This window comes from Lampris incognitus, chromosome 2 (genome assembly GCF_029633865.1).
Source record: "Lampris incognitus isolate fLamInc1 chromosome 2, fLamInc1.hap2, whole genome shotgun sequence".
NCBI classification, from domain to species: domain Eukaryota; kingdom Metazoa; phylum Chordata; class Actinopteri; order Lampriformes; family Lampridae; genus Lampris; species Lampris incognitus.
Genome location: NC_079212.1, coordinates 41,601,464 through 41,745,642, shown reverse-complemented (window position 1 = coordinate 41,745,642; position 144,179 = coordinate 41,601,464). Strand labels below are relative to the sequence as shown.

At 44.9% G+C, this 144,179-nt stretch overlaps 1 protein-coding gene and 1 long non-coding RNA gene across 2 annotated transcripts; both read right to left on the bottom strand.

Annotated features, from left to right (window-relative positions):
• Window positions 1-28,841: 28,841 nt before the first annotated feature.
• On the bottom strand, window positions 28,842-105,407 carry ajap1 (adherens junctions associated protein 1). The gene is made up of 5 exons (XM_056275120.1): window positions 105,179-105,407; window positions 76,317-77,086; window positions 34,664-34,751; window positions 34,262-34,504; window positions 28,842-28,914 (listed from the first exon to the last, which is right to left on the bottom strand). Exons 1-5 carry the CDS (start codon window positions 105,205-105,207, stop codon window positions 28,842-28,844), a joined length of 1,203 nt encoding a protein of 400 aa, XP_056131095.1. The 5' UTR covers window positions 105,208-105,407.
• LOC130108247 (uncharacterized) lies at window positions 73,333-74,421 on the bottom strand. The gene is made up of 3 exons (XR_008809862.1): window positions 74,373-74,421; window positions 74,122-74,236; window positions 73,333-73,467 (listed from the first exon to the last, which is right to left on the bottom strand). It is a non-coding gene; the product is annotated as an uncharacterized LOC130108247 (long non-coding RNA).
• Window positions 105,408-144,179: the final 38,772 nt, after the last annotated feature.

Genomic DNA, 144,179 nt, shown 5'->3' with positions numbered 1-144,179 from the left:
AGCAGTTCATTTAAATGATCTGCCAAGCTTCGTTTGGAACTATTCGGCGGCTACATGAACCACATGACCCTCTCGCGTTCTGACCCCTCATTGACATAACTCTCTCTTTCTAGGGCTCTGGCCATGGCTAGCAGATGCACTAGCAGATGAACGGTTGTCGTTATGCAAATGTTTCACTAACGATTCCAAAACGCAGCTTCGTGGTATTTGAGTTATTATTTCAAAACTTTGCAATACTTTTCATGCATTTCACAAAGTTTAAGAATTTCTTTGCATGCCACTGGTGAGGCAAAAGCTTGATGGGAAAAGGGACAACTCATGTGAATGCATAATGTAATTGGAAGATGTGAATTATTTCAACAAATGTCTGTTTTTCCAACCAGTTGTCGTAATCTAACACACCAATTGATTTCCTTTTTGTAGAATGACGTACTTGAGTATAAGGCAGTGCTGCATGTTGGTTACAACTGTCTATCCAAAAGAAACGAAACTATAAATGAATATTTCCTCCGGGGGCTCCGGTTTCCTCCCACAGTCCAAAGACATGTAAGTCAGGTGACTTGGCCGTACTGAATTGTCCCTAGGTATGAATGGGTGTATGTGTGTGTGTGTGTGTGGGCCCTGTGATGGCCTGGCGGCCTGTCCAGGGTGTCTCCCTACCTGCCGCCCGATGATGCTGGGATTGTCACGATGGTAGCAGGAAGAGGACCCAAGTGCAGACAGTGGAGGCAAACCGGTTCCGACAACTCTTTTATTACAGGGAACAAAAACAGCAGGTACAGATAGCGGGGAGGGCTAACAACAGGACGCGCCAAAACTTACAAATGGCAGGAACGGACATGGGGAAAGTTCACAACAGATGAGGCACTCTGGCGACAATAAGTGTCTGAGTCTCAGTGTGTGTCTCGGTGAGTGTGAGACGACCCGACAAAGCGCCAGAGCAACCAAGGGGCATATATATACCCAGGGGAGGCCAATCAGGGAGACTGGGCGCAGGTGCACAGGAACCAGCCAGCCAATCGGAGACAGGGGAGGTTGAGCGAACACGGGTGCAGGTGGATTAAAGCACCAATCAGGGGATGGGAGAACCATGATCACAGACCATGACAGGGATAGGCTCCATCATCCCCGCCACCCTGAGAGCAGGATAAGCAGTTCGGATAATGGATGGATGGATAGATGGATGGATGGATGGATAATTTTAAACAAAATGAAGGTGGATTTGGTTGAGAACAAAAATCACAATTGGCTAAACCAATGGTGGCCAAGATGTCCAATATAAATCTGAGACAACCGAGAAAACTGTCGAGTCCAGACTGGAGTCTGAGACCGGACTCAAGTACGGTACCCTGGTGTGATCCTTAGAAATATCAAACAGTAAAGTGTGAATTTTAGATTTGACAGCCTGCTGAAGGGCACTATTAAATACATGTGTTGCTACCACAGTGGCATACCAATCTAAAAAGTGACCCAGTGTTTGAACACTGAACCCTAAGGTTAAGCTAAAAGTTAGCTTGTTAACTCATAAATCTTGCTACAAGGCACAGATCCCAGGCCTTTCCCGCTTCTTATTGTGCTCTGTACAGGAATACAGTTTCCCTGCCTTGTTAAACACACACAGATAAAGACAGAGGCACTATATTAGGGCACAGAGTCACCTCTCTGACCAGTCTGGCCACTCCTGGATCCTCTCTGTGTCCACATCAATGTCCAGACCACCTCTCACTGCGATACCAGAATGAATTCAACATGGTCTCATGCTTACCATCGGCCGGTACATGCTTTAAAAAACGCTGGTTTCTGTGGTGTAAAGCAGGGTGGGACTGGGTGTGTGCCTCTAAAACCGGGGGGCATGAGGTAGCACTTGTTAGATCTTTGACATCGGATTACTTTGAAATCTCCGCTACTATTTCATCAGTCGGGTTTCGGCGGGCAGTGCAGCGGAGGTGGGGGTCAGGGATTTCAACCCAAAGAAAGGATAGAAAGTTTTTTTTATTTCATTGAAACCATTTTAGCAAATTTATTTTTGGAGAAAGTTTGTCCAGTATTGGCAGATTTTTTTCCAGTTTTCATCAAGGACAAGGCATGTAGACAAGTCTGCAACTCTTAAAATGTGATTTCAAGTTCAACTGCACTTTGAAATATGCCATTACAGGTCAATATCGAGAATTGGGTAACACTGGATCAGAGGTGTTAATACTTTCATGAAAGTGATTATCGACAGAAAATGTAAAGAAAATGGGAAAAAATGCAGACGTGCAAATTTCTGTCTAAATTGTTAACTGGTAAATTGTTAAACTTAGGCTATGAAGTTCATGGACCTGGTAGAATTTAAGACTGCACAAATGTACAAAACCAGACATAATCTACTTCCTGGCAATGTGCAACAACTGTTCTCAGAGGGGGGGTTCAATTTAAGAAGAAAATTGAATTTTAAGAAACACTGTGTTCGTAACACTCGCAGAAGTATGCGTTTTTCAAACTGCGGGGTAAGTTTGTGGAATGGTTTAGATGAAGAACTTGAGGAAAGCACAAGTTTAAATCAATTCAAAAAGACGAACAAAAATGTGTTTTAAAGAGGTACAAGGATGAGGAGGAGGTTTTGCTTCTCTCAGGACCATGACACCCATGGTGGATGCTGTTATTGTTCCATCCATTCTCTGACCTACATGTCTTTGGACTGTGGGAGGAAACTGGAGCTCCTGAAAGAAACCCACGCAGACACGGGGAGAACATGCAAACTCCACATAGAGGACAACCCGGGACGACCCCCCCCAAGGTTGGACTACCCCGGGGCTCAAACCCAGACCTTCTTGCTGTGAGGCAACCGTGCTATCCACTGTGCCACCGTCCCACTGTTATTGTTGTTGTTGTTTTTGTTGGAAATCATTGTTATTGTTTTCTTTTGTTTGTTTTTGCTACTGTATTGTTTTTAGTTTTTATTGCTTTTATTGGGTTTTTTTTCTACTGAGTCATTGTGAGATAGATATTGAGAGTGACACTGATGTGTGAAAAACTAAGTTTACTATTTAGGTTTATTGATTGAGCATTAGAGAGGGGGCAGGAAATTACAAGGAGTAACTTCCTCCTGCTCCTTTTCCAACATGTCATATTTGTTGGATTCTCTATTGTGAATTCTTCTGGTTTTATTTTTATCTTTTTTTTGTTTGTCTTATTTATGCTTGGTCATTTTTTATTTTATTTTGCATGTTCGAAATAAAGACATTTGATTTGATTTGATTTGATTAATAATAGACAGATAAAGAAACAGATTAATAAGTCTATTTCTTGAAATGCACTATTGTAACTTGCATCATATTAGACGGTGGGAGGATTTTTCTCACCTCGACATATTCTTATCCATATGCTAATTGCCTGCAGGCGAGAAGTGAAGGCGGTGCATTGTGATTGTAATCACAGATAGCGAGGAGATTTTCATATTTTGCAGACAGCACCCCGCCAGCTTGACCTTTCTGCTGTTTTCATTGGACTGCCATGTTTATGATCAATACAGAAGATGCCCTGCTAAGGATCGGTGGTCTGTGCTCCGAATCCATTATTCTCAACATGGCGCGACCTTCTGCGTTCTGTCATCGTCACAGTCTAATGATCAGAGCCGGTCTAACCACACAAGTCTGATTCTGCTGTTTTTATTACCAAAAGCAGATCTGTTTTGTGTGTGTTTTTTCGTGGAACTCATGTCTGTCAGGTTTTCAATAGCTGTCACATTTTTCTATCAGTCAGATTGTTTGCAAGTGTTTGCTCTATTTACATAACAGGTGAGAAAAGATATGAGAGACAGCGGCAGAAGTGCCAACTGCGTTATGTGAAATAAAAGTATGTATGTAAGTATACATATACATATATACATATATGCATATATGTATGAGTTTCACTCCCGGCGTCACCCCTGACTCTTTGATCTCCCACTTCTTGGTTGAATGAGAACTCAGCCAACAGGAAAGAAGTCGTCTCCCATCAGCCGGAAGAAAACAATTCACTGATGGAGGTCGGCAAATCTGTCAGTTTCTCTCAGTGGACAGAATCTAGCCCGGTCTAAGTATAGTTAGCAGGATCTCTGACCTGCACATCCAGCGTTTCAGAGCCAGCGGGGCGAGGATGTCTTGTGTATACAGGAAAAGTGGGACATGAGAGGAAGAGGAAGAGGAAGGCAGGTTATGCCCTGGTGATCGGGGTGGGGGTGGAGGAGGTGGGGCAGATCTCAGCTGTTTTGAAGTCAAACTCGGTTGACTTGAGGGGAGGAAATGAGGAGCGGCATGGTGGTGGTGGGGGGGGTTTAGGGTGGGCGATTCTTCTCGGTGAGAGAAGAGAGTATCGCCATCGGGCACCCCCGCCTCTGCTGCAGTCTGCTGATAACTGTTTTAATAAACATTTAAAATTCAGGGGAGGGAGAAAAAAAGAAATCAATACCCACAGGAAGTGACTTCCTTGTCTAGAGCGAGTTGCCTCTAACCATGTGGAAATGCAGACCAAAGTTGACAGTGTGTGTTTAGAAGCTGGTCTGAATGGAACACCTGGGTTCTTCATTGTGATTCCTCTGTAAGGAAGTCTCCTCTCAATAGCACCACATCACAAACTCGGTTATACCGCCTTTTCACACAACTGCCTCATGTCAGCAAACAAGATTCCCCAGTTTTGTAGTACACCTGATGTTTCTCAATAACCTGCTGCAAACTATACTGCGGATTTATGGGGAGCTCACTTTTTTTGCTTTAGGGGGCATGCATGGGAGAGGACTTACAATGAATCTCGGCTAATAAAATATCTAAAGCACTCATGATGCAAGCATATATACAGATAGATAGATAGATAGATGTGCAATAAAATGAGAAAGAGGTAGGTCGAAGGTCAAAGGTCATGCAGCAACATGGAAATTCTTCTCTTTCCCCTTGTCACAAGTCTGTTATTGCACCACCACGTCTGGATGCTGATGGTGGGAATGGCACAGCTGGGTCTTCAAAGTGAATAAATGGTGAATCCGCCCCATAACACTTACTCAAGTTTTGATTTATGCAAGAATGCATGCGGGTCAGTGTTTAGAAATGCACATAGCATAATATATACATACGTAGCATGCAGCACAACTCCTGGTACAGGCTCTTGTAATATCATGCACTGACTACTGCAACTCTTTACTGGCAGGTCTCCCTGCATGCACTTTCAAAGCTCTGCAAATCATCCAGAACGCAGTGGAGCGTCTGGTCTTCAACCAGCCCAAAACAGCACATGTCACTCCGCTGTTCATATCCCTCCACTGGCTCCCAGTTTCTGCCCGCATCAAATTCAAAACCCTGATGCTCGCTTACAAAACAGCAGCTAAAACGGCTCCCGCCTACCTGATGTCCCTCGTTCAGATCTACGCTCAGTCCTGCTCACTACGCTCTGTCAGTGAAAGGTGCCTGTCACTTCCACCACAACGGGGCCCTAAGTCACTAGCCAGACTCTTCTCTTCTGTAGTTCCCCGATGGTGGAACGAGTTAACAAACTCCATTCGATCTGCTGAGTCCCTCTCCAACTTTAAGAAGACGCTAAAGACCCAGCTCGTTCTTGAACACCTCCACACCTGATGGTATTAATAAAAAATAATAATAAATCACTTCTATGCACCCTATGCATTGCCTTTTTGCAGTGCCTGTTGACATCTATGTCCTATGACTTGAACCTGTTTTTTTGGCACTTGCTTGCATTGTCGCCTGCTGACTAGATCCTTGCTTGTGTTTTATTAACTCTCTGATGCATGTCGTCATAACATATGTAATAAAAAAATAACTTTTAATTTTTACTTTAATTCCTTTAATTAATAGGTTCCGCTTCCGGTGTGGGAAGATGGTATCCAAATTCACGTTTACAGCGGCCTCACTCACTACTGGTGTGGGAAGATGGCGGCACAAATTCAAATTTTCGGCGGCCTCACCCAGTACCATCAATGCAGTGTCTTTGTCCACATCTGCGTCTAAATTTGTCTTGGCTTGATGGCTGGGACAGCTGACGCTGGTTCGGCTGGGAGAGCTTGGTCTGCTGTATCCTGTGGGCCCAGGGACCACAGCCCTGCCTGGAGCTGTGCCCAAAGAGGTAACACTGAGGGCAGTCTGAGAGGATGCGGAAGCGGGGCAGGCTAAGCTAACTGCCAGCTCATGCAGACTGACAGTTCCGATAACACTGAGGGCGGTCTGGCGGCAGCCTCGCATAGCCTTGACTGTGTCATCGTGTGGGGAGGTGTGGCTAAGGTGTCTGGCTGGGAGAGCTGGCATCGGATCGGCTAAGGGGTCTGCTCCATCCTGTTGGCCCAAGGACCACGGCCCTGACCGGAGATGCACCGGAAGAGGAAACACCAAGGGTGGTCTGACAGGATGTGGAAGCGGGGCAGGCTAAGCTAACTGCTAGCCCAGCTAGCCCATGCAGGCCAGTTCTGACAGTCATCCTATCTAGTGTTCGTTCTCAAGGAAAGTGATTTTTTTTTAATTTGGTTATATGTGTTCTTGTAGTTTTTGGATATGTGTTTGTGTCTTTGTGTTGCACTGCTGTGGACTGGGGGAAATGATGTTTCATTTCATTTCATGTGCGCAAGTGCATGAAATGAAATGACAAAGTGTTTCTGATTTCTGAATTAACTTAAATTAAATTTAATTTACTTTTTATTTACTGATACAGTGCTGCTTGTTTTTTTAACTGTTCTGTAAGGAGTCATTGAGTGCTCTGAAAGGTGCCTGCAAATAAAATGTATTATTATTATTGAAATATTACATATTTAGAGACATAAAAAATATTACATATTTATATAGAGACCACCTAAAATTTATCTGGTCACAAGTAATGGATATGTTCATTGCAAGAGCTCTGGCATCTAAGACAATATTGCCCAGTGAAAAAAGTAAAATATAATAGGATAAAGAGTACCGTCGTCTAAAATTATATCCCCTTTTGGTTAAATAGCAGAGTTAATTTAATGGAGACAGATCACAGAAGGAGGGATCAAGTTTTATTGTTGATTTAAAATGTCAGAGGCTAAAAATCTAAGGGTTGATGAGACTATTGTTTATATATATATATATATATATATATATATATATATATATATATATATATATACACACGCATGTCAGCATGTGCTCTACACTAAGCCGCTCTGCAGGAGCGAAACACAAGAGGCATTAGACTAATGAAAAGATGTGATGCAAAGCGCAATATTGCCTTTATGAATATACATATTTTTGATGATCCCTGGGTTTGTTATCTCAGCAGAGAAGGCCATGCTGGCCCTAATTATGTGTGTAATTATAAAACACCATGCAACACCTCCTCTGCCCTGCCCGTGGGTCATATGCCAGCTCACCACTGTGTCTTTTTTTTTCTTATTACAGCACAATGTGTCACATAACCTCATGTAGGTTGGACTACCTTTATGGTCTGACACACCAAAACAAATATTCACTCATTCAACTGCACAAAAAATAAAATAAAAATGGCTGCACAGATAAAGCAGCTATTAAGGTTGCAGGTTTTATAATGGATGGTGAAAGCCAAAAAGGCCCAATTAATAGCCAAGGAATGAGAGACCTTTAAATGAGAGGTCTGCCAAAGCAGCTGTTAAAATATACTGGTCGATGTCAGCTGATATTATGAGCAGTATTTTACTGAGGGGAGGCTGTTTCGTTTTGATTTTTCTTCAGCCTTGATTAAATCCACAGTTTTGACCAGACCGAGCACAAAAGACAGGCAGTTTCATTGTCAGTACGTCTGTGTCTGTTATACGTGTGTGTGTATGCATGAGTGAGAGCGAGAGAGAGAGAGAGAGAGAGAGAGAGAGAGAGAGAGAGAGAGAGAGAGAGAGAGAGAGAGAGAGAGAGAGGGAACGAGAGAGAGAAGAAAAAAAACCATAGCTCAAGTAATGGATAGTGCCATAGCTCAACAGTGCAAGTAGTGTGTGATAAAGCTATCCTATCAGCAAACTAGTCAGGGGTTTATTGCATCCGTTCTGCGTCTGTGGAGCCCCCTTAAAATTCAGAAAGTTCTCAGAAAACCCCATTTGCGAGAGATGGAATCACCCTGTGGAACACAGAGTGACATGGGTCCCGAAAAAAAGAAAGAAAAAAATCCTCTGTTGTTTTCTTTTTTTAACCACAGTTTTTAGCTTCTGAATATATGAACAGCCTCGCTATAGCATCTACAGTATAGAGCAGGGGTCGGGAACCTTTTTGACTGGGAGAGCCATAAAAGCCAAATATTTCTAAATATATTTCATTGAGAGCCATATAGTATTTTTAACGTATAATAAATTAAATATGTCTTACTTTTAATGCGACTTCTGGTGCTGCATGGTTTTGCTGATGGCCTTGTAGTCTGGTTCATACGTGGTGAGGTTGAGCTTCATGCAGGCGTTGAGGCTTCCATCAGTTAAACGTGAGCGTAGGTTGGTCTTAATGTTCCTCATATGCGAGAAAGACTGTTCACATGCATATGTAGAGCCAAACATGGTCAATACGGCAATACTCACACGCTGCATTGTGTGGTATATCACAGGAAGCTCGTTCCAAGTTTTAAGAATCAGCTGGTCTTCAGGTTGAAGATTTTTCATTTCTGTCCACTTGTGTTCCCTCGCCAGCTCTGCTCGCTGTCGCGCAAGACTTTCCAACTCTCCATTAAGTGACTTGAACTTACTCATCCACATGTCTGATGCCTTCAGGTCAGCAACTTCCAGCTCAAAGTCTCCGATAGAGACCCCGGGGATGCATGTCAGGTCGATTTTGTCCACTGCACACTCATGTGGATGAGTGATGAACTTGAAAAGACCAGTGCGCGCACGAAATCCTCCAAAACGTGCTTTGAATGACTGCAGGAGATTGAACGTAAAGCCAGCTAGCTGCTGGAGATCCAGATGTTGAGTGGAGTCACTTGCTAAGCATGCATCTCTAAATTGTTGCAGTCTTTCAAAGTGCAGAAGACGACCTGTTTCAATGTCCCTGAGAAAGACTTCCAGCTTGCTTTCAAATGCAAACACTGCTTGTTGAAGGGATGAGATTGTATTTCCAATACCTTGCATTTTCACATTGAGCTGGTTCAGATGGCCAGTTATGTCCACGAGATAGTGAAACTGCAGGAGCCAGTCAGTGTTGTCTAGCTCAGGATGCTTGACGCCTTTCATTTCAAGAAAAGTCCGGATTTCACTCAGGCAAGCTGCAAAACGGCTGAGCACCTTCCCCCTTGACAACCAACGCACGTTGCTGTGTAAAAGCAGACCGGGATAATGATTCCCAACTTCTTCTAACAGAGCTTTAAACTGGCGATCATTTAAAGCTCGGGCAACAATAAAGTTGACCACTCGAATGACCAGCGACATCACCTCACCAAGCTCCTGGCCACACGTCTGAGCGCAAAGCGCCTCCTGGTGCAGGATGCAATGAAAACTTAGGATGGCTCTCTTTTCATGTTCACGGAGAAGCGCTACAAATCCTTTGTTCTTCCCCAACATACAGGGTGCACCATCAGTACAGACAGAAATAAGTTTATCCATCGGTAGTTTTTTTTCTTTAGCAAACTCCATGAAAGACATGAATAAATCCTCTCCTCTTGTTGTCCCTTTCATTGGCAAAACAGCCAAGCTTTCCTCACGCAGTGTGTCACCTGCAGCATACCTGGCAATGATACTGCACTGAGATAGATGGCTAACGTCTGTTGACTCATCTAACGCGAGAGAAAAGTATGTCCCGGCGTTTATGTCCTTAATTTGTGTTTCCTCGACTTGATTTGCCATCATGATGCTACGATCGTGCACAGTTCTTGCTGACAGGGGCATGTCTTTTATTCGTTTGATTATCTCGTCTTTATTTGGGAAGTCATCAAACAGTTCATTGGCCACATCAAGCATGAATGTTTTGGCATACTCGCCATCTGTGAATGACTTTCCATTCCTTACTATTGCCAAAGCCCCCGCAAAGCTAGCGGAATTCCCGTCACCTTGCTTGGTCCACACACGTAGTTGCTGCTGACTCGTCTGCACTCTCCGCTGTAGCTCCTCGCATGCCCTTTTCCTGCTGTCCCCCGCTGGATATTTCATGAAGCATGGTGCGTATCGAAGTGCCGCTTTATATTTGACCGTTTCATCGATGCAATTTTATCATTGCATATTAGACATACCGCAGATCCTGCTCTCTCCACAAATGCAAATTCCTCTGTCCACGCAGCCTGGAATGCACGGTAATCATCGTCTTTTTTTCTTTTCGACATCTTTTCCGTTACAAGGGTTGAAGCGGATAAACTAGTTGGCTATCTGATAAAATTGATTTCTTCACCTTTACAATGACCCGGACATGCTCGCGAGCCATTGGTTCCCGACCCGACCCACGGGTGACCCGTGACCCGTGAAATTTATCTTCAAAACTAATTTCTGTTTACTTTAAAATGACACAGTATTATTAAGAAATATCACAAGTATTTTAAAATCAGTTCCAAACTGATTTTTTTGAAAAAAAAAAATTTCAACTCAAAATTGTCTGGGAGCCATATGCCGTCACCGGAAGAGCCATATATGGCTCGCGAGCCATAGGTTCCCGACCGCTGGTATAGAGGTATGGAGCGCGTCTGCAGAGAGAAGAAGAAGGACGGTGCTCATGAATGTTTTACCGTGGCTTTATCCATTCTAACGTGCAGTCATAACAAGACTTCCTGTTCCAGAGAAACACTTTCACGGGGTAACATGGACGCCTGCACGTGGACACATCAAAACGGTTTCTTTCCACCACAGAGGAAACTGCACATAAATACATACACACTTGAACGCATGAATGCGTGAACACTGTGGGGCCACCCCCCCCCCCGCTAATCTCTGACAAAGTGTAACGTATCAGGGCTGAGTAAGAGGTTTAACAGTGTTTGATGTCAAAAATAAACTGGGATCCTCGAATTTCTCAGTGTTCCGCTAAAAAATGTCCGATCACAGTGAACGATCGCGTCTTAATCTGACAAACTTCCGAGCTTCCCCGGGAGGCGTCCGGGGGGCGTGCCGGTCTACTCCGTTGCCTGCCAACAAGGGGATCGCCGGTTCGAATCCCCGTGTTACCTCCGGCTTGGTCGGGCGTCCCTACAGACACAGTTGGCCGTGTCTGCGGGTGGGAAGCCGGATGTGGTTATGTATCCTGGTCACTGCACTAGTGCCTCCTCTGATCGGTCGGGGCACCTGTTTGGAGGGAAGGGGAACTGGAGGAAATAGCATGACCCACGTGCTATGCCCCCTCCCCTCCCCGGCAAAACTCCTCACTGTCAGGTGAAACAAAGCGGCTGACGACTCCACATGTATCAGAGGAGGCATGCGGTAGTCTGCAGCCCTCCCCGGATTGGCAGAGGGGGTGGAGCAGCGACCAGGGTGGCTCAGAGGTGGGGTGGATACAATTGGGGAGAAAAAAGGGGAAACATCCTCCCCCCAAAAAAGCTCCCAAGGTCCCACAAAGACTCCCCCCCCCCCACTGCCTCCCAATTTAGTATCATCCAGCCAGTGGAGCCAAAATAGTCCATGAAGCCTACTTGGACTTTAAGTGATGTGTTTCTCTCCAAGGTGAGTCATTCATTCTACAGCCAGACATTCTCTAATTGGATTGTAAATCTTTGACGACAATTAATCATATGTCTCCCCTCAAAGGTGCTAATAATGAGCTATTTTAACCGGGTGACATCACCACAAATCACTTCCCAGCAACTACCGGCTACAAGTTTTCCACGACACTTTTTGAGGCTTTACTTCCAGTTGCAAACTGAAACGGAACGTAACCCGTTTTCATCTCACCTGTCAGTCTTTTCTGGGAGAGGCCTCGGTTTCAGAACTGTTAACTCGTCGAGGTGTTGGAGAGACTGTCTTCCCAGCCCGTCCCATTTCTCACGCGCTGTCTATCTCAACTCTCACCGTCACGCGCTTTCCTTTTGGCATGACAGCCGTCTGTCTGTCATCCCAACAAGTTTTTTTTGTCACTCACAAACTCAACAGTGTGCAACTGAAGGCACGACGGATATCAGCAAGTGTTTACAGCTGGCAGACTATCGCAGGGTTTCATCTTTTGGGGGAATTAGCAGGTCTGTCAGAGAAGACTTGATCTAAGTGGGGCATAATCTTCTAACAGGGACATGGTAATGATACAAACACCCATAATACAGAAGGAATATTCGGACTGTGTATCAAAGAGGGTTGAATCCGTTCATCTGATTAAAACATTTAGTGACAGATAGTATGTTTCATCACTCAACTAAGTGACCTTTTGAGACTGTCCTCCACCAAAAAACGACCCCATAGGTCGTTTGTACAAACAGCTTATTAAGACATTTAGTTACGTTTTAAATTTTAAGCGACCTCTAGTGGTCGTGCTGCAAATAGCAATCTTAGTTACTATACTAGACGGCGAAACAACACAAAAACCAACTGACTACATAGTCTATTGCTCTCAAACTGTTTTTATCACTATTTACTGACTACTTACCTTTATTAGCCTGTCTATGAGGTGTTGTAAAAAGGATGTCAGCAAGTAGATAAAAACCCACAATGCACAGAGGCAGAGCCGGCCCAAGGCTTTATGGGGCCCTAACCAGAATTTGATTTGGGCAGACGCACGCCCATCCCCCATGCTAAACCCACCTCCCACCACAGACGATAGTAATGTCCATGCCTGATAGTTACGATACCATTGTCATGGCTTACTACTGTTCTGGAAAATCTTAAAATAAACCAGCAGACAAATGCATTTACAATGCTCTTCACTTGCAGAGAAGGATGGGCCTTAAAAAAAAGGGGAAAAACTACCCATGTCATATTAAAAGCTAATGTATCAACAATAAGCATATCTCACAGGCTTGTCCATATTAATCTGGGGTAAATTACCCTTTGTTGACAACTCACCTGCTGAACTGCCATCAGCTGAGGAAGCACTTTGGGCAGTATTAGGGGCTGATGTTGTTTCTGCTGATCCTAAATATACTGCTCAAAAAAATAAAGGGAACACCTAAAAACACAATATAGACCTCGATGAATGAAATATTTCAGCTGAAAATCTTTATTTATTAGACAGAGGAATGTGTTTAGAGCAAAATAACCTAAGAATGATCAATGGAAATCAAAATCATTAGCCCATTAAGGTCTGGATTCAGAATCATACTCAAAATCAAAGTGGAAAATGAGAACATAGGCTGATCCAACTTCTGTGGAAATTCCTCAAGACGATTCAAAATGAGGCTCAGTAGTGTGTGTGGCCTCCACGTGCCTGTATGCACTCCCTACAACGTCTGGGCATGCTCCTGATGAGACGACGGATGGTCTCCTGAGGGATCTCCTCCCAGACCTGGATCAGGGCATCGGTCAACTCCTGGACAGTCTGTGGTGCGACATCGCGTTGGCGGATGGTACGAGACATGATGTCCCAGAGGTGCTCAATTGGATTCAGGTCTGGGGAACGTGCAGGCCAGTCCATAGCATCAATGCCCTCGACATACAGGAACTGCTGACACACTCTGGCCACATGAGGACGAGCATTGTCATGCATGAGCAGGAACCCAGGGCCCACTGCACCAGCATATGGTCTGACAATGGGTCTGAGGATCTCATCCCGGTACCTAATGGTAGTCATGGTACCTCTGGCTAGCACGTAGAGGTCTGTGCGGCCCTCCAAGGATATGCCTCCCCAGACCATCACTGACCCACCGCCAAACCGGTCATGCTGGAGGATGTTGCAGGCAGCAGAACGTTCTCCACAGCGTCTCCAGACTCTCTCACGTCTGTCACATGTGTTCAGGGTGAACCTGCTCTCATCTGTGAAGAGCACAGGGCGCCAATGGCGAATCTGCCAACCAAGATGTTCTCTGGCAAAGGTCAATCGGGCTGCACGGTGTTGGGCTGTGAGCACAGGCCCCAATTGTGGACGTCGGGCCCTCATACCATCCTCATGCATTCTGTTTCTCACTGTTTGAGCAGAAACCTGCACATTAGTGGCCTGTTGAAGGTCGTTTTGTAGGGCTCCGGCAGTGCTCCTCCTGTTCCTCCTTGCACAAAGGACCAGATAGCGGTCCTGCTGCGGGGTTGTTGTCCTCCTGCGGCCCCCTCCACGTCTCCTGGTGTACTGGCCTGTCTCCTGGTACCTCCTCCATGCTCTGGACACTGTGCTGGGAGACACATCAAATCTTCTTGCCACAGCACACATTGATGTGCCATCCTGGATGAGCTGCACTACCTGAGCAACTTCTGTAGGTTGCAGATACCGCCTCATGCCACCTCTAGTGGTGCGGGCACTAGCAAAATGAAAAACTAACCAAAGATCGGCCAGAAAAGATGAGGGCAGGCAAATGGTCTGTGGCCACCACCTGCAAATCCATTCCTTTTATAGGGGTTGTCTTGCAAATTGTCTAATTTCCACCTGGTGGAAATTAGACAATTTACCAAAAGGTGAAATTGATTCACAAATCAGTGTTGCTTCCTAACTGGACAGGTTGATATCTCAAAAGTGTGATTGACTTGGAGCTACATTGCATTGCTTATGTGTTCCCTTTATTTTTTTTAGCAGTGTGTACATCAACAGTGCTCCTGGGGAAATAGTTGATGGAACAGGATGAGTTTATTTTATTAACCAAACTTATAGCAAACTCAAATAACTCAGAGCAAATAATCAAAACAACACCCAAAACAAGTCTTACTCGGTCTGCATATTTCCACCTTCGCAATATTAATCATCTTCGGCCATCACTTACACCTAAAAGCACAGCCATACTCACTCACACCCTGGTTACATCCTGTATTGACTACTGTAATTCTATCCTCTTTGGTCTTCCCCTCAAGTGTCTTCATAAACTTCAATTGGTCCAGAATTCAGCTGCCCGTATCACTACCAGAACTCCTTCCATAGATCATATCACTCCTGTTCTTCAGCAACTCCATTGGCTTCCTGTTAAATACCGTATTGACTCCAAGATCCTGCTCCTCACCTTTCAGACCCTTAATAACCTAGCTCCTTCATATCTTTCCGAACTCCTTCATAGCCGCACACCCTCCCGCACGCTCAGATCCTCTTCTGCTATCCAACTCACTACACCATCGGCCCGCTTGACTACCATGGGGACTAGAGCCTTCAGTCGTTCTGCCCCCCCCCCCCCGCCGCCTATGGAACGCTCTCCCACAAGACATTCACAGCACTGACTCTCTTTCAACCTTCACATCCCATCTCAAATGCACCTTTTCAAACTGGCATATTCAGTCTGATCCGCGCTTCACTGAGTTTTGTGCAGATGTTGATTTTATACTTACCTGTTGTGTTAACTTTTTATTGTCTACCCTGCTTTGTTTTGATTTTACGCTGTCTGATACAGTGCTGCTCGTTTTTTTTTTTTACTGTGTTGTGTAAGGCGTCCTTGAGCGTTTTGAAAGGCACCCACAAATAAAATGCATTATTATTATTGTTATTATTATTATTATTATTATTATTACCAACTAAGTAAACTAGCTAATTGAGGTTTAATGATGTTGGAATATAACTGCAGACCGCAAAATGATCATGTACATAATGGAAGGCTGTGGGTCGTATTAGAGCAGTGTTTCTCAACCGGGGGTCCGCGGACCCCTAGTGGTCCGTGGTGTAATTGCAAGGGGTCCGTGAAAATAAAATATCTTTAAAAAAAAGATCCTATGACGTTTATAGAAATAGGATTATTTTACTCAAATGTGACTGAGACCTTTATCTACCTAAACTATGAAGGGTAACAGGACTTTTTTCTCTAATTACATCTGTTTCACAAGTGTAATTTATTGTATTTTAATAAGCGATCTCGCTCCCGTTTGCATTGTTAAAAGTTACTGCATAAAAATTCTGTTGTTACGTATATCTGAAAGTTACTGAATACATATTCTGTTTTGTTACATGTATCTGAAAGTTACTGCATAAGAATTCTGTTTTGTTAACTATATCTAAGTTACAACTGAAAACTCTTATTTTTGCCCCAAAGAGTGAATAAATGCTATAATGCAATTTAAAATGCAGTTTCTACTGTTTCTATCAAATTGCAACCCCCCTCCCCCAAGATCAGGTGGAGGGGTCCTCAGGGTAGATCAAAAATACGCAGGGGGTCCAGGACCCCAAAAAGGTTGAGAACCACTGTATTAGAGGATATACGACCTAGTATATGGTCGTATGGGTTGGAGGACTTTCATGTTCAAATATGGCTGTGACCATTAACTAGAGTTTCACTGGCAATGGCCACACCCATATTTGCACATGAAACTGGTTGTTGGTTTCGGTCGTTATGCATCCGTTGCCATCCTACAATGCTGTGATTGTAACCATTCCCAAATCCTCTGTGAATCCAGACTTGATTACTGTAATGTTCTGTTCTCAGGTCTGCCACATTCTAGTACTAAAAGTCTTCAGATGGTTCAGAATGCTGCTGCTAGAATCCTAACTAAAACTAGGAAATTTGACCATATTACACCAATTCTTGCCTCCCATTGGCTTCCTATCCATGTTAGATCAGAATACAAGGGGCTTCTGCTGACTTATAAAATCCTAAATGGGCTTGCTCCATCCTACCTGTCTGATCTCCTTAAACCTTACATGCCATCTCGAGCACTTCGTTCTCAAAATACAGGCCTCCTGTGTGTACCCAAATTTAAAAAGAAGTCAGCTGGTGGCAGCAGGGCCTTTTCCTATCGGGCTCCATTTTTGTGGAATAACCTGCCTGCTGCCATCAGACAATCGGAGTCTGTTGAGTCCTTCAAATCCAAACTTAAAACCCATCTTTTTGCCTTAGTTTACAATTAGTTGCCTTTAAGTTAAGTGCTTCACAACCTGTACTGGATGGCGGGTTGGTTTTCTGTCTCAGTGAATTTACCAACCACTCTTCTGCCGACGAGATTACAGAGTATAGATTATGACGAATTGATGACTTAATTGATTATGGCTAATGACTACTGCAAACTGTTCTCTTCTCTAACATGTCTTTTCTCTCTCTCTGAATGATGTCTTCTCCTTTCTCTTTTTCTGTGTTTGAATGGTGTCATGTGAGTCTCTCTTGCATGCATGTGCAGTCGGTTCTCCTCCCAGGTCTCCGTGGTGATGGTGGCCGCCATTTGGATGTTGCCTGCCCTTCCTCTCCTCACCTAAGTTTTTCTTATTACATGATGATGCTGGTCGCGTGGCTTGGGTCCTGGACTGTTCCGTTGGCATGTGGACACTGCTTGGCATCCTGGGCATCATGTTCTTCATAAATTTTATGTCCATTATAATTCTGTTCTCCTCTTTCAATGTTGTATTATGTGAATTGCGTGAACACAACATCCATTGCACGCTGTCCGTCTTGGGAGAGAGATCCCTCCTCTGTTGCTCTCCCTGGGGTTTCTTCCTATTTTTTCTCCCTGTTAAAGGGTTTTTTAGGGAGTTGTTCCTTATCCGATGAGAGGGTCTAAGGACAGGATGTTGTGTTGCTGTTAAGCCCACTGAGGCAAATTTGTAATTTGTGATAGTAGGCTATACAAATAAAATTGATTTGATTTGATTTGATTTGAATAGTACACATGGCCATCGAAGATCTAGTTAATGGTCACGCCCATATTTGCATATGAAACTGGTCGTTGGTTTGGGTCGTTAATCCACTGTATTGTTTATAAGGGTGGGGACACCTGCAGTCAGTTGAGACTGAACAGGTCACTTAGATGAGTGATGAAACGTTTCTGTCAGTAAACCTTGTATGCAGATGAACTGATTCAACCTTCTTTGATTTTCTTACCCGGGTTATTGAGCATGCATCACGACATTCTGACTGTGTAGTTTTATTCCTGAATGATAATTCCGTTTGTTTTACAACATGGGTCCCGTTTTCATAGTTTTTGACAATGTGCACATCAGTTATGATAGCATTTTACTCCTCTGCTTCATTTTGGGCGTTTTGGACATAAGACCATTGCCAGATGTCTCTTTGCACCAGCTTCCTTATGGGACAACTGAGCATGAGCCTTATACCTGTCCTTTCAACAGCAATGACAACAAAAAAACCTAGTTCCTCAGTTAGACTGCACACATGACTTCCAATTATTTAATGACTTCTCTATTGTGCTGGCTGTTTAGTTAATCAGTGGGCAGTACTGCCCAAGACAAGTATAGGCTGCTCATTCCAGTACGTTGAACCAGGAAGTAGCAATGTGATGGACAATTGTTGACAATATTGGACATTTTGGGTTATAACTTTTAACCTGGACTTTTTTTTCACTTTCAAATACATGGCTTACATCCATTCATCCATTAACCAAACCGCTTATCCTGCTCTCAGGGTCACGGGGATGCTGGAGCCTATCCCAGCAGTCATTGGGCGGCAGGCGGGAGACACTCTGTGCAGGCCATCAGGCCATCACACAGGGCCCCCACACACACACACACACACACACACACAAACACACACATTCATACCTAGGGACAACTTAGTATTGCCGACTCACCTGACCTACATGTCTTTGGGAGGAAACCGGAGCACCTGGAGGAAACCCACGCAGACACGGGGAGAACATGCAAACAATACACAGAGGACGACCCAGGACAACCCCCAAGGTTGGACTACCCCGGGGCTCGAACCCAGGACCTTCTTGCTGTGGGGCGACCGTGCTAACTATTGCGCCACCGTGCCACCCACATGGCTTAGATAATTTGGTTAAACTGGATTTGGTAAAACATGCCTGATGCTTATGTTCAGTATTTCTTTTGGACGCTGTTGTATAGATGAATTCAGCAGTGGTATCAAAGATCTCTGAAATGGACCCAGTGGTTAAAATGATATCATAACTGATATGCATGATGGAAAAACCTATGAAAATCGGAACCCTCGTTGTAAGAGAAAACAAAACAGGAATTATCCTTTAAGTGTCAAGGTTCCAGTTCCACTGTTCTTTTTGCCTCCTAGCTCCAAGTAGCTTACGAACAACTGCATTAGCACAGGTCACTGCAGTAAACACCTGTTGATGGCTGTGTTTGCTTTGTGCGTGTGTTTGTGTGTGTGAGCCCAATGACTGGTTGCAAGAGATAGAGAAAGACAGGACAAGAGTGCCATGGGACAGCTTTTTTCCTATGCCAACCCCCTTACCCACCATCCTCCCACCTGCCCCAGTCGCCCGTCAAATGTGGCATGCGGCGTGTAAATCCACCCGACAGCCAAGGAGTTAATCAACTTCGACGGTGCTGTCTGGTTTTGGCAGTGGCGGTGCTTTTGATGGGCACAGGTTGCAGTGGGTACTTTATCTTGCCACTCTAAAGCACCCTCTTGGCAGCTGCTGGAATACGCCATCCACCCCCATTGATCGGCCCCGTCTGCACGGGGGTGCATAATTCTGTTTAATGTATGAGGAGGGAGAGGGCTCGAGGCCTGTCACAGGCAGCAAGGACTCATCCGTCCAGCCTCATGCTAATGCAACCTGTCAGGCCTCCCTGTGGACAGGCCCCGGCTACAGGGAGCAGGGAGGAGGAGTTGCTCTGCCCATGCTGATTCGTCAAAGCAGGAAGAACTGCTCCTCCAGGTGATCCCAGAAATACAGAGAGAGAGAGAGAGAGAGAGAGAGAGAGAGAGAGAGAGAGAGAAAGAGAGAAAGAAAGAAAAGGAAAGCAAGAGAGAAAGAAAAGGAAAGCAAGAGGAGACACAAAGGGGTGAAGGGAGTATGATTGATAGGGATCCCTTTCATCAATCTATATTTTGGCAAACATCAAATGCAGCTGACTACTCAGGGAAGTTAACCTTCTTATACTTATTCAATAAAATATTAATTTGCCAGTGAGCAAAACGGTAAACCGGGGCAAAAATCTTCCATCACCGCTCCCCCCCCAACAATGAGACCTATAATTGCCTCCCTTAGGTGCTACTGATTTCTGTGTCGACCTCAGCCGCTAACATTTTAGGGGCATTACGTTGATCCCTCTGCAACTTTGTGTCAAACATTAAAGAGGGCTCGCCCCACCAGCAGTACCGCAGAGAATATTCAAGCCTACACGTAGGCAGCGTTTTTCAAAACTTTTTTTAGCACTCCTAATGAGTGCTGTTACGAACTGTAGACAGCCGTGGAAAAATCAATCAGAAAAAAAATAACTGATGTTGAGCCTGTGTTGCTGTTCATTCCTGGCTAAACCCTCCCCAGGAGTGTGTTGGTTATGTCTGCCAATGAAGAACAGGTATATTAGAGTTTATGATTGCTATAGTCAGATTTTATTTCTTACAACATTTGTTCCAGGTGTTTCTCCAGGTGATGCTTACTGCGTAATAGAGCTGTGGTTATCTGCCAGGCATCTGCATGTCCTGCGGAGATTCTTTTATAGTCTTCTCCTGGATCAATACCTTGCCGCGGTGGAGAAGCGTGCAGTACTAATGATCCCAAGAGCTATGCCGTCCGGAGTTTGGCTCCTGGTAGGGTCACCCAAGGCGGACAGGTCAAGGGGGAGGTTCCAGACAAAGCGTGATCCAACAAAGACCTCAACAGCGGAACTGGTGGAAGATGCCTCCAGGTCACAATGGCAGTGAAGGCGGATGAAGGCTGCAACAGAAGGTGGTCCCCAATCGTCTTGGTTCTCCATGCCATTGGACATTGGCCACCCCCTGCCAAGGACCGTGTGCTGGCTGGAGGTGAATCAGCCACTCCACGTAAAAAGCTGCAGGCGTCCTCCCATTATGTGGCTCCAGGATCGGCCTCTACGCCCACTCGAAGACCCAGAGGGAGGACGGTCATACTCGACCCCAAGTGACCGCCAGTGATGATGATGTTTCATACTTGTTGTGTTAGGAAGAATCACGTGGTGGGTATTCCAGTAGATTAGAGATTGCAAGTCTTAAGTGAGTCAATCCCCTTTATGATTTTTTCATTTTTTTCTAGCTTTCCTTTCCAAAATTAGCATGAGCATTGACTTAAAGAATTGATCTTGAAACTGTTTAGTTTTACATTTTTATTAATAGCAACATCAGAGTACTAAATGTACAGAGGACGATTTTGATGAGAATCGCATTTACAGTGCTTGCAAATACAGAGCTCGGTAGTACAAGAGTAACCAAACCAAAATCACTTGGAAGTCGAAAACGCTTACCAATAACTACAAAAGGAGGAAAGATGTGAGTCATAAGACAAAAAGAAAATTGTACAACATTTAGCCATCGCAGAGACCGACTTAAGTCCCTTTGTGGATGTGTCGTGTGTGTATGTGTTTGTGTATACTATATTCATAGGTCTTATACAAAAGTAACAGAGGTACTCATTGATATATTCAACACAAATATAAAAAGTTCAAGAGTCACAAAGTACAAATTCTTCATTTTTATGGCGACAACACGACGCAAGTCAGGTTCCTGTGTAATTGGTATGGACAAACCATTGTGTGCCCCTATGCGGGAAAAAAAACCCATCTTCTCTGGTATTGACTCTGTTAGGTTTACAATAACCCCCTTACTCTTTCTTTCTTCTATTCCTAGTCCAAATGTCATTTGTTGAATTGATGACCACTTCCAGCTATTTTCCCCCCATCATTATCCACTCTAAGTTTAAAGACCTGGTGAAAGAGAAGCTTGGCAATCATACTATCATGTTACTCAAACACCAACATCTAAAAATACTCAAGGTATCTTGTAACACCCAAGACCTTCTGTCCCATGACCTTCTGTCCCATGACCAATGATAGGTCATGTACGAGGCAGATGTCACGCGGCGACTCTCCTTTTTACCAAGAGTGGCTTGGAGGAAAATTACGATGTTGTGAACCAAGAGTTGGCTTTTCAAGTCTTTGACTGTATTGATAAGCACCCTCGGTGCTCTAGCTCTTGTGAATAGAACAGTAAAAACATGACCCGAGACGAAAGTCACAGCCCTCCTCTTTAGAAACATTAAGCGCACAGTACGTGATTTCTGAGATAATGAGAAGCAGTGTGGGTAGCTACACATAGTTTTTTGACCACTTAAAAGATGGGACTCAGCAAGATAATATCTGTTTACACATCATAAAGATAAACTTCAGCCTTTTCACCGAGGTAAACGCACATTTTTTTTCCATTAAGAAATCAAGTGGTTGAATCTGCTGAACTTGTATTTCATTTCCAGACCGCCTTGCATCATGTCTCAGTGCTCAAGTAATGTCCCGGCCATTTTCTAGGAGATTCCATTCAGATCATTCCAACAGACCATTCAGATCATTCCAACAGATCATTCCATCAGACCAATCAGATCATTCCAACAGACCATTCAGATCATTCCAACAGATCATTCCATCAGACCAATCAGATCATTCCATCATTCCAACAGACCATTCCAATAGATCATTCAGATCATTCCATCAGACCAATCAGATCATTCCAACAGATCATTCAAATCATTTCAACAGATCATTCCAACAGATCATTCAGATCATTCCAACAGAGCATTCCATCAGACCATTCAGATCATTCTAATAGATCACTCAGATCATTCCAACAGATCATTCCATCAGACCATTCAGATCATTCCAACAGAACTTTCAGATCATTCCAACAGATCATTCCATCAGACCAATCAGATCATTCAGATCATTCCATCAGACCAATCAGATCATTCCAACAGATCATTCAGATCATTCCATCAGACCATTCAGATCATTCCAACAGAACTTTCAGATCATTCCAACAGATCATTCCATCAGACCAATCAGATCATTCCATCAGACCATTCAGATCATTCCAATTAGAAGAGTTGGGCCTGGTGAAACACAGTTTAAAAGTAAGACAACCAAACGCCAAGGTATGCCAAGACATGTTGATCGCTCTCTGTTAGTCTGATTGTATCTAACAATATGGGGAAAACCAACCTTGGTCTTGGTGATGCTTAGTCGACATCTGACTCACATGACAAATATGTCAGTAACTTTAGATCTTTGTGTCGGACGTGCAAACAAGAACCACGGCCCCACTCGATGTGCATGTGGCCCCTCCCTCACCTTGGCGTTGGAACGGGAACCTGTGTTCATTAATGGCTTGTGTATTTTGAGGGGGGACATGGGTCTTTGGGTTGGCAGAAGAGACACAGAAGAGGGACCCAGCTGGAGATATTCATTCGTTTTGAAAAAGGCATGTCAAGTCTTTGGTGTCTGTATCAGACTGCCCACCCCACGCCCGACCCCCGGGAGTTACTCTAAACCGACCTAGCCATGGCCCACTCTGATAAATACAAATAAATCTAATAAATAAAAGGCAAAACAAAGCAAGTAAGGCATTTCCTTACATGTAATTTTGATTCCAGAGACACGGGTAAAAGAAGGATTTACACATTTTGTGGGGCAAAGGTGTTCATTTGTATTTGAAATGAGCAATGAACCACTCCTCGGTTGTAATGGGTAATGCTAAAAACCTATCAAGCTAGTTTAGATGTATCAAAGACCAGCTTTGCAAAATAATTCCTTTAGCATTAAATGGCAAAAAAACAAACAAACCCCATATCTTAAAATGTTATAGTAGGCTATCCTTTAGAGAACCCAACAGATTTCTTTGTTTTTTGGAAAAACCTTAAGTTTTATGTGTCACAGTTCATTATGTTGATTTGTTGAATCCCCACGAAATTCTGATATGAATGTGGATTTGGTATAAATCTTTAAAGGACTTGACTTAGGTCACATTGACATGTCAGAGTTCTGAGGAAGGGTGTAAGAGTAGCAGTAAGTGGCTCCTCTCATGAAAAACTTCATAGCATTTCACGAGACCAAGAGACTCCGAATGAGATCTGACTGCTGTTACAAACCCTCACAGTCCAACATTTTTCAAAACTTGTGTGGGCAGTACTTCATGAATAAAACCTCATTGCAAATGAATAAACACAAAAAAAATTCACAATATACTGATTTAAGAAAATCTCACAAATGGAAAAAAACAAAAACAAACAACAGCTTCTTTCAATCTTATGTGCACTTCATATCTAGCTGTGTGACTGGTGATTTTTTTTTAACTTTAATTTCTAAACAAATGCATCAAAAATGGCAGAACTATGTGTTTATTCATTATTATTTAATAGGCTGCTGTTAGTTGCGGATTATAATAAAACATACATTAAAGAGCCTCTGGAGTGGCTGTAGCAGTATGCAGCGACAGATGCTAAATAATAAATGTGATTTGGAAACAATGTAGCCTCGTCTGGATTGATCAAACATGGGTTCCTGGCAACTACCGAGGAATTCCCATTGTATTCACTAATGTAGTGAATCATTACTGTGGAATTCATGTAAAATTGATCTTTTCACTGGAGAATGGCAAGTTAAATGTTTTAGCGCCAGCTCTTAATACAAAAAAACTCAAACTTCAACCTGCAATATAACCAAAGTACCTCCTTGTACTGTGTAGGACCATTGCTTGCATACATTCCACCTGGAAATCACTCATCATACTGAACTATTGCAGCGTCTACTAAAAGTATTATACTGGTTAGCTAAGGATATAATACAAGTACTGCTTGAAAGTGCAGGTAGGAAGCTTGGCACAAGGTTATTTTGTGTTTTGAATGAAATACCATAGTCTACACATGTAAACAAAGACACTATCCCCGACCTATTGGAAACCTTTCCCAAAAATGGGGCAGGGTTTGAAAAATAGAACACACCTGTACACAAATAGAAGTAAATACTGTATATAGAAAATACATTTACACGTGTATAATATACAGTTGTTTTGTAACCCTCCGACTATGAAGATAGGACTCTTCATTCAAAAAATATATGTTATGTCAAATAAGCAACTCCAGAGCCCAGCGTAGACGGCGGGCTGCGTCGGCATTGTCATTCATGAGAAGTGGATTTCATGTGTGAATGGGCAAAAGCAGCCAGTTTGCACCACAGTGTTTATCTCAAGTCAGCTCGACAACTCCTCAATACGGATACTTATCTAAAGGACAACACGCTAGGACAGCTTTTTGCAATTTCTTAAATCTTAAGGGACAGTGGAGAATAAGTCTGAAATCACTAAAGTGAATTACTGAAGTACTAAGTGCAGGTATCCTACCTCGACACGCCATTAAATCCATCTTTTAATCTGTATATATTGCTGTCTGCACACAAAAAACTTGTACAATTAAAGTTATTTTTTGTGCTTTGTACAAACCCACAGCACAACAAAAGGTAGATTAAAGATGGCTTCTTGAGAAGCCTCATAGCACACAGGCAAACTTTCTCCCGGCTAAGTTGACCTCAGAAGGATTTTTGGTACCAGGAAGCTCTCAGGAGTCGCATTACACTTTTCTTTAAGAGTAGGATTCTATCATTGGCAGGTCAGAGATAGTTTAACCCAATTTGGCTGATTCATGATGGGCTTCTCCTAAACCCCCTTACCCCCGCGGTGGTGTGATTTAAGTTTTCAAGAGAGCAAAAATGAGACTTCTGGCTTACAGGTCTGAGAAAAATGCGGCACTTGGCACCAACCAAAAACAAAAGCATGGCCGAATTTGTGCAAAACCTCTAAAACTCAGCTGAAAATCTGATATGCTCTGAATGTTATCGCCTCTAGCTTTTTTTGTGTGTGTGTGTGGATCTGGCCCCGGAAACAGATAACTGGTGCAATACTTCCCATATATCAGTGAGATTCCTCTTGACCAAGCAATACACATCATTACGAGTTGCATTTTTTTTTCAGGATTGCAAAACCTACATTTAAAACACACCTTGAAGATAAATTCACTCTGAGGGACACTTTTTTACAATCACCAGTTCCTCTCCATTCCTCTTTGAATGATTGGAGCGGCATTTATTTTCTATTCACATTTTCCCTATTCATATTTTCTCACTGTTCCAATTATGCCATAATTTTGAGTTGGGGTGTTTAAGAAAAAAGTTGGTCAGAGGGACAGAAATTGGTGAGCGTGGGTGGGAGGTGTCCATTTGCAAACTCTGGGTTAGCCGGTAAAGCCAAATTCTTCACTCTCTTTCCCATTTATGCAAATTATCGTATGAATAATTTGAATCCCAACATCAAATTGAATATGTTCGACACTCGTAGCGACGCGAGCGACATCCAGATCAAAGCCAATCGCCGTAACTCCTCCGAATACACGTAGCTGGGGCTCAGACAAAAATGACTAGTTGTGTTGTGAGACGTGTTGTGTTGTGTGAAGATAAATACACAGACCTGAGGCAGTATGCACACTTTTGAGTTCCATGCCTTTCATGTCGGCTTTCCCCGAACAATCAACAGTCAAATTTGCTGCCATGGGTTTTTTTTTGGGGGGGGGGGGGGCAGTGCTGCACTTGCATCGTAACACACCTTTTCTCTCCGCCGACACCGAGCCGAATCAATCACATACCTCACATGACGGGGCAAATCTGCGAGAGACTGGTTTGTACAAGATGCTTTCCGAATTGTCTTCCTTTGTTGTGATCTGGCGCTGGATGGGAGAAGTTCATTAACCGTTCAACCAGCCGGGGGTCTGGGGTCTATACAGTCAGGGCGGCGGCAGACTTCTTTTCTCTATAAAAATAGACATAATTACTCTGCTTTTAAAATGGGACCTATAGAAACAAAGTTTTAAAATCAGGTGTTTAATAAAGCATGTACCGCTTTTTTTTTCTTTTCTTTTTTTTTTAATCTCCTTCTCCCCCAGCACCACCATATGTGTACTATAGTGCTGCACATAAATATCTTTTGGACTCTGCAACACAATTCTTAAAACAATTTCCAAAGATATTCAAATGCTTTTGTAACGTGTTTTTTTTTCCTTTCAGGTTTCTTTAGAAAAAAACAAAAAACAATAGACTTGGAGTTGATACAGGGTTAATACAGCTCTCTCTCTCTCCCTCTCTCTGTTATCCATCTGTTGTTGTCAAAAGTTCCTTCTGTCCAAGTTGTGGCACATAGTGGCGTTATTGGCACATTGTTCAGAAATACAGCTCATCTCCCATCACACAGGTTCCTTGGATTCCCTTGTCGAACGTCAGATACACACTCCCGTAATTCCTGCTGGAGCACGCCGCGACGTCCGTGGTCCTGTCCCACGCCTCCGTTAAATATATCTATACAGAATCTAAATCTAAATGACTGTACGTCCCTGGAAATGTGGAATTGCAGCGTCGTGGCTGCTCGGCTTGTATTCGTTTCTAGAAAAATAGATTTCTTCTTCGCCAGCGTCCAAACAGAGATCCCACTATCTTACAAAATAAGCGGTTTTGTTTTTGTTTTTTTTGTGTTCCTTGTTTCCGACGAGATCCTGTGGAAAACAAAATCACAGTGACTCTCATGATCAGCTGAGTCAAAAATAACTAACAGAAAGTGGTAACACTCTATAATAACTAAAGACTATTAAGCATTAGTTAAGTATTAGTAACTACTGGATTCATCATTTGTAAAGTATTTGTAAAGCATTTGTAAAGTATTTGTAAAGCATTTGTAAAGCATATGTAAAGCATTTGTAAAGCATTTGTAAAGTATTTGTAAAACATTTGTAAAGCATATGTAAAGCATTTGTAAAGCATTTGTAAAGCATTTGTAAAGCATTTGTAAAGCAAAACATGCACCAATGGTTAGCAAGTGTGTGAATAGATGTTTTATAAATACTTATTAATACTGCAATTCATGATTAATTCATGCACAAATGTACATCTAAATAGTCTGTTTATCATGTACTTGCACTTTCTAAAGGATCATATGATCCTTTAGACTTGGGTGAGTCTCAAGGTACTGCTGGCCTTTCAATCTCAGTCTTGGTAAGGCATAGATAGTCCTCACTTTAGATGAGGTCATACAAAATACTTAACTAGTAACCACCTGAATTAATAATGAATTGCAGCATTAAGAAGTATTTATAAACATCTATTCGCACACTCACTAACCATTGGTGCACGTCTTGCTTTACAAATGATGAATTCAGTAGTTACTAATACTTAACTAATGCTTCATTTGTGTCGTTATTATAGAGTGTTACCCATAAAGTTTACACTCTCAAAGCTATCATGAAGGGCTAAATCTTTGTAGACTGGTCGAGTTGGACCCTGGCTGTCTAGACAAGCTCATACAACCCTGTGTCTTTTGCAAACCAGCTGAAAAGGCTGTTATGAGAATTATTTCTGTTGTGGCCTATTATGTGTAATTTGTGTTCAAGCCGGCTTCATACTATATGTTGGATTTTCAGTAATAATAGTGCATTGAACAGACTGTGAAGAGTTGAGGGGGCTGTGACTAATGTGTGTCCAGACAATGGATTGGCACTGTCCTCGCAGTATGCTACCTGCAGGCGCTCTATTCCTTTTCAAATCTGGGTCAATGGCAGACTTGGTGCCTTCCCCCTGGGCGCCCAGCCACACTATGGGGCCAGAGCATGTGTTTAACTTTCATGCTTTGAATTTCAAATGCTCTAGCAGACATTACCCATGCATAAAGATGTGCCAAAAGTCAAGTGAAAACGCCGAAAACAATGTTATATTGGTGTCGGAACGAGTGGAGCAATATTAACATCCATGAAAATGTTTCATACATGTAGAGTTGCTGATTCGCATAGGCTGAGCAGCAAAATAAAATGGTGGCAGTTGGCATTATAAAGACCAATGTGTTTGCAAAAATCCATGTTGCCTTATTTTGGGTCGAAAGCTAATGTGATGTTTCGCTGAATTAGATCTAAATGATTTCAATCAGTGCAGCGCGCTGCACAGAAGATGGATTGGAGCATAATCGTGTTAGATAAAGCAGACCTATGCCAAGTTCCCCTTCTACTCCCAAACTGGGGCAGCAACATGGGGTTCAAGGTGGCGAAGGCGCAGTCAGTAATTTGCAGAAGGACCGAGTGGCACGGTACCCACCGGAGTGTGAATTCTGGAAGTCTGTTCCACCCACGGGAAGTGAGCAAGGCCTTCAGCCGGTCAGCAGGAGATCTCAAACCACTTCTCAGACACGAAGGCCACAGGAATCAGTTGCCTTTCAGTGGGGGAAGGTCTGCGGAGTGAAGCACGAGGCATGGGAGAAAGAACTTCACACCAGGACATGATGGATATAATAACAGCAGCTTACTGTATCCTGCTGTTCTTTGTATGTGAATCAGTCACAGAAATTAACAACGTATTATATTACGCTATATTTCCTAAGAAATGTTAACAGTAGGCAGACAATGCCTCTGATGCTGAGGTCATATATGACGACTAAACAGATATTCACATGCTGAAATGTTTGAACATCACTGGTGAATGTACAGCGCAGAAAACAAATTATTAGCCGTTTAAGAGCACAGGATTCACAGACATTTGCCAGGGAGAGAAATAATGATTCTCAAGACTACTGCATGCTGAGATGTAAAAAATCAAATTTCTCCACGAAATGGGGGAAAGGGAATGTTAAGTATTTTAAAATGACTACAGACAGCTTTGACAATTTTGTCAATACAGAATACCTTGACTGTTATCAGAAAAATGGGATCTATTGCCCTCTCTTCAATCAGTCTATTTAATAATTTGACAGCTGTTGCTTTTGTAGGTTGAGAAAACAAATACCATTTAACCAGTGGAGGCTGGTGCTAAAAATTGGGGGGGGGCTGCAATCTACCTTGGCACAGCACACCTGACAGCTGCTTTAATGTCCACACAGTCACAGAGTTATTAAGAAGGACAATGTAGCCTATATATTTTATCAGGGTTCGTAGACGGTGGATGATTGACAGTCAAAACGAGGCGTCGTGGTGGGTGTGAACATGATTGACAGCCATGAGACTTGTCCAATCACGTTAGATCAGAAAACATTAAAACAATACCAATTCGCTGCCAATAAAAGTGGGAGTGTCTGGGGCGCACAGAACTGCGCCCCATGGAAAATCTGAAGAGACCAATCAGACAGCAGCCTCAGGTCACCTGCTCGCCACAAGTTTGAGGGCTTACATAAGGTATCGTTTGGCCGGCGCCCCTCGCCCAGGAAGTATATGTATTCAGACAGAAATCAACCAAATACCATTTGGAACCCATATTTAATGGCTGCTGACAGGCGCTCACAGACTGAAAAACTGTTATTTCATCATTATGCGCAATATACAACTAAATTATATTTAACATGTTGAAGTAGATCCGGCGTAAAATCTTTGCCAAATCAAATATGCGGATCATAAATAAGACTTACATACCGGATCGGTCGAGGCCCGGGTTACCAATGACCGCCACCGGTACTGTTAACCAGCAGGGTGTCGGTGGAAACTATGCTACTGTTGGGCGAAGGAGAAGGAGAGGGGGAAAGCATGTCCAGAGGCAGCTAGACAGGAGGTAGGGTAGGCATGTGGAGGTGAGAGTTGGAACTTTGAATGTTGGCACTATGACTGGTAAAGGGAGAGAACTGGCTGACATGATGGAAAGAAGAAAGGTAGGCATACTGTGTGTGCAAGAGACCAGGTGGAAGGGGAGTAAGGCCAGGAGTATCGGAGGTGGGTTCAAACTCTTCTACCATGGTGTGAATGGGAGGAGTAATGGGGTAGGGGTAATTCTGAAGGAAGAGTATGTCAAGAGTGTGCTGGAGGTGAAGAGAGTGTCAGACAGAGTGATGAGTATGAAGCTGGAAATTGAAGGTTTATTGCTGAATGTTATCAGCGCATATGCCCCGCAAGTTGGGTGTGAGATGGATGAAAAAGAAGAGTTCTGGAGTGAGTTGGACGACATGGTGGAGAGGGTACCCAAGGAGGAGAGAGTGGTGATTCGAGTGGACTTCAATGGACATGTTGGTGAAGGGAACAGATGTGATGAGGAGGTGATGGGAAGGTATGGAGTCAAGAAGAGAAATGTGGAAGGACAGATGGTGGTGGATTTTGCGAAAAGGATGGAAATGGCTGTGGTGAATACACATTTCAAGAAGAGGAAGGAACACAGGGTAACATACAAGAGTGGAGGAAAGTGCACACAGGTGGACTATATCTTATGTAGAAGGCACCATCTAAAAGGGATTGGAGACTGCAAGGTGGTGACAGGGGAGAACGTAGCTAGGCAGCATCGGATGGTGGTCTGTAGGATGACTTTGGAGACCAAGAAGAGGAAGCGAGTGAAGACACAGCCGAAGATCAAATGGTGGAAGTTGAAGAAGGAAGACTGTTGTGTGGAGTTCAGGCAGGAGTTAAGACAGGCACTGGGTGGTAGTGAAGAGTTGCCAGATGGCTGGACAACCACTGCAGAAATAGTGAGGGAGACAGCTAGGAAGGTACTTGGTGTGTCATCAGGACAGAGGAAGGAAGACAAGGAGACTTGGTGGTGGAATGAGGAAGTACAGCAAATTATACAGAGGAAAAGGTTGGCAAAGAAGAAGTGGGATAGTAAGAGGGATGAAGAAAGTAGACAGGAGTACAAGGAGATGCAGCGTAAAGCAAAGAGAAAGGTGGCAAAGGCAAAGGAAAAGGCGTATGGTGAGTTGTATGACAGATTAGACACTAAGGAAGGAGAAAAGGACTACCGATTGGCTAGACAGAGGGACCAAGCTGCAAAGGATGTGCAGCAAGTTAGGGCGATCAAGGAAAGAGATGGAAATGTGCTGACAAGCGAGGAGAGTGTGCTAAGAAGGTGGAAGGAATACTTTGAGGGGCTGATGAATGAAGAAAATGAGAGAGAGAGAAGGTTGGATGATATAGGGATAGTGAATCAGGAAGTTCAGCGGATTAGCAAGGAGGAAGTGAGGGCAGCTATGAAGAGTGGAAAGGCAGTTGGTCTTGATGACATACCTGTGGAGGCATGGAGATGTTTAGGAGAGATGGCAGTGGAGTTTTTAACTAGATTGTTTAACACAATCCTGGAAAGTGAGAGGATGCCTGAGGAGTAAAGAAGAAGCATACTGGTACCGATTTTCAAGAACAAGGGCGATGTGCAGAACTGTAACAACTACAGAGGTATAAAGTTGATCAGCCACAGCATGAGGATTTGGGAAAGAGTAATAGAAGCTAGGTTAAGAGGAGAGGTGACGATCAGCGAGCAGCAGTATGGTTTCATGCCACGAAAGAGCACCACAGATGCGATGTTTGCTTTGAGAATGTTGATTGAGAAGTATAGAGAAGGCCAGAAAGAGTTGCATTGTGTCTTTGTAGATTTAGAGAAAGCTTATGACAGAGTCCCAAGAGAGGAGGTGTGGTATTGTATGAGGAAGTCAGGAGTTGCAGAGAAGTATGTAGGAGTGGTGCAGGATACGTATGAGGGAAGTGTGACAATGGTGAGGTGTGCGGTTGGAATGACAGATGGGTTCAAGGTGGAGGTGGGATTACATCAAGGATCGGCTCTGAGCCCTTTCTTGTTTGCAATGGTGATGGACAGGTTGACGGACAAGATCAGGCAGGAGTCTCCATGGACGATGATGTTCGCGGATGACATTGTGATCTGTAGCGAGAGTAGGGTGCAGGTTGAGGAGAGCCTGGAGAGGTGGAGGTATGCACTGGAGAGAAGAGGAATGAAAGTCAGTAGGAGCAAGACGGAATACCTATGCGTGAATGAGAGAGAGGACAGTGGAATGGTCAGGATGCAAGGAGTGGAGGTGACAAAGGCATTTGAGTTTAAATACTTGGGGTCAACTGTCCAAAGTAACGGGGAGTGCAGTAGAGAGGTGAAAAAGAGAGTGCAGGCAGGTTGGAGTGGGTGGAAAAGTGCGTCAGGAGTGATTTGCGACAGAAGGGTATCAGCAAGAGTTAAAGGGAAAGTTTACAAGATGTTTGTGAGACCAGCTATGTTATATGGTTTGGAGACAGTGGCACTGACGAAAAGACAGGAGGCGGAGCTGGAGGTGGCAGAGTTGAAGATGCTAAGATTTTCACTGGGAGTAACGAAGAAGGACAGGATTAGGAACGATCATATTAGAGGGACCGCTCAGGTTGGACAGTTTGGAGACAAAGCAAGAGAGGCAAGAGTGAGATGGCTTGGACATGTGTGGAGGAGAGATGCTGAGTATATTGGGAGAAGGATGCTGAATATGGAGCTGCCAGGGAAGAGGAGAAGAGGAAGGCCAAAGAGGAGGTTTATGGATGTGGTGAGGGAAGACATGCAGGTGGCTGGTGTGACAGAGGAAGACGCAGAAGACAGGAAGAAATGGAAACGGATGATCCGCTGTGGCGACCCCTAACGGGAGCAGCCGAAAGTAGTAGTAGATATTTGAAGGGGGCGGCGCCCCAGTGCCCTGTACTGGCCAGCCGCCACTGCATTTAACCATCAGAACAATTCCACAGATTTGATCATTGTGCGCCTTAAGAACAATCGTCTGATAGTGGTAGAAAGTGTAGATTGGGATGGAAGTGGGGTCGGACGTGAAACAACACACACAGATAGTGTTGGGATTAAGCAAACGGGTGATGTGCAATACAGCAGGCTGCCCTCAAGTAATATTGTCATGAGGATTATAACTCCTCTTACTGCAGAAAAAATAGAAAATCAAATGGAGGATACATTTCAGGGTTGTTTTTTTTTTATCTTTGCAACTTGGACATGTTGGCACAAATTACAGGCCCGTCACTCCAGAAGAGATTCATAGTGTCAGCCAGAAATAGGACAGATAACCCAGTGGACAGCAGCAGAAGATGCAGTCAAGTCTTTCTCACATCGCAGAAATCTTTGTGGGAATAATGGACTTCAGGGGACTGTTTACTGCAGCAAGTATTCAGCTTTAATAATTTGACCACTTCCTTCCCACTCATGCTTTTTGCTCTTGCACACTTTCTATATGTTTTGTCTTCACCACTGTAACAAACACAGTTTATTGAAAATGCATCGCTTCATAAAAGCTGTGGTTTGAAAATATAACATTTCAAAAGTGTTTCACTTCTGAACTTTTTTATTTTTATTTTTTTAGATATTTCAAGAAAAACAAAGATCACTGCAATAATAGCATTTAATCTCCACAGCTACTGCAGAGACATTGATGCTGTAATGCTGGGCAGGCCTGAAACCGCTACAGTTCACTTGCAAAACAGAGCGAGATTCAGGAACTTACCCAGACAGCAAAATGAAACTGGGCCAGATCCGGGCTGGTTGTATCACAGCATCTGGCGCAGAGCCGCAAAACGGATCTGCCCCAGTGTCTTTTTGCACAACGGGCCAATACCGGCGCGGATCCGGCTTACGGGTCTGTACCAGCTTTGGGCCGTAACTGGCCCAGATCCATGCCATAGCCGTGAAAAAGAGTCACACTCTGGCCAGAGGCGCGGGGCGGTCGAGGAGCGGATGTGATTCCTATGTGGATCTGCCGGATTGTGGGCAGAACCCGCCCAGTGTCAGGTGCTGTGAGGGTACCCTTTGTGGTCTTGACTGACTGAATAAATACTTCGATGCATCTCATCAACTCAGCTTACCTATTTCCATTGTAAGCGGTCTTGTAGACAGGTGTCTGCTGGATCATCTCGTCTGTGTAAATAGGTACAGCAGTCCGCACGCACTCGTGTGAGCACTGCAGGCTGTCGTTGTAGGCAGTGAAGATGTCCACCTTGCTGGGCACCCGAGCTGGTGTGAAGTCTGTCAGGTTCTGGCAGCTCTCCTCCTGCTGGTGGATCTTGCGCTGGTGGCTATTGTGACGGCCATTTCCCGGCTGTGCACAGCTACAAAAACACGCACCAAAGACAAGAAACAAACATAAAATCATACCTTGTACCTCAGGCAAAGTACAAGCTCTGACTAGAGCTGTGAGCATGAAGCCTAATACTGTTTCGACTGGACAATATGGATTATAACATAGCAAGTAAAGGAATCTTTCCTACCAGTTTTTAAGGACAAGTGTTGTGATCAAGGCTGCAATGACCATAATGAGAGACACAGTGATTGTGATTATCTGGTGAACTGCCAAACCTGTAAAAAGACAGAGAAATAAAAAAAATTCTCATTTGTGGGGAAAAAAACGGTTTCACTTCTAGGAAGGTGTGGCAGTGGGGTGTGGTTTGTGTATCGGCTGCAGGGGGTTAGCAGGCAGACTCAGCTGAGTTGTATATATGATTAATCTACTCCATACAGTGTTTCTCCTGTAGTGAGTCTGAGATCTGAAACACACTGGATACAGAGAAAGAGCAGTTGAGAAAGAACTGGAGTCCAGCCAGTGTTAGTTCTGAACCAGAGCGATGGTGATAAGGTTTTCTGTGAAGGGTTAAAGTATATGTTGTGTAGGAGTCAATAGAATTGGTGTGTTCAGCTCAACTCACAGCAGAACATCCTTCACTTCCATAACAACCCGTAACAAGTGGTAGCCCAAGCAAGTGGTAGCCCAATCATCATGGCAGACTGGACCAGTGTCATCGTGCCTCCAGCCTGCCCAAGGTCAACACCCTCCACACCTCCACCTCCTCAGCCAGACCCTGAACAGACTTGCTCAAGATGGGAATAACTGGTTTCCAATAAAGATTCAAGGGCGCAGTCACCAGGACATCCCATGGATGATTTCGCCCATGAGTATTCTCATGATGCTCAGCCTACCACCAAGTGATACGTGTTGATGGTCAACAAGTGTGCTGACGGCAATCACCCTTATTTTGACACTCAGAGATCATCCAGTGGCTAGTACCTAAATACAAGAATACTGGTGTATTCTTGTATTTAGGTACAAGTATTAAGGCCAGGTATGTCCCTGATTTAGCCATGACAACAGATTTTCAAGATCATGAAGAGTCGGTGCAAAATAAGGTCATCATGGATGGTCAGCACACACTCTCTTGTTGAGTGCGGGGGTTTAAGTCAAATTGCTCAACGCCTTATGAGCTTTTGACCAGCTAGAGCTGTCACGATCATATCAAACATGTTTGAGTTTCAGTACTGGGACCTGGGCAAATCTGAGCTCTTCAGCAAGTGTGTGTGTGAATGAGTATGCTTGTGTACAACTGTAATCCATGAAAATCTGTCACTAAATCTGCGATGCCCAGTCTTTCCGCAGTCATTTAGGACTTTAAAAAGTCTTCTTGTGTGTTTCTAGCTTAAGAGAAAATGGTAAATTCTTTCATCATAAACCATTGTCTGGCACCTTGGATAAAAGTGGCTTGTTTTAATTCAAGCAGAGGTGTGCTGGTGATGTGCTGCAGGCCCCAAATGTCAATTAATAAATCATTTGGCTTCTCCAAAAAAACCCATTAGTCCTCTTGCATTGATCGAAGCTCCATTCAAAATAATTGGCATGGCTGTTATCAAGCCATTAGGCTGTAGTGCACGGGGATACTGCTGCATGTAAATCATGGCGGCTTATGCAACTAAATAACCAAAAGCAGTTTCATTGCACCATATTTCTGCACCGTTGCATGTAGTCTTGCGAGTTGGGATCCCAAAAGGGATCCTAAAGGATTAAGAAAACACTTTCATGTTTTGTATATTATGCATGCTGTATGGGTTATTTGGCATTCAATCAATTCAAACCACTGTGACCACCCACACACATATGGTCTTGTGGAGTGGTTTACTAAAACGCTCAAGTCCATGATCCAGAAGTTCATGAATTAACAATTCAGGGTTGGGAGGGTTACTTTATAAATATATTCCATTGCAGTTACAAATTACCCGTTAAAAATTTGTTCAGCAACTTGCTCGTATCACAATATTAAAGTAATCTGGTTACTTTCAGTTACTTTTGGATTACCTCAATGCCAAGTGTGGAAAAAGACAAAAGAAATCAATAACATGACTTTTACTTAAGTGCATTTTGTGAGACAACAAAATGTAACCTAATCAAGGACAACGGGGACACAAGGCTTTTAAGCTTCCAAACATGCAGCAAAAAGGCAAACACACAATGCTGTTTTAGTTCAGTGCATAAAGGCACCCATGCCCACCCGCTCCTTTAGGCCTGCTACAGGAATTAAAGAGTATCCAGTGTTTTTTTTTAAATCAACAAATCAGGTGTCCACCTATTGAACTGTTGAAAAGAACATCATAAAAGAAATTCAGGCAGTGGGCCTATGAATCCCACATTAAAGTACATGTTGTCCCACACAAACACACTATTTGTCCCACATTTGGGTTGTTGGTATCCATATGCAAGCCAGAGTAAAAGAAGGTGCCACAGACACAAATTTGGAAAACCTGTCAGTAGGGTTGCCACCTTTAGCTCAGAAAAATAAGGGACACTTAACCCTATCCCATCTCGGCCCCCAGGACCACCTCCTCAGGCTCCATTGACCCCTACCTCAGTGGAAAAGGTTGTTTTTTATTTATTTAATAAATAACAATTTCCCTGATTCTGTGGCTGCACACACAGTGTGGTATTGTTTCAGTGTGCCGGGCTTACAAGGTTCATGTAAAGGGAAGTATAGAGTAGGCTAGACAGCTGCCTACAGTAAGTAGACCTTGGTAGAGTAATACGTCTCCAGAAAACAGACATGAAGCCACATAATGTTTCAGTCAAGTGCTTTATCGGCAAACAAAAGCAACACACAATAAATTCAGTTAACATAACAATGTACTATTGTACACATGGGCAATGTACTTTTTAACAAAATTATATAATTTAATAATAAATGTACAATTTTCTTAGACCACGTACCCCTGGTACCCCATGGAAACTGCTCTGGCAAACCACTAGTTTTCAGGTGACCAGAGAAGGGCACTGCCTGCATATTTCTCCCTTCTCCAGTTGTGAGAATACGGGGGGGGGGGGGGGGGATCGCAGTCCATACCGGTTCAGCAGGGAACCATCTTTTCCTTCTAAAATTCGGGACGAGTCCGTATGTTAAGGGACGGGGGGCAATACAAACAAGCACGAGACGGTCCAGGCCCACGGCGCACCCGCCAAGGGTGAAGTCGATCGGATGAAGAGAGAGAGAGAACACTGAAGGACAGACAGACTCCTTCAACTTTAGCTACATTATTCCTACGAATTTTGAAACGTATACACTTAACATATCAAAAACTAAGGGCGTCCAGGTAGCGCAGAGGCCTATTCTGTTGCCAAACAACACAGGGATCTCCGGTTCGAATCCCCGTGTTACCTCCGGCTTGGTCGGGCGTCCCTACCCACGCAATCGGCCGCGTCTATGGGTGGGAAGCCGGAAGTGTCCTGGTCTCTGCACTAGCACCTCCTCTGGTCGGCCGGGGCACCTGTTCTGCGGGAGGGCGAAGTGGGGGGCGGGGTTTGGCATGATCCTTCCACGCGCTACGTCCCCCTGGTGAAACTCCTCACTGTCAGGTGAAAAGAAGCGGCTGGCGACTCCACATGTATCGGAGGAGGCATGTGGTAGTCTGCAGCCCTCCCCGGATCGCCAGAGGGGGTGGAGCAGCGACCAGGATGTCTCCGAAGAGTGGGGTACAATCGGGGAGAAAAAGGGGGGGGAATCCAAGAAAACAAGAACAAGCGCACATTTTTGACATCCATCACTCGTGCATCTCACGGAACAGATACACTTCCATCAATCCACATCAATCATCCACATGACACGGCCCCCGCGTTTTTTGTGCTTCGAGACTATTTTTGTTGCATTTAGTGAAGGGCAATCTGCACACAGCCGTTTAAAATCACACAATATGTTTTAACTTGTCAACCATATCCACTTTGATCAACTGAGGGGCGGCGTGGCTTATGAGGTAGAGCGGGTCGTCTAGTAATCGGAAGGTCGCTGGTTCGATCCCCGGCTCCTGCAGAGAGCGTGTCGAAGTGTCCTTGAGCAAGACACTGAACCCTTAACCGCTCCTGATGAGCGGGTCGGCACCCTGCATGGCAGCCTCCGCCATCAGTGTGTGAACGCGCGTGTGAGTGGGTGAATGTGAGGTGCACTCTGTAAAGGGTAGAGGCTAGTTCCCGTCGATGCAGAGAACGGTCAGCTGAGCATGCGCAAGTACTCGTTGCCTCCGTTGTTTTGGGTAGGTTAAGGTTAGGGTTAGGCCGGGGTTAGGGTTAAAGTTAGCTAATCAGACGCAGAGTAGGGGTGCGTCTTCCTAGAATCCTAGCGCCTGGATACTACGCGGGGCATGTGGAAGCATTTCGCGCATGCTCAGTTGACCGTTCTCTACTCCATTTCCGTTCTCTGCATCGATGGGAACTAGCCTCTACCCACTGTAAAGCGCTTTGAGCGGTGGGTAGGCTGGATAAGCGCTGCATAAATGCCGTCCATTTACCATTGATCAAGGTCTGTCAGTGAGCTCGCTTGTTTCACTACAGGACGACTCCCCTCACTCGCTACGGTGGGCGTAGAACTCAATCAATAAATCAATACATACAAACACCGTTGACTTCTTCCCACGGAGCCGACACCACAACTATTTTGGTTCAGTACATTTCTCCCGTCAGTCAGCCCGGTGAAGGCTGGTTAGCCGGCCACCGTCCACGCAGCTCCCCAGGAGCCGCTGCTGACAAGACGCCTGAGATGGGCACCGACGTCCACACGCAGACAGCAGAGTCAGGATGGACCGGATGACGGAACGCTTACACACACGTCTCGCTTCCGGTGGGAATTCCCGGTAAATGTCGCAACAAAGTGTCCCTCTCAGCTCGCCCATGATTGAGTGAGTGACCACAATTTGCGACGCGTAGCCCAGCTGTGTGGTGCCATGGGGGAGGGGGGATTATATTATTTTTCAAAAGTAATTCTGAAAAATAATCCCTATTTTTAAAAAATTGCATCAATGATCTGATTACGTCTTGTTTCGGTAACTGTATTGAAATAGTCACATTTTTTTGTATCCTGATTACGTAACGCCCGTTACTGTATTCCATTACTCCCCAAGCCTGGTTGCTATTGGGATAAAGGGCTCAATCCTCTGTGATTACAGAGGGAGAAGTGCCACAAGTGCCCACATGATTTGTTTCCCCTTGAACTGCTTTCTGGCAGGTAACCCAGGGGTGTTATGGATCTGAAAAGAAAGAAAAAAACCTGGGGGGACGGGATGTTCTTGACCTTAGAGCAAAACTCCACCACTCATGAGGACAGTTACCAAAGAGGGATTTGCAGCAGGCACAAGGGCGTGAGCAGTGCCTGTACAATAGAGCGGGGGTCGGCAACCTACGGCACGCGTGCCCACGGTGGCACGCGGAGCAATTCAGTAAATATTTTTTGAAGTATTTTTTCTTTTTATAAAAAATATTTTAATACTAATCAATTACTCACAAAATACACCACTGTTTTTGGCAGCAGGAGGGTGCACACAACTGACATGTCTACCCACCCCTCCTCGCCCTTCCCTCTGATCTGCGAGCGAGCGCAGCGTTACAGCGGTAGTGAAAATGTAGGCTAGCTCGCCAGCCTTCTGTTTTGATTTAGGTCAACTGGTGATGGCAGAAGCCATAAAATAGCTTGTCTAATATTTGCCTCTTTCAGCCATCTTCGACAAGCGAATTCGGATTTATTTCATGAAAGGACTTAACTGTGTGCACTATCCGCTGCAAAAATGTCGCGTGTCGAACTTCGAGTGTAGAACATCATTTTGAAATGAGGCACGAGAAAAACTTCCAAGATGAGGCTGATAAAGATAAGTCTGACAAAGATGAGGCTGATAAAGATAAGTCTGACAAAGATGAGGCTGATAAAGATAAGTCTGATAAAGATGAGGCTGATGAAGCTGGATCGATCAAGAGGACAGTGGCCCAGTATGGGAAGCAAAGCAAAGCGTTTATGTGCCACCAAAAACCAAGCTACAGAGGCAGCTATGAAGTCGCACAGTGCATTTCTCCTATGCAGAATACATACAGGAGGCTTTCCTCAGCAGTCTGTATGTCATATTGTATGGGTTACCAAACAAAGACACGATCATCAACAGGACCAAAGAAATGCCATGAATGAATCGTAGAGAGGCACATTACAGACATGGCTGAAGACGTAAGGCACCAGCAAGCTCTTGCATTGGAAGATGTGTCGGTATTCGGCTCAGCTCTTGATAAGACTGTGGATGCAGGTGATGCTCTACGTCTAGCAGTGGTCACCAGATATTATGACAAAGGCCGCACTAAATCGGTAAGATTAAATTTTATTTTGTAGTCATTTTCATACATTTGCACAAATAATAAAGTGTGTGTGTGTGGTGCAGATCTTTGGCATGCTGAATCTAGATGGGGAGACAAGCAACAGTAGTAAATAAATAAATAGATAAATGCACATTATAAAAATGAACTGGCACTCGGGTCTGTGATTTTTTTTTTTAAAACTTTGTGAATTGGCACAGAACATTGAAAAGGTTGCCGACCCCCTGCAATAAAGGGGCGTGGGTAAGGCAGTTTACACTCGGTCCTAGTATTACTCCCTTCATCCATCTCTAAATTACCAAGTGACTCAGGGCCCTCCGTCATCACAGAGTGAGTTGGTGGTGCCGGTTAGAGAGCTCCTCACCCTGACAGCCGTGGGGCAACGCTGGTCTGTCCCCTCAACCTCCTGAAAGCGCGGAGGAGAAGCTGCAGCTGTCTGTTTGGCTATGACTGTAATTGAGAGACATGAGTTTGGTGTAGAGGTTGCATAAGCAGATAATTTCACCTCAGATCTCTTAGCTAACCATCTAAGGCAGGCAAACGTCACAGTGCTACAACCGCACTTTGCAGACATATTCTCATACAACACCACAACGACATGCCTCCTGGTGTTACAATTCACACTGCTCTAACACAAATGTTCAGTTGTGCAAGCAAAATTAAAGGCCATTTTGGAGATGGGAACAAATAGAAGAATACGCCAATGTTTGATGCAGTTCCATCATCGTTGTTCTCGAGTCTGATGGGTCCATGTGGACTATTACAGCATTACAGAGGATGGCTGAGCTTGATTCTTACCCAAGTACCCCGGGTCGATGATCTGGATCTGTTAGGCACAGCTTTTTTCCCCCATTTTTTTTTGGGGGGGGGGGGGTTTAACCGAGAACACTTGTTTTTTTTTTATCCGCCGAGGCTAAGGAAAATATGGCCTGCTCTACTTCGTATGGCTTGTGCCAATTTGACACACTTGCTTGTGGGTTGTTGGGGACCCCATGTTCCAGCATTTAATGGACAAAGTGTTGCACCCTTATGCATATGGGTATGCTGCTGCTTGCCTGGATGATGTCATCATTCATAGTGACAGCCAGGAGCAGCTCATTTGACAGATGGGGGCCTGCTTGAGTCCTTGAGACAAAGCGTGCTCATGGTCAACTCGGAGTGTGCAGTTATATGGAGGGAGGTACAGTATCTGTACCACTTGTGCAGCAGGCAGGTGTGTGAATGAATGAATGAATGAATAAGATAGCAGTGATTGTGGCCTGCCTAAGACCAGAAAAAAAAAGAGGTGAGGTAGTCGTTGGGGCTGGTCCAGTACTATCATATGTTTGTTCCCGCCTTCATTGACTTAACCCTTGATTGACCTGACCCGGAAGTTTGCCCCAGATCTGGTCCAGTGGCTAGAGCTGGCAGACATTTGGGGATCTTAAAATGGCTTTCTGTTGGAAGCCACTCTTGTAGTAAAGAGAGGAAAAATTAGGAGTATCCATGTCTCCAGACTGGCGTGTCAAACAGAGGGCTGGAGCCATTTTCGTCCCAGGAAGTGGCTGGCTTTTTCAACATCAGTGGAAATCTCTCCAATTGTGATGCCAAGTACAGAACAGTGGAGCGGGAGTGCTTGGCTATCGGCTGGGCAGTCGATGCCCTCCACTGTTACCTCCTGGGGTACCAATTTACCCTCTGCTTGGACCACGCCGCACTCCAATGGCTTCACTATATGAAGGACACCAAACTGAGGGATCACCTATTGGTACCTGGCTTTGCAGCCATACAGATTTTGGATGATCCATGGGGGGGGGGGGGGTAGGCTATCGGCCAGACGGCTCCCTGTCAGTGTTTTACATTTCCATAATGACTTGTGACAGAGGGGCTTCACACTAGACAAATGTGCATTAAAGTTTTACATTTTTCTTCCTGTACAGTTCCCTGAAATAGTACAAGGTAGCAAGAGCAACTCACTTCAACAGTGCCTGCTGATAACCCAGGACAATTCTGAGTATTGGTGACACTACCACCCACTGCCATTCATTATTTATCACCGACATGAATTATTCTATAACGGTATCACTAACCACTAGCTTAAAGCATATCTAAATTCAAGTCAGTTTTCTCTCCAGCACTTCCAAAACTTATCCTCATTCCTTCCCATTACACTCAAAAAATAAACAGAAAACCAGATAAATGAAGTTTTGGATATCTGATGGCTAGGGAGACATTATGCATAAGAGTACTGCAGCAGTTTTTGAGACTTTTATTAGATGTGAATATAATATTTGGTCATAGATTTATTCGACAACAGTTAAATAGCAGGGTATCTGTTGTAGAAGTGGGATGGAGTGAATCATGGGAAACTGAGGCCTAGAATGAGATTTTACCCCAACTGGGACATCAGCACACAAAAATGATATCACACCAGAGGAAAATACAAGCTTTGCAACATTTTTTTCAAAGAAATGCATGCCACCTCCCATAACACCGTCCTGTCTCTGATGATATATGTGTAACAACTGGCCTCTAAACAGCAGGAATGAGACAACCCTTCTTAAGGACAACCCTTCTTAAGGCCATTTTATCCACAGGTATTGGTAGAGTGCGGTTCATACACTTCCCCCGAGGGGATTTGAACCACTCACTCTAGTACTCATGTAAGGATAGTCCAATTATGGCATCCGGGTAGCATAGCGGTCTATTCCGTGGCCTACCAACATGGGGATCGTCGGTTCGAATCCCCATGTTACCTCCGGCTTGGTCAGGCGTCCCTAGAGACACAATTGGCCGTGTCTGCGGGTGGGAAGCTGGATGTGGGTATGTGTCCTAGTCGCTGCACTAGCGCCTCCTCTGGCCAGTCGGGGCGCCTGTATGGGGCGGGGGGGGGACTGGGGGGGGATAGTGTGATCCTCACCCCGCTACGTCTCCCTGGCGAAACGCCTCACTGTCAGCTGAAAAGAAGCGGCTGGCGACTCCACATGTATCAGAGGAGGCATATGATAGTCTGCAGCCCTCCCTGGATCGGCAGAGGGGGTAAAGCAGCAACCAGGATGGCTTGGAAGGGTGGGGTAACTACCCAAGTACAATTGGGGAGAAAAATAGGGGGAGGGGGGAAATCAAAAAAAGACTAGCCCAATTATTTGATTTTTAGGCCGCCCTTATCCACTGTGACAGTTTATCACTATTAATCATGTTCTAGGTTAACTGTACTGAAATGTACAAGAGCAACAGAGACCCAAAACGACATACCCATTTTGAAAAAAAAAAAGTCAGAATGAAAAACTAATTAAATAATTGTTACCTTTTTTATGTTATTTTATCTTTGATTTTGATATACTTTAATGATCCCTGTAGGGAAATTATGCTCCACATTTAACCCATCCTAGCTGTGTAGCTAGGAGCAGTGGACAGCTGCCATGCAGCAGCCGGGGACCAACTCCATTTCATCTCGCCATGCCTCGGTCAGGGGCACAGACAGGAGTATTAAACCCAACATGCATGGCTTTTTGATGGTGGGGGAAACCGGAGCACCCAGAGAAAACCCACCGCAAACACGGGGAGAACATGCAAACTCCACACAGAGCACGACCTGGAATGACCCCCAAGGTTTGACAACCCTGGGGATCGAACCCAGGACCTTCTTGCTGTGAGGTGACAGTGCTAACCACTGCGCTACCGTGCCAACAATTTGTATTTACTGACACTTATGGTAATACTAGTATTTGCAGTAGTAGTATTTGACCAATCCAAGACCCAGAGGCTCCTTTAGAATGTAACAGGGTGCTGTTGCATCAGAAGCCCCCCTTCCTCCAAATAAAATACACAGTTGAACCTATGATTTAACTGTTGTTATGCTAGTATTTCTCAACGCAAGGGGGTCCTGGGTTTGATTCAAACCCATTGGTGTGGAATTTGGACGTTTTCCTGGTGTGTGTGTAGTCTCTATATTGTCCGTAGGTATGAATGGTGAATGGTGTGTGAGTAACTGTGTGTGTGTGTGTGGGGGGGGGGGGGGGGGCTTGTGAGGTCCACACACTTGTGCAGGATGTCTCTCTACCTTTTGACCAATGCATGCTGGGATAGGCTCTAGCCTCCTGCAACCCTGTTGTGGATTGAGCATGTATATATAATGGATGGATGGATGGATGGATGGATAGATAGATGGATATAGTAGTTGCTGGTAATCAATAACTTTAATTGTCACTGGTGGAGCAACTGGTTATGCAGCAGTGGAATGCATACATACACATAAAACACTGAGCACATAAATACAACACTAAGAACAAAAAAACAAACAAACATAAACTAAAATACTCAGTCAATTAAGAAGATAAAAAATTAGTAAGTTAAAACGAAGGAACTACCTTTTCCTGCTAGAGTTTAGGAGGGAGATTGCAGAGGGTATAAAGGAGTGTTTGTATCTGTTGGTTTTAGCTAGTGGAAGTCTGAGTAGGGTACCAGATGGCAGAAACTGAAACTGCTGTAAAGGATGGGAACACTCAAGACTTGATGGATTCTGCTTTGTTATATGAATGTTTGTTGTAAAGATCCTGCAGAGTTTCCTGTGCGGTGCCAGTTATTTTGCTGCAGACATTAACCACTTTATCGAGTACATTTTTGTGTTTTACCTTGAGAGATTGATACCAGCAGATAAAGGAGAAAGTGAGCACAGACTCAATTAAAAAAAGAAAAAGAAAAATCGATAAAACATTGTCATCAGGGTCTAGTCAACCTGGAACTCAGACAGTTTTCTGAGACAAAAGAGGCGCTGCTGGCTTTGCTTGTACACCGTGTATTTTACACCACGTCAGTATTACCCTCAAATGTCAGCTTATTGTCTAGTATAGTTCCCAAATACTTGTAGGAGTCCACTATAGTAGCTATATTCTGGCCATCAGTCACTGTACTGACAGGAGAGGCGTGAGAACATCTAAAACCAATACACACACATCCTTAGTCTTTGACACATTCAGTACTAAAAACGATTCATGACACCGTGGTAGTGGGGTGTGGTTTGGCCTCGGCTGCAGGCGGGGGGGGGGGGGGGGGGGCGTGGGCTGCGGGGGAGCAGGCCGGTAGCGAGATTGATTAATGGTCAGCTGTGACAAACTAACAACCTGCTCTCAGTGGTGGGTAGAACGCTGGAACTCTACACTCAAGTAAAAGTACAATTACTCGTAAAAAAAATACTTACATTGCGTAAAAGTGAAAATTACCATTTGCAAAACCTACTCAAGTAAAAAAAGTACCTGGTTATTAAATTACTCCAAGTACAATTTACTTTCAATTTTAATGTTTTTTTAGAGTTAGATAATATTGCGTTATTTTAGGGAGTAAATAAGAAGGCACAGCTTCAACTCTAGATATGCTTTTATTATAGTCGTGAAATTATACTTACAACTTCTTAGGCTGGCTGGTATGAATTCATTTATTTTCGTACTATATGAATTTCGAACAAGAACTCAAAAGAACAGGAACAACACACACAACAGTGAACTCTGCATGCAAAAACAAGACAACAAGCAAGCCAGTTTCTGGGGGCTGCCTTTCTCTTGTTTCATTTACATTACAGTTTAGGGCGTTATACTATTAGCTCTAACATGTCTGACATTAGCCCAAATCCCCAGGAACATGGTTAATCAAGCGGTAAAAATCACAGTACCAGAACTTAAAAGCTGCTATCGTCATCCTACACTCAGTCAGGGGGGCTTGTGACGTCATACGTCATCACGGACCTGTAGCAATAGCGCTCTCAGACTACACCTGTGTCTCGGTCTTTCTTGGATACTGAGAAAAAAATTAAAGTCGGGTCATTAAAAAAAGCACATAGTGTCCGTCATCTGTCTTTACAGGCATCAAGCTAGGCCACAGGCTAGGCTAGGCTACAGGCTTAACTACTCACCCTGGTAATGGACGTAACTTGGTATGTACAATTTGAAACCTTTCCCCGCTCGCTGGCGGGTGCAGGTGGTAGTTTGTCGACAATTCTTTGCAGGTCGTTGACATTTATCCGTGGTAAAACTTGCAGGCGTCGCGAAAAATATGGCAACAAACCGGAAGCTGGTATGACCGCTGCAGTAGAAACCGGAAGTCAGCAGACTACAGTTACGCACAGAGCCTATCCCCGCAGTGAGAGCAGACTGGTTGTCTCCCCTCCTGCCGCCCAATTCACGGTCAACCAATCAGGCCGTAGCTCGCCCAGTGACTGCTGGGATAGGCTCTAGCATCCCCGCCACCCTGAGAGCAGGATAAGCGGTTTGGATAATGGATGGATGGATGGGTAGTTGTGACAAAGGTATAAATGGCAAATATAGCGAAGTAAAAAGTACAATACTGGCTCAAAAATATACCTAAGCAAAGAGTTTATAAAGGAATAGAAAAGTACTCACTCCTTTAAAAAAACTACTTTTTTTTTTATTCAAGTGCATTACTTGTAACGTGTTACTGCCCACCCCTGCTGCTCTTTATAGTCTGCAGTGAGGCTAGGTCCTGGACTGAAACACTGACACAGCGGAGGAGGGAAAAGCAAGCTGAAAACAGACAAGACAAGGCTCCAACAATGCTGAGCACCGGCCCGTGCAGCGTGCGAGCAGACCTTTTGAGTATTGTATATATATAAGTACAGAAACACTGTTCACTAATCTGTGTCCACCCTCCATATGTGAGGCCTCCCGTGGCACGAGCCTTGCCACGGACACCAGTTTGAAAAACAGTCAACAGGACTGTAATATTCGTATGAGATGACATACTGAATTATACTGAATATGATTCAGTATAATGTAATATACAATACCTATATAATACCTGATGTAAATACCACACGCTGGTATTTACATCAGGTATCTGTATGGACACCTATTGCCTGTACATAGTAGCGCCCAGAGTTGTGTGTGAGTTGTCGCTCGCATTGCATGAGGTTAATAACATATCAGTTCACCTCCAGCAGTCCTGCTAGTTTTATTATTTTACACAAGTGCGTAAACAAGACAAGGACCACGGTACATTTCCTCACTGTTTAACAGGCTCACTGTGACTGTATCGTCAGCAAACTTCAAGATGTGATGGTGTTCATACATGCTGTGGCAGTCAGTAGTGTACAGTATGTACAGTAGAGGAGATAGGGTGCATCCTTGGGGAGAGCCAGTGGATGTTAAGTACAGCTCATAAATTTTACCATTTACTCTCACTCTGCATCCTGCACGTGAGGAAGTCTGGAATCCAGCCAACAATAATGTTGTCTATGCCAAACTTGTATGTGAGCTTCTGGACTAGCAGATGAGGCTGCTTGGTGTTTAAGTCTGATGAAAAGTCCACAAACAATAATCATGCATGGTTGCTAGGGCTCTCAAGGTGTTTGTAGTTGAGCAGTTAGTGTGGCATCCTGAACCCCCCCCTTCTTGGTTGTATATGCAAATTTCAGTGGGTCAAGAATATGTTCGGTCCTGTTCAGTAGTTCTTTTTTGATCAAGTTTTCAAATGACTTCGTTACTATGGCGGTCAGGGCCATGGGTCTGAAGTCATTCAGAGACTTGGGAAGTTTGGTTTTGGCAACAGCAACTATCTGTTTGGGGACCCTCTGCTGAGAAAATGACAGATTAAAAAATCTAATTAAAGGGCGTCCGGGTAGCGTAGCGGTCTATTCCGTTGCCTACCAACACGGGGATCGCCAGTCCGAATCCCTGTGTTACCTCCAGCTTGGTCGGGCGTCCCTACAGACACCATTGGCCGTGTCTGCAGGTGGGAACCCGGATGTGGTTATGTGTCCTGGTCACTGCACTAGCGCCTCCTCTGGTCAGTCAGGGTGCGGGGGGGGGGGACTGTGGGGAATAGCGTGATCCTCCCATGTGCTACGTCCCCCTGGTGAAACTCCTCACTATCAGGTGAAAAGAAGCAGCTGGCGACTCCACATGTATGGAGGAGGAATGTGGTAGACTGCAGCCCTCCCCGGATCGACAGAGAAGGTGGAGTAGTGACCGGGATGGTTGGGAAGAGTGAGGTAATTGGACAGGTATAATTGGGGAGAAAAAAAAGGGGGGGGCAAAAAAAATTTAATAGTTGTTCTGAGGCGGCATGGTGGCGCAGTGGTTAGCGTGGTCGCCTCACAGCAAGAAGGTCCCGGGTCGTCCTCTGTGTGGAGTTTGCATGTTCTCCCCGTGTCTGCGTGGGTTTCCTCCGAGTGCTCCAGTTTCCTCCCACAGTCCAAAGACATGTAGGTCAGGTGAATCGGCCGTACTAAATTGTCCCTAGGTATGAATATGTGTGTGTGTGCCTTGTGTGATGGCCTGGCGGCCTGTGCAGGGTGTCTCCCCGCCTGCCGCCCAATCCCTGCTGGGATAGGCTCCAGCATCCCTGTGACCCTGAGAGCAGGATAAGCGGTTCGGATAATGGATGGATGGCTGGATAGTTGTTCTGCACAGTGGGTGAGCATTCGACTACCAATACTGTCAGGACCAGCACTTGTTCTGGTTTTGCAGTGTTTAAAAGTATTCGCAACAGTGTGAATATCAAAAGGAGTGACCAGGTGGGTTCCAATAGAGCATTTTTTGTTTTTAATAGCTGTTTTATTGCTAAAATCGTGCACGTCAAATCTGGAGTAAAACCTGTTCAACTCTTGGGCCAGAACAGGATGTGAAGTGAACACTTCTTGTGTCCCTCTATTCTTAACAGTCCTGAGGCTGTCCCAGGCTGAGCCCAAATTATTATTACTGAGACTGTCTTCAACTTTTTGTTCGCGGCACAGTTTAGCCCCCCTATTGGCCTGTTTGATCACCTTTTGTACAGACATGAGCTCAGGGAGATTTCCCCGTTTAAATGTCTGTTTAACAACACTTTTTTTGGGGTGCCATATCTTGACTGTCTCTACAGGAAAGGCTATGTCCTCACAGAGCTGACCAGAAGATGTTTACATGTTGGTAGAGATGTTGTATGAGCTCAGTGTGCCATAACTACCTGTGAGCCACAACGTCGCTTCATCTTCAGACTGACCCCCACCTGCCCTCTATGGCTGTGAAGCCTAAGACCTTAAAGGCCATGTGCAGTATTTTACCCCTTCACCACTCTGCCTCAGACACGTCCCACAGACACTTCACTCAGTGTCTATTTGCACACTTGAACTTGTACTTACTTGTACTTATACTGTATACAGCAGCTGCACATTGTATATATGTATTTATCAGGATATACCTCCTGTATGCTCCCCGGATATTTAACTTTTTTTTCAAATTGTATTGTATTTCTATTTTTATTCTCACTTTACTATTATTGCTGTTCATTTCTCTTGTTGAACGGTTGCCAAAATTCATTTCACTGCTTATTGAACTTGTACATGTGACAAATAAGCCTGAAAATCTTGACTCTATAATTTTTTCTTGGGGAATTTCTACCCAGCAGAAGCCAAAACAGGAGCAAGTATAAAAAAGCACTGCATATTGTTAAAATCAGTTTGAATAGTCATATATTAACTATTGTTTTGAATATGCAAATGAGGGCAAGAATCAGAACAATATTTTTGCAGGTAAATCTTCAGGGCGGTAACTTTAATTCCACCGTCCTCCCATTATATCAGTAATACAGCCAGCGGAGAGCTGAACTGAAGCAGTTGACTAAGTTCTTGTGGAAACAGATGCAAAACTCCAGATTATTATTGTCCATTTATTGCACAGTAGTGCAGTAGGGGTGGCTGGGAGAGAGAGGGTTTTGGGTGGGGGTGGTGGTTAGCAGTGCGTTTGCTGATGTGGGCCATCGCTTGGGGGAAGAGGGTATTCTCGTGCCCTTCTGTTTTTATTGTGCTGTATTGTTTTCCAGAAGGGAGAGTCTGAAATATGTGGTGGTCAGGATGGGAGGGACAGAGAGCGATCTTGCCCACCCTGCTCCTGGACCTGGAGTCACGGAGGACCTGGAGGTTAGCAGCTTGCAGCTAGTAATGTTTTCAGCTGACTGGATGATGTGCAGTAGTCGGGCTCCATCTCACGAGGTGGCTGACTCAAACCAGACGGATATAGAAGAGGTGAGGATGGACTCAAATAATGGCTGTGAAGAATGAGGCCATCATGGTCTGTGGTGGGTGGACATTTTTTTTCAGCTGCCGCAGGAAGTCCATCCTCTGTTGGATCGTTTTGATTACGGTGCCTATATTTTCCTCTCCCCTGAGGTCCATGGAGATTGTGGTTCCCAGGATCCTAAAAGACTCCACAGCTTGAAGACTGGTGAGCCACTGATGTTGAGGGGGAGCAGAGAGGAGGGTCCAAAAGGCACATGCACACCAAAATACACTCTAAGGTGCAGAGTCAAAGAATGAAAAATAGACTTGACACTTCAGTGAATGCCCCACAACACATCTAACTGTACTGGACTAAATGTGTTGGTTGTGGAGCATACAATAAGGTGAGCGAGTCATTTGTGCATAGAAAGTCGAGTAGAGAGGAGAGCCAGACCTTGTGGGGTACCGGTGCTGAGGGTCATTGTGTTTGATATATAGATGCTTACAAAGCCCCCAGTGGTATATCCTTCCAGTCAGGAAGTTAGTTATCACCCAATAGATAAGGTCACTGTCAGCTGTTAAATCTTGGCCTGCAAGAGGTTGGTTGTAAGTCCCAGGCTGTGCAGATGCTGTAGTTTGAAGCAAGCATCCTACCGAGGTTTTTTTTGGGGGGGAGGTGCAGCTATTCTCACAAAATAAGTGATGTCACAGTGTCTGTGTACTCATACACGTTTACAGTACCGTGTACACTTTTCTGCATCCTCACATTTCTATGGATATTATGTCGAGTCAAGGTCATCTGATGACTACTCTTTCCAAAATGGACGTCTTGGAGAAGGGAATTTGAAAACAAACTCTTCAGATATACCTGCACATAGCTCTGTCTGCTGAGCTCAGTGTCAGGGCTGACACCGGTTCTCACTGGAGATTATTTCATCAGAGAAACGTTTCAAAATACAACATCTGCATTAATGTAGGGCAACGCTGAAGAAAACTGGCAGGTTTGAGGCCAAAAAATCTGACAAAAACTGCTTCGGTGCTCTGGTTTATAGCTTTGTTTGAGCTGCTCGCAGCAATTAATAAGAATAACGATTCAAGAATGATTGAAGAAGAGGAAAATGGAGAAGATGAATACACTTTTTACACCAAGGACACGCATACAAACCACATTTCCCAACACACGGCTGACCCGCGTGCTGGGAAATGTGGCTTAGACCAAACCTGATGACTTGCGTTATCCCCCGTGTCAAGCCGTTTACACAAGACACAGCAACAGGATGCTATGCAGGCACTGCGTCACATCGCTGTCGCCTCTGGGGTCTACGCTATAAACAGAGGATGCACACTTTGTTCACAGCCAGTTCAACATACAACCAACCACGGTGGACAGTTTCCCCGGTACAGTTGCGTTGCTTTGTTTCACTGTAAATCTGACGCCTGGTTTACAAGGCGTGCAGTATCTGTATGGCTCCCTATGTGAAACAAGCTGAAATGACTAAATATCTATATTCATCCATTCATCCATCCATTATCCAAACCGCTCATCCTGCTCTCAGGGTCGCGGGGATGCTGGAGCCTATCCCAGCAGCCACTGGGCAGCAGGTGGGGAGACACCCTGGACAGGCTGCCAGGCCATCACAGGGCCGACACACACACACATTCACACATAGGGGCAATTTAGTATGGCCGATTCACTTGACCTACATGTCTTTGGACTGTGGGGGGAAACCCACACAGTCACGGGGAGAACATGAAACCTCCGCACAGAGGACGACCTGGGACGACCCCCTAGGTTGGACTACCCCGGGGCTCGAACCCAGGACCTTCTTGCTGTGAGGCGACCGCGCTAACCACTGCGCCACCGTGCCGCCCATCTATATGCAATTCAGTGACAAATTAGTTTCATGTAGAAAGTGATATTTTAAAGGAGTGGACACTTATCATATCTATGATTACTGCTAAAATATAATGGTGCTCATATTTATATATATATATATGTATAGGTAAACAGCCATCAACCGCGAGAAGACACAGGTATAGGCTGCTAGATGGTACAGCATGACGCCTGAGCCTATAAGGTTCTGAGATATGATGCATATTTGCTTATAAAGTGCATTTCTCCAGTGTATTTTTGTGAAAGCCACATGTGGTGCACGGAGAAAATACTAGATGCCAAAGCTAAATGTTACTTCCTGCCCAGTACAAACACATCTATCTACAATACACGGGCACCAAATAGGAGCGGACTATGCTCTGTGGCCATTCCGTACACTGTGTAAATCTGGTTTGTCTCAAACACTGCAATATTACCAACTCCAAGCAGTCATTAGGCAAGCGAGAGTATAAGAGATGGTGGAGGGGGTCAGACAATGCCGGCAGTATTTTGAAGAGGAGCGCATTTATATTATCTTCCACCGTAGTTTGTGAGAGTCTCAGTCACATAAGTGCATGCTAACATCAGCCAGTTAATTGCTCGACCTTCGTCAAGTCTTCTTCACCTAGCGGGGGTCCAACCCCACGGGGGTCCAACCCTGATTTCGAGGTGGGTTGTCTACACAGGTTGTTGGACACAGGGCAACCTTTTTGTACTATCACCAAAATGTCCAGCGCAGGTCAAGAGCCTAGTGTAAAAGCGGTAAAAGGATGGGGAAAAACTCGATGAAATGTGGTGTTTGGCATTAAACTGAGAAGCAAACAAAAAAGAGGCTGCCCAAGGGGACCTCAGTCTGCACTTGGGCCCCTTGGGGTGTTTCGAGTGCACTGACGCAGGTCTTAAATGTGGTCAATTAAAATTTTAAATCCATCCTAGATTGCACTAAATCCCATCCTGAACAGCCAATGAAGCGAAGCTAAAACACACGGGATAGGAGTGTTTCTCCTGGTTTCAGTCAGGACCCTGGCTGCAGCATTTTGAACTGGCTGTAATCTCGCCCTGGGTGTGACGTTCAACTGCAACCGTCGGGTCGTCGGCGACTAAACCGGCAACCCCTACTTCAACCCCTGGGTTGTTGTGAGGAGGGTGTGTGGACACCCAGCAGGACCAAAAAAAAAAAAACCCGTCAAAGGGCGGATGGGTTCCTCTGTGAACCAACGGCCATCCATACCTGGAGAGGAGATAGGGACCACCAGGTACACCCCCTACTGAAACACAATGATGACTCAACCTGTTGAGGCATCAGCTGTGCTCCTACAACCTCCACAGGCTATGAAACTGATGATGATGATGATGATGATGATGATGTAATCTGTATTTACTATAACAGGTTTACATGGTGTTAAAATAATCAAAATGGGATAAAAGCTTGCATCAATGGTTCAAAGGCTGTGTGATGGCCTGGCAGCCTGTCCAGGGTGTCTCCCCACCTGCCGCCCAATGCTTGCTGGGATAGGCTCCAGCATCCCCACAACCCTGAGAGCAGGATGAGCGGTTCGGATAATGGATGGATGTTTCAAATGGATTAAAGAAACAATAATTGTAATTCTAAAAAGTCTCCTGAGCTGTAAAACACCACAACTGTCCTAACATGTCTGCCTGGGATATAATTACAATACTGCCCGTAGATATACTAAGTCAAAGACGACAAACATGAAAGTATAAAGCCAATTTGAGGGCTCCTGTAGTTTGAAAACACACTTGTGAACAGTTGGCCAGGATGATGAGTGGTCGGCTAAGTAATAATAACACCAGTCTGTTTGATTCAGCTTTGCTGAATTGAAAAAAAAAATCCATCTAGCTTTAATTAAATCATTTATTCTCTATACCTGGTCGATCATAGCGGCCTGCAGCCTATTCCAGCAGGAACTGGACAGAGAAGAGAGCCAGCTTTGAATATCTAGAGCACAGTCGGGAAAGACTGCTAGCTTGTTCCTATCTAAATGAATTTATAAATATCCGATGGGTCGTCCTTGGCCATAGAGACAACTAGTCGCCTTTCAGGTCCTCGCTACTGCACCGCATCGGAATCTGCTGTCAAATACAGATGTTCTGTGGGTTCTTCTAGCATTTCACATGACTAAACTATCAAAACTAAACGATGATTAAATTTTCAATATTCCCGTGAGGGTTCCCACCTTTGCCAGAGGACGGTAATTTCACAAACAGCCACACATTTCCATTAGATGATGTGTGTAATGTGTTCTCTGTGTTTACGGGTGACTGATACACACCATGAGATGAACGGGGGGGGGGGGGCAAATGGACGTTGCAGCAGGTGACAGGCTGCGGCAGAAAAAAAGAAAAGAAAACCTCTTCATGATGAAAATGCCCACATGGGCCCCGAGACATCTCACCTCTCCATCAGCCAACTGCCTTGCTGCTGATCCAAGCTAATTTGTCTCAGGGACGGCTCGATAGGAGCTGCCGCTCTGTCATTTTGAGAGCACATGGCCGGGCATCCAGCGGCCTGCTCGCCGGCCAGCCGCTCCTCTCGTACATATGCACTTGGATAATGAACCCTTGTGGGCAGGGCCCCGCAAGAGGCGAGCCAGGTGAAGCTTGGATTAATGACATCTCAAGATGGCACGAGAGAGCCTTCCCTTCCCCTCGCAATCACAGTCCCGCCGCTAAGACACATTAACTTATGGGGCAAGTCATTTGCATTCCTCTCACATCTCTCTCTCTCCATCCCTCTCTCGCTCTCTCTCTCTCTCTCTCTTGCTCTCTCGCTCACATCTCTCTCATCTCCCCCCTCTCTCGCTCTCACATCTCCCTCTCTCTCTCTCTCTCTCTCTCTCTCTCTCTCTCTCTCTCTCTCTCTCTCTCTCTCTCTCTCTCTCTCTCTCTCTCTCTCTCTCACACACACACATCTCCCTCCCTCTCTCTCACACACACACATCTGCCTCCCCCCTCTCTCTCTCCCCCTCCCTCTCTCTCCCCCTCCCTCTCTCTCTAGCTCACACACACACACACACACACACACACACACACACACACACACACACACACACACACACACACATCTGCCTCCCTCCCTCTCTCTCGCCCCCCCTCCCTCTCTCTCCCCCTCCCGCTCTCTCTAGCTCACACACACACACACACACACACACACACACACACACACACACACACACACACACACACACACACACAGTCACCTCTCCATCACTTCCACTCCCTGGTTGACATCAAGGCAGGAAGTTGAGGTTTAGTTTAACATTGTCCAGGTTCAGGGATGATAAATTTGCCCTTGACCTCAACCTTGATCAATAGTTGAAGTTTGTCTGTTGAGGATCTTATATTCACGTAAGAATGAAAGAGGACTTCTTATGAGGGAGATTTCCAACCCCAAAATGCAACAGACCCATGCGAGAAAGAAAGGCCCAGCACTAAAAACCGCAAACTTCCAGCCTGTCCAGTACCTAATTCCTTGCACATCGAGGGTAGGGGTGGGTAGATCATGGCGGAGGTTGCGGTGTGGGGGACGATAAGGGAGATGATGACGATACTGAATAATCTGAGAGCTGAGGCTGCTTCTCTTTTCACCGAGAAGTGCCAGCTGGGGGAGAGGAAGATTTTTTGGCGGCGCTACCTCCAACTCATTGTGCTCTGGCAGTCAGGCTGAAAAATCACCTCTGGCAGTCACCTTGCTTCAGAGGCACTAGGCGAGATTTTGTTTGGTTGAATCACTGCCAGACAAAGAGAGGTTGAAAGGGCGAGAGAGAGAGAGAGTCATAAGAGGAACGGGCGAGAAGAGAATAGAAATAGATACACAAAGGGGCTACAACGAGGGAAAGGGTGGAGAGAGAGAAACGGAGAAGTGACCTCTGCGCCGGCAGGATTTGAGCCCCATCAGAGCTCGCTGGGAGAAATACATGAGGTTTGCCCACGTGGCCATCACGGCAGCTTGATCGGCGTGTCTCAGAAAAGCGTGGCGGTTTGACGAAACCTCTCTGTGTTGTTGAAAAATATACTTTTAATATTGCTTCATGGGTCCCGCCTCGAACTTTAATTTTCCTAACAGTCCTGTTAGGTCCATACACAGCCATCTGAAGGGTGCCAATATTTGAAAGAAAAGCCCCTCCTGGGCAATGAATGTGAGTGGTGGCAGTGTTGAAATGTTTATCCAGGGAATTGACAATGGTGTTGGGTTGCTACGTTGGTGGAAGGTTGCAGGCACTGGTGAATTTATGTCTTCTCCAGATTTATGTGGGACACTGCCCAAGCAGGGACTTCTTCAGACCACACCTCCAGACCCCCGGCCTTCAGCACTGGTAAGGTTTCACCAATGTCGTCGCCTTAGTGACCGCCTCTTATTGGCTGGCGTCGTTAACAATTCCCTCTATCGAGCCCCAAAATGGAGCCACTTTTCCAGAGAGTGATGGCGGGAAAGGGAGGCCTGGCCACATGGTGCCAAGTAAAGAAGCCTCGTTCACATTTTGTTCTCACTAAAAATCTGACGTTCAATCCAGAAGTTGTCTGACTGAACTGAATGTACTACTTACACCAAGGCACAAACCTAATGAGAAAAGTGCAAATTAGCACAAGTTTGCCGACTATTGGCGCTGATAGGGGTGGCCAGTTCAGTGGGGTATTTACGAGAAGTGGGCAGGTTAATTACCCCAGGTGCATGCATTCTTCTTATTAATGTAAATATGTTTTGCGAATGTGTCCCTTCAATTGTTCCAAATAACGTTTAGGATCTCTACCAGTGGCGGCTGGTGCTAACAAATTTGGGGGGTGGGGGGCGCACAATTTACCTCGGCGCAGCACACCTGACAGCTGCTTTAATGTCCACACTCACAGAGTTGTTAAGAAGGACAATGTAGCCTGATAAACTCCATAGGCTACATTGTCCTTCTTAATAACTCCGCTCTGATCAAGCTGTCATGGCCACGGAGGCAAACCTCATTTATTTCTCTCACAGACATTAAAGTAACTGTTATTAAGAAGGGCAATTGTCCTTCTTAATAACTCCGTGACTGTGTGGCCATTAAAGTAACTGTCAGGTGTGCTGCGCCAAGGTAAACTGCGCCCCCCCCAAAAAAGAAATCGTCAGCACCATCTGCTACTGATGCTGCCACTACGCTAGCAGTCTTCTCCCTACATGACGTCTGTACGTGCCGCGTGATTTTTTTTCGTACCCGTTTTCCGGGCGCTCTGCTTCTGATTGGCTAGTACTCGTTGCCTCCGTTGGTTAGGGTTAGGGTGGGGTTAGGGATCGGGTTAGCCAATCAGAGATAGCGTAGGGGCGGGTCTTCCCGGAATCCAGGCGCAGGACCCGGGCAGAGTTCCTGGAAAACGGGTACGAAAAAAAATCACGCCGCCCTCACGGTCCTGTCACGTCACGTGGAGAATAGCACAGGAAGTACAGCGACAAAAACCTGGGACGCGATCACGAGAATCACGAAGTGAGACGCGCCTTGATACGGTCGGATCTTGCAGTGCTGAAACCGGTTCTCCCGACTCCAGTTCCGTCGGTGGCGCCCGGACCTACTGACCCCGTTCACAAATGAACACGATTCCCAGCAGGGGGAGGAGGCTGCACGTTTCGCAGCCCCGGTGTGTGAATAGACCGTGTGGAGATCAGAGACTCGGTTGGAGCCACTGGAGTCTCAAACGCAGCCGGAGAGTCTGTCCCCTCCACACCGCCCGTTACGAACCCAGAACAAGGCAACGCCGAATGTAAACCAGGAATATGAGCAAAAGCGAATTATCTGCAGCTCCATTTCAAGGACAAGCATGTGCGCGTGTGTGTGTGTGTGCGTGCGTGCGTGCGTGTGTGTGTGTACACACACAAGTGGGTGGAAGTGCTATCAGAAATTCATGGCACATAGCCATTTAGGGCTAATGGAGGCTTCCAGCCCACACATAGCGTAGGCTTAAAAGCTCATGAAAAATGTGGGAGTAGGAGCGGCCCCTCCTCTGTGAGGGGGTCTCCCGAGCTAACTCCGTCCCCACCCACAGCAGAACCCGCATCATTTCTGGGATCGGTCTTTTTCGCCTCTCGGGCTTCTGAATTTGAGGGAAATGTCTGCCCATAGCCGCCTGCTAACGGTGCGGTGCCAAAATGTCAATCTAGGCTTATTTCCATTGAGCCACCAAGCAATCTGAAACGCTTAGCTACAGAGGAAGAGGGTGCTGGGGGGTGGGGGGAACGGAGTGAGTGAGACAGAGAGGGGGAAAGTCGTAGAGACAGCAGGATCACAACCAATTATTCTGCACGCCTTTTGTCCCAAAGTCAAAGGCACCACCGCATAATTCAGTCACTCCAGGACGGAAGCTCCGACGGGAGGAGAGATGATCAACCTACATTATTTCCCCGATGGTGTCATTTAACGGGGAATACACCCGTCTTTCGTACCTGCCAGTTGTGTTGAGATTTGTTGCTCAAAAAAATAATCCTGACAACTGTCGCTCTTTCCAAAAGCGGCACTGTCTTGTTTATGTGCTCGCTATCCTCTCGCTTCTGAAGGAAGCGTGCGTACTTCCACTCATTTGCCCAACCAAAGCCTGTTTCCGCCTTTCTGGATCAAACTTATGTAGGTCATCCAAGAGGCAGACGGCAAGTTGTGATGAAGACGAACTCGGAAATGAGGATGGGATGGCATTTCAATCTGATGTCTAGAGGGTGAATAACAAAAAGTATCGGATCACTTGTTTTGATTCATAGTTGTAAAGTTATTGCTTTTGGAGAGGTGCTGGGTATGCTGGGTGAAGGATGCTGAATACGGAGCTGCCAGGGGAGAGGCAAAGAGGAAGGCCGAAGAAGAGGATTATGGATGGTGTGAGGGAGGACATGCAGGGTGCTGGTGTGACAGGAAGATGCAGAGGACAGGAAGAGATGGAAACGGATGATCCGCTGTGGCGACACCTAATGGGAGCAGCTGAAAGTAGGAGTAGTACTAGTAGTAGTAGTAGTAAGAGTAGTACTAGTAGTAAGAGTAGTAGTAGTAGTTGTAAAGTTATTGCTGGAAATCCATCCATCCATTATCTGAACCGCTTATCCTGCTCTCAGGGTCGTGGGGATGCTGGAGCCTATCCCAGGCCGCCATTGGGCGGCAGGCGGGGAGACACCCTGGACAGGCCATCAGACCATCACACAGGACCCACACACATACACACACACACATAGGGACAATTTAGTACGGCCGATTCACCTGACCTACATGTCTTTGGACTGTGGGAGGAAACCGGAGCCCCCGGAGGAAACCCACACAGACACGGGGAGAACATGCAAACTCCACACAGAGGACGACCCCCAAGGTTGGACTACCCCGGGGCTCGAACCCAGGACCTTCTTGCCGTGAGGCGACTGCGCTAACCACTGCGCCACCGTGCCAGTTATTGCTGAAAATTAAATATTAATTTGTTTTAGTGCTGTTCACTTGGTAAAGTAATGGCATCATTTTAACACCAGCGCCTAGAGAGTTTTGTCAGAAACCCCTCACTCACACCACATCACGATGATGCAACACGGCTCTTTTTACTGAACCAAGGTCTGCCGTGATGTGTCGTGGGTGAGGGAACATACGATGGACAGATTCACAACATATTCTGTGCCGACTGCCTTTTCTCTTTACTGCATAAGAAAACATATACATTTATCAATTAATTGGGTAAATGAAAAGAAAACAAGCTTCTCCTGCAAAGGGAGAAAAAAAATGGGTCATCCTAAAATCGTGTTGCCCCTTCTGATCAACAGCCTCCTGAATCCAAAACGGTGGCTCTGCTAACATCTGCACATTATTTCCTTTAGGCGAATGTGTCAAGCCCCGAAAAGAGAGTTTGAACAGCCGAGGAACATAAAGCGAAGCAGCATCTGCTCAGTCTGCCCTCCCTCATCTCCTCTTGGCTGACTTTTCCGTAAATCACAGAAGCGGGCCGGAGTCTGCAAGCCTGTCACTCGGCATCAGTATTTAAGTCCAGATTTAACGCTTGGGAAAAGGGGATTCATTTCACCAACTTTATTGAGAGTCAATATAGAGAGCGATGGCGAGATTATTGGATCGCCATGGTAACCGCTGGGGGAAAAGTGGCTCTTGCCGCCTCTTTTGTGTCTCACTCTAACCGTTGAAGAGGCTCTATTGTATACCTCTACGAGTCTACCAGTGGGTCATAGTGTGGTATTAGGATGTTCACTGGACTAAATTCCCTAAAAATGGATTACTTGTACACCTGAGCACTCAACCTACATTTTAAGAGCGCCCGCTTTGCTCCGGAGGGCTCGTTGGCCTTACCCGGCGATTCATTTGAGTCGTTACCTCCCTCCCAAAGTTGATAACGTGAGGCCAATCACGGCCAGATGGACCCATTCATTTTAGATGGGCACCCTTTAGGCAGGATGCCTCCTTTCAATTAGACTCTGAAAACCCTTTTAACTTATCTGGTTTAGGAGGCCACGGGATAGCTTTTTTTTTATGTACACACTCGGGGTGCATTTCGCCGGCGAAGCCATTCATTCCACTCAACATGACACACGCGTTTAACCCCGCTACTTTCGAATTGTCTAACAAGACCCGAATTATTAGTGGCGGGTCTTCTGACCGCAGTCTTAATCATCTCATCTCCCTAACACAGCTGACAGCTCCATCTGCGTGGCGCGGAGGAGGGCCGCAGCCACTGGCAGTACAATCACTGCCAACCATCAGCCAGCATCTGGAGGCCGTGCGGCGGTAAACTACGCCACCCCACCCACCCGCGGTGCCCCCCCCGCACCTCCCGTCCCCCTCACACGGTGGTCACCGGGGCGCCGTCAGGGAACGGTCGGCAGTTGTTGGCTACCTTTGCACGTAAACCACCGCTGCCGTACAAAGTATGTTGTACCGGATGCTCATGTGCACATGGGTACTGATGGGGCACAAGCATAGGCTCACTCGTGCACACACACACACACACACACACACACACACACACACACACACACACACACACACACACACACACACACACACACACACGCACACACAACAGTGATGATGTGTGTTTAATGTGCCGTGATCACCGTGAATTTCAGGCATGAGGTCGTTTTTGTTGTGAGTAATCGCGTATCGCATGCAGCATTACTTTTACTTGAAAGCATCGGTAGTAACAATAAATGATAAAAATATGAATTTGAAATTCATAAACACAGCGCCAGAGCTGTTTCTGCAGAAACCCATGATTACTGATGGGCTTTAAAAAACTGCTGAAAAGCAAAAGTGTTTTATACACTTAGATGATATTGTACTGGGGACTTGAAAAGCTGTACCAGGAACACTGTGGCTGTCTGTGGTCGTGTTATGAGTACGTTTTACAATGCACAACGACTATCTATCTATCTATCTATCTATCTATCTATCTATCTATCTATCTATCTATCTATCTATCTATCTATCTATCTATCTATCTATCTATCTATCTATCTATCTATCTATCTATCTATCTATCCATCCATCCATCCATCCACCCACCCACCTACCATCTATCTATCTATCTATCTATCTATCTATCTATCTATCTATCTATCTATCTATCTATCTATCTATCTATCTATCTATCTATCTATCTATCTATCTATCTATCTATCTATCTATCTATCTATCCCTTCTCATATTTTGATTTGATTTTGATTTTGAGATACTTTATTGATCCCCGTGGGGAGATTCTTCCTCTGCAGTTAACCCATCCTAGCTGTGTAGCTAGGAGCAGTGGGCAGCCACGGTGCAGCGCCCGGGGGCCAACTCCAGTTCGTCTCGCCATGCCTTGGTCAGGGGCACAGACAGGAGTATTAACCCTAACATGCATGTCTTTTTTTGATGGTGGGGGAAATCGGAGCACCCGGAGAAAACCCACTGCAGACAAGGGGAGAACATGCAAACTCCACACAGAGGACGACCTGGGATGACCCCCCCAAGGTTGGACAACACCAGGGGTTTGAACCCAGGACCTTCTTGCTGTGAGGCAACAGCGCTAACCACTGCGCCACTGTGCTGCCCAAATATATATATATATACCAAATATAAAATATATATATATATAAAAACTATCTACCACCAAACTCTCCAGTGGGCTGGCAAATGGAATATTCTAGCATTTACATCTACAAGTTTTGTCATTATTGCCAGACTACCTTTAAGCAAGGCATTGTGCCCCAAAACTAACAGCCGTTTGCTACACTGGAAGCAACCCTGCTCTCTAAAATACGTGGAAACTGAAAAAAGTCACCAAGTTTATGAGGAACATTTGCAAAATAGCCAATGAAGGTGTGGTTCATCCTCTAGCGTGCTTCAGTCGGGGCTGAATCCTCGACATTAATATTGTATTTTTGGAGGAAATCTATTCGAATGAAGAACAGATAACATTGAATATCCATCCATCCATCTATTACCCGAACCGCTTATCCTGCTCTCAGGGTCGCGGGCATGCTGGAGCCTATCCCAGCAGTCACTGGGCGGCAGGCAGGGAGACACCCTGGACAGGCCACCAGGCCATCACACAGGGCCCAACATTGAATAATTCAAGAAAAAAGTATCACCATGAGGTCGTCACAAGCCAGATCCTGCCCAGTTCAAATATACAGCCGTTCTATCAGACATCTGTCATTTCTATAATGGCCCCTTTCAGGTTGTAATTGGCTGGTCCAAGTGTGCGGGAAGGTCAAGGGTGGCTAGGTCCTGTTCTCCCAGAGGCCTACACTGATCCAATGTGCCTTTGCTGCTGAGGGCAGACGAGATAAAGAGCAAAACGAAAAGAGAGACCGATGATACAGACGAGGACACGACGATACAGACGGAGAAATGTGAAGAGAGAGAGAGACAGACAGGAAGAGAGAGAAAGAGGGAGAGAGGGGCAGAGTCAGAGCAAGATAAGAACCCCCCTTCAGCGGGGGTTTTATTTCATTACAAGTACGTTGCGCTGCTTGCTGTCTGTGTAGCAATTATATCTTGCCTAAAGGCCAATACAGTAGTGTGTGAGAGACACGCTTTAATGTGTTGTGAAGGCAAATGAAAGTTGTCAACACTTTGCTTCACAAAGTGTTTTTTTGTTCATCTCGCGGTGAGCCAGTCAGCCTCCTAATACAATAACGTGCACCTACAGTACTCATAAGGAGATAACTGTCAGCTTTGAATTCGCAATTCGAATTATCAAGCAATCATTTCTACTGTTATAAGAACTCCGGCTCGTTTGAAAATGAGGAGATATGAATTACCTTGATAAGCCAAATGTATGCCATTATTTCTCAATCAGCATATACACGACATACTTAACCCACCATGTTATATATATGAATGTGTATAGTTTGTGTTTGAGAAGAGCTTATTAGTGGATTTGTGGAGGGGAGCACTTTTATTGTGACTGGGGAAGGGGGGAGGGGGATGTTGGATTTTGGGTAAACAGCATAGTGTGTGGGGTAAGATGTATTGGAGATGATATATGCGTATTTTTTGTTTGATTTCTTTGAGTTGGTGGGGGGGGGGGTCTGTAGGCTGGAAGCCATGCCAAAGCCTACAGGTTGCATCACTATTCTCTGCCTTCCGTATTTTAATTTTTAATTCTGATTCTTTCTGCTGCTGTAGAGTTATGTGTGTCGGAGATCTTCCATTTCAATACTGGTTTAGAATAAAAAAAAAGAAAAGGGTACATATTAGGTAGGTATGCTACACTGTTGCTATTTTGATTGTGTCACTCAAGTTTGTATTTATTTTACTAATGGTCACTGTTTATTGTTACCTTTTCAATAAATGTTTGCGACAGTTTAAAAAAAAAAAGTGGCCACACTTTCAAGGACGAGGATGTGCACATCCTCGATAGGGAGGAACACTGGTCCGGCCATCGAGGAGAAGAGGAAACCACCATCCCTGAACTAAGGGGGGTGGGGGGGTAGTACACATGGCCATTGAAACTCTAGTTAATGATCACAACAATTTGTATATGAAACCGATCATTGGTTTGGGTCATTATGCCACTGTATAGTTTATAAGGGTGGGGGCACCTGCAGTCAGCTGAGACTCAAGAGGTCACTTAGATGAGTGATGACAGGTCTCTCTCAATGAACAATAAACATTTCGTCTAGATGAACTGATTCAACTTTCTGGGATTTCTACTAAATTTGATTTTTTTTTTAAATTTTCAGACTAATGGACAGCAGGATAAGTGGTTTGAATAATGGATGGATGGATGGATGGATGGATGGATGGGCTATCAAAGTTGGCGGCAGAAAACGTACATGTCAGATTCATGCAAAATCATACCTGCTGGTTTATGCAGAGGTCATTCACATTTTACTTCAGAGGCAAGATGCATTGCATTTTCTTCCAGTACAGGGCAAATTAGTTTTTGGGGGGGGGGGTTTGACGGGGGGGGGGGTAAGAGGGTGGTATATATGGTTAAACATAAATCATTTGTGGCAGAACGGGAAAGCTGTTGCCTTTGGGGTGGGTTTTCTAAATGAGAAGGAATAAGAGCTTTAAAAAAAAACCATTACCCCCTGTTATGGAAACAAGACAAACAGAACCTGTTATGCACTTTTTTAAGTGCATCTTGGCATTTAGTAAAAAAAAATGATAAAGACCAAATAAAGAATGAAATATCAACGTATAGTACAAAATGTTTATATTTTTGAAAGACGAAGTTTCAGTGAATGCCAGTGTTCCCTTCGTGGCCAAGATTCAACTAGATCTATCTGCAGCCTGGCCTGACAACCTGAAAATCCATTTTGAAGAACACCCATCTAAAATTAGTCCAGGTCCAGCTTGCATAGGCTGCGGGTCGCAATAGTCCAGGATTATTCCAGGTTGCATGGCTAAAAACGATCAATATGATCATAATCAGAAATGCTTTATTGATCTCCGAGGGGAAATTGGGTCAAGTTATAGTCACTGGAGTGAGGGTGGGTGGGGGGGGGGGTGAGGGTGGGGAAGGACACAGCCGGACGTTTCTCCGTTCTCGGCTGAGATGGACGGTCGGCATGGCGGCACAACACGTGTTTTTCGGTTTAATTTGGCATTGTTAATGACTCTGTTGTTCTACAATATTGTCGTTCGTGTTAATAAAATGCATCGTCAGAAAGGTTTGGCGTATTTGATGCATGTCTGTGATCCCGGGGGATTTGGTGGAACGAGGTCCTATGTACTTCTTGTGACGTAATAAAAGCTTGTGACACTTTTTTTATCGTGGATAAATAAATACATAATTGCTCAGAATGACAGGCTCCGAATCCGAGACGAAGCACTGTGAAATAGAAGCACAAAAACAGTTCACTAGCGCCAACAAATTTAAGATTTATATTTGTTTTTATAATTTCTTTATGGTCGTTCCTCAGTATACCGGTGAGTTTTGCACTCTTCCTTTAACCCTCCCTGTCCACCAGAAGTGGGCAGCCGCAGCGCAGCGCGCGGGGACAGATGTCAGTCAGCTATTAGCCCAAATCTATAACGCGTTATAACCTGACCTAACGAGTCAAACAGAGATACAAAAACACCCATATTTCTGTTATTACAATACTTTTAATGAGATAGCAATGACAGTAGGCTTAACAGTGTTAATACTCAGAAAATTTGCTGACGAAGAAGTCACAAATCACTCAGAAATACGGTTATTATTTTTTACCACTTACCGACACATGACACAGTAAAGAACAAAAACTAAATCAATAGAACCAGGTAGCGCACGTATAACAACGGCAGTACCGCTGAGCTCCTCTGGTGTTTTGTCTTCTCTTTAACGGCCAACGGGAACTGAAGCGTGACGTCACCGCTGTCCGCGAGAGGGAGGTCGCGCGCCCAAGATGACGCGATATGTATTTCCACGTGTTTACAGCGCAATTAATTAGAATGTATAAATACTGTAGCGATCGGGGAAGACGGTTGCTGGACGGATATGCGCTGGGGAAGCGCAAGGGGTTCTGGGACTGTTAAACATTCGTGTTCAGATTGTTATACTTTATTTTGATTTTTAGTGGGAGTGCAGGAATGAGGAGACGGAGAGATCGAGTCGAGTCAATTCCGTTTACTCGCCACACAAAACAGCACCGATACGGCACCACCTCTCGTGGCCACCAGCTAACCGCTAGGCTTCCGAAAACATGGCTCCACTTCCGGGAAAACTCTACGCAGTGCCTACTGTAATGATCTGTGCCCTCTGGCTATGTTAACTTATAACATTAATAAAGCAAGGACGACTTCTCTCGTGCTGGGTGTTTATTCACCGACCGGATTCCCACTGACGTTGTTACGTACATCACGTGACTTTGTTGTGGCGCTACGGAAAGCCGTAAGGGACATTAGCAAATCAAATATTACTAGCAAATATTACATCTCCCTTTTTCTGAAAAGTGCTGCTTTCTCTGCAGAGATACAGACCACGTTGAGCACGTTTATAAACGAATACAATCTTAATAAGAAAGAATATGAAAATGGAACTCTTATATAACTGGACTGCAACAAAGTAGTGTAAAACATTTCCTTCCCTGTCTAAATGTGACACCGTAATAACATTTCATCTTTTTTTTTTTTTTTTTTTTACATTCATAAGTCAAGGATTTGTCTTGGTTTGACCGTGCGACCTGACCTCGTGGTGTAACCAGGCTGTGTGTCTGGTTGTCGCTGATTGTTCGTGTCTGGAGGTTCAGCATGCTCTTGCTGATGGGCTTGTGTGTTGTTGTTAGCGCTGGTAACAGTCTGCTGTGAAGTGTGTGTGTGTGTAGTGTGAGTGTTCACTCTGCTTTGTCGCAGGTGTTGACGGTTGCGTCGGTAGATCTGACCTTCTTTGGTTTGGATGTGGTAGCTCCTGTCTGTGTTCGCTGGTCTTTCCACAGTTGCAGGTCTCCAGGATCCATCCTCCTGCCGGAAGCGGATTGGTGTGCCTGTGGGCAGGTGGGGCAGAGGTTTGGCTGTTCGGTTGTAGTATGCCTGCTGGCGCTGTTGACATACCTCTCTCCTTTTGTGAACATCCTCCTGACTGGCGATCTGTGGCTGCAGGTGTTTTGCTGTTGATGGGAGAATGGACCGCAGCCTCCGACTCATCAGTAGCTGTGCCGGTGATTTCAGGTTGTCCACCGGTGTGTTGCGATACTCCAGTAAGCTCATGTAGGGGTCTTTGTTCTCAGCTTTGGCTTTGTCCAGGATGCGTTTGGCCGTCTGGACAGTCTTCTCGGAGAGGCCGTTGCTCTGTGGGTAGTGGGGGCTTGTGGTGGTGTGTGAGAAACCCCATGTCTGTGAGAAGTTGCGGAACTCACCAGAGCTGTAGCACGGACCGTTGTCGCTGATGATAGTCTCGGGGATTCCGTGTCGAGCCATTGCTGCTTTCAGCTTCATGATGACGGCAGATGAGGTGCAGCTGTAAAGTCTTTCTAGCTCGAAGAATCTGGAGTAGTAGTCCACAGTGACTATGAAGTCCTGTGAGTTCCATGTGAATAGGTCTGTGCCTATCACTTGCCACGGCCGCTCGGGTATGGCGTGTGACATCATTGGTTCCTTTGCATTTGCGCTGCGCCGTTCTTGGCATATGCTGCAGTCTGCTACCGCATCCTCGATCTGTTTCCCCATGCCAGGCCAGAACAGTAAGTCTCTTGCTCGGCATTTGCTTTTTTCCACGCCAAGGTGGCTGGCATGGATGCGCTGTATCATGTCCTTGCGAAGCTTTTGGGGGACAATGATTCTCTCACCTTTGAACAGGATACCGTCCATTTCTGAGATTTCTGCTCTGTGGTTCCAGTATTCCTGGATGCTGGGCGGGCACTTTTTCTTTGTGTCTGGCCAGCCAGTGAGTGTGGCTCGTCTGAGTGCGGTGAGCTGTGGATCTTGCGCTGTTTCCTGCTTGATTTCTGTGAGTCTTGTGTCGCTCACAGGGATGTTGCTGAGGACTGTGTGCACTTGGGCCTCCATCCCTTCCTGTAGGTCACTGTCGTGGTGTTCTATTGACTTGCGTGACAGTGTGTCGGCCACCGGTATGTCCTTACCGGGGCGGTGGATGATTTGGATGTCGTATTTTTGGAGCGCCAGGATCATCCGTTGCAGCCGGGGTGGTGCTGCTGCCAGTGGCTTTTTTAGTATTGCCTCCAGAGGCTTGTGGTCTGACTCCACAATCACTTTTCGTCCGTACATGTACTCGTGGAACCTCTTGCAGCCGAAGACCACAGCATAGAGCTCCTTCTCTATCTGTGCGTAGTTTTCTTCAGTGCTGTTGAGTGACTTGGACGCATAGGCAATTGGTTTGCCATCTTGGAGCATGACAGCCCCAAGGCCACTTTTGGATGCATCCACTTGGAGTCGCAGCTCTTTCTGCGGGTCGAAATATGAGAGTACTGGACCTGGGTGCTGTGTAATGAGATTCTTCATCTCTTGGAACGCCTTGTCGTGGACTGCATCCCACACAAACTCACTGTCCTGTTTCAGAAGCTGTCTGAGGGGTGAGTTTATCTGTGAGAGGTGTGGAGCAAATCTGGCGAGGTAGTTGATCATGCCGAGGACTGTCTCCAGCTCTGCTTTGTTCTGTGGGGGTTGCATGTCCTTGACCGCCTTCACCTTGTGTGGGTCTGGTTTGATGCCTTCGTGTGAGAGCGTGTGGCCGAAGTAGCTTACCTCGGACACGCATATGTGACACTTGTCGGGGTTGAGCCGCACCCCTCGCTCCCTTGTGCGCTTCAGCATCGCTCTGAGACGCTGGTCATGTTCCTCTTTAGTCTTGCCGAACACTAGTATGTCGTCCACTATGGCCGTCACACCGTCCAATCCTTCATATGTTTCATCCACGCGTCTCTGGAACTCGTCTTGAGCGGACACGATTCCGAATGGCAGTCTGAGGAAACGATACCTGCCAAACACTGTGTTAAATGTCGTCAACATTGAGGATTCAGTGCTCAGTTTGATGGCCCAATAGCCTGACCGCGCGTCTAACACGCTAAAGTACTCAGCTCCAGCAAGCTTTGTGGTGGCGTCCTCCAGCGTGGGGAGGGGGTAGTGAGGTCGTTGTATCACTTTGTTAAGAGCTCTGGGGTCTAAACACACTCTAAGTTTGCCTGTCTTTGGCTTCTCAACAATGACGAGTGCGTTCACCCATTCTGTGGGTTCTGTTACCTTACAGATTATGCCGCCTTTCTCCATGCTGTCAAGCTCGTCCCTCAGTTTGCTGCGTAGGGCGATGGGGATTCTGCGTGGCGGGCAGACGACCGGCGTTGCATCTGGTGTGACGCGGAAGGTGCACTCGCCTGGGAACTCTCCTATTCCTTGGAAAACATCTGCATACTCATCCATTATGCTCTGTGATGTGACATTGTTTTCCTCGCTCACAGCCATCACTATTTTTACCAAGTTTAGGTCACGGCATGTTTTCATTGCCATGACTGGTGGGGCGTTTGTGTCAATGATGTAAAAGTCCAGCATCATTGCATTGTCTCTGTACTTACATTTGAGTTTGCATGTGCCTTTCACGCTCAGCGCGCCTCCTCCATATTCAGTGAGTCTGTGTATTGCTGGTTTCAGTGTCACATTTTTGAACAGCGCCTGGAACAGGTTGGTGGGAATAGTATTGGCCTGTGCCCCAGTGTCTAGTTTAAACTTTACCTTCTGTGGAGGTGTGCCAATTCCAACCTCTACGTAAGCCTGCTCGTTGCTTTTTCCGTTGTTCTCTATTGAGATGCAGTCTATGTACAGCTCTGTCTGTTCTCCCACAGCGGTGCTCTCCACTGTAATGTTGTCGAAGTACAGTTCTTCCTGTTCTCTGTCAGTGGTGCACTCTTCTGGGTTCTCTCCGACGGCATGTACTGTGCCGCGGTAGTACTTTGTCTGTCCCTGGGAGCTAGACTTGCATACTTTAGCAAAATGATTGAGCTTCTTGCATTTAATGCATTGTTTACCCTTAGCTGGGCAAGTGGCTTTAGCGCCGTGTAGCCCTCCACAATAGCTACACGCCCTGGCGGCGGTGCTAACGTCCCTTTGTCTGAAGTTAGCGTTAGCTGCTTTGGGTGCGTTCGGTTTGTAAGTCTTTCTGCCTATTGCGTGCACCGTTTCATGTGTGCTGCCCTGGCCCATAGACTTTAGCTGTTGCTTTGCTAGCTCGTGTGAGCGGGCTACATCTATGGCCTTTTCTAGCGTTAGCTCAGCTCCCTGGCTAAGTAGCTTTTCTCTCACTCTGGGTGAGTTGGTGGCAAACACGATGCGGTCCCTGACCATCTCGTCGGCATTTGGGTAGCCACAGTCTTTGACTAGGAGCTTTAGCTCAGTTACAAATCGTTCGAAGGATTCACTCTCTCCCTGCATCTTTTCATGAAATTTATATCTGGCATAAATCGGGTTTGCTTTGGGGGTGATGTACTCAGTGTACTTATCGTAGTACGTTTCTAGCTTCTTGGCTTGTTCTCCGCTGAGTGTCCAAGTGTTGTGCACATCGCGCCCTTTTTCCCCTATCCAGAGCAGGAGGTAGCTGCATTTCTCCTCTTCGTTCTTCCCGCGCAGGGGGCCCGAACATTAGCTCCGTTGTTTGCCGAAATCGTCTCCATGCTTCAGGTAAGTTCGCCGATTCCCAGTCCATCCGTGGAGCTGGAACGCCGTACGAATCCATATTGGGTATTTAAACTCCGCTACTCTGACACCATGTAATGATCTGTGCCCTCTGGCTATGTTAACTTATAACATTAATAAAGCAAGGACGACTTCTCTCGTGCTGGGTGTTTATTCACCGACCGGATTCCCACTGACGTTGTTACGTACATCACGTGACTTTGTTGTGGCGCTACGGAAAGCCGTAAGGGACATTAGCAAATCAAATATTACTAGCAAATATTACACCTACGTCAGCACTCTCAACGTCTGCCTTAAAGGAGCAGCAGCTCCTGGTGACTCTACTCTCAATTAAATTCTGTATCACCACAATACTTGAATGATCCCCGTGGGGAAATTCCTCTCTGCATTTAACCCATCCTAGCTGTGTAGCTAGGAGCAGTGGGCAGCCGCCGTGCAGCGCCCGGGGACCAGCTCCAGTTCTTCTTGCCACGCCACAGACAGGGGTATTAATCCCAACATGCATATCTTTTTGATGGTGGGGGAAACCGGAGCACCGGGAGAAAACCCACTGCGGACACGGGGAGAACAAGCAAACGCCACACAGAGGATGACCCCAAGGTTGGACAACCCCAGGACCTTCTTGCTGTGAGGCGACAGCGCTCACCACTGGGCCACCGTGCTGCCTATGCCGATGCCGTGCCGTGCCGTTATGTGTTCAAATGTTTGGTTCATATTGGGATGTATTGTTTGTTTGGGGGTTGACTCAGACTGGGTAGACGACTATGTTACTGACTGACTGACTGTAGGACCCTGACTAAGATTGATGTGTTTGATAATGAGCTTGTTAGAGGACGCCATTTTCGGCAACCATGGGGAGGGGTGGAATAAAGGAGTACTCCTGGGGTCGTGAGGCATATGGGATACAGGAGCTGACATTCTGAATGAATCCCTGCCTCTTGTCTCTCCTTTCCCATCAGTTCTGTTTGGTTCTGACGGAGTGCTGAAATTGGGCAGCACTCTCGGGGCTGTGCGGTGCATGGCACACGAGAGTTGCAAATAGGGGATCTCTATCTCTCATTCTTCCACGCCGGCTCGCCATATCAAAGTATAATAATATGCCAACAAAATGTATTTTTGCAGTTCACGTTGTTGATAGCCTATATTGAGAAAAAAAAAATCCAAACCCTAAAATTGAATACCGAATACCTACCCAGCGATCGAATATCTGGATAGCCCAATATTCAGGTCCAGCCCTACTGTTAAGTCAGTATTCTACAACTGGAAAATTTTAATTGGGGTCATGAAGCCACTGACAGGGGTGAAACAAGTCGAAAGGGCCAATAATTGCCCAGTGTTTTTATTTGTCTTCAGCCACTTTGCTAGACTTCTCATTATGTCACTGGAAAACGGGCCTGGTGTTTCGCAATTGCTTTCTGTTTGGATGGTTTTGGGACCGCTGCAATGTTTGGAGGAAGAGCAGGGTAAGGGAGCAGGAGTGATGATGTCCGCACTAGAATCACATCTTCGTGCAATGACGAGTTCAACAAGGCATGTTCTGAGGTTATGTGTGTGAGGTTCATAAACCGTCTTCACAATCCATTGCTTGGTCCTCCCGCAGTAAACAAATTTACTTTGCACCTCACCTGAAATTACAAAAGTAGAACTATTTAAGGAAACATAACTTATGATGTTCACAGAAAATTGAATCAGTTCATCTGGACACAATTGAAAGTCCAGATGAAGTGATTCAAATTTCTGTGATTTTCTTACCCGGATTATTGAGCATGCATAAAGGAAGACTTGGATGAACTTGTGCTCACTGTCATATTTTCATCACCATCCTTTAAAATGGTGAGGGTGAAGTGTTCAGTTTATTTAAAAAAAAGTGATAAGTAAAACAACTTGGGACAAAGGTGACAATGTAGCTTGTCCACATTGACATCAAGTGTCATAGTAGTTGTTAGTGTAACAGTGTACGACCACAGATGTGGTTAGCCCTTGGCTAACCAGTCAACTAAAAGGTCCAACCCGTTAGCCAAGGGCTAGTGAGTCTACACATCCCTGGTCGTACACTATTACATAACTATATAAAAAAAATACCAACAAAACGTGTTTTCTACCTTTGCTGTTAGTGGCAGGCTTCCTCTTCACAATATTCTCATTGTGTTCCAAAACAGCATGTTGTCCTCTTTCCCTCATACTTATGTAGGAGAAGTATTGCGTCTTCAGCACATACTTCAACATTGCAGAGTGGAAAACTGCGTAATGTAACAAAAATACATTGTTTTTAGAAGCACTAGATGGCTGTTAGTTTACAACAACACAAAATGTATTCTTATGTAGACACAATTTAATGAGAGCTCACGGCAAGGAAAACACAATGTGAAAATACAAGGCCAAGGATATAGGCCAGCACCTGCTGTAATCATGCACATCCAATCCCCCAACAAGTAATAGGCAGGTTGCATGGCAATTGCATGGACAACTCTACATCTATTCGTTTATAGATGAAGTAGCAGGTAACAAAGGCTAGGAAGGTACTGCAAATCACCTGTTGTTCACGGTCAACATTCCAGCCATCAGCGGCACATTGAAATGCTGGTAGCCACATAAAACAGTAGGGGGAAGGGTTTCCAAGCTGGCCCAAAATATTGAAAAAATATATAGATGTAGTAAGCTCCTTGAATGCAACAAAATATTTATTAGTGCTATAGTAGTGCACAGAATTCAAACTGCTCTAAGAAGCCAGGAACAATGGCGGCTGCATGCAGCTACGGCAGCGTGTATGTCTACAGCCAAACATTCTTACTACTAGGTCTACAGTAAGAATGACAGCCTAACAACACATCAGATTTCAGAGCTCAAGAAAGTTTCAGTTAGTATTAGTTTCTAAAGTTATAGCCAAGTCTTACCTCTGGAAGGAGCCCACCTTGACTGTGGGCTGAAGCAGCAACAGGTTGTGTTTTTGTGCGACAGCTTGGGAACACTGACATTGGCAGTAGAAGCAGAGGCAGTTTGTTCTTCAGTCTATGATGACAAGATAAAAATAACTATGATTGCCAGTTGTATTTTTAAACAATCTCATTACTAAAGAGAGCAGACACAAAATGGAGTTTTGCATGCTACGCTTTTAATGTAACTAACGTTAGCTAAAACAGCTTACCTCTATTCGACCTCACTTCTCCCAGGGCTCTCCCTCGCCATGGCCAAAAAGAGTAGGCACAGCAGACGTCTTCAGCAATTTCTTGACGCTTCCTCCATCAACTGACTGTATGTCCCTGTTGTAGTCATCTGCTGCTAAATACAGAGAGCATACCCGAAGATTTCCCAGTACTAATGCCGTTGTGTTCTCGTCACATTTGGGGTTTTTCATCGCTCGGAGCCATTCTCTGTACCGTTCAACATCTGCTGGTAATCGCTGGTAGCTTATGTTTACTGCTAGGGCTGTAACAATACATTCGACTCACGATTCGATACGATTCACGGTACGATTTTCTCACGATTTCTTAACAAAATGAGATTGAAGAAAAACTATGACTGAAAAGATTATTTTATTTCTCAGATAAAAATCTACAAACTATATTTTCTCTTATCTTTTCTTTATCAAATTAAAGGATTTTTTTAATTTCTGAGGTATGGTGTAAACTAGGCAAAACAAGACATATTTCTTTTTTCTTTGTTAAAAGTGAAACTGAAAATATATTTTGTCTTAAAAAAATCCCAAATCAATAAATAAATGAATAACAAAAATAAAGAAAATTTCTTCAAATAAACAACTAAGGCTTGACCTGTGCTCCTAGCTTGGAATTTACATGTTTGATGCCAATAAAATTAATCAAATTCGATTTATGTCGTTTTCCGGTTTTATGATCGAAGAGGGAAAAATTAAGATGCCGTTCCAACTTTTTTTTTGCACGCAGAGCCGCAAGAAACGCCCACCACCACGAGCTGTGCGGGTTTTGGAAGGATTTGGGGGGGTTGTGTGTCAGAAATTCGGCCCCCTTTGCATCCTGGTAAATGTAGACACTTCCGGCACTGCTCCGCGATCAGGAGAACTCAGATTTCTCGGTCAATACGTAGGAATTTATTGGAATGAGGAATATTTATCGTTTCAGTTGACTACATTTTCCATCAACACTGATTGGACACCCCACATAAAAACCGGCAAAATGTCCCTTTAATTGTAATACTCTTTGGGGGGGGGGGAATGCTATAGAAAAGCAGTCCATCCATCTCAAACTCAGTCCAACACCTTGCTTGTTTCTGATACATGTTCTGACTAACAAATAACTACTATACTAATTTTTTACACAGGTTGTAAACTATTTGTTCAAGCTGAGCAATAAACCAGGATGATATAGTTTTGCAATTTTTACATATTTCTTTTCCGACAGGGTTAGACCCTATGTTCTAGTGACTGAACAGTGTTTTAGACATTTTGCACTGTAACGGTTTGGTGGTTAAAGTACCCTGCAGGACCTTTGCACAGCCTCAGAGCTCATGTGCTAATTGTATAACACTTATGCTTGATCCACCCATTGGGAAAGAGTCATTTAGCATAGTGCTAGCTCATTCATCGTTAAACATGACTGAATTTTTATGGCCTCCTGTATGGTCTGTTGAAGAAGCTATCCTGCTCATAGACTTAATGAAACAATTAATCTAATGCCCCTGGTTAGTGGGTTTGTGTGTTCACACAGGACAGAGAAGCCCCCATAAAAATGACACTTGCCATTTTGTTTCAGGCAGATGAGGCACTTGCAAGAATAACACTGAGATTCTCAATATGGTCAGAGACATAATATGCAAATTAAGGCTGCATTTTCTTGATGTTACTTCATAGAAATTAATTAAAAAGTGTCTTGGTAGTCTAGTACTCTGGATCCTGCGTGAGGACAAATAAATGTGTATCAGTTTTGATTAGTCCCTCTTATCTTCATCTCATTCGCCCTCATTTTAAGGAAATGACATGTGTGGCTGTACTTGATACAAACACCCAGCATTGCCTAGGTGGGGAAAAATACACACAGTTGTGGCGGCTAGGAAAATGGTTTTGTCAACCTGTTCACTGATCCCAAGGCTGTTGTGGAAAGCCTACATATTTTACCTGGTGTCTCCGCATGTGACTTTGGTGGTTTGGCAGTCTCCCCAGAGCTGATAGTGGCCCTGGTGGTGCTTAGCCTCTTGGGCTGCGGTGTCGTAACCACAGTGAACGTCCTTTGAGGGACCTTGGTGGTAGTGGTAGTGGTTGTGGCCACTGTGGTGGTCAAGGCCTTGGTGGACAGCGTAACATTGGGCATGGGTTTGCCTTCCTCATCTATGCTGTCCTCTGTTCCTGTAGGTCCCCAGTCGATAAATCCGGCCACGGTGGTAGTCCTCCCCTCCTGAGACTTGTCATAGCTGTCCCACTTGAGCTGTCTCCTCGCCCGCAGTAACAACCTCAATGTGTTGTCTTTGTTTCCACCCGCTAGGCCAACAGGAGCCTCGGCTACTGGTGCTGAAGGATCACCCGTCTCAGTCTGAGAATACCTCAACCGGCACACCTTACACACTGGTTGTCCTTTATGTGCTGGTTTCCTATGCTTGAGACCCCTGACATTTGGCCCTATGCCTGCCCTGTTATCTTGGGGTGGAGGGACAGGATTGAGGAGCCGGCGGGCCAACGGGCTCACAGTCCTCCAGTGAAGCACATTGGGAGTGTCCCAGAGGGGCTGCCAGCGGGGCCGGGAGCGATGCACAGATTTAGGCGTGAGCTTGATTCCTAGACCCTGACTTAGGGGACTACAGACAGAAAAGTCCAGGGTGAGGTGGGTCATGGCAAGGAAGATCCACATCCGCTGACCCACAGAGTTACCCAGCCTCAGAGCAGACAGCGGACTGTAGAGAAAGGAAGAGTAGAGGGTAAAAGACATGGCAGATACAAGCAGAGTCTACAGTATATTCAAAACCACACTCAAGTTAACGGCCTATTGTGCAGACTGATAACTATTCAACCCAGGACTTAAGATTTCAGTCAACTGAACTTCATGATAATTAGCAGAAAGCCTCATTAAGGTCAAACACAAAGTAAATGTAAAACATCTGAAAGATCCCAGATTTGCCCTCTATTGCACCGCCTTGTCAACAGCAGTGAGGACTTATCTATGATGCTATAGATTCATATCTAACCAGGGGTGATTACACCTAGAGAGACAGGGTCAGGCCTAGTTTAGCTGATCATCATATTTCATATTATCTCACTCAGACAGAAAGGCATCTTGATTACCAAAGGGCAATTTGATTATGCAGAGCAATAATAGGGGAAGTGACACACAATGTCAGCAGTACACACAACAAAACACAAATGTATCGTAACAATCTTCATCCTTGTGAATATTTCATGAATGCTTTTCATGACTGAAATAACCAAATTTCTCCACTTATAAACCTTGATCCTGTTCATCAAAGAGGTGCCAGTAGTGGATTGATTTTACATGCGACCTTCAATAGCAATGTGGGACAACGCTACACTATTGATTCCTCAGGGGGAAACCTCATAATGTGCTGTCTCTCGTCTCTATTGTCCTTGGCCAATTCAAGCGCACATTGAAGACTAATTTTGGAGTGGACTGACATGAAGAATGTGCTGGAAGATGACTTGACCTGAATGGGTTTATTCTCCTCACCAGACGCCATGACACGACGGTGACTGTTGATCACATTAATCTGCAGTTAGGTTTTCAAATCTCATGAGTGAAGCAGTACTTCAGTCTCATATATGACTTCTGTATGGATGTCTGGTAATTATTAAAAACAAAATGTGGAGGTTATTAGTGATTGTCATCCCATTAAAATGAACACCATCTTCATCAAATGTGTAATATAATTTTCAATCTACATATCAAAAGCAGTGAATTTGTATTTTGTGATCTTCTTCTGATATTGTATTATCTATCTATGAATTTTGGTGGTGCTTCTGCCAATATTTGATGAGAGGAAAACTAACCACTTTCTCCCTTAACAAGCCAATCCTGATAGTATGGGGGCCATCCAGACCTAAGGGCTTGCTGGAGACTGATGGCTGTTGAGATAATCTGGTGAGTGGTGTTCCCAGATCCAAACCAAACCTAACTGTCCGGGCCGGTTATAGGCTGATAGCCAGTTCTGTAATGTGTTTGGGATTTCATTCTAATACCAGTTGACTGACTGCAACACTCTCAATAGTTCCACAGTATCCCATGTGTATAGCATAGTAAAATGAGGGTAAAACGGGAGAGCTTGAAAAAAATGACACAAGAAGAAAACCCATAAATAAGCATTTATTTTTATTTTTTCACGTTTGAATTTTTTTTTGTTTCATTCGTAAATTATCTCAAGTCTGGCAGCCCACTTCCTCGTGATTGGTGTTATGTTGTGCAGATTCTTGTGAGACTGGAGGTCCTGACCGATGGCATGTCAGAAATAAGCTGGGAAATATTAGTTATCAGAATAAGAATCAGAATCGGATTTTAGTGGTCATGTTAGTTTGCACACACGTGAAATTTGACTCCGGATTCGTGGCTCTCGCAGTGTACTTAATATAGAATAACGACACAACAATCTTCTTAAGTGTGTGATGTCCTGCCTATTTCCAACTGTTGTTCAGATGCATTTAATGGCAGACTGAAAAAAAAATCTCGGCAAGCTGCCATTACGTGTGTTGCCCCACTTGTAAAGTCAGTTAGGATTTTAGTCCTCTAATGTGGAGCCATCTTTAGCCATCCAAATTTTGCCCTTTCATTGACATCTTGGTCAAATCCAGGTTGAGGAATAATCTCAACTCTAAGAATGAGGATCCATACCTAATAGTCATTAATATAAGTTATACGATAGATTTTGTATCAAGGGTTTCCCATAAAACATTATGTTAAGTCAACATTGTTCCATTACTTAAGAAGACGTGTAAAAATCGAGAAAATGTCCTTAGACCCCCAGAGGGTGAACAGAAGAAAAGTGGAGATAAACCTGTCTTCATCTTGTGCCTTATCTTACATGAGCTGTGTAATACAAACAGCTGAATAATAATGATAATTCAGAGTGGCACTTTAATTGAGCTTTGCATGGTGATTGATGGAGCTGTTGAAGTACACTGACAAGGTCATAGTATCACTGCCATTTTTAAGTGAGACTAATAATTTGTCTTATGGATGCTCTGGTCTCAAACCAATATGTTGGCTATTTCTCAAACCGTACATTTAAGGTGACTCTCTTCACTCTCAAAAGCTAACGTAATGTAATTTCTGATAAGGGCTTGTTAGCTGTTATAAATAAAATAGATGGAAGCATGGAGATTCGGGGTGACACCTTTGGCCCCAGTAAAAACTGTCATGGGCTATTAAATCACAGTCTTCGTTAACTGCGCGCTCTCTCCCTCGTGCCTGTCGGCCGACCAATCGTGTAAACTTCAGTGACTTTGTTGGTCACGTGATCCAGCGGCCCAATCGGTCAAACATGATCGCTCCGTAAATCAGTCAGAGACATTTTGTGTCCAGCTAAAAATAACTAGAGGATCATGGGAATAACGTGCGTGGGCTCTGTAGTCCGCTCTGCCGTTTCTCACATCGGTGTCCTTTCTTGTAGCTCTGACGTCTCTGTTGTCCTCAGGGTGTTCCTCTGTGTCGAAGACACGTCGCTTTAAAGCTCCCCAAATAGCAACGTCTAACAGAACGCTTGTGTATTCACAAATGACACAAAAAGAAACAGTGTAATGGACTCTGTGCATGACTATAGTCCACTGACTTCCGGTTTCTACTGCGGCGGTCATACCAGTTTCCTGTTTGTTGGCGCGTGCTATTGACAAAGGCATATTTTTCGCGACGCCTGTCAGATTTACCAAGGATCGATGTCAGCGACATTCGCAGAATTGTCGACAAACTTTCACCTGCACCTACCAGCAAACTTGAAACTTCTCACCCGTCTGCTGGAGAAATATGCCAGTCAATAGCGCGCGCCAACAAACAGGAAACCGGTGTGACCGCTGCAGTAAGTGGACTACAGTTATGCACGGAAGCCATTCTCAGCGCGGGTAGGGGTGTGTCTCACCCGCAAAGGGTTAAGTGCGCCCCTACCCGCGCTGCCAAGCAAATAGCGTATCAGTGCTCCGGTGCCATTTGCACGTATGCATACATTTGACGCAAAATTGGCTCCTTTCTATGTAAACGAGCCTCGTTGCAAAACAAGCCCGAGCCACAAACACCGGGGCTAATAGCCACACGCAGTCAGAGTGAACATTATTGGCGTCGTCAGAGAGCTGGTGGTGGCTGATGCCCAGACTTCCCAGGGATCCTGGCAGTAGTGACTGTGGCCAGGCGAAGGCATCGTCATGCCAGGTGGGCTCGTGAGCGGATATGTCGCAGGAGAACATCACTTTTTTTTTAAAATTTATCTGGGACCGAAATCATTCGCAGATACAGGTAGCCAGGTCTAACAGCTCTTGCTATAGTGCGTGGTGACATCGAGGATGACACTGAACCTGCCTATTTTGTTGGCACAAAGCCATCTTTATACTTTTGCCACATGGATAATTGCAATCAGATGCAAAACAAGGGCAAATTGCACTCAGCTGCAAAACTTTACTGCCTTGTTTGTGTTGTAATATCATTAGTGCAATATCTTGTGTATTCGTGGGGCTCTCTTTGGCCTCAATCCAGTCTTTGTGAACTCGCCAGTCAGTACAGAGCAGTCTTAGAAAAAACGAGAAACATCCGCAGTTAGAAACAGACGAAAGAGGAGGCCGGGTTAACAGATCATTAGAATAGTTAGAATTACAACTGAATTAAGTTCTCTTTCAAATCAAACGTCCCAAGATATGAGTGGAAAGTGTTGTTCTTGCAACTGCATTTATAACCTTGTTTTTTTACTCGGCCGCAGCTTAACCATGTCATGTGATATGCAATATCAGTACACTTTAACAACAAATATCACTGGGACCAGTACAGAAACTAGCAGATGAACCTTTAATATCCAGGAAATCACTCTGTAGACACTACCGCTGACTATCCCCGGAACAAATAGGCCACAGTTTCCAACATTGACCATACACGCCCCAGCCATATACCAGGTTCTGATCAAGTCTTGTTGTACCGACATGAAAATGTCTCAATCAGTACTTAAAAAACAGAACCAAGCCTCTTCGCTGCAGTGGAATTCTGTGTGGAGCTGCTCCGGTGACAAAGATTAGCAGAGCAACCTCATGAAAATTGTCTGCAGGAGGTGCATCTTCTTATTTAAATCGAACAACTTACTGATTAAACAAAGCTCCTGCAGGAGTCCATTTCTATTCTATGCCACGCTCTCGCTTGCTCTCAACAGGACAAGTCAAACAGGTATATCTTGAGACCATCTCAGATAAGTGTCTTAGTTCTACTGGAACTAAAATGGGAGAGGAACAGCATAAACTACCTGTGAAATGAACTGCATCAATAAAAGATGACCTGGAAAAAGTTCAAATTAATAAACTGGCAGTAAACTATATACATAATTCAGACAGCTTTTAAAGTTATGGAGGGCTACCATTGAAGCCCTGCTATGGGGCCCTGCTATTATGCCATCAATATATCAAGCTCATTGTGGAGATAAAGTGATACAGAGAATGAAATTACTTTGTGAGGCTGTGGACCGACCTATTCATTAGTGTGTCTGCCAGCCAGGCGGACTTGGGTTTGAAGGTCAGGGGAAAGACTTCCCCAAACGGCGACTTCAGCCAGGGCCTGACCAACAGACGTCAGCCTGCTCTTTTGCACACGGGCACATTCAACACAGACCTAACCTCTGTGCCACGCATGTACACTCCCCACTTTTTTTTTGGGGGGGGGGGTTATTTCACACTCATAGACACATGCACATGTGTCTGCGTGGGTTTCCTCCGGGTTCTCCGGTTTCCTCCCACAGTCCAAAGACATGTAGGTCAGGTGAATCAGCCGTACTAAATTGTCCCTAGGTGTAAATGTGTGTGTGTGTGTGTGTGTGTGTGTGGGGGGGGGGCTGTGATGGTCTGGTGGCCTGTCCAGGGTGTCTTCTCGCCTGCCGCCCAGTGACTGCTGGGATAGGCTCCAGCATCCCCGCAACCCTGAGAGCAGGATGAGCGGTTTGGATAATGGATGGACGGAGACACATGCAAACATTTTTTGGATGTAGCAGGGCAGTTATACTTTTCTCTGTCTGTTGTTTGTTCTTACTGCTCTAGTTGACAAGGTATACACTCACTGGCCACTTTATTAGGTACACCTTGCTAGTACCGGGTTGGACCCCCTTTTGCCTTCAGAACTGCCTTAATCCTTCGTGGCATAGATTCAACAAGGTACTGGAAACATTCCTCAGAGAGTTTGGTCCATATTGACATGATAGCATCACGCAGTTGCTGCAGATTTGTCGGCTGCACATCCATGATGCGAATCTCCCGGTCCACCACATCCCAAAGGTGCTCTATTGGATTGAGATCTGGTGACTGTGGAGGCCATTTGAGTACAGTGAACTCATTGTCATGTTCAAGAAACCAGTCTGAGATGATTCGAGCTTTATGACATTGCGTGTTATCCTGCTGGAAGTAGCCATCAGAAGATGGGAACACTGTGGTCATAAAGGGATGGACATGGTCAGCAACAATACTCAGGTCGGCTGTGGCGTTGACACGATGCTCAATTGGTACTAAGGGGCCCAAAGTGTGCCAAGAAAATATCCCCCACAACATTACACCACCACCACCAGCCTGAACCGTTGATACAAGGCAGGATGGATCCATGCTTTCATGTTGTTGACGCCAAATTCTGACCCTACCATCCGAATGTCGCAGCAGAAATCGAGACTCATCAGACCAGTCAACGTTTTTCCAATCTTCTATTGTCCAATTTTGGTGAGCCTGTGCGAATTGTAGCCTCAGTTTCCTGTTCTTAGCTGACAGGAGTGGCACCCGGTGTGGTCTTCTGCTGCTGTAGCCCATCTGCCTCAAGGTTCGACGTGTTGTGCGTTCAGAGATGCTCTTCTGCATACCTCGGTTGTAATGAGTGGTTATTTGAGTTACTGTTGCCTTTCTGTCAGCTCGAACCAGTCTGGCCATTCTCCTCTGACCTCTGGCATCAACAAGGCATTTTCGCCCACAGAACTGCCGCTCACTGGATATTTTCTCTTTTTCGGACCATTCTCTGGAAACCCTAGAGATGGTTGTGCGTGAAAATCCCAGTAGATCAGCAGTTTCTGAAATACTCAGACCAGCCCGTCTGGCACCAACAACCATGCCACGTTCAAAGTCACTTAAATCACCTTTCTCCCCCATTCTGATGCTCGGTTTTAACTGCAGCAGATCGTCTTGACCATGTCTACATGTCTAAATGCATTGGGTTGCTGCCATGTGATTGGCTGATTAGAAATTTGCGTTTACGAGCAGTTGGACAGGTGTGCCTAATAAAGTGGCCGGTGAGTGTATATGCCAAGTTCAATGATATCAGACATCTAAAGCCCAAGATATGTGTGTGTGTGTGTGTGTGTGTGTGTGTGTGTGTGTGTGTGTGTGTGTGTGTGTGTGTGTGTGTGTGTGTGTGTGTGTGTGTGTGTTTGAACCTCGGCTGTATTTCCAAAAAGAACATATAATATAATTTTTTTTCTAGGTTTGACATTTTAGTGCCCAGTTCCCGGTGAGGTTGTATCTGAGCATTACATACAGATCATCTTTTCTGGATAAAGACCACCTTGACTGTTAAGTAAAGGCATGTTTACCAAGCCCGATTTACCCCCCTCTGGTGCCACTTCTTAGCCGAACTATTCAATAAGTCCCCCACCCATTTATTTTGCAGCTTGGTACACATGCCAGTGTCAGGGGGCCAAGGACGGGGTCTTGGCAGGCGCTTTACATTAAGCACATGGTCTTCATGCTTGGGGATGAGAGTGTGCAACATATTAACAGGGTTTCCTGTTTCATGCACGGATCAATGGCACATGAATTAGCCTTGATTTATACGGCTAAATTGCATTTCAGATTAAGTCATGAATACGTAATTTTCTGCAGCTATATTTAAGAATGCCCACAGCCAAGTTGACTGTCCAAAAAAGCACTCTGTCCCCATGAATTAAATCCTGAAAATAAGGCCGTATACACAAAACTGAAGCACTCGGACTGCCGGGCCGGTTTAAGAGGCTGGTTTTGGTGTTCTGTCACCTCCTCTACTAAATCGAGACTATGTATGCATTGCAATGCACAAAAGGGAAAGGTTAGAATTAGTTGTCTATTGTGCATAGTGCAGGATGCTATTTACATACCCCTGAAACTGGAAACCCTTCGATAACACAAGTGGAAAAGCGACACGAACACCATGTAACCACTGAAATCCCTGAAACTAAACACGGCGTGATCCTGATTCAAATTTTGAGCAAAGGTAAACGGGGTTTAATATGATAAAGCTCGTTTTGCCCAAGAGGATGATTCCCGTATCAGATGTGAAGCGCTCTGCCGTGGTCAGCCCGGTTTGTGTTTGTTTTCATGCCAGTTCTCGTTCAGCCCCTTCCATTTAGCCAAGGGGGTTGGAGGGGGCTTGCGTTCAATGGCTAGGTGACTAAAACACTCGAGACAAAGTCAGGACATTTGACTCCCCCACATGTAGCGTAGCGTTGACTCTTTCGTCAACACTTCAGTGTCACCCGGAGGCTTTTGTCACGAGGTGCTGAGTCTCGACGGGGACATGGTACATCCTGGTGTATGCCAGTTTGACCAGAGGAGGTAGTCATCGGTGGGATTAGTTTTGCTTTTGATTGGTGCTGATGCTTGTAATCCGAATAGCCGTGAAGTTTATACAATGAGAGGAGAGAGGACACAGGGGCACTAGTTCATGTACTGCGTCAGGACATGTTGTTGGGGGTACTAAATGTAGCCTACCGTGGAGTCCAAATTCAGCTGTCTGATATGAAAACCCAAGATTGATCCAAGCCTTAATCATCATCTCACCCTTAGTGAGGAATGAACATTCTCTTTTCTGTCCTGAATAATGGATATGAATTTGTTCTAATTATCCACCGTACGGAGTCAGTCTTCTCTGCAGTTGAGCGCCACTGAAAGACTCACAGCATTCATTTGCATGTACAAATCCCACATTGAAAAAAAGAGTCCCAACACCAAAATGGACTAACGCGTAAATACACACACTAGGAACGTGGAACGTACATGTACACCCAGCCCGCAGGCAGGAATGGGCCCACTTATAGTACATACAGTACCGCTCCGCTCATAACCTCTTACGACCACTCTGCCGTCCACACGGAGGGGGGAAAATCCCAGGATGAGCCACGTAGAGTAAGCTGCAATTTAAACTGATAGAGCACACCACTACTACTACTACTACCACTTTCAGCTGTTCCTGTTAGGGGTCACCACAGTGGATCACCCATTTCCAAAACTGATAGAGTACACTAAAAACCTGAAATATTTTAGATACGGTACGCATTGATTTACCTTGTTTCAAATAACGGATGGCCAAAGTACATTTACTGAGGTGCATTTGAAAATAAAGGGACATACCAGCAACACAGCATTTGAGCTCTTGCTGATGATACCTGGTGTATCTGCAAACAGAAGTAAGCATAGCAGCTGCCAAAAAGAATACATAAGTAGCTGCAGTGGACCAGTTTTCCAAATGTATAGCAATAAAACACTGCCGGGGGCATCCGGGTAGCATCTATTCCGTTGCCTACCAACAACGGGGATCAGCGGTTCGAATCCCCGTGTTACCTCCAGTTACTTCGCCAGCTGCAAAGGATGTAACGGCTGATCTTTGACTAGTAAACTGTTTGCATCAAACATGTGCATTGATGGCTGTCATCTCCAGATTTTTCTCATAATACTACAATGGTTATGCAGCGGTGAAAGCTTTCTCTGTGCACTTGTGGGATAGGCTATTTAGCCAGAGGCTAAGGGCGGGGCAAACCCTGACAGAAAACCTCCGGAACAGTAACCCCCCCCCCCCCCGTAGACCAATTACTATGGCAGACATGTCCTGGTAATTGAGTCAAGGTTATCCCAGTTACGGGTTAAATAACAAAACAAACTACTGCCTTGTAGACACCCTGGGTGGGGGGTGGGGGTGGGGTAAAGGCTATGGGACCAACCCAGACAGAAATTGGGTTCCGAAGGAATCACGACCTCGGTCTACTATCAGCAAACGACAAGCATGAATCTATCCTCGACTGAGGTCGAAGGATGATGATGATGATGATGATGATTATGATGATGATGTGCGCTTGAACGTCATCTGATCAATGCCATTATTGTCAGATTTGGGTCTGTTTTAACAATGTCCTCCCTGAGGTGTCATGTGAAATCCAGAGGAAGTAGGAGCTTTTCTTCAGTTTATGCTGGTAGACGGCGAGCGGTTTTCTTTCCGTTTTGTCATTATGATGTCGACTTAAGGAGCAGTTTTAATAGATGTACCATTTAATTGGATTTCTGGAAACATTTCAGGGGTACTCATAAGAAGTTATTCACTCTACAATCAAATTACATTAATGCCTATCTTTTTTGCATCTTAGTGGAGGTAATGAAGAGTTCAGTGTTTAGTTTAAAGTTTCCCGGAGGATAGGTATCATTTTATGTGGCTTTCACTTAGATAACGTGAATAAGAAAAATTGGGATTTCTATTTGATAATGATGAACGTTTAGGTCAGCGGGGTGATCTGACTGCCATCTGAATTGGCAGCAGTCAGTCTGGACCAGTTAGCTCAAACCAACCACAGCTCAACAAGCTGTGCGAGCTTTTTGATGCTGATCTGTCTGTAGTCTGTTAAACTCATCATCTCAGCCACATCTAACATGCTGACTTGGAGGTTAAACACACGTTTTGAAACGGGCCAGCAAAACCAGAATACCTGACTGTTATACCGTGCAGCCGGATCAAAGCCAGTGGCTGCTGTGTAGGCTCTCGTGCAGCAGTTCTGCAAACTAGGTACAAATGAGACACAGAGCACAAAAGAGAAACAAAAAACCAGATGTAGTGTCTGTGCATGATGCAAATCATGAAGGCTCATCTTTTACAGCCATTGTAGAACGCTTAGCCTGGATATTTAGTCAAAAGTGAAGTATACAACACTGGCACAGGGGCTAAGAAGTTCTACTGTGGATGCAGGGGCAGCAGAAATAATCCATCCATCCATCCATTATTCGAAACGCTTATCCTGCTCTCAGGGTCGCGGGGATGCTGGAGCCTATCCCAGCAGTCATTGGGCGGCAGGCGGGGAGACACCCTGGACAGGCCGCCAGGCCATCACAGCGTCGACACATTCATACCTAGGGGCAATTTAGTACGGCTGGTTCACCTGACCTACATGTCTTTGGACTGTGGGAGGAAACCGGAGCACCCGGAGGAAACCCACGCAGACACGGGGAGAACATGCAAACTCCACACAGAGGATGAACCAGGAAAACCCACCAAGGCTGGACTATCCCGGGGCTCGAACCCAGGACCTACGTGCTGTGAGGCGACTGCACGCTAACCACTGCGCCACCGTACCGCCCAGCAGAAATAATTTAATATGTAATTCTTATTTAACATTGTGGATTTTTTTTTTTACTAATGAGGGAGTCTCTGACTCCTTAAACCCATTCTTTGCCTCACGTCAGAAAAAGTTCAACAAACTCAACAAAACTATTATCCGCATCTTTGGCCCACTTCCTATGTCGCCATACTGTGATCACTTGTTTAATCTAGGTCTTAATTATAATTTCCTGAGGATTTTGTATAGGTGGGCCCTCAGCAGATGGGCTTTCCACCTGAGGGAGGTGAAAAAGGCATGCCTTACTCAATCTAGTTCACTGCCCCCCCCCTCCGTGCCCTCCATTCCAAAGGTGCCATCAATAGAAATGTTATCAGCATGGCCTCAACATCCCTGCCACTGAGTACACATAATTTTCTTCCCAACGCAGCCAACGAGGGGTGCCTTTTTGAAGGTGACTCCAACTTTATTGAAAAGCAGACTGTAATGGCAGGCACTATCTGCCAGGCAGGATTTAGACTGAATCAGTGTTTCCCATTTTTTTCACAGTGGGATTTTTCCTATCCTGCAGTAGGTGTTTAGGCTTATTTTAACAATTTCCGAGTATTAAAAGCGACCAAGTATTCACTGTTCACGGGAGCTCTGGCAATTGACAGAACATTTATGCACTGATCAATGGCATCCATGGCTCTCCCATATAAAGTAATTCTAGTCTGGGGAAAAAAACTGTGCAGAAAAGGTTTGCCACGTCATGGATTTAACTTCTACAGTGGATGGTTTTTGTTGAAGGGCCCAAACAGTCATAGGGAGAAGTCAAAGGGATTTTTGGCGTCAGAAAGATCATTTATTGGTTGTTTGAGGGAGGAACCCAAGTCTTATTAATCTGTTTTTCAAAGTCAAATAAACTTCTTTTTTAACTCTTTTTTTAACTGCTAACAGCACATTAAAAGCAAAACGCAAGTTATGTAAGGGATAATTCATGACAACGTGAATGTTAAAGGAATTTAAAACACGATGCAGAGGCAAAGAGCTAATGTGAAAGAATGCTTCTTCTCTAAAGGTCATAATGTGCACCCTCACTCTCCCCCCACTATATCCTGGTCCTCCTGGATGCCTTTGGCTCCTGATCCTGTCCTGAATATCGGCTTCATTATATAACACAACCCTCCAAGAGCTGGCAAGCCTGCCCACCCCACTGTACATCCCATGTCTTCTCGGTATGCCACTGGACAATGGACATTTACAATATGTGTGGACAGGTGTAATATTTATCTATGTCTCTCACTAAGCAAAGGTGCCTAAATGGGACGTGTGTTCCTTCCTTTCCTCTGCTCTCTGACCAGCACTGACTGCACCTCCAATGACCCTCTCACCCAAGCCCTGCTAAACACCACTTTAGTGGGTAAGGTGAAAACAAAAACTACCACTGAAGTGGGGGGGGGGGGCATACATGTGAGTTGTTGCCACAGCAACATACCTGAGTCCACTATTCTCAAGATGATGGAGATGGGGACTGACTTTCACAAGAATCTTTAAGGCCTATTGACTACTTTGAATTAATGGCACCACTGCAAACACTGCATAGTCTGTAAGGGTGGGGCAACGTATCGATACGGGAATATGTTGCATTATTTCCTCTTGCGATACATTATTGATACACTAGGCGATTCGTTATTGATACACTGGCGCAAAATAGCGATATTTCTTACTAAAATACACAGGCGCTCTAAACGGATTCCCCTACCAATTTGATTTACCAGAGTCACTACTTCATGACTCCTCGTGGTGGCGCTTATCAGATGAATGAGGGCTAAACTTGTGGCGAAGAAGATGAAACTCACAAGGGGGAAAATGGCGGACAGCGTGGACGGCGGTAGAAGGCAAATCCCCGCCATCTTTCAAGTCTAAAGTCTGGGCCCATTTCGGCTTTTACAATACTGATGGGACAAACAAAATTGATAAAAGAGTACCTGATATGCAAGAACTGTCTCGTCAAAGTTAAGTACACGGGCAACACCACGAACACGGCTTGTTCCTCATCATCCTGATCTCGTGGAGAAAACGGCTAACGTGACCACAACTGGAAGTCAGCCCACAATAAATATGATATTTAAAGCAAATCTCCCTTTTACATCCCCGAAGGCTACCAGCATTACAAAGTCTATTGCTGGATTTATATTTGCAAGGACCTGGCTTCAGCCATACAGTGTAGTCAAAATGAAGGGCTTCGCCGAATGCTTCAAATACTGGAACCGAGACATGACATACCCAGTCGAAAGTAGTTCTCTGAAAAAGCTATTCCAGCGTTGTATGCAAAGACGAGAGCAAAGGTGTGTATGTTTTAATGTTTATTATTTTTTTAAAGAGAAACGTTTATGGCTATTTTACTACACAGATATCGTGATGCATTGTTTTGCAACGTATTGAGTATCGCAGAATCGCTGTATCGCGATACTACCGTTATCGAGGGCAACGTATTGTGATAGTATCGTACCGTGAGTTACTCTGTGATTCCCACCCCTAATAGTCTCTTGTATCCCCAAGAACGGGGACATCTCAAATCTAACCAAGACAGCTCAACAGAGGATGTTTTCCTCCATCAGCTTTGGCAGTTCAACACACCACATCCAATCCTGTTTCTACACCACAGATGCGCCATTGAAAGTATTCTCCCATCAACTATCAGCCTGGCACACTCCAAGGCTTACCAAGGCCCTACCGCCCCAAGGCAGGACTACGGCATGTCATTCAAACGGCTGAGAGGGCTGCCGGCTGCCCTCCATCAAAAGCTTACATGATGACAGAGCAAGAAAAGGGGAATAGACAGTTGCTGCATATACATCACAAAAATGTCACTCTGACACATGACTTACTGAACCGTGCTAATCTGCATATGGACACTTATTCGTTCCATTTGCGCTTTCACGTGACCAAGTTGTATTTTGTGTATCTTTGGATGTGTAAGTGCTGCTACTGTTATGCCAGTCCTGCTACAGTGGTTTTAAATTTACAGTTACGTACTGTACGTTCAGTCAGTAGCACATGTTTCTGCACTATATTTTAGGTCCTGTAATGTTTTGTCCTTTACACTGAATGTCAGTCTTGTCAGTATTTCAGCACCAGAAAAGCAGGTCAAATTCACTGAGCCCCTACATTTTGTGGTTCTGATTGTAGCACATGTAAAATGATAATATGGTGAGCTAAATGAATCAGTTGTTCATATTGCCCATCAGTATACACAGGTTATGGGAGATGCTGCTCTGTAAGAATGTGATGTTCCGCTTTAGCTTCATAATCTTTGTCCAATCAGATCTCCTTCCAGTTGGTTGGGGAAGGCTGAGAAAGAAGACTATGACCTTTGTCTCTCTCTGTAACTATGCGGATTTTGGCATTGGACTTATTTATAGCTGTATTTTGTTTTCTTTTTGTACCCACAAAGACATAGCATTATCATGTCTTAACCAAAAGCCTTAAGGGATGTGTGGGCTGATTACTTCTTACAAAAATCTTACAATTTTCACATGCTAACAAAAAGACAGCTCCATCACTGGATTGGGAGAGCAAGAACAGATAAAGGGTTGAGAAAGTGCTGAGAAAGAGTGGTGGTTTGCTGGTGGGAGCACGCAAAATGTATGTCTCCATTCACTCCGGCACTCCTCTTCTTCACTGAATATGCCAGCCCCGGAGCACAGCCCGTTCACATGAGGGAGAAGATACTTAAAATAGATGAGGGAATGAGGGAGAAAGAGGAGGAGGAGGAGGACATTGGGTAGTATGCATTTGCATTAACCTTAAGAGAGTGACAGAGATGGAGAAAGAGAACAAGGAGCAGGAAAGCAGCCATGTGGCAGTCTTGCTCCCGCCCTCTGGGGGGTAAAAACTCTGTGATAACATCCAGGCCATAGAACAAGGACACATCCCCTTTCATCTGACTCACCACGGGGGCAGCACAGCCAGAAGTACAGATTGGGCCCACTGGCAAAGCCGGGCACATTTGACTGCTTCATCAAATTACAACAATGGCCTCACGAGTATAGTTAGAAGGAAAGCAGAGAGGAAGACCGGCAGGGGGGGTGGTAGTGGTGGGGGTGGGTAAGAGGGGCTAAGGATTCTATTCATAGCTCCATGCAGGGTGAGAAAATTAGTCTATTGCTATTATTTTGGTGTAATTGGGGATTGATGAGGTATTACAAGCCAATGCCGCATTATTACTAAATACAGACAAGCAAGTATGTGTGAGTGCACCTCTAACATGATCCCGTCCAGCAAAAACCTCTGTCTTCTAATCCAGTGATCGCTCTGCCCTAGAAGACTAGGTCAACCAATAAATATGAAGTTCTGTATGGAGGCAGCTTCACGCTCTGCTGTGCCGTGACAACAGACGGACACTTTCTTTAACCGTGTGGCTCATAAGGGTGAGGCATGCTAGGGTTCATGGTTATTAGTGTCGTGATAAGGTCACCAGTGTTATCTATTCACAAGGAGTGAACAGCAAGGAGGAAGGATACCACCAGTTTTCCCTAAAGACTACACTGGCCTCTGAAAGACAACCACACACTTCACACGTAGCAGTTAATAATTTCCAAATCATGGGGCGTCCGGGTGGCATGGCGGTCTAGTCCGTTGCCTACCAACACAGGGATCGCTGGTTCGATTCACCGTGTTACCTCCGGCTTGGTCAGGCGTCCCTACAGACACAATTGGCCGTGTCTGCGGGTATGTGTCCTGGTCGCTGCACTAGCGCCTCCTCTGGTCGGTCGGGGTGCCTGGTCGGGGTGCCTGTTCGGGGGGGGGGACTGGACTGGACTGGTTGGGGAATAGTGTGATCCTGCCATGCGCTACATCCCTCTGGTGAAACTCCTCACTGTCAGGTGAAAAGAAGCAGCTGGCGATGCCACATGTATCGGAGGAGGCATGTGGTAGTCTGCAGCCCTCCCCGGGTCGGCAGAGGGGGTGGAGCAGCGACCGGGACGGCTCGGAAGAGTGGGGTAATTGGCTAAGTACAGTTGTGTGTGTGTGTGTGTGTGTGTGTGTGTGTGGGTGGGTGGGGGGGGGGTCCAAAAAAAAAAAAATTTCCAAAACATGAATTATAAGAAGCTAGAAAAAGTAAGTAATTCCAACTCCATCACTCATGGACAATGTATTTAACGAAGTGTTAATTGCTACTTTTCCTTGCTTTCAGAATCTTAAAAGAAATCAGATTGACCATGATAAGATAAGACGAGGAAACACATCCTGTGGATTCTTTTTAGTTTTGGCTTCAGCTGATGGGTATTGAGAAAACTAGGCCTGAAGAACAATCTCTCGCTCGCTCTCCCTCCCTCGCTCTCTCACTCTCTCTGTCTCTCTTTCCTCCTCCTCTCTCTCTCCCTCCCTCGCTCGCTCTCTCTCTCCCTCTCTCTCTTTCCCTCTCTCCCCCTCTCTCTCTCTTCCCCCCCCTCTCTCTCTCTCCCTCCCTCTCTTTCTCTCTCTGTCTCTATCAATCTATATATCTATTTCTCTCTGTCCTTCTCAGTTCCATTAATATAAACTCGAGCCTTAAGTGTGTGTGACCCAGAATAATCGATGTTTTCAAGAGGAGGTCGGAAGAGACATATTGTAAAGCCGAGATAACCTTTAGTCGAACTCGGAACAACTGAACTTTTATTCTCCCTACGAAGAAGAAGAAGACAAGGAAATTAATGTACACTTCCAGAAACCATCATTCCTCTGCTCAGGCCTTTGAGCACTGTAGACACCATGGCTTGTTTGGTGATTATTAAAGTGGACAAGTTGCATTAAAGATCTTCTGTCCGCTACTAATTTCTCTCCCTAAGCGTCCCTTACATCAGCGCCTTGGGGGAGCAAGTGATGGGTCCATTGAGAAGGATTTCGAAGGAACGATTTGGGATTAGGTTTTGTCTCGAGTCTTTTAAAGACCAGTCATTCAAATCTGCCTGAGCTGTTTCTTTTCTTTTTCTTTCTTCTTCCTTTTTTTTTTTTAATGCCTGTCATGGTAATCACTATTCCGGCATGATGGCGAGGACTGTCTTGAGCGTTTACATGTGGAATTTCAAATTAACCTTGGAAAGGCTGTATATAACAGCTTTTATCTCCACCTGTACCTTCAAATCTCCACGTTGACCCTATAAATTAGCATTTGCTCTCAGTCCAACCTTGCCTCGAGCCTTTACCCCCAGGGGGATATTGACTAATACCATTACCAGGCTGGGATCTAGACTGCTTTAAGAAACAAGCAGAAATGCGGTCTGTGGGATGTATCAAGAGCGAACATGTTTTTAATGATTCTAGGTCCTACATGAGATTATTGGTTTTGGGGTTTAAATCAAAACAATGACAGTGGAAGCAATTGTCAACTGATGCTTAAACTTAGGACCCGCTGCATGTACACCAGACACCAAATCACCATGGCAATATGGACCCACATGGAGCTACGTTTTCTAGCTACTGAAAAGCAAAAAAAAATAAAGAGGATATCAACAGGGAATGCCTTGCTAGAGGTTCACACGAGAAGGTCTCAGATTAATTATCAGTTTAACGTCATCTAACAACACTGCTTACATTGACTAAAGTGTGAGGATCAACATTGCTAGTGCTATACAAAAGTCACAATAAACTGTTTTTCCCCGCTCTCAGTTACAGTGGTCAGAAATAGCTAGCGATGCCATCTTTCACACACTGATCCTGAGTCCACCACCGCCAACCCTCGCCAATTTAATTGTCCACCTGATTGATCATTGGATGGAGACAGACTATGTTAGGCACTGTAGTCCAGTTGTAATGCAAGTGTCTCGTGAATTAATGCCTGAGCCCACTTTCACATGGAAATGAAAGCCACAGAAGAACTAATCATGTGTGCTGTTTGAAAGCAAGTCTGTCACTTGCTAGAGAAATACAAAGCCATCCAGAGTGGCCGAGCTTCTCGGAGAAATGTGATATTTATATGAAAAATATGGCAGCCCTTCTTTTCCAGCCCCATAAACTCAATAAACCGCTAATGATAAAAGAAATTGAAAATGTCAGAACGTATACAAACCACCGAGAGGAATGCCTCGCAAGCCCGACGAATGCTACCGCAACAGATATTTATGAATGATGAGGGGACACTGCTTGTTCCATTGTTCCAGTTCAAAATTTATCTAGCGCCACAGCCCTGGGTAGAACAAAACAAAAAAAATCTCTATTGGCTCTACATGAACATTTTAACAATGTAAAAATTCAGTTTCAGCAACTCTTTCAAACTCTGAGGTACACTAAATCGTGGCTTGTAGCATTGAATAGCAGGACGATATGAGGGGAGAGAAAAACTGATATTAGTCTAGTTCTGTTGTTTCATACTATCAGACGCTATCGTCAAAATACTGACAAAACCATCAGGACTCCTATGTAACACACAGAGGCACTTTTCTCATCACCCACGACTTCAGAGAGGAGTATCATGTTGCAACTCGGATTCAAACTTGTCTATGAGTAAAATGAGCTATTGTTATTTTAATCCAGTTTTGGCTGTTTTGTGTCTTCTCGCCACACTTTTTCCCTCTCTCGTCCACCATTGTGCAAAATAATTGTGATGCTGAACAAAAGCATCCAGCCCCATCCAAAACGGCCCTGTCTCTAAGGGAGTCTGTGTCCAAGCAGTGGGTATAGATCTGCTTTAATCAGTGCTGTATTGAACCTACTAAACTTAGAAAGCTGATTTTTCTTCCTGTTTGATTAGATTTTTTTTCTGTTTTCCTTTACATTAGTTTTTATTTTGAATAGTAAAATGGACCTGCCCAGTGTTGTCCTTACATATAAAACACAAACATTTACTAGATAATGTTTGGAATAATAATGTTTGCTTACCCTTTTCACATTTACCAGTCTCAACTGCATGCAGAAGGCACTAGAATTATAATTATATTATTATTATATTATTATAATGTGCTCTAAAATATGGGCTAGAAATGTATTTTTGGAATTATTTGCATTTCAAGGTTAATAACAAAGTCTGCTCATTTTATGTCTTGATGCATGCTCAATAATCCAGGTTAGACAGTCACAGGAAGTTGAATCAGTTCATCTGGACACAACGTTCATTGACAGAAACGTTTCATCACTCATCTAAGTGACCTCTTCAGTCTCAACTGACTGCAGGGTATGTATCCCCACCCTTGTAAACAATAGATTCAATAACTTTATTGTCATGTGCAAGCACAACGAAATTGCAGTTGTGTCAACTTCAAAATGGTGCATGCATATAAGAGATAAGAAAATATCAAATATCAGCAATGAAAAGTACAGAGCGTAAATAATGCAAGTGCAAAATATAAGCTGCATAAGGTATAAGATACAATACAGTTAACAATAAATGACAATTTATGAGGTGCAAAGACATCATCAGGCCATCTATGCGAAGAGGGATCGACCATCTCGTCCTCAGTCATTATGTCACTGTATTGTGTATAAGGGTGGGGACCTGCAGTCAGTTGAGACTGAAGAGGTCACTTAGATGAGTGATGAAACGTTTCTGTCAATGAACGTTGTGTCCAGATGAACTGGTTCAACTTTCTGTGATCTGTTCATTTTAAGCCCAGTATGGGGAGCGGGGTCTAAACCTGCTGTGTCTCCATTTGGACCTGGTGAATATCCAATAATGCTTTTGTTGGAACTAAAGAGAATTGTGTGCTCAAGCTCTTAGCGTAAGCGGTGAAGTAAACATGACCCAGCAAGCACCCACACACAAATGTGCACACACATGCATTTACACAGACCAAAATACATTTCCTTGGAGCGTTGTTGCCAAAATCCACAGGACAACTAATTGTGTATTCTTGTTTCGTCTTATTTCTAATTTTTGCTTATGCAGATTAAATCCTACTAAATTCCTCTCTAGCAATGCCGCATTGCTGGAGCCACTGATTTAATAGGTCCGCAGTACATATTGTGACTGGGTTGGTGCACAATCCCATCCAAATATATATGTTTCCCATTGCTCAACCAGAAAAAAACCACAATGAGTCATTATGCATGACTTCCATTTTTAGTGTTGGATCAGGTAAATGTTGTGTCTCTTTTACAATAGCTTAGATAAGCTCTCAATCAGATTATGATAAACCCAAATAAATATTTGGGGGGGGGGGGGTAACAACATTACTGATGATAACGGTGTGCATGTACGTACACCATATCCCATTTATTGATATGGTGTTCTTGGTATCTCAAGAACCTGTTTACACTTGGTTTTACAATGCATTTTGGGTGATCGGATCACAAGTGGACAGTGAGACACATCGCCGTTCACACCTGTGTCTATCATGTGTCTCCAAATGCGTCCTGCTGACCACTTGTGATCAGATTTCATTACTCTGAAGAAGAAGAAGAAGAAGAAGAAGAAGAAGAAGAAGAAGAAGAAGAAGAAGAAGAAGATTTCCTGTTATGTCCTTGTCAGGGATGCATCAGGACACATTAGTGTTTACACTACAAAAGATATGTGGGCAAATGTGTCCCAGACTACCTTGGCAAGTGGTTTGAGTAACCGGTTCACAAAACGTTTTGGTGGTCGTTTACACTGTTATTTAGCGCTGTGTACTTGTGATCCGATCGCAAAAAAAAGCACATTTTAAAACCAAGTGTAAACAGGGTCTATATTGCCCCTTTAAGCTTTGTTCTTGTGCCGTCACTTAGTATCAAGTTGTCTCTATATACATGGATGATCAAGTATCCTGATCACAAATAGGTGATTATATATTCGTTACAGATATGAAGCAACATTATGCATATCTAACATATTTAACAAACTGAGCATTCAGTCTCTCGACTTTTTCCACATATTATGGGACGCTTAAATTCAAAATTGATTGAACATGGATTTTTTTTTTGCCACTACACACATTAACACGTAATGTTAACGTGAATTATTCAGTTTTGAAATCAATTAAAAATCAAACGCTATAAAAGCCAAATGTGAATTGAATTATTCTGATTTAGATTAAAATAACAATGTCTAAATCAGGTCCCACAGATAACAGTGCACATCAGAGCAGGAACTCTGTTCAATAATTCCAAGGACATGTCTATAAAATTCAGAGGCAGATATGAGGAAAAGATCCTGAGCAGGAGGTACTAGGCATTTACAAGAGCACAATATATAGGCTCTGTCATTAGGGAAAATTAGACTCTTCTTTAAAACTATGTATCTAAGCCAAATGAGCAAGCAGACGTAAAGGACCTTGGTCTGGATGATGACCCACTAACCACTCTGACAGAAGTACAAAGTTCCTTGGCTGGGATGGGAGATCATGTCAGAAGGACAGCAGTTAGTACTGACTTTATAAATCACAGCTGATTAACAGAGTGGCCAGAGGGAAGCCACTCACGAAAGAAAGTATTAGACGGGAAGCCTGGAGTCTGCAAAAGGTAAGAAAGACTGAATGAAAGTGTGGAATTCCTCAGTCTGGTGAAACAGTTAAATATTAACTCACAAAATAAAAACATTATGCATAATGCAAAACACTTTTTTCGGTGGGAAAAGGGTCATAGCTCATTACCCATATGAAACAATCCCTACTGCAAAGGATGGTGGTGACATCATTGTACTTTTGGAATGCTGGTCAGTTGCAGGGACCAAGAAACGTTTGGGGATAGACTAAAATGAATGGTGTCGAAATACTGGTGAGTTCTCAAGGAGAACATGCTTCAAGAGCCCAACACCTAGGATTGGGGTGATAACTTAAGTTCAGAACGGAAACTAACCCTAAGCAACACGACCAAATCAACACCAGCATGGCGTGTGAACAAGGATGGGAAAGTCCCTCGGTGGCCCAGCTGAAGCCGAGACTGATAAATCTGTGGAATGATGTGAAGATAGCTGTACGCTGATGCTTCCCACCCAACCTTAACAAGCTTAAGAAAATCTGCAAGAAAGAGAGGGAGAAAATCCCCAAAAAGCAGATGTTCCAGGCTGATATGGTTGTATCCGAGAGGACTTCAACAGCGCTAACTGCTGCCAAAGATGCGTCTACAAAATACTGACAACTGGTTTGGGACACTAGTTTAAATTAATTATTTCTGCATTTGACAATTTGCATAAACACAATTGAAAAAGCAAATTTGGTTTAACTGGTATCATTAGGGAGTTATTTATGTAAATTATCATTATGGAGTTCTTTATGTAAATTGTTGACAATAAAAATCTTCTCAATTCAATCTATTCATGTTGAATCTGAGTTGCACAAAATGTGAAAAACTTCGTCTTGGTTTTGAGAAGCTTACTAAAATAACGTGAGAGAGGAGAAGGGGAGTCACCATGTTCCTTGTAGATGTCATGCGATATATTCCATTTGACCATTCGCTGTTGGGAAGACGTGCCAAAACACTGGGATGCACCTGAACTTTATGGTTTTAGTACAAAGAATTGCATATTTCAGCATCTTTCTATTTTCTTTCAAATTAAAGCATAGAATTTTTAATAATCTCTAAACCGTGTTTATTATAGATTTGAGTTGCATGTGGTTTGTGAAACACAAAGGTTGTAGGAGTTTCTGAGGAGGGCAAGGTCTCGTTCTACTCAGTATTTGGGATATAACCACAGTTGGCTCTCCATAGGATGTTTCGGCTTAATGGATTGCTTGGCAGGCTTTGTGAGGGTAAATATTATACAGAACCTTCCAGGAGCTTGATTGCATGCAAACACACGCAGTGCACGCTTATAGGGCCAAGTGGCAACAATTGCTATTTCAGCTGTAAAAAATGCTTTTGCATGACTGCCATAGGAGCAGAAATCCTGGGGAAAATCAAAAAAGAAAAAGGGTGGGGATCCAAGATGCAACAGTCAAGGGTGTTATGTCATCCCATTAATTACTCTCGCTGCACAACGGCCTCCACTACAATGTACACTACCGTTCAAAAGTTTGGGATCACCCAAACAATTTTGTGTTTTCCATGAAAAGTCACACTTATTCACCACCATATGTTGTGAAATGAATAGAAAATAGAGTCAAGACATTGACAAGGTTAGAAATAATGATTTGTATTTGAAATAAGAGTTTTTTTACATCAAACTTTGCTTTCGTCAAAGAATCCTCCATTTGCAGCAATTACAGCATTGCAGACCTGTGGCATTCTAGCTGTTAATTTGTTGAGGTAATCTGGAGAAATTGCACCCCACGCTTCCAGAAGCAGCTCCCACAAGTTGGATTGGTTGGATGGGCACTTCTTGCGTACCATACGGTCAAGCTGCTCCCACAACAGCTCAATGGGGTTCAGATCTGGTGACTGCCCTGGCCACTCCATTACCAATAGAATACCAGCTGCCTGCTTCTGCTCTAAATAGTTCTTGCACAATTTGGAGGTGTGTTTAGGGTCATTGTCCTGTTGTAGGATGAAATTGGCTCCAATCAAGCGCTGTCCACTGGGTATGGCATGGCGTTGCAAAATGGAGTAATAGCCTTCCTTATTCAGAATCCCTTTTACCCTGTACAAATCTCCCACCTTACCAGCACCAAAGCAACCCCAGACCATCACATTACCTCCACCATGCTTAACAGATGGCGTCAGGCATTCTTCCAGCATCTTTTCATTTGTTCTGCGTCTCACAAACGTTCTTCTTTGTGATCCAAACACCTCAAACTTGGATTCATCCGTCCACAACACTTTTTTCCAGTCTTCCTCTGTCCAATGTCTGTGTTCTTTTGCCCATCTTAATCTTTTTCTTTTATTGGTCAGTCTCAGATATGGCTTTTTCTTTGCCACTCTGCCCTGAAGCCCAGAATCCCGCAGCCGCCTCTTCACTGTAGATGTTGACACTGGTGTTTTGCGGGTACTATTTAATGAAGATGCCAGTTGGGGACCTGTGAGGCGTCTGTTTCTCAAACTAGAGACTCTAATGTACTTATCTTCTTGCTCAGTTGTGCAACGCGGCCTCCCACTTCTTTTTCTACTCTGGTTAGAGCCTGTTTGTGCTGTCCTCTGAAGGGAGTAGTACACACCGGTGTAGGAAATCTTCAATTTCTTAGCAATTTCTCGCATGGAATAGCCTTCATTTCTAAGAACAAGAATAGACTGTCGAGTTTCAGATGAAAGTTCTCTTTTTCTGGCCATTTTGAGCGTTTAATTGACCCCACAAATGTGATGCTCCAGAAACTCAATCTGCTCAAAGGAAGGTCAGTTTTGTAGCTTCTGTAACGAGCTAAACTGTTTTCAGATGTGTGAACATGATTGCACAAGGGTTTTCTAATCATCAATTAGCCTTCTGAGCCAATGAGCAAACACATTGTACCATTAGAACACTGGAGTGATAGTTGCTTGAAATGGGCCTCTATACACCTATGTAGATATTGCACCAAAAACCAGACATTTGCAGCTAGAATAGCCATTTACCACATTAGCAATGTATAGAGTGTATTTCTTTAAAGTCAAGACTAGTTTAAAGTTATCTTCATTGAAAAGTACAGTGCTTTTCCTTCAAAAATATGGACATTTCAATGTGATCCCAAACTTTTGAACGGTAGTGTATATGACCCGCATGCTTAGAAAGATGAGCAGGGATCCAGAGAGCATGGGAATTGGGTAAAAGAGAAAACGCTCTCATTCAGAGCAGAGAAAATGCTCCAATCAACTCAGCCCTCGCAGTCAGAGTTTTCATGTCTGCCTATGCCTCAATTCACTTCAGTTACCTCCGAGTAGCTGTCGCGATGAAAGGCAGAGAGAGTCAGGGAAACTATTTCAAGAAGATCCTGTTGTCCATTTTTGAAGTGTTTTTGTAAAAAAAAAAAAAAAACATTAAAAAAAAGCTCCCCTGAGAGCGACCTCTATGCCTTGGGCAGGCCAGTTAGTGAAAAGGGCTGTGACGGATAAATCTGATCCTTTGTAGAGGCAGTATTGATCCAACAAAAGCTCACTACATGAATCACGTATGAGCTCTGTGCTGTTCATTCCTTCTTCCGGGCTCAGCTCTGCTGGGTGGATGTGCTCCAGTGGAGTAAAAACAGTCATATTACTCCACGCTGGCTGAGCCCGGCTCCAGTATTGGTCATTAAACTTAATAAAAATATTGGCAGCTGTAATTACAGCTGGCTTTGGAAGTATAGTTTTAAAATTCCTCTGCCGTCTGTCTGCAAAATGAATTACAATGTTGCAAGCATGCAAGGGCAAATTATCTAAATATATTAGATACATCTGCACATCATTAAAAAACAATAATCAACCTAATTAATTCAGCCTCATATTCTCTTGCTTAATCTCGCATCAAAACAATTCACAACAAAAGCTCAACGCAATAAAAAAAGAAAAGCATTATGACTTGTCTCTTGTGCAGCGATGGGCCTCGCTGCATTTTCCACGATCTCTACTCGAAGACTATTGCTACAGTTCGACTCTCTGGCATACAGCTAGCTAGAGCAAGTGTTCAGTGGAAAGCGACAGTGATTTCTGCTCTCCACCAGTTGCAGGAAGTAAAAAAAACAGATGATTTGCATTTGACCTTGTAGTCAGACTGCAGGATCAGGCCGCACAAGTTGGGGAGGCGAGAGTCCCTCCTTGGTCAGTTGCTAGCACAACGTTAGCGGTGTGTCACAGGGCCAACCTTTCCTATTCCATGCGGACTCAGCAGACTGCTGAGTGTAGGGGTGTTTACAGCACGCATGCACACACACACACATACACACAAGCACGGTTGCACGCACACACACACACAAACCCCGTCACAGACACACATCTCAAGAGGGTAGGAGCTCAGAGAAGCAACACAGCCTATTTCACTGCAAATTAGGTTAATCACGCTCCAGAGAGGCCCAGTTAATAACCCCTCGTAGAGGCTATTAAGATGGCACCTAAATCACAGGAACATCTGAATATCTTATGGACCCTTACATAATAATGCCCCGTTTAGCACTGGAGCTGATGGTAAATCTGGCTGAGGGGAACATGACGAGTCATAAAACCCCAGCAAGCCTGGACTTCGCGTGTTCTTCACGAGCAAATTTTTTTTTCCTGATCCATTTATGATGCATTTGGGGCTTCGGTTCATTAAACCTGTGATATAAATAAGAATTACATTATTCAAATTAAAAACTACACGCAGAACACTGAATACTTCTGTATATGAGAAAACAGCTAATTATTAAGCTCGTACGGCTCCCTTGGCACAGAATCAAGGAGTCCTCTGTCAAAACCAATGCTCATCTCGTTGAGAACCTGTACCAGGTATCAACCGCCACCTAAGTGACACAAGTCGTACCTCACCCAAGAGGGAAAAGGCAGTGGGGAAACAAGACAGCCACACGTCATCTCAAAGGCGACTGGTGTCTCCGGCAGCTTTTGCCGTGGCAGTTCAAACCCCGAGTACGGGTGGATAAAGATCTCCAGTTCTTAGCAGGACGAGGACTCAGCACAGGGAAGTGAAAACTGTCTGACAACCGTGAAAACCCAAGGATGTCACACCCTGAAGTGATGAATTCCAGCCGCCAGACTCGCCCGGGCACTCCTTCCCATTAGTATTCCATACCATAATAGGCACGGACTTATACATTAAGGGCCATGGTAAGATAGAGCAAGCCACTTAAGGAAATACTGATATCTCTGGCCTCTCTACTGCCATTGAGTGTGCTCGATAACAAACAGTGCCTCGTCTCCTTTGAGCCGTATATCTAATTAAAAAATTAGTATTATGTTTTATTGCTTTGACTGCGACATGTCACGATTAAGTGGCAATATGGCGCGCCTAGTTCTATTCTTGCTGTTGAGCTAATAGAGCAAGTAGCTGTTTCCCCCTATAGGCACACATTTTTATTTTCCATAATGAGCAATATTTTCATGCTCGGGCAGTCAGTGCTATACGGAGTAATTAAGCCCAGACACTTATCAAGAAAATGTGCGAGTTTCTTGCCAAAACCAGAATATCAGCGCTGGGTGTTACATTCACAAGGAATCTTTAGTGATGGCAGCAATTTAAAAGCAACCCCATTCACAGCAGTTTGTTGACTGTGATCCAGGAGTCTCCTGCCTCCACTGTGTTGTATCACTGCACCGACTTCATTGCATTATACTAGTTAAGCGTAAAGCATTCAGTTATTATACTTAACAAATGGTGGTCTGTAAAATGATGCTGAAGTTCACTGCAGCAGAGGCTACGTCCTCATTTCTGTACAGCTATAAAGGCTCACAGTATGAGTCTGTCCAGATAACATCAAGAGCATTTTAGGATCTTTATCACCGGTGCTACTGTAACAAATAAGAAGCAATACGAAAGTTTTTATCTGCAACGGGAGGGGGGGAATTTGGATTCTGGACCTTTTGCATCCATGAGACAAGCTCCCAAGTCCTTCACCGCAGTCGCCATACGAGCCAGTAGCATTCTACATAACACATAGCACATTCTACATGACAGAGCCATCGAGAGATACGGGGCCCTAAATGCATTATATTTCAGTGTCCATGTAACTGCACTGTCTACACACATTACCGTTACCCTGCGAGGTCAGCCTTTAGCCATGCAATGTGTGTGTCATGCATAATAAATGTAAGGCTGCACATATCCAGGAATGGGCCACCATTCAGAATGAGAGCCAGCAGACGTCAAAAAAAAAAGAAGAAAAAAAAACCCCTAACAAATGGCAGGTTTTTGCATCGTTTTAAGGTGGGCCATTTCCCCTACCCCTAATTTCCTAAAAATAGACGAGCCAGTCCTGCTTCTGCATTTCTTCCATGCAACAAACATTTTGCACAAAAAGGTGGTTTCTGAATTAAACACACACACATATATTTTCAGTGGTTGCCCCTTTCGCAAGGGGCATTTCTGGAGGAATGGGGATCGGGGCGTTTTTAAAGGTAGGGCACAGCGGGGCAGAAGTTATTTTAACCCAGTGCGTTTAGACCCACACCTAACCTAATTTATAGCGTAATTAGACCTGAATCAGCTGTAAATAGATGTGATTCATACGTCCAATACCTTATGAATCGAAGATACAATTAATCAACGTGTACGTGACATTTTCACCTTAATCAATGTCTTTGAGCGCGTGTACGCGCACGTGTGTGTGTGTGTGCGCGCGCGGGCGTGTGGCGCGTTGTTTGCGCCGTACATTTGGCGACACCTAGCGTCCGGGGGATGAAACGTTTAATCGTTTTCGTGTAAAGCGTGAAACGTCTTCATTGCCCTCGTCTCAATAATTTGCCGATGCCCTCGGCGAAGTCCAAAACACTCGTTGCGCTTTCAAAGAACTATTACGCCGGAATTGTTTGCACGTGCTTCCGCGCAGACCCACCGAGAGGACATTTTATCCATTTATCAAGTCTGGTTGGTAGACTTCCATAATTTGCCGTTGCGTAGTTTAAAAAAAAAAACAACCCTAAAACAGCAGATTTTCCAAAACTGATTTACGCCAGTGTGAAACGAGAGAATTGAAAACGTTATCAACGATCCCTTGTCCCAAATCCTGACCGCCCCCTACCCAAATTAACTGACTGCTAATTACACAGATTTTTTTGGGGGGGGGATCTTACCTGCGCGCGATACAGCGTTTAATCCACATTTTTTCCCCGAACACCAAATCCGAATCAGTCCATCAGGTATCCTGCCATTGAGATGGGTTTTTCCGCACAAGTCGGGCTGGAGGGCTTTCAGGTGACAGATCTTACTCCGGCTGTCAGTAACGCAAACATTCTCCAGCGATGTCCCTCCGTACTGTACACATGAAGGAGTGCAGAATAGATAAACAGACAAACAAATGGATAAACCCCCCCTCCAATCCAGCTACCGACTGACAGGCGGGCGGTCGGAGGGTTTCAGCTCTCTCGTCAAGTTTCTGGTCAGCCGCTCTACTTCCTCCGTGACAGGCTCTGCGTCCTGGCGGAGGAGGAGAAGGACTTGCGCGGTCGGAGCCGGGGAGGCGTCCTGTCGGCGCCGGCTGTCAGTCAAACTTGGCCCTCACGCAGACGGGCGCGTGCGGCAGTCCTCCGGCCGCAGGTCCCGGAACAGCGGTGAGACGCGAGGCTGGGCGGCAGGGGCACGACCCGCCGGCATCCTCCGGAGGCTCGGCGCTGAAATGACAGCGCACTTTTCCTGCTGTGTGGTCGAGACGGTGCGACGTCCCAAAAAAAGAAAAAAGGAAACGGGGGGGGGGGGACAATAAATGGATGGACGGTGAGGATCCGGGAGGGTTTTTGTTTGTTTGTTTGTTTGTTGTTGTTGTTGTTTTTTGGGGTGGGGGGGTGGGGGTCTTCTTCTTGTCCGTTAAAGAAGCACGGACGAATCCTCCAAAAGGCTTGACAGGTCAGCGTCGGCCAAGAGTCCTCACAGCGCACATCGCGACACAAAGAGGGAAAACATACACGTATACGTATAAATACATATGTATGAATATGCAAATGAAATACGCGCCGGCTGGAGTGAAGCTGGAGAGACGAGGCGGGAAAAACAGCGAGCTCGCTGAGGCGAGTGTGTGGAGCGCGAGCTGCTGGCGCGCGGCGAGCGGCGGGAGAGAACGAGCGCCTGTCATTAGCGGAGGAGGAGGGGGCGCGCGCGCGACGGTTTACCGAGGCTCGCCTCGCGCAGACTGACTGACGAGCCGCCAATCCCGCTCCGCCTGACGAGCCCGGTGACGTCAAGTTAAAGTCAAACATGTGGCGTCGTCCTTTGGTTTATTTTTTTCATTATTTCTTAAACTCTCTGCGTCCCCCCCCTCGAACCGTCTGCTACCCCCAACACGCCAGAGGTTGGAGATCGTATGGGGTGGGGGTGGGGGTGGTGGGGTGGGGGCTCCAGTGATGGGTGAGGATACTGACAAGATCCACTATGCGCGAGAATGAACGAAAAAAAAAAAGAAAAGAAAGAGGGATTATGGCGCAACAAGAGGGGATATGGCGCACTCCGCACGGCAGCCCGGGGTCGGAGTGTCCCACCTGGGAGGGCAGCTGTGTCACGGCAGCGGTGAGGTAGCTACCCCTGCCTTAAAAGCCTATGACATTGCTCTGACTTTTTCTTTCTTTTGTTGCAAAGACCGCATCACAGAACACAACACGGGGGGTGGGGGGTGTAGTTCACCTCTTGCTTCAGCTGTAGTTGTGTATACGGTGGGGAATATTTCACTTGGCCCCTCAAGTATTGCCTCGGTTCAGCGTTTCCTAATGAACACCTTCTCCCTTGTCCTCAGGCAAGTAACTTCGGTGGTTTGAGAAGTGTGTGTGTGTGTGTGTGTGTGTGTGCGCGTGCGTGTGCGTGTGTGTGGGTTGGGGGGGCACAATAAAACGGGGGTCTGGGCTGGGGCCCTCACCAAGAAAAAAAACAAACCCTATTTGAATCGAATTTCCTGCATTTCTACATACACCCAGGGACTATGGTAACCAATACAAAACCCTGGAAATAATGAAGTTGGTCATCGTGCTGAATTCTGCCAGAATAGTATAAAATATGCATAAAAAAAGCTGCCTTGCTTTCTGTACTGTTTAACCCATAAATTTACTGAATTTCACAGGTTGATTAAATATAGATAGATAGATAGATAGATAGATAGATAGATAGATAGATAGATAGATAGATAGATAGATAGATAGATAGATAGATAGATAGATAGATAGATAATGTGTCTTTTGTAACTTCACAAAATCACAGCAAACAAAAACGAAATGTATCACCAGATCTAGACAGGAAATCTGACTATCCTGGGCTAAATTACTGAACAGCCTTCTAGCCAACTAACTCGCATTCCCCTTTTCTTTCGTTTCGCCCCGTCTCCAAAGAAAGACGTTAAATTTAACTGCGGCTGCCGGCCTTCCATTTTTTTATGAACTGCCACTTGCTCGTTGTGAGCATTTTTTTCAAGTGCGCATGCGTGGAACGCGTCCGCGTCCGCAGACGCCAAAGTGTGCTGCGGAGCCGCGTGGGCAGGCTTGTCCGTGTCCGCCACTCACCCGTGGCAGGCATATTTGCGGAGTATATCTGGGCCTGGCAACCCGCAGCTCAGCTCATATTCTCGGTCAGAGTCTGACGTCTGGCCAAACAGTTGCGTATTAAGCACGATTTTTGCGGGCAAACAATAATAACGTTTTGAAAGGCGCGGGGTGGGGGTGGGGCACAAACGAGATTTTACGTCCCGGTCCCCCAGGCTACAGCGCATCAAATGAACTGCAGCTGTTCATAAAGTTGACCACAGTGAAGATGAGGAAACTTCTGTCCCCTTCTAATTGTTCTCAGGGAGCGCGCTCCGCACGATCCCCTCATTACCGCGTTAGTGGCCACGGACGCGGTGATGCAAGCAGATATTTCTGTCTCAGGAAACTGTTGGAGGCTCCCTAGCAGATGGAGGCTGTCATCTGTGTGTTCGTACGTGTGTGTGTCTCTCCCTCTTCTTCGCTTTGCCTCTTTCGCCCCACCCCCCTCCCCCTCCCCCTCCTCAACTGCTCACCCACACTCTCTTGTTTTCTATCGTGCGGGGCTGATATGTTGCGCTGCGAGGATGCGTCCTTAAATCACGTGTGCATTCATGTTCTCTTGCGTATGTTTTATGCCCATGGATGTGAGAACGCATTTGTGTGCATGCATGCATGCGCGTGTGCGTGTGTGTGTATGTGTGTGTGTGTGCATACATCGTGTTGAAGCTCAGATATTGCACCTCAGAGATAGCAGCATCGGTTTGTCAAGCGTCCCTAGGACTGCGGGTGGTTCCGGTTCACATGAACCTAAATGTAGCATGGCCAACATCTGTTGTGCAAGGCATTAACATCCCACCACGAGAGGTTAAATCAAAACGAAGAGGGGTCTGACAGTGCTGCGTCTCTGCTTAGTTAGATTCGGTCCCTCTGGACGCTGGGCAGAATTTTGCACGGAGGCCTCGTGATGGGAAGGGGAAAATATATCTGTACAATATCACAGAGAGGGCTCGCGGCCTTGTTTATTTGGCGTTAGTCATAAGCAGGGTGCTGATTATTGAGTCGTGTCAGGTCGCCTCCTTTTCAGAAACCCGGGGAAGCACCCGCATAGAAACCTGACTCTGACCTTCGACTGGTTGGAGATATCGTAGGTGAAGTTGAGTGTCGTTGCTGAATCGCAGCGCTTTTATTTGGTTGCATCCCACTTCAGACGGCAAGTAACGGGAGATCATGGTGGGGGGGGGGGCTGCTGAGGACCAGGTCCAAGTTCTCTCTTTTCATATTTGCATAAGAAATGTTTGTGGTGAGCCGCATGGCAGCTTCGACAGCGTGTTGCTGTGCGGCGGGGCTTTTGTGGCTGGCCATGATAATTCCAAAGTTAAGTATGTGCAGCTAGCAGCAGTCACATAGTACATTTGTGGCCATTTGTCTCTGCACTGGAAGAGAGAAAGAGGGAAGACACTTTATTTTGTCACTGTATTCTTACAATGAAGTGTGTTCTCTGCATTCAACCCATCCTATTGCGTAGGAGCAGTGGGCGGCTGCAGCGCCCGGGGGCCCAACTCCGGTTCTTCTTTCCATTGCCTTGCTCAGGGGCACAGGCAGGGGTCTTAACCCTAACATGCATGTCTTTTTGATGGTGGGAGGAAACCGGAGCTACCCAGAGGAAACCCGCACAGACACGGGGAGAACATGCAAACTCCACACAGAGAGGAGCTGGGGTTCGAACTCAGGACCTTCTGGTTGTGAGGCAACAGTGCTAACCGCTGGGCCACTGTGCCGCCCAAAAAGTTAAAATCCTGAAGATTTCCATGTAATTAAATGTTCTTTTTGATCATTTCTATATTATCCAAGATGACGAACATCCAAATCGTGAACACAGGCGCTCTTTGTCATGGCTCCTGTCAGGTTGTACTTTCTCAGAATATTATAATTCGGTGTACAGCATCTTACATTTTCAGCTATGCAGCCGTATGAGAAGGAACAATACAGGGGCGTTTGTTGGAGAAACAAAGTTCTTGTGGCTAGTAAGCAGTCACGGCAGGACAAGTTGGTAGCCAACACATACTGCGACATAAGGAGCTGAAAAACATTACAACCCTTTTCAAAAATGTTGTTGCTCTGCAGCGGGGCAGGTAGTACCGTCCATCATCACTGGTGATGCTTTGATTTCTGATGATATCTGGGCTTCAGAGCGCACGACATACGACACTATAGGGGGTAACCGAGCGGGCCAGTTTCAGGCAAGAAAGTTTAAAAGGTGTGTAATTTTTACCTGAACAATAACCTCCATTGTTCAACGGGAATAACAGCAATAATTCAAAGCGGACACACGGTGTGGCTGCTCCTCAGGCGATAGCGACGTGGAAATTCAAACAGAAAGGCAGCAAATTTGGACACCCAGCACGTTTACCCACATCTCCCATGTTTGAACACCTTCAGTACGTATCAGCCGGCTGCATTTACTGCATATTTCTCCAAAGACCGGGCCAAGTCTTTAGGGGGGGCACATCAATCAGCAGCAAATGCACTCAGTCGGCCCGGTTCCTGTGTTTCCTAATGCGGTTGTCAACGGGAGGGGGGTGGGGGGTGAGTTTCAGTCACTATCACTCAAGTTCAAGTTCAAATTCAACTTTATTGTCATGTGCATTAGAATACAATGAGATTCTTGTGTTCTGGCCTTCTCTGCCTTAACGCAAGGGACACAAGGACACCCCCCCCAAAAAACACCCCCAAAAAACAGCCCTACATACCGTGTACACAATGAATTCATACATTATATACACGCTATAGAAAAGTACACGATAACACAACTATGTGAGGTGCATATGGGTGCGTCAGCTGTTCAGCAACCTGACTGCCTGTGGGAAGAAGCTATTACTGAGACGGGCGGTGTGTGATTTAGTGCTCCGGTAACGTATTTTAGGTGGAAGGAGCGAAAACAGAACATGAGCGGGGTGACTTGTGTCCTTAATGATGTTTTGAGCTTTCCTTTCGCAGCGATTGGTGTAAATATCGATGATACACGTTGCACCCGGGAGGCTCTTAGCATCGTGAAGGACCCCACCCAACCTTCCCACATCCACTTCACCCTCCTAGCCTCTGGCGGGAGGTACCGGAGCATCTGTGCTGCCTCTACCAGACTACGCAACAGTTTCATTCCTCAGGCTGTGAGGTTCCTCACCAGCCTGAACACTTGGACCTCCATGAAATGACTTCTTCCTCACTGTCCGTGTCAGGGGTGCTCGTGATGTTTAGGTCTGTGAAGTCATTATATAAGAATGACAAATAAAAGCAGTCTAAGTCTAAATATTATGAAGGTGTGGGAGATCCATGCCAATGATTTCTGCTGCTGTCTTTGCAGTCCTTTGCAGCAGTCTGCAGTCCTGAGCCGTCAGGTTGCCGAGCCACACTGTGATACGTACAGCCTGTCAAGACCCTCTCCATGTTACCGAGATAAAGCTCATAAGAGTTCTGGTGTGAGTACCAAAAATCTCGACACGCCTCAGAAAATGCAGCCTCTGCTGTGCCTTCTTCAGGTTGCAGTTGCTGCTGAGAGACCATGCGAGGGTGTCTCTGATGTGTAACCCAAGAAATATAAAACTGCACAGTTTCAACAGATGACCCATTGATGGAAACAGGAATGTGATTTCCTCTGGTCTTTCTAAAGTCAACAATGGTTTCTTGTGTTTTATTGACATTTAGAGAGCGGTTGCATTGTGGCACCGACCACTTCCACAGATACTTAGTAGGCAGAAAATGCTTCAGGAAAGCATGAATATTACATCTAGCACCTTTATCGCCTCAACAGGGGTCTAAGGCCACGCAGGCATCAATAAGCTTCTTTAAAGCACTTAGAGAGTCTCGCTTTTGTTGCTATCATGTGTGCATTAGAGCGGCGCTCACACACATGAAACATGTTAAAGTGGACCAATATCAGGAATCAGGAGCAATTTATTTGTCATTTCATCTCATGTACTACGCACACAAAAGAAACGAGCCCACAGGACTGCAACACAAAAGATAAAAACACATATCCAAAACCTCCAAACACCTCCATCCAACCATCCGACCATTATCCAAACCGCTTATCCTGCTCAGGGTCGCAGGGATTCTGGAGCCTTTCCCAGCAGTCATTGGGCGGCAGGCGGGGCGACACCCTGGACAGGCTGCCAGGCCATCACAGGGTCGACACCCAGAGACAATTTAGTCTGACCAATTCACCTGACCTACATGTCTTTGGACTGTGGGAGGATACTGGAGCCCCCGGAGGAAACCCACGTGGATACGGCAAGAACCATGCAAACTCCACACAGAGTGACAACCCGGGATGACCCCCAAGGTTGGACTACCCCAGGGCTCGAACTCAGGACCTTCTTGCAACCGCGCTAACCACTGTGCCACCTTGCCGCCCTCCAAAAACAACACCACTGGAAACATACAAAAACAGAAAGAACAAAGGAAGAAAAAAACACACAAACAGACAACAACACAGTCCACCCAGTGCAACACAGTCCAAAAATGCCACCATCCAGAGAAAGAACGCCAGTCAGGATGACTATCAGAACTGCCGGTCTGCATTGGCCACCTCCTGTCAGACTGCCCTCGGTGTTCCTCTTCGGCCACAGTTCCGGGCAGGGCCGTGGTCCTTTGGCCCATCGGACGCGGCAGACCAGGCTCCTACAGCCGATCCCACGCTAGCTCTCCCCGCCAGACACCTTCAACACACCTCCCCCACACTCCACACGATGACACAAACACAGATGCAGACAAAAACACTGCACAGTCGTCATTAGGCAAGGCCGCCGCCAGACCGCCTCGGTGTTTCCTCTCGGGCAGGGCCGTGAGCTAGCAGTTAGCTTAGCCTGCCCTGCTTCCACGTTATATCATTGCTATTGATATCATTGCTCATAATGCCCAGAGACGTAGGTCATTTCTGTGGTGGTATGTTGCTAAAGTTGTTTGCAGCAGTGAAATGTGTAAACACACATAACACAGATGTGATTACTACTATTAGTTGCTGTATTGACAGGTATGTCAGAGGACGGCAGGCCTTTACATAATAGATTCAAGACCTGTTGAATATAGTTCAGCAGTAGAAGGGGTCTAAACTGCATGTTTCTCCTGTTTAAGTATGGATAGACCTACAATTATATCATTCACAAAGCAAAAGGGCTCATTTTGGTGCAATTTTTAGCATATGAGCCATCTCTGTTGTGTAATTTTTATTTTGTTATGTGGCCTCGACCATGATCTGTGCTTTTAGAAGACATTACGTGGGCCTGCTGCAGTTATCAAAATCCAGATTTCCTCATAATTTTCCTTCAAAATGATTCATAATATGATTCACTCTGTTGAGTATTTGGCTAAGCATTTCTCTTGTATATCCTATTAAAATATGGTGCTGAGATGAAACTTTATCTGCATTGCCCTCGCCGATGTCTCCAATTTGCCTAATCCTAAACACTTGTATTAATTTTTTAAACCGCTCTTCAAAATTCACCCTTACAACTGCTTCTTGTGTATCATAAGACATTGCCATATTTCATTATCTCCGTTGAACTGATACCCCAGGTGGGAGAGGGCTTATTGTCTCAAATGTAAATGAGGAGACAGAGTCCATCCTGTGGTGTATAATCAACCCAATTTTTGAACAAAATGTTATTCAATTAAAGATATTTGTTACAATATTATTTTAATGAAGGTGTCTTTTCTGCACATCCATGAGCCGGTTGCACCAGTTAGATGTACACCTGGATGCAAAATGCACATGAAACCCTGTTGCACCATCTAGGCGGCACGGTGATGCAGTTGTTAGTACGGCCACCTCACACCAAGAAGCAAGTCCAGCAAGTCCTAGGTTCGAGTCCCGGGGTAGTCCAACCTCGGGGGTTGTCCCGGGTCATCCTCTGTGTGGAGTTTGCATGTTCTCCTCATGTCTGCGTGGGTTTCCTCCGGGTGCTCCGGTTTCCTCCCACAGTCCAAAGACATGTAGGTCAGGTGAATCGGCCGTACTGAATTGTCCCTAGGTGTGAATGTGTGCGTGTCCTGGCGGCCTGTCCAGGGTGTATCCCCGCCCGCTGCCCAGTGACTGCTGGGATAGACTCCAGCATCCCCGCAACCCTGAGAGCAGGAACAAGCGGTTTGGATGATGCATGGATGGATGCACCAGCTCGGTGTAGTGCTACATCTGAGACTAAATCTGACACCTAGTCAAAGGCAGGTGCAAAGTGAAAAGTCTTGACTAGTTTCCAAGGTGTCAATAAAAACGTTGATACAACGGCGTGTCTAACGTACAGGCGACACGACCAGCGGGCGTTCAGGCTTGAAAGAGTAACGAGAGACCGCATCAGTCCTCTGGATATATACGGAGATAGAGAACTTATTGAGAGATTTCAGCAGGGGCTGACTTGTTTGAATTAATTGATGGGTTATTGCCGCAGTTGCAATATGTAACGGATATGAGCGGCGTGCTGGATGTGCTAATTTACTTACTGTACAGTTCAATCATTTTTCCTGTTTCACAATCTGAGTAATTTGATTTTCGTTTCCTCGACACAGCTGTCATTTTCAATCTATTCGTTGGCGCCAGTCGATGTAAGTTTGTAACCATAGCAACGTGAATGATGTGGCAACTCTCACTGTGGTAGAACGGGTCAGTGTGGATGAGCATCATCTACGCTTGGCGTAGCTGCACCTAGCCAGGGTTTTAGATGGTGCAACAGGTGTAAATATTGGACGTAGGGCTTACACCCAACTTTTTTACATCTAGCTGGTGAAACCAGCCCATGTGCCTCTGGCACACATATAGTATCATCAAACCAATTAAATGTGCATTTTTCAAACCTATGATGGCACAGCTTAGAGCATTGTTTCTTTGTGTTCAGTCAGAGTACCTGGATGAGTGAGATGAAATTCTGAATACATACAACATCATCACTTTTCACGGTGCTTTTTGTGCAGGGGTTGTGCCTGAAGCAGGTACAGAGGGGGTTAAAAGGCTCCTTATGGGCGCTTTGACAGGGATGGACTCACTGTTTGTCTGATCGGATGGTCTCCCAAATCACTAGACCATCCCTTATTGTTAGTATGCTTGTAAAAAAAAACATATTTCTGATCTTCTGCATATTACTGCTACTTATTCTACTACTACTACTTTTGGCTGCTCCCGTCAGGGGTCGCCACAGCGGATCATCTGTTTCCATCTCTTCCTGTCCTCTGCATCTTCCTCTGTCACACCAGCCGCCTGCATGTCTTCCCTCACCACATCCATAAACCTTCTCTTTGGCCTTCCTCTTTTCCTCTTCCCTGGCAGCTCCATATTCAGCATCCTTCTCCCAATATACCCAGCATCTCTCCTCCACACATGTTCAAGCCATCTCAATCTTGCCTCTCCTGCTTTGTCTCTAAACCGTCCAACCTGAGCTGTCCCTCTAATATACTCATTCCTAATCATGTCCTTCTTCGTCACTCCCAGTGAAAATCTTAGCATCTTCAACTCTGCCACCTCCAGCTCCTCCTCCCGTCTTGTCATCAGTGCCACTGTCTCCAAACCATACAACATAGCTGGACTCACAACCATCTTGTAAACCTTCCCTTTAACTCTTGCTGGTACCCTTCTGTCACAAATCACTCCTGACACTCTTCTCCACCCACTCCACCCTGCTTGCGCTCTCTTCTTCACCTCTCTTCTGCACTCCCTGTTACTTTGGACAGTTGACCCCAAGTATTTAAACTCATATGCCTTCGTCACATCCACTCCTCGCATCCTCACCATTCCACTGTCCTCCCTCTCATTCAAGCAAATGTATCCCGTCTTACTCCAACTGACTTTAATTCCTCTTGTCTCCAGTGCATACCTCCACCTCTCCAGGCTCTCCTCCACCTGCACCCTACTCTTACTACAGACTACTGCTACTTATTCTAATTCCAGCAAACTTTTTCACGATTTGTTTTGCATTTTAAACTACTGCATAATCCTAATGTATGAGTATATATGTGACTTTGGAATTGTGGTTATAATTTGTGGTTCTTTTTTCCAAAAAGAAATGGAAATTAGATGCAGGAATTTCAAATATCTTGCCAGTATTATGTATACAAAAAAATATAAAATCATACAGTACTGGATTATTCCTATCAATTGAAAGCATTGTTAGTCCGCTTCCCATATACTTACATTGCAAGCTTTCTTTCGTTCACTTTTCCACTTTCTCTCTCTCTCTCTCTCTCTCTCTCTCTCTCTCTCTCTCTCTCTCTCTCTCTCTCTCTCTCTCTCTCTCTCTCTCTCTCTCTCTCTCTCTCTCTCTCTCTCTCTCTCTCTCTCTCTCTCTCTCTCTCTCTCTCTTTCTCTTTCTTCTTCTTTCTTTCTTCAGTGCTCAAATCAATGTTCTGTTTTCAGTTTCAGTTTTCACTTGAATTTTCCCCTCATCATTTTAATTTCCTGTCCAACATCCCAGTGCTTACTAACTTGGCTGGACTACGAATAAGCTCCACAACAGATCCAACCTCGCAGACGCAGTTCATTCGAGGAAATGTAATTGCTTTGGTTAGAGTATATGATATTATGCTTCCCTTGCATACTTTTGCATTTCATTCTGTCATTCTTTCCGTCATTCACTATATCAAATTTTGTGTCCGAAATAGGCTCGAGCAGATCCCAGTTGGCATCAGGCAGAAGACAGAGAGCCCCCCCTGAAAAAGGTTACCTGGCTATCTGGGTCTACACACTCACCACAATATATCTATGAAAACTTTAAAACACGCACACCTCTGCAGAGGGGGGATTTAATGCCCCTGCTGAGGGCTTGGGGCTGATGCCAGGACCCTCTTTCTGTGGGGCAAAGGTACTAACCACTTAGCTACAATGCATCTCCTATGTTATTTCAAGTGAAATAGAAAATATTTCGACCATATTCAAGGCTTTCTCAAGCAGAGTGACTTGGCAAGACAGCTAAACTCACCAAAATACCAATTGATGCAATCTTTTAATGTCGTTTCAGTATTAGATTTGAAGCACAACTGTTGTGTGGCTTCATTGTGAACAGAACATTACGGCACCATTGTAATTAATCTGTCACTGGAAGTAGGCCTTGAACTGACCACACATTTTCAACTGAATAGCTGACATTACATATGATTTACATCATATCCTGACTGGATGTTCAACATTGGCTTTGGCTTCATACATTGACGCTGCTGACAAAGTCTCTATACGATGTGCAAGGTACCCTTCAGCATCTGTATGAGATGAGGCCAGTGTGCCGCAGACTCCAGTGTGAATCTTTTCAGCCTAGTTTATGAATATCAATGACATACAAATAAGGTAGTCATGACAGCATGTCTGGCTTTCTATGGGCGCTGACGGGACCCAGTCTGGCCCGGGGGGGGGGGGGGGGGTTGCTGTCAGGTGGCCTGGGTTGAGTGTATTCGGCTACATGGGTGTATGCTTGGTGCATGCAGGCAGATGGGGCAGGCTGTGGTGTGGCGGACCTCACCCCTACGCAGGGCGTGGGTGGGCATGGGGCCCCCACTGCCTGTCCTGGTGGTGTGTCAGTCCATCGGTTGCAGGACCCAGCTCCTGCCTGTCAGTCTGTGCTTGCCATCCCTGAACCGGGTCCCACACCTGCGGGTGCATCTTGTGCCTACACTTGGTGGTACGCCTAGGGGTGCGGGTTCAGCTTGAGCCTTTGAGGATTAGTTTGTGCCCCTTGGGGTGGGGGGTATGCATGGGTGTCACTCTGCAGGCTCCTGGCCCCCCTGTGGACTCAGTGTTTCTCTGGGGTTGCAATGCTTTGGGCTCCGGCTGTTCTCTTGGTCATTGGGCGTCTGCATGACTGCGGGTCCCGTGGGTGGCTGCGGAGCCTGTCTGCTGCTTGGACGCAATACAATAAGTCACGGATCTCAGACACCAGAATTTATTGGGATTAATCTCATGCACTCGCAGGTGGACACTTCACATACACATACACACCACCAGCATCTGCCTCCCACACTCCCTGGAACAGTCTTTGGGTTACCCTCTTCTTCTTCCTACTGCTTTCTAACTTTTATTCTCTTGTTCTTTATTGTTATAACTGTTGTCCTAAATTGATATCGAAATGACAGATTACAAAAAATGCCCCTGCCCCCCTCCAGATAATGACCATAACCTCCCAGATAAATTAAATAAGTTTTATGCAAGGTCTGAAAAACCTATTCCACCAGCCATTCCTGTTACTCCCACTCCACTGCCACCATTCTGCATCCAGGAGGATGAGGTGAGCGCTATGTTCAAGAAGCTGAACGTTAGGAAAGCAGCAGGGCCAGACAGCATCAGTCCTGCTTTGTTGAGCCACTGTGCAGCACAATTGGCCCCAGTATATTCCACCATATTTAACACCTCTCTAAGCCAATGCACAGTCCCACAGTGCTTTAAACTCTCTACCATCATTCCTTTGCAAAGTCCTCAAAGATCACCTGCCTCAGTGACTTCAGACCAGTTGCCCTGACATCTGTGGCCATGAAAGCATTTGAGTGTATCATTCTGTCATATTTGAAATTTTGCACCTCCCCCAATGATGGACTCATATCAATTTGCCTATCAAGCCAACTGGACTGTTGAGGATGCAGTTAGCATAGCCCTCCGCCATGCCCTGCAACACCTGAATCACCAAACACCTACACATGCATCCTGTTCATAGACTTTAGTTCCACCTTCAACTCCATCAACCCACTCAAACTCTTCACCATACTACTGGATATGAACACTGACCCAGCCATATGCCACTGGATTCGGAGCTTCCTGTGGAACAGGCCACAGAGGGTGAAGGTTAACAACCTAATCTCATATCCTCTTACCCTTCAGTACAGGTGATCCTCAGGGCTATGTTCTCTCCCCCTGGCCACTTTACAGCCACGGACAGTTCTACAAAAATGATAAACCTTGCAGATGACACAACCATTGCAGGCCTCATCTCCAACAATGATGAAACCCAGTACCACACTGAAGTAGACCAAGCTATCACTTGGTGCACAAACAACAACCTTCTGCTTAATACAGCCAAAACTCAAGAGTTTATTACTGACTTCCACGAATCCCAAAACACCCATACGAATGAACGGAGACCCCATCACCTCCTCTGACTCTTTTAAACTCATTGGAACATACATCAGCAATAGCCTGAAGTGGAAAATTAACACTGAACACATCATTGCAAAAGCTCAACGATGACTTTACTTTTTTAGGCAGCTTAAAAAATACCGGATCAAACATCAGCTTCTTGTTCTGTTTTACTCAGCCAATATCGAGTCCATCATAACATCTTCTATTACAGTATGGTACGGCGGCACGGACAATCCAACACGGAAAAAACTGCACCGGATTGTCAGCAAGGCATCCAAGATCATAGGCAACCCACTCCCCTCAGTTGAATCTCTACATACTAACCGGACTGTGAAGTGAGCAAAGAAGATCACCTCCAACCCCTCACATCCTGCTCATCACTTCTTCCAGCTCCTTCCCTCAGGGAGGCGCTACAGGTCACTGTCCACTAAGACTAAACCACTTCACAAACAGAATATTACACCTAACTGTCAGGACTCTGAATTCCTCCCTATAGTCCCCTCCTCACACACCACTGGTACGCATACAACCATCCCCCTAATTGCTGTATGTAATATGTTTGTTTCTGTTATTGTGTTACTGTATTGTTCCTGTTAATATGTGGAGTGTCTGCTGTTGTCCATGTATATATTGTGCTACAGAGTTTAATGTGTACCGAGAACCCATTCCACCGGCCTTGGTCATGTGGCTGATAAAACAATCTAATCTAATCTAATCTAATCTAATCTAATCTATAAATTGGATTAATTATGTTTTGTTGAACACATGTTAGTGCCTGTTTCTATGTCTTATCAGATACTTGTTGTCATCTTTTGTTTCTAAGTTTCTATGTTTCACTTGTGGTGATTGTGGCCATCTTGGAGAAGCGCTGCTGTAATGATATGTCTATGGCTCCAATATATATATATATATATATATATATACACACACACATACACACACATATATATACACACATATATATATATATATACACACACATACACACACACATATATATATATGTGTGTGTGTGTGTACGTACATATATATGTACATATATACTATGTACGAATATATGTATGTATGTGTGTATGTGTGGGTGTATATATATATATATAGAGAGAGAGAGAGAGAGAGAGAGAGAGAGAGAGAGAGAGAGAGAGAGAGAGAGAGAGAGAGAGAGAGAGAGAGAGAGAGAGCAACAGTGCTAACCACTGGGCCACCGTGGAGTCTGAGTAAATCAGTTGCAACAGGTCTATTTACAACGTTACAATGCTACAATTTCATTTAGCAGACGCTTTTATCCAAAGCGACGTACATCTGAGAGTTAATCCAACACAAGCAAGGATCTAGTCTGGCTCCTACATCCATCTATACTGGAACACTGTTTAACGGTAATATCGATTATCCGTCGCCACATCTTCAAGTTTCAAATGGATAAAAGGCAATAAAAGTTCCTGATTGCAGCTGTAATATGTAAATCTACATTTATAGAAACCAATTCAATGTTTCCTTTCAATCAAATTGCAACCAGTAGTGTATCAATATTTTATGCACTTTACTTAGGTGTCTTTCACCACCACCGCAGACATTGCATGATTTGGATTTCGTGAATGTGTCCAGAGAATCGATGCTTACCATTTAAGTGCCCCTCGGGGATGAATAGAGTTGAATAAATTGAACTGCACTGACTTGCGGTGAACATTGTGTCCAGTTACTCCAGCCTTGGCTATTTGAACTGTCTAGCACATGTTAATATTAGCTGAGGTGATACAGGATCGGATGATACAGTGAAATGAACTTAGTGGCCAGCAGGCAAGTACAGGAAGTATGTGCACAGGTATGAATAGGAAATCTGTTTTACAATGCATTTTTCAGATAGGTTGGCTTGGAGGAATGAGTAAGCTGAAGAATTTGTTGAGGGGAATACAATGCACAATATACTCAAATACTTCCATTTGAGGCTTTATTCAATCCCTTTGCACTTAATGACTGCCAAGGTTTCTTTGAATTGAAGTAGTCTAGCAGGAGAAATAGGTTCCCATGTACCCGCATAGCATTTTTTTTGTTACCTGTCTTTTTCAGGACCCTAATGGTGTCTAGTTTAGAATTGTTCATGTTGCCAAGGTCAACTAATGGCCCATGGGCCTCGTTTGGTGGCCATCTTGAATTGATGCCCATGCAAATGGCAAAAAACGCCAATTTTCAGAACTCCTGAACCAGACAACATACAAAGACAAATGAATCCACTTTTTCATATAATTTTGACACCAGAAATCAAATGGAAAGGTCATTGACATGGTACAACCACTCTTTATTGGCGAAAAACAGGCAAATAACAAATTTTAGGGTCATAACAATATAACTTTTGTTATTTTGTTTCACAAAAGTTTCCCAAATGAAGCTAGTTTATTCTCTTATATCAATTACAAGGTAATCAAATAGATGGCAATCACTGTAGATGGCAATCTGATGATACTAGCTGATTGAAAGCAAAAGTCATCAAAAGCCCCGTTTGGGGCACCCAGGTGGCGTGGCGGTCTATTCCATTGCCTACCAACACGGGGATCACCATTTTGATCCCCGTGTTGTCCCTACATACACAATTGGCCATGTGTACGGGTGGGAAGCTGAATGTGGGTTTGTCTTGGTCACTGCACTAGCGCCTCCTCTGGTCGGTCGGGGAGCCTGTTTGGGAGGGAGGGAGAACTGGGGGAAATAGCATGATCCGCTGACGTGCTATATCCCCCTGGTGAAACTCCTCACTGTCAGGTGAAAAGAAGCGGCTGGTGACTCCACATGTATCGGACGAGGCATGTGGTAGTCTGCAGCCCTCTCTGGGTTGGCAGAGGGGATGGAGAAAAAAGAAAAAAAAATTGGGAGAAAAAAAAACCTGTTTCACTCATAATTCATCTCATCATCAGTCTCCACCTCATCCTCTTCCTCCTCCTCCTCCTCATCACTGACGACACCAGCATCCAACAGGTAAATGAGAGATGGGAGTAGAATTGGTCCACAAGACCAGACAGGCTCCAAAATCCCTCCCTCTGTCTTCTCAGACCCCTGACCCTCATCATAGAGTGGCCTGTTATAAGCCCAGCTGCTTATAACAGGCCACTCTATGGTCCACCCACTAGATATGAGTGAGTCTTAGCAGGGGGGCAGGCAAGCAAAATCAATTCTCGGCTTGCTGCTGAGGGTCTTGTCTTCTCCCACAATCCTCTTGAACATCTTCCTCCTGACCAGGTTGACTGATATCTCATTTGCTTGACTGTACGTCACACATGTGAAGCCCCCCAACTGCTCCTGCACTTTCGGCTTCACCTTCCACTCATCGCCCAGCTGACTGTTGGGATAATTGCTATGTTTGCTCTTTCCAAATCATGCATTCTATTTAATATACATAATACACCAAGTTATATAAAAATTCATCCACCACCCTGAAAGCCTTTTGAAATTTGGGGTTCTTCTGGAGAATTTTGAGTAGCGCCACCTTTCCATTGCCCTTGCGCTAGTGTAGTCCTCACCACTGAATACATAGCAGCTGAGCAGGGTGCTGCAGTGCGGCTGCCCAAGAGAAGTGGCCAGCTCCGTGGCATGCCCTTTCCATGCTAAGGTAGATGATGAGGTTGATGGCGTCAGCATGATGCAGGAGGATGAAGAAGATGTCGTTGCCTGGGGTCCTCACTACTGCCGAACCCAGCTTGACGGCATGATGTTGGTAGAGCACAAACCGGCTGTCTGTCTCCTCCTGGTCTGACTGGAGGGCATTGATCTCGGTGACCTCAAACTGAAATGGCACAAAATACCCCAATGCATGGTAGCTTATATTCTTGGCAAACAATCTGCTAACACAAGACCTCATTGAAATTTCCTGGGTATATTTCCTGGGTTCCCTCTACAATGAGAGCAGCTGTCTCTCACTTCACCAGCCAGGATGCTGCCTAGATACCCCTCAGAACTTGAGCATCAACTGGCAGAGCTGCTGCTTGTTCTCCTCATTGCCCAGACAGAACTGAAAGACCTGGGGTTCCCTGGTAGTTGTGACCTGCGCTATGAGCTTCTCAGAGAGGCTGAGCCTCAGCCTCTTCTGCACCTTGATGGAGTCAGGCTGGTAGGAGTCACTGGAGAAGATGAAATGCTTCTTGGCCACCATCTGGTTCAGGACCGGCAGGCAGATTGCTCCAAATGCATTGGGCAGATTTTAGGGCATGAAAGAGGGTGTTACCATCTTGGATGAAGATGGCATCCTTAGGGTAGGGTACTTCATCTGTCTTGTCATCCAAAAGGAAGTTAAAAAGAAGTCAGCTGGTGGCAGGGCCTTTTCCTGTCGGGACCCGTTCCTGTGGAATAATCTGCCCGCTGCCGTCAGACAATCAGAGTTTGTTGAGTCCTTTAAATCCAAACTTAAAACTCATCTTTTTGCCTTAACCTACAATTAGTTGCCTTTAAATTGAGGACTTTACAACCTGTACTGCATGACAGGTCGGTTTCTGTCTCAAAGAATTTACCAAGCACTGTTCTGCCAACGAGATTATGGGGTAGAGATTTTTAACTATTGCAAACTGTTCTCTTTTCTCACGTCTTTTCTCTCTCTCTGAATATATATGTCTTCTCCTTTCTCCTTTCCTGTATATGTGAATGGTGTGATGAGAGTCTCCCCTATGTGCACATGTAGTCTGTCCTCCTCCCAGGTTTCCATGGTGATGGTGGTCGCCACCGGGACACTGCTTGGCACCCTCCTCATCACATTTTTTTTATCTATAGCTTATAAATCCATATCCTGTTTCAATGTTGCATCCTTCTCTCACTCCCATGTGTGACTAATGTCTTTTTTAGTCTCTTCCCCCATGTATGTGAATGGTGTGATGTGAGTCTCCCCTGTGTGCATGTGTAGTCTGTCCTCCTGTCAGGTCTACATGGTGATGGTGGTCACATGGCTCAGGTCCTAGGATGTTCCGGTGCCATCTGGACACTGCTTGGCATCCTCCTCATCATATTCTTCATATATCTTATAATTCCATTATAATTCTGTTATCCTCTTTCATTGTTGTATTCTGTAAATTGTGTTTTATTCTGTACACACAGCATCCGTTGAAAGTCTGTCCATCTTGGGAGAGAGATCCCTCCTCTGTTGCTCTTCCTGAGGTTTCTTCCTATTTTTTCTCCCTTTTAAAGGTTTTTTTATGGAGTTGTTCCTTAGCTGGCGGCATGGTGGCACAGTAGTTCACGCAGTCACCTCACAGCAAGAAGGTCCTGGGTTCAAGCCCTGGGGTAGTCCAACCTTGAGGGTCGTCCCGGGTCATCCTCTATGTGGAGTTTGCATGTTCTCCCTGTGTCTGCGTGGGTTTCCACCTGGTGCTCCGGTTTCCTCCCACAGTCCAAAGACATGTAGGTCAGGTGACTCTGACGTACTAAATTGTCCCTAGGTGTGTCGGCCCTGTGTGATGGCCTGGTGGCCTGCCCAGGGTGTCTTCCCACCTGCCGCTCAATGACTGCTGGGATAGGCTCCAGCATCCCTGCGATCCTGAGTAAGGATAAGCAGTTTGGATAATGAATGAATGAGTGAATGTTCCTTATCCGATGCAAAGGTCTATGGACAGGATGTTGTGTTGCTGTAAAACCCACTGAGGCAAATTTGTAATTTGTGATATTGGGCTATACAAATGAAATTGACTTGACTTGACTTGAAGTGGAGCATGGTAGCTTTGTTGGTCTTGGCAAAGAGCCCATCAGGAGTGCCCAGGGAGTGAGGAACAGGTGAGAGGGAGTAGCAAATCTGCTCATGCAGCTAACACTTAGCAGATGTAAAATCTTCTTGCTGTATCTTGCTGAGTGATAACAGTAGATATTTGAAACGTGTAAGTAGCAGTTACCAGTAAACAATAAGTAGTTACCATGGCAACAGAGCAGGGTGAGTAAATACCAGATTGGGCTGCTGTTCATGCCAATTTGTAAATATTTATGATTTATCACAGAAAGTCGAATCAGTTCATCTGAACATAATGTTTATTGGCAGAGATGTGTCATCACTTATCTAAGTGACCTATTCAGTCTCAACTGACTGCAGGTGTCCCCACCCTTATAAACAATACAGCGCCATAACGACCGAAACCAACGATCGGTTTCATATGCAAATTGCCGTGACCATTAACTAGAGTTACAATGGCCATGTGTACTATTCGTGACTTGTGCATAAGGGAAACCAAGCAGACGCTGGCCAAGAGGATGGCACAACACAGAAGAGCTAACACATCAGGCCAGGACTCCACAGTCTACACCCATCTCCAGGCCAGTGGCCACTCTTTCAAGGATGAGGATGTGCACATCCTTGATAGGAAGGAACGCTGGTTTGAACTGGGAGTCAAAGAGGCCATCTATGTGGAGAGGGAACGACCATCCCTGAACCGAGGGGGGGCTAAGAGTACATCTGTCACCATCTTACAATGCTGTGATTGCAACCATTCCCAAATCCTCTGTGACTGGTACACGTGGCCATTGTAACTGTAGTTAATAGTCATGGCATTTTGCATATGAACCAGAGCGTTGGTTGGGTCATTATGCCACTGCATTGTTTATAAGGGTGGGGGTACCTGCAGTCAGTAGAGACTGATGAGTGATGAAACGTTTCTCTCAATAAACATTTTGTCCCGATGAAACGATTCAACTTTCTGTGATTTCCTTACCTGGCTTATTGAGCATGCATCAAGACTTATGATTTATGTAGATTTTTTTTGTGCGTGTTGTATTTAGATTTTTCAACTTTCTAGTTTGTTTTGATTGTACATTCATTGCAAATATATTGCAAAAATAAAACAAAAAACAACCCAGCGGGGTCACTTTTGATGAGGTGGAGATTGCTGATGAGATGGATGACAATGATGAGCAGTGAAATGGGGTTTTGATTACCTTTGCTTTTAATTAGCTAGTATTATCAGATTGCCATCTATGTCAGTTAGAGTGGTTGCCATCCATCTGATTACCTTGCAGTTGATATAAGAGAATAAACCAGTTTCATTTGGCTATTGCAGGAAACTTTTGCGAAACAAAATAGCAGAAGTTATATTGTTATGAGCCTAAAATTTGTTATTTGCCCGTTTTTCACCAATAAAGAGTGGTTATACCATGTCAACGACCTTTCCATTTGATTCCTGGTTGCAAAATTATATGAAACGGTGAGCTCGTTTGTCTTTGTACATTGTCTGGTGCAGGAGTTGTGAAAATTGGCGTTTTTTGCCACTTGCGTGGACATCAATTCAAGATGGCCACCAGACGAACCCCATGGGCCATTAGTTGACCTTGGCAACATGACAAATTCTAAACTAGACACCATTAGGGTCCTGAAAAACCAGGGCACAAAAAAACGCCATGGGGGTACACGGGAACCTATTTCTCCTGCTAGACTAAAGTGCCAAGTGGAACAGATGACCTTTATTTGGTTCCACTCAGTTTAATGTGGAGTATTGTTTTATGTGAGATGTTGTGCAGAGCAGTGGACACTCATTGATTCGTGCTGAGTCCCACACCTAAGGGGGAGGACAGGCAGTGTCATGAGCCTTGCCTGCTGTGATTCATGACAATCGTCACACTCGCTCATGAGGCCAGCTATTGTGCACACCACAGAAAACGATGTGGTCTTAAAATCTGTATGCGGTGATACGCTACTCGATGTGAAAAACCACGCCAGCGTTGGGGGGGGGTGCAAATGCTGGCAGTGATGCTTATGTGCAGAGCAGACCTCTCTGAACATGTTACGTCCACGTACATGTTTGAATTGGTAAGCGCTTGCATGTGCTTGCTGAACTTGCATATGCAGCCGGGAGGATTGCATGTGCGGGTTTGTTTACAGCGCTGTTTACGAAAGGGTCGGCGAGGTGGGGGGGGGGGGGATCTACGTGTGAATTTGAGCATGGAAGCTGCAAAAGCTGTGCACGGATGAGCTGCCCCGATCTTCTGCCATGCTAGTCTGCGATACGAGGCCCTCCCAAACCTCCCAGCAGAGATGCTGGACCCACGCTGCTGGGGTCCAGCATGCGTGAGACCTAATGCACTTATCCTCCCCTCTCACAGATGCTGTCATTCACACAGACCAGACCCCCCCCCCACACACACACACACACACTTCTCAACACATTGGACCACTGGTGCTCCTCTGGTGGTCTCATGATGTTGAGTCACAGGCAAACAGAGGATACTTCTCAACGAGGCTGTGAGTCACATTCAGAGTACGAGCTTTTGAAGGTGAAGCGAGACGTCATATCCTATTGTGCTGCATACTTCTGGAGGAGGAGGTGTCTATAACACACACACACGGTAGTGACGGCGTCATGTCCAGAGGAAATGGCTGAACTTTGCCAGACAGATACTGTAGCTTGTGAGAATGTACGGTTAAAAACAGAAACAACAAAATATATAAAAACAATAGAAACAACACTTGAGCAGGACTAGAAAGTATGCTTGGGGTCCCTAACTGACACCCGATACTTGCTCATGTACTTTTCCAAATAAACAACATCATTTAGCGTTTTACGCAGAGCTGGCTGCAGGACTGCTGCAGGTTCAGGCAGAAGCAGCTCTGATTAAGGCCCTGGAGTTTTTACTTTCACGGCTGCCAGCGTGCCCTCGGTGAAGTGGGTACCTGGCACAAGACTACATCTTATTCAGATGATGACAAGCAGCGGCACACTGTGTTGTCCCGTGTTCCCCTCGACAGAGACTGTGAAGTCTGTCAAGTTCAGAACACAGTGAAACCGGCGAGACAAGGGCTGAAAACATCACGCGCTCGAGTCTGAAGACAAAGGTTCCTCTAAGGAGCTAGATTAGGGTTTGTTGTTGGTGTTTGTGTTTTCCGGTGATAGATGGAGTGTTAAACCAACCATACATACCCTGTTCAGTAACACAATAACTGCGAGATCATACTTCTCTCTTGTGACGCGTCCTGAAAACAGACGTCATTCATGAACCTCTGTTGGTTTGTGTGATGATGTGTGGTATCCGTGCTTTCTGGGTGACTGGTTGATGACCTGCTCTGAACTCCTGCACGGAGAGTAAAGCGGAGGCCGTTTCCCGCCTCCGTCAACGCAGCTGTCACATAGGTTATCTTGCGGTATATATGGTATGCAGTGTACTGCAGTCCATGACTACCAGAAGTACACTGTCTCAATTTTGATCTCCAAGATGGCGAAGAATTGCCAAAGTGGTATTAATGAGCCAGATTGATCACCAGAAAGGATGCTCTGAAGTGTTTCTTCCTGGAGGGGCATTGTCGCTGCATGATTGATGAAGCGGGGATCGATACGGAGCGTGAGGGGTGAAACGGCTACTGTGTTCAAGGAAAACATCAACATAATTGGCCGCTTTTAAAAGCCTCCAAACACCGCAGCCTGTCTCTCAGCCAACGGCCACACAAATAACGCCTATAAAACAGCGAGAGCACGTTTGACCCGTGCACCGGCATGGGGTTTTACAATGCAGGGTGATGTGCAGGTACATCTTGATATTGCTCCTGATCCACCGTGGGGCCTTTTAGACGCCAAACGTGCCGATGACACGCCGCCACAGGCGTCTGTGTGCTCTGTTCCGGGTGATCAGATTTAACTGCAAGGCCTGGATGTCGTGTTTTTAACAGATCAAGACCCTCCTCGCTGCTGTGAGGCCACGCTGCCTGCTTTGATTTGTGGTTTTGTTGAATCACGCGGCAGCGGCAGCGGTGGGCAGGCTGTTCTGTTCAGCCGGAGCTACATCAGCAGAAGCGGTGAAAGGTGTCGCGGTTTGTGTGAGATTTGTGGGAGCTGACCTTGAGGAAATGTTTCTTTTGTTGACAGCAGCCGGCTAATTGTGCCGCTGCAGTGGCGCCTTCTAAAAATTCTCTAAATGCTACTGTAAGATGACGCTGGGAGAGTTTTACACAAGGCTGATGTTGACCTTTATGTATTTAACACTTTCTTTTGGTAACACGGGACAATAGCACCCCCCCCCCCCCCATATACAGACAAATAACGCCGACGTGTTGGCTTGGTTTAAACAAATCCTCTCTCCTTGTCCTCTTAATAACTTTTACAATAATAGCTATATACATATATACACACACACACACACACACACACACACATATATATATATATATATATCCATCCATTATCTGAACTGCTTATCCTACTCTCAGGGTCACAGGGATGCATGAGCCTATCCCAGCAGTCATTGGGCAGCAGGTGGGGAGACACCCAGGACAGGGCCCCCCCCACACACACATCCTATTCACCTGAACTACATGTGTTTGGGCTGTGGGAGGAAAGCGGAGTCCCCGGAGGAAACCCACACAGACACGGGGAGACCATGCAAACTCCACACAGAGGACGACCGGACAACCCAGGATGACCCAGGATGATCCACCAAGGTTGGACTACCCCGGGGTTCAAACCCAGGACCTTCTTGCTGCGAGGCGACCACGCTAACCACTCTGCGCCACCGCGCTGCCCATATATATAGTTTGCACAGTGACCTATTCCACAGTGTTCGGGTTTTAACGTATAGATGATGCTAGTATAAAGCTGCTCTGTCAGGTTAGACGTGAGCCTTTGGAAGAGATACCTGGGGAACTTTATTGAAGCACACTCAGGGACAGTTGAGTTATGTGTTGAAATGTCTCACTTTACTTTAATAGAAGAGCTCTAACGATGAGAAATTCTTCAGCAAAGCGGTGTCACCCTGGCAGTGCCTACCTAGGAGAGGCGAGTGTGGGAGCACGGGGAAAAGTCATCGCTATGGAAACAAGCATCTCGCGCCACGGAAAAGAGGCTTATGGGGGACATAACTTAGAGGAGGAAGGAAGTGTGCGTGCCATGGTGGAATGTTCTAATTGATCGGTAAACAGTGCCAGCGGTTGAGTGAAAGAATAGCTTTTTGCCATTTTCCCAAGTCAGACGCATGCACTGCATCTTTCCTCCCTTGCCCGGGTGGGAAATAAAAAAGAAAAAAGTAAGATGTAGAAAAAGAGTCACTGTAACTAATGGCAACAGAAACAGCACAGAGAGATGGACTGAAACCCAGGAGGTAAGCAGCACCATCTGCACAGTACCTTCTAGCTGAGCCTGGATGTCCACGGCAGATTCAGGGCCAGACAGACGAGCGTTACTCTGATGGATCCAGTCATAAATCCTGGAGATATTTTAACGTGAGTATAGTGTAGCACAAAAAAACCCCCAAAAACAAACAAACACCCAAAAAAAACAAAACAAGTCAACCTGAATTTCATCATCCAGCCAGCTTTTAAAATGATTGCTTTTGATTGACAGGTGGGTTCCAGCATTGCTAACGGGGGGGCATATGGATTGTTGGATGGACCTAATTTTCAAAAAAATGTTGACAGTTGCATGAAATCAACCAAATGAGGGACGACTTGTGAACAAGCTGGACATGAAACATGATAGGCGCGTGACTGGCCTTGTTTTACAAGGCAACTTGGCAGCACGGTGGCGAGCGCTGTCGCCTCACAGCAAGAAGGTCCTGGGTTCGAACCCCGGGGTAGTCCAACCTTGGGGGGGGTCATCCTCTGTGTGGACTTTGCACGTTCTCCCCGTGTCTGCGGTGGGTTTTCTCCGGGTGCTCCGGTTTCCCCCACCATCAAAAAAGACTTGCATGTTAGGGTTTATACTCCTGTCTGGGCCCCTGACCGAGGCGTGGCGAGACGACCTGGAGTTGGCCCCCGGATGCTGCACGGCGGCTGCCCACTGCTCCTAGCTGCACAGCTAGGATGGGTTAAATGCAGAGCGTAATTTCCCCACAGGGATCAATAAAGTATCTCAAAATCCTAAATAAATAAATAAATAAATAAATCAAGCATAACTCGTGTAAATCTATCACGAGCGTGAATTTGTGACCATGTGGCGAGAAGCTTCGGCCGAGCCAAAGAGCTCTTCCATGTCCCAGTACTGGACGCACATTCAAAAGGACGTTCTAAGGGTAGACAAACTCCTCTACAGCTTTAAAACCATGATCACAAGGCTAAACGTTGACTTTGTTTTGCAGTCTTGTCTCAAAAGGAAGTGTGAGACTGCAGCGCGCGGAAACCGTTTCTCCGGCACGTCGACACTGGAGCCGTGCAATCGTACCCCCATGTCGTCACTGTTCATAAAGCAGAGCGCAGCTGCAGTGCAGCAGGACAGCGAGACGCTAGCAAAGCCAATCACAGCGGAGGCCATCGAGATGCAATAAAACTCAGCGGCACGACACTCTTATCAATACCGTATTGATCCTATGCACCTCGCCGTACATGCCTCGGAACTGAATACATTTTCTGCTACACCCCATTACATACTACCAACTTGTGCCCCAGCTTGCAACTGCCTAACGAATAGCATTCGTATGACGGTGTGCACAGCGAGGATCCTGAAGCAGACCAGGTTTGCCTTCCGAGTGTCACCATACACGGAGATTTGAGTCCGGTTCACTTTTTTTGCCTTTTTGGTGGCAAACATCACGATAACATACTCGCGGCCCGGTCTTGATGCAAAATGCTTTTCAGCTGCCAAAATATTGTAACGTGCATGGATAAGTAGACACGTTAGCACTTGGTTAACGGGTCGGACCCTTTAGTCGACTGGTTAACGTTGTCGCTTGCGGTGCAGGAGATACGGGTTCGCGTCCCAGCTGTGGCAGTTCCTGGGCTGCCCCTTGAATTCGCTACATTGGTGTCAGAAGTGGGATTTGAGACCATGAGGTGCATGCGCCCAGAGGCGTGAGGGAGCTGATATGCTGAAGCACGTGGACACGCTTCCCGAAGGAGGGGGTAGTGTAACGTTCATGGATAAGTAGACACGTTAGCACTTGGCTACCGGGTCGGACCCTTTAGTCGACTGGTTAACGTTGTCGCTTGCGGTGCAGGAGATACGGGTTCGCGTCCCGGCTGTGGCGACGGTATCTCGGACTGCCCCCCGAATTCGCTACAATATTAAGTCCACACTGTCTGTTCTGGGGCATACAGGAGCCCCGTCCTCTCGATGCAGCACTCACAGGAACAGTAAGTAGAAAGCCTGAACATCTCCTCACAAATTGGGTAAATTCCCAAGATTATTTCTACCGACCCAAGGTCCTAAAGTCTCATAGCTCCCTTCAGACACCTCACTTGCAGTATTCTTATCGCAAATAAGAGGTCCACACTGTTTATCCCTTGAGACTTTTCCTGGGTCACTGCCATCACTCAAGGTAATGGACTGCCTTTGCAGGCCATTGTACTCCATTTCACACATTACGGTCGCATAAGAAAGCAATCCAAACATTTTGCTGAACTCTTGCATCTGCTTCAAAGGAGGCAGAAACGCAGTGAGAGCCAGGAGCCAACATTCGGTGAAAGCAATCCCTCGAACATTTTGCTCTGGGCCACGTTCATTTTGTCGTCCATTCATTTAACGTCTCACATGTGATATTGAATTGCCTTTTGCCAAAGAAAAAACACAAAACATAGAGCTGTTACTCAATCTCACCTTCCCTTGTGCAATGGTGGATGGGAATCATCACACTATGCGCCCCAGCCCCATTGTATGTAACCCGAACCCTAACACAACTCTATATATATATATATATATATATATATATATATATATATATATATATATATTATATACACACACACATACACACATACACGCACATACACACATACACATATACATGTACATGTGTATACACATGCACATACACATATACATGTATATATATGTACACATGCATATACACATACACATATACATGCACATATACATGCACAAACACATACACATATACATGCATACATAATAACCACAAAAGAAAACAGATAACTGAATAAGGAATAGCAACTCACCAAACAAGTGAAAAACTGAAGGTATGTAGAGCGGAGTGGACAGTCTCCAAACCAGCAGGGAAATCTGTTGAAAGGGAAAGTGGGGCTAAAGAGCCACAGCACCTAAAAAACAAGGGAAATCCATCGAGGGGAGGAAGAGCAAAGGAAACAATGGGCCGAGTGAACTGGGGGATGATCCCTGCAGATGGTAACAGAAACAATGGAGAAGGAAATTAAAACCTTACTTTGTCTGATGTATGAGAGAAAACATGTCACTGACATTAGACGGGAAACAGCGGCGTGATTTATCAGGTGCTTGATAGTGATTTATCAAGCTTTGTAACATCATTTTCCAGCACATTTTGCCTTTGTCTTTGGAGAGCATTAAAGGGGATCCAAATGAGTAATAAAAAATATGTCTGATATGGATCAGTTCTTAATAGAATCCATTCTTCTTCCTTTGGGTGTTGAAATATGGAGATATTATATTTTATTTGCTTGTACAGATCTGGTGGAAACGCACCGTAATTCAAATGCTTTCTATGGCAACATTTAAATATTTGCTTGAAATTTATTCAAAAACGGGACATAACCACGATTAGCATTTTACCAATAGGTAATTTTCATGAAAACTAAAACTGGACATCTTAATACTAGAGCATTTCTCAAATGAGTAAATTTGAAACTTTGACGCCTAATTTGTTGAGATCGAAAAGATCTTCGGCTGTGATGGTCTTCCTTGGAGGGTGAGGCCTCACGTAGACGTTACCTTGGGACCCAGCTACTGTCCGACAAAAGTTAAGCAAAACAAATGTAAATATAGCTGCAAGCAGCGATGAGGGGGCTAAGCAGTCCAGCGAGGCAGAGTCGCCATGGCAACTTGATCTGCTCATGTTTAAAGCGTGACTGTGAGCACTGATAGCAAAAACGTGGTTTTGCTGATTGCAGCGTCCCCAGTGACCAGACAAGGTCACGAAATTTGTTGCACACCCTCAGGAAGGCGTCCTGAGTGCATATAGTATACCAAGCGTGGTGCCAACACATCAAAGTGTTGCTGAGCTACACCCTTACTGCCTGTTTGGCAGCCTTGCCACCAATATTGATTGGAGGTGATGAGCTATCGGTTTCGAAAATCAAAAAAGCGATAACTGATAGCTTTTGTGAGGCTTGGTCTGAACGTCATCATCATCCTTCGACCGCAGTCGAGCATACTTGTCCTTTGCTGGTAGTAGACCGAGGTCGCAACTCCTTCGGAACCCAATTTCTGTCTGGGTTGGTCCCATAGCCTTTACCCCTCCCAGGGCGTCTACAAGGCAGTAGTTTGTTTTGTTATTTAACCCATAACTGGGGTAACCTTGACTCAATTACCAGGACATGTCCACGTTCAAGCGGGCCATTGGTCTAAGGAGGGTTACTCCTCGGGAGGTTTTCTATTGGGGTTTGCCCCGCCCTTAGCCTTTGGCTAAATAGCCTGTCCAACAAGGCAGCAGGGGGGCCGGTTACTTTCTAGGTCGCAGGTGATTCGCCCATAGCCAGAGCCCCATTAGTGATAACAGTCTGAACCACGAGAAGGTGGGGTTGACTTGCCTGGGAGAAGCTTTGTGTTGCGCTAAACATGTGTGTTTTTGACACACGCCACACCAGACCAGCTCAGGCCAAAGGGACCTGAAGATCATCCGTGCCAAGTTTAGTGAAGATTGGACAAACTTTGTGACCTGTGAAAAATCTTTGAATATAATACATCAATTATCCAAGCCGCTTATCCCAATCGGGGTCGCAGGGATGCTGGAGCCTATCCCAGCAGTCATTGGGTGACAGGTGAGAGTTGGGGACATGTTTGTGCATCATGTGTCTGAGCAGAGTGAGAGTAGGGGACATGTTTGTGCATCATGTGTCTGAACAGAGTGAGAGTTGGGGACATGTGTGTGCATCATGTGTCTGAGCAGAGTGAGAGTTGGGGACATGTGTGTGCATCATGTGTCTGAGCAGAGTGAGAGTTGGGGACGTGTTTGTGCGTCATGTGACTGAGCAGAGTGAGAGTTGGGGACATGTGTGTGCCTCATGTGTCTGAACAGAGTCAGAGTTGGGGACATATCTGTGCATCATGTGTCTGAACAGAGTGAGAGTTGGGGACATGTGTGTGCATCATGTGTCTGAACAGAGTGAGAGTTGTGGACATGTTTGTGCATCATGTGACTGAACAGAGTGAGAGTTGGGGACGTGTGTGTGCATCATGTGTCTGAGCAGAGTGAGAGTTGGGGACGTGTGTGTGTGTAACCTGCACGACAGGGGAATGGGCCTATGCTTGCGCAGGGACAGTTTACAGTCTAATGTCTAAGTTCAGTGGAGATTGGTGTAGGTTTTTTTCTAGACCGGATTCTAGTACTCACCCCAAAGACAACACACACACTCGTGGGTATAGTTTACAATAAAAAAAACAATTTATTTCAACAGTTCAAAGTAAAGTTATTTCAATATCAATACTAAATTAGATGTGTTATATATATATATATATATATATTTTTTACTCTATTATACTTTTTAAAAGTTCTTCCTAATATTCTATTTATTGTCTATATCTATCTATATTCTATTTTATACCCTTCTAATATATTACTTATGCAGCCATATTCTACACTAACAAATTAAAGAAAATAATCCAAAATAAAGTATGAGTGCACTCAAAGAAAATAATAAAGAAAAGAAAAGGGGGAATGATTCAGTCTTCCAATCTGTGCAAGGTGCAATGTCCAGATCCTACCACAATCACAGGGGCAAGTTAATGTAGAGGCGATGATGATGAATCCAAATCCAGGGCGATGATGGGGGCAATCCAAAGGGGGTATCCAAGGGTTCCAAAAGGGTGTAGCAAGGGGGGTTGTTCGGGGTAATAAAAAACCAGTCTGCACAAAATTGTACAGATTCCTTATTAATTGCAATCTCTATCAAACAATTACAAACAAAATAAAAATACCCAAATCTAGAGTCAATTCTCAGAATTAAATCATTTCCTACATATAACTAATATGCGGCTGAATGACAACAGCCTATTGCTGTAAGAACAATTAAAAACAATGTCATCGCAGCCAGGCTGCGGCACTATCAACGTGAATTCACGTCTAGCTGGCTGCTATGGGTTCCATGCATGCCATGTAGCCCGAGTTGGCTCGGTGGCTAGTGGCAACTGGAGCTTACAGTTTTTTTTAACAAAAAGCATATTATTATATTAAAATGTCTAACATTCCTACATCAAATAAACCCTATGGACCGGGTGTCCTGACTGGTTTTAAAGCTCTGAATCATATGGGAACTGCTAAGGATCATAGATATACGTTTTAGCTGGGTTAGCTTAGCTTAGCAACCAATGGAAAATTGTCAGTCTTTAGATTTCAAGATTTTAAACTCTTATCTCACCAGGATTCCAACAGCGTACAAAACACAAGAGAAAAGAGTCTTCCTTCTTCCTTCAACGGGAGATCATCTGTCTTTGGATAAAATCAAGATATCCTACGTAAATGGCTATGATTACATGGAACACAGAAAGCTGTTTACTTTTTAGCTTTGGCTAGCGGCTCACCAAGGAAGCTTCGTGGGAGGGATATTTTTTGTCGTAGTTCAAATGTCCTGTAGCTCAAATATCCGTAGTTCAAATATCAATAATTCAGGTATCCATAGTCAAAGTTGTCCGTATTTCTAAATATCCGTATTTCTCTTCTCTATTGTCGACGGTTGTTTGCATGGTTTAAACTCTGTAGCTCGTGTGCCTCCTAGAGGCTACTCGTGGAACTTACATACGTCACAGGGTACATGTAATCATGTGGTTTACATTCTCCCCCTCTAAACCGCATCAGTCTCTGCATGCGTCTAAACACTGTATGGTCTTGCAGAGGGCACTCTAGAAGAATCAGGGACCATTGTATTACCAGAATCCTGTTTTTAGGGGCTCCCATGCCACGCAGGGTGTGAGGAATTGGTTGTGGCGCCTGTCTGATATTGGATTAGACTAATCTGATTTGAGCCTGTGATGAACCTGATTGGTTTTGTGACCCTCATTTTACTGGAGTGGCACAAGCCATCGATACAGGGGAGGTTGCAGACAGAGTAAAATAGGGGCAAGAGACAACAAAACAAATACGGCACCTTAAATACACCCAAAACCTACAATAGCTTGTGCCCTGAATAAATGTGTATAACCAATGTGTATCATGTGACTGAACAGAGTGAGAGTTGGGGACATGTCTGTGCATCATGTGTCTGAACAGAGTGAGAGTTGGGGACATGTGTGTGCATCATGTGTCTGAGCAGAGTGAGAGTTGGGACATGTTTGTGTGTCATGAATCTGAGCAGAGTGAGAGTTGGGGACATGTCTGTGCATCATGTGTCTGAACAGAGTGAGAGTTGGGGACATGTCTGTGCATCATGAATCTGAACAGAGTGAGAGTCGGGACATGTTTGTGTATCATGTGACTGAACAGAGTGAGAGTTGGGGACATGTCTGTGCATCATGTGTCTGAACAGAGTGAGAGTTGGGGACATGTGTGTGCATCATGTGTCTGAGCAGAGTGAGAGTTGGGGACATGTGTGTGCATCATGTGTCTGAACACAGTGAGAGTTGGGGACATGTCTGTGCATCATGTGTCTGAGCAGAGTGAGAATTGGGGACATGTCTGTGCATCATGTGTCTAAATAGAGTGAGTGTTGGGGACATGTGTGTGTGTGTGTGTGTGTGTGTGTGTGTGTGTGTGTGTGTGTGTGTGTGTGTGTGTGTGTGTGTGTGTGTGTGTCTGTCTGTCTGTCTGTCTGTCTGTCTGTCTGAACCTCTCTCAGGGACAGCAAGAGCAAGGAAGAAAGCAGGAACAGGGACCGTCCTCTGTAGAACAGGAGATGGCCAGGTTATAGATGTTATGGAATTTTATTTTTCACGCTAATTTAAAGGTAATTTGACTAGTTATTGTTTTATGTACATTTACCGTCATGTTTTAAAGAAATATATGATTTTTTTAATCTTGCAGATCTTTCCCTGGGTTTTTCACAAGGAAAAGCTTCCTTGGAAAGCAAAAGATACAGAGTCTAAAGACCTCTGGCGCAGCATCTACGAAAACCTGGAGGCCTTTTAGTTTCTATGCATACCTCTTAAACATTAATTCCGAGACAACCCCAACCTCATCTGAAGAGAATGAACTTGCCCAGGCAGGACTTGGAAAAAGACATCTCACCGTGTCCAGGGATATGAGCCATGAAGAGGTAGGCTATTGCATAAAGAAAACATACTACAGTGGAAACCGCTTACAGTGATCACGGTTACAGTGAGGTTCTGTGTGAGCACATTTATAAGGCTCTGTGCAGCTGCTGCCACTGTCGAATTATAGTCGACATTCTGGCAAACACAGATGTTCACAAAGACAATACACATTAAAGGCAAACACTTGAGCTGGACACAGTGAGGACTGTAAAATTACGAACACTAGTGTAAACTACTAATAAGACACGTTAGCCCCTATCTAACAAGTCTGACCCTTTAGCTAAACGGTTAGCGATGTCGCCTTGTGGTGGAGTACACCTCGTATCGAATCCCGCACTGGGCAAGAAAATAACCGGTTACACTGGTGGCAGCGGTGGGATCCGGAAGTGTGCAGATCCTCAGAAGTCTCTTCGGAGCGCGGGAATAACAAAGCGCGAGGGCGCACTTCCGGGAGAGGGTGACGACTGTAAACTACTAATAAGACCCGTTAGCCCCTAGGTAACGGATCTTGCCCTTTAGCCGAGCGGTTAGTGATGTCGCCTTGTGGTGCAGTACACCTCGTATCGAATCCCGCACCTGGCAAGAACATAACCGGTTACATTAGCAACGCAAACGTTAGTCTGGACGTCTTTAGCTCCAGCGGCGACACGCTGCTTCTGCTAGGGGTACAACAAGATGGGGAAAACGACGAAAAGAAGGGAGGAAGGGAGCTAGATTTTGAGAACTTGATCACAGAGTTTTCTAAGAAAAAGTCAAGAAATAAGAACTTCTAAAGGTAAGAACCATTTGATTATGTTGTCTGTGCATTGAGCAGTATTATTTAGTCTGGTCAGTTAAGGGCAAATATGGGGTCAAGGCTGCAAAAAGTCATTCACATTTGAGCCAATGTTTTTCTGTTAATTTAGGGTCCAATAAAGAAAAAAATGCAAGGAGCCCAAAATTTTAGGTGGGGGAAGTCTCTGAAATGGCCACGCCCACTTTTTAGGCCTGGAAATCAGTATCTCGGCTCCTGAATGTCGCAGAGAGCTGATCATGGGCTCAAAAGAAGCAGAAGCACCACATTTATATAAGCATTATGAACAAACATATACCCCAAAACCTTTACTTTTTCAGGTATTTACAAAAAACTAATTTTCACTGGTCACATACATGGCCACGCCCACTTTTTAGCCCTGGGACTATATCTCAGGCTCAGCTCTCGGAGGTTGCCCCGAGTTGATATTGGGCTCAAAAGATGTGGAAATAACTATTTATATTAGTGCTCTGAACAAATATACTGTATGCCCTAAAACCTTCACGTTTTGAGCTATTCATGAACATGTTCTTTTTTCCATTGAATTGATCAGCAGCATGCAATCAACTTTAGCCAAATCTGTGCAAGAAGGCTATACAGTTTGTTTGAGTAAAAGTGTTACATCTACTCATGGAGTGCTAGTATTCAAGTTGACTCTTTGTTATAAGAGGAGGAACCCAGTAACCACCAAAGAAACAAAGCAAACCATGTGAGGTCCAAAAAAATCTTTATTTTAACCTCACACATCCCATCAGACTGGATTCAAACACTTGCTGAGGCACTTGCAATAAATGAGACATTTCATCCCTCTGCCAGCACAAGAACATGAGGTACACTTATTAGATCTGCAACTACACACCCCTGTTACTTGAGACAATGTATCTCTTGTGGAAACTGTGCTCCACTTGACGAAGAGTTCCTCTCCTTCGGTAGTCCAACCCCATTCAATGACAGGGGGACAAGGGAGTTGTAGCAGGCTGTTTCCCCACAGCCATCCTGCCTGGAATGTAGCTCTCAACAGATGCTGTAGGCGATGAACTCTGCTCATTTATGTTGTCATCTGTAAATGTGGTAAATAACCCTTGTCTCAAGGCGTGGGGTAGCACCTTTCCCTGTGATCTTAGGAAGAGCTCTCTCATTGACAGGGAGATTTCGTCAATGCAGATAAGGGTGGAACAGTAGGAATGTGTCAGACCTAGTTCAAATGTTGTCTGTAACACATTCTTGCTCCTCGTCATTGCATAGAGCTTCAGGGTCAGATATCGATTCACAGGCTCTTCCACTGACCTGTGCCTCTTTTGGATGACAGAGCTTGACTGCTGTGAATCTTTCTTTGTATTTGGTCTGATCCTGGTGTTGAAACTTACGGTCTGGCACAGTTGTTTGAGATGCATCGGAAGATCTTCATATCGTGCGGTTCCATCACAAAGCAGTGACATCAGCATCTTCAGTTTGAAATTGCTCTTCATCCGTAGTCCTTCTGTAGACAAGTCTGAAAGTCGGGTGCTTTCACTGTCTCTTCGATTCTTTATTACTTCAGCCCGAACAGGTTTTGTGACTTTGCAAAGTGAATCTAAAAAGTCACTGTCCCTGATTACATTGTCCAAACTACCCTTCTTAATAACCCTGTAATGTGCCCCTGTCTCTTTCTGCACTACTTTTATGTCCAGACAGCTGTTCGAGAGTTTCTCAGCAAATCGTGTAGAGTGAGATTTGGGCCGGTCGAAGCCCAAATCTTCAACTTTCTGCAGATAAATATTCTCGAGTTTGTGAAGATCAAAAACATTTTCTGAGCTGTCATCAATGAAGTTCCCTACTTCCTCCATGGCGATATATTCAGCATACTGGATCATGTCTGGGGAGTTCTGTGATGAAGTTCTTTCTTGCTTTATCCTGCAGCTCGCTGAACTGTATCTAGTAAGAAGAAATAATCAAATTATTAAAATATATATATATGGCCCGACTATAGCTCAACTTAAGAATTGAACTTAAAAGGGTATGTTGTGCTGGCTCACCTGTTACGGTATCTTGAGTGGCACTTCCTGTGATAGAATAACTCCCGTGATCTAACATCAGTTTCAAGTAATCTGAGTATTTTGCCATCATTCAGGACTTTGGCCATCATCTCTAGATTGTCTGTGAAATCCTTCACATGTTTTGCTGACTTTTCTTTTCCCGCAGCAGCTAACAATGGTTCTGATTTGTCCTTCTTCCGAGGGTTCTCAATGGCTGGCTCTTCACAATAGAAGCAAAGTTCGGCTCCAAACGCAAGACTAGGCCCAGCCTTTGCTCGTGTGTTTGCCCCAATAGTCTGGTGATCTGCAAGGTCCAGTTCTCTTTTCCGTTTACGATCCTTCGCACAATTGAAATGGCTGTTATTATAGCGATCATAGCAACTCTTGTGGATTTTATATCCATCCTGTAAAGTTTCTGCATTGACAGCTGACAGTCTCTGTGAAAGATTGATATCCGCATCATTGGTGATCAGTCCGGATTCCTCAAACAGTTTTACTTGGTGAAGCAGCTTAGGAGCTGTGACAGCAGTTATGTCCCTTCCACCAGATTCCTGTCATGAATTTAGAAATGAAATGTTGGACTCATTGCTGTCATAAACATTACATTACTGAAGGAATACGCATGAAAACTAACACTGTTGGACTCATTGATGTCATAAACATTATACTACTGAAGCACACACGTGAAAACTAACCTTGCAGACAATGCACAGGGTCTTGTTCCCTAGTTCCATAGTTAGGATGGGGGATCATCTGATCATGGAAAATCAGAACTAATTTAAACTTGATTTTTCTGTACACAAGTTTGTAACAGAGTGATGTTTCACTGGTATGGCACAATACATCCACCCTCCCACAAAAATAGCATGCAATAAACAATGTTATTTATTCTTCTGCATAGATACAAAATATAGTCCAATAAAAGTGTGTCCAAATATAGCATAGTAAAAGTGTTGTTACTACAAATACTTTCACCCTTTCATACCAGCCAACTAAAAATGCCCAAAATTAACCAACATGTGTAGAGCAAGCAGACACACAAACACCAACTGTCCAAAAGTAGGTAATGCCTTAGCCAAATACTACAACTGTGCAACTGTGCTGTCGAGTGTATCGAGCAAGTCATGCTTGCAAGGCTAGTTAGGCCTACACATATGAGCTAAGGTGAAAATAATGTTTTACAAGGTAAACATACAAAAATAAAACAACACTGTTCCTTACCATCCATCCACGAGGTCAGGAACAAATTAACTCACTGATAGGAAGGCCAGATGAGGCATGCATGTCATATTTTGGCAAATGTTTACAGTAAACTAGCTTTACTGAAACATGTGCACTTCTGCTTCCTTTCCTGTAGAATCAACCACTTGATAAACAAACAGCGCCAATTTGTAATTGTGGTCAGAGGCGGAATTACATCCCAAGTGATAAGAAGAACCACAGACAACTAAGATATTTTCTAAACTCATGATTCGTGTGTGTATTGTGCTTCATGCTTTATAACATAGGCAGCGAATGAGATTCATGTCAAATATAGCTTTTTACAACCTTCAGGAGCTGATACGTGAAACGTGACCAGTAAAAATTAGTTTTCTTAAAATATCTGAAAAAGTAAAGGTTTTGGGGTATATGTTTGTTCATAATGCTTATATAAATGTGGTGCTTCTGCTTCTTTTGAGCCCATGATCAGCTCTCTGCGACATTCAGGAGCCGAGATACTGATTTCCAGGCCTAAAAAGTGGGCGTGGCCATTTCAGAGACTTCCCCCACCTAAAATTTTGGGCTCCTTGCATTGTTTTCTTTATTGGACTCTAAGTTAACAGAAAAACATAGGCTCAAATGTGAATGACTTTTTGCAGCCATTTTGCCTTAACTGACTAGACTAATTTGTTGTCACCTTGTGTTGCTGTATATTTTATGGATGAGTTTATTTGATATGCTGTTTGCATAACGTGTATCACTTTGATGTGATGCTGCTATATTGTATTGGAGTCAGTTTGTCAGTTCATTATATGTTGGTTTTGCAGTTCCTGTGCAGTGCAACCTACCATGTGCAGTGCAACCTGTCATGTGCAGTGCAACCTACCATGTGCAGTGCAACCTACCATGTGCAATGCAACCTTTTGTTTGTTGCCTTGTTCACTTAGTGACCCTTATTTTGTAAGTTGCCTACCTCACTTAGTGAGCCTTATTTTGAAACCTGCATTCAGCTGTGCCGTGTGATTACCTTAGGATGGCATTGTTGTAAGCCTATTCCTAGTCAGTCACATTATGTATCAGTAATAACTGGTGTGCTTTCTGCTTAGGTGGTTTTCCAGGAACACAAATATTGCCATAGTCGAGTCATACACTGCCTTGGGATGATTTAATCCATTGTTTCCTTGTCTTGTGATTTGTGAGTGAAATGGCAGTAATTCGTCTATTGAACTGTAAGGCATAGCTGCTCAGCTGGACTGGTTATTCAGCCTTTGACCAATAGGTGTGTGATTATGGTCTGGTGGATTTGACATGCCAGCTTGACTGGAAGCTCAAAATAATTAAGGTGGGTTTAATGGCTGGGGCGTGGGGTGGGCATGTATGTGTGTGTGTGTGGGGGGGAGTGCTTCAGTGCCGAGGGGCCCCCGGGGGTACTAATTCAGCCTTAACCGAGTCCATATATCAAGTTTGATATCAATACATCAAACAGCTGCTGAAATAATAAATAATAAACTTTATTTATATAGCACTTTTCTTAACAGTGGTACAAAGTTTTTACAAAAGAAATAAAACCAGACAAAGCAAAAATGAGAATAAGACCAAAGGACATGAGTACAGAGGAGGTAAAGACAATAAATAAGACCAAATAAATAGGAATAGAAATAAAAGCAGTATAAATAAAAACAAACATCAGACTTTTCCAAAAGCTTTCACGAAGACAAAAGTTTTAAGAAGAGATTTAGAGATATGACCTCACATCCTGTTAAGTGGCTTCTTGGCCAATTTCGATTGGCTGTAACGGCCAAATGGTTTTGAAAATAAAATTAAAAAAAAAAAAACATATGACTTTTGTTAGGCTTGTTCTGAAGATCACCTGTAGCAAATTTGATGAAAATTGGACAAAATGTGTGGCCTGTGACATTTATTTAAACTTTTTCATAAAATCCAATATGGTAGAAAATCATTTTTGAAAATTGGGCATATGGTTCAAAAATCACACGCATACATGTACCTCCAGCTTTGACCCATTGGTGGCGCCACAGCACTCCAGGCACAGACATGTAACTTATTGAGAAGAATTATGGCACTGTCCCCAGTAAGTGTGCCAAATTTCACATCTCTTACCGTACGGTTCTCGGGGCTGCTATAGACACCCTCTCCAGTAGAAGAAGAAGAAGAAAAGGTAGCAACACTTAGGGTGCTTACGCAGCTTTGTTGCTTGGCCACCAATTAAATGTTGTTTCATCGTGACCAGGTTATCCCATTCCACCAAACTGAAAATGTCACAAAACTGATTAAAAATGCGAATCGTGGGATAAGAAGTTGGACACTCATTAACCTTTTGACTTTAGAGTTCATTGTCAGTCCAAGTGTCTGTTCTTTGGCACTTCTTCAGTGTGAAGTCTTGGTAGGCCTACTAGTCACAGTACAAGAGGTGCTAGCTGCACTCAGATTTACACTTCCAGACACCTGCTCAGCCTCATCTCTG

Bases quoted from the DNA above. Each gene is read 5' to 3' on its own strand.
- ajap1 (XM_056275120.1), bottom strand. From the start codon at position 105,207: ATGTGGATTAAACGCTGTATCGCGCGCAG. The intron at 77,087-105,178 runs GTAAGATCCCCC...CTTTCTCTACAG, and splicing joins AAACGCTGTATCGCGCGCAG to TCCGCTGTCTGCTCTGAGGC. The intron at 28,915-34,261 runs GTAAGCTGAGTT...TTCACTCCGCAG, and splicing joins ACCGCTTACAATGGAAATAG to ACCTTCCCCCACTGAAAGGC.